The sequence below is a fragment of the Wyeomyia smithii genome, chromosome 3 (genome assembly GCF_029784165.1).
Source record: "Wyeomyia smithii strain HCP4-BCI-WySm-NY-G18 chromosome 3, ASM2978416v1, whole genome shotgun sequence".
Taxonomy (NCBI): Eukaryota; Metazoa; Arthropoda; class Insecta; order Diptera; family Culicidae; genus Wyeomyia; species Wyeomyia smithii.
In genome coordinates, this window is record NC_073696.1 from 236669245 (window position 1) to 236813423 (window position 144179).

The 144179-nt window shown below is 38.7% G+C and overlaps 1 protein-coding gene across 5 annotated transcripts; it reads left to right on the plus strand.

Moving 5' to 3' along the window:
* Positions 1-12947: 12947 nt before the first annotated feature.
* Positions 12948-116822, plus strand: LOC129727139 (uncharacterized). Of its 5 annotated transcripts, XM_055684634.1 has the most exons (8): positions 99597-99677; positions 99744-99940; positions 100006-100244; positions 100388-100553; positions 113810-113989; positions 115505-115573; positions 115848-115934; positions 116123-116822. In XM_055684634.1, the coding sequence occupies exons 1-8, from the start codon at positions 99644-99646 to the stop codon at positions 116234-116236; spliced, it is 1086 nt and encodes a 361-aa protein (XP_055540609.1). In that variant the 5' UTR covers positions 99597-99643; the 3' UTR covers positions 116237-116822. The 5 variants fall into 5 exon arrangements, with proteins under 5 accessions (XP_055540606.1, XP_055540605.1, XP_055540607.1 ...); XM_055684632.1 differs by lacking the exons at positions 99597-99677; positions 99744-99940; positions 100006-100244 and adding exons at positions 85549-85923; positions 85981-86234; XM_055684633.1 differs by having other exon boundaries at positions 99561-99940.
* Positions 116823-144179: the final 27357 nt, after the last annotated feature.

Here is a 144179-nt window from a genome sequence, read left to right on the forward strand (position 1 = left end):
TATCCCATGGTTATTTTTTCCGAGAACTTTTTCATAATTTTCCTGTAGTTTTTGGTAACTTTAGATCTGATGTTGTTCCTCCCTACGTTTCCATCATTTATTTTTGTCTGTTTCTAAAAATAGAAAACAGGGAAACAATTTAAAGTTTGCTTACCTTGCGATACGTCGGGTTTTCGATCCGGGTTGCCGGGTACCTGTAAAAAAAATTTGTTCCATAAGCAAAACAACGATAAGATACATAAATAAGAAATACTTCCATTCAATTCCTGATGAATCGCCGATTTTCTAGCTCCAAATTCGATTCTTCCGCTGGGGCAGACTACGCGAATGTCGCCCATGCACTACTAGTAAATAGTCACTGACACTTTTCCGTTTGTTTTGGTTTGAGTAGTTGACAGAGCTTTTTGAGTGAATGACAGAACAACAATATCGATTTGATCGACGAACGTTGTTGTCGAGTGAATGACGAGGGGCGTTGAAAAATTTTGATTGAAATATTTCAATGAAATGTTTCACGATATTTTTGAATTTTATTATTTTCGTGTAAAACAGTGTTTCGGAACATGGTTCTGGAGGGTTTTTACGAAATAGGTTTTTTTTTGTGTGGAAAAGGAATACGGTCAGAAGCTCGGAATTTATTCTGGGAAGATCGTAATTCGTGATTCACCGGTTTAAGGGGAAATTTAATGTGGAGAAGGTACATGATCGTGTGTTCGGGATATATTCTGGAGTTGATCATGCTTCTAGGATCCACAAGTTTAGATCATTTACGGGATGTTTTCAGTTTTCGGCATGTGGCTGGAGTGGGAAAACAACCCAGTTAGAATATTTTGTGCTGGATAATTTTGTTCATTTTCTTGCAATTTTGTGTGAATGCGAAGCTTGTCAACGACAGTTGGATTTCATAGTGCCATTGCTTGGATAATTACAGTAGAGGCTAACCCTACAAAAATTTGATTAAAATTTTTCAAATTTTAATCAAATTTTTGTACAATTAGTAGGGGATGATGTAGCATGGTCACTATTATACGAATTTAAATCATTCAATTTCACTTAGTTTCACTGTTCAATGTTGCATGATAGAATTGAAAATCAGACGCTTGTATACAATACTCCACTATATTGAAATCAGCAGTTTCAAATTCCCTTTTCTTAGTATTTTCCGTCTCACTAAATACCGAAGCGGGTGGGGAAGCAAATCTGCGATTGGAAGAACGGAAGAAAGAAGGAGATAAAATCATTCACGCTTAAGCCATAAATGATCGTGTTGAAGTGGTTCATTACTTCCGATCGCGGAAACCGAATACCGCGCAACTTATCTGAGGGTTTTCGGAACTACTACTCGTCCATTTCAATTCTGATCGTGAACGAGGCAGCAGTGTGATTAGTTTATTTCGCGTGCGTTTTATAGTAAGTCTTTTGTTAAATGTGAGTGTCCTTTTTAGTCAAGTTTTTCCGTTTCGTTAGGGTTTAGCTAGTGCGGTTAAGTTAGAAGTGCGGTCTACGGACGTTTTTTCGTGCGTTATTGTTACAAAAAGAAGGTAAGAGGTTTTAAATGTGTGTACGACAGAAAATGCTGAAAACCCAAATCAGCCGTTGTCGGCTTCTTTTTTGGGCTTTCTTTTCGCCCTTTACTAGCCGCTGCACCAGCGCGACGCTGCCACCCTCACGCTGCTGACCCACGACGGAATTGGAAGTTGCTGCTCTGGTTAAACGTCGGCCCTTGAGATCAGCCGGCAAACGACGCCGTCGATACCGTCCGATCGACGCCATCCCGTCCCATTGATCGACGCCATCGCTTATCATCGAGTGACGCCATCGCAGCTCATCGATCGACGCCAACGACGCCAAGCAGAACAGCAGTGGACGCAACAAGTCATCGACGGTAGGGCTATTAATAGCACCGACGGGACTTCTTTATCTACCGTGAGTAAAAATAGCTCTATGAGCCGGGCCCAATAAAGACACACAAAAAAACCCTTCTTGATAGAAAGCTTTCGCCGTCCAGCCGTCTGTTGGACGAGTTCTTTTAACCGCACTGTAGGAGTAAAGTAGGGAAGCACACAGAAGCGAGGAAATAAAATGTGATAATTGACTGTACACGCCACTAACCCGTTAGACTTAAGTAAATCCCGCTTCATACAATAAATGTAAATCGTTGTAAATACTATATACTATGCTCGATTTTATGCTTCCCAAACAGGTAAATCTTGTCTAGGAGAATTCTCACATTCGCGTACGTGTAGTTTTTTGTCGTTGTTCGTTCTTATTTTACTCCGGGTGGCTCTCGGGAAACAGCCCCACTATTGCCGCTGAATCGAACAGAAAGATTTGGCTTTGGTGTTCCGCCTGTGATGATAACGCTTATTTTTCGGACACTCGTGTTTTCCGTGTTTCGATAAGACGGTTGTTTTTGGCTAAGCGGAGTAGTGGTTTCATCGTACGCGCGGCGGAGTAATTCTTCATTCAACAATTGCTACCGTTTCTTTATGTCGTTTCGGGACAATTCTTCCACAACCTGCCCTGAGGTTTAGGTTTCGTGCTGGGCAAAATTTAACACGACGAGTAGCCCTCTCTGGAGGTGGCGCTTAAGCTACTCGTTTATACGTCCTGGAAGGTATTTGGTAGACGGAAACACATCGCGGCCTGTGGGCCAGCTACAAAATATAAGCTCGGAGTCCAATATCATTGGGAGTGCGAATATTCCTAGTGTATAGAACGTCGTCGGCAATTTGATTTAAAAAAAATATTTTTGAAAAAACAGCGGTTCCACTGATCTACAGGGTGAGGAAAAATTATCCGTGTTCAATACACTGAAAAGAGAAACACGGATAATTAATCATCACCCTGTATAATCGAGAGAAAATATGATTATGTGCATAACCAATTATAGCTCAAACACTTTCGTTATCTTTTTCATCATATCCCTAACGGAAATCAAATAACTACAGGACTGCATTATCTCACAGAGCTAATAACTACAAACGCAAATATCAGCTTACATATCGTATCCTTTGCCGTGCCCGTCAATTTCACAACAACGTATCTATCAAAACCCATCAAGTCCAACCACAATCATCCGGGGCTCGGGACAACAGTTCCAACAGCCAACATTGCAGACCATGCACTTGACGGCAGACTTCCTCGCGCTTCTGCTGCTGCTGCTGTGGCGGAAATCGAACGACACAAATCCTGTCACAAATGCTTAATTTTGTTTCTCAAGCTAGATTACATAAAATACGTGTTGCCTGGTTCGGTGTGGCCCTCGTTGCGTGCGCAACTCGAAACGATGGCACATTAACTTCATCCTTGGAAATGCCAGATCCGGAAGCAGAACATCATTTATACTAATCCGCGTTACCTTTTCCCCTTTTCTAGTAAACAACCTTGTCCTGTTTGCGTTGGCTGTTATCGGCCCAGACGGAACGTTTACTACCGAATAGCTAAGCAGCATGACTTCTGAACTGTACGGGCCGTGCAGCAACAGTATAGTAGGTAACAATAACAGCCAACAGCGTCGAGAGACCTTCCAGGGGCATGTTATATTTGCATAAATTTCTAATTTATCAGCAACATGTGCATTATCTCCGGATGGAACCTTTCTTGGCTCCCACCCGACCTCGATTCAAGACGAGAGCTGCTCGAGGTCACATTTTCCGTTTCCGTCATGCCACTCAAACGTCATCATTTTACCGAAACGCACTGCGCAAGGATTTCGTGGACCCCTTTGGCAAACTATAGGACCAACAATAATAACAACAATGCCACCCCTACAGACAAGCGCCCCGGCAGCTCTTGAGACAGATGAATGAGTTTGTGGGTTCCGTTACGACCAGAGAGTGAATTAAATCTGATGATGAGAAATTGTGTAATTGTGTTCCATCATGTCTTTTCTGTTAGACTTTAGTTCATTATGTTTGCGAAATCAGATTTCGGGCTACGAGCGAACGAGTAGTGCATGCGTACGAGGGGGTGGTGAGGGGAGTGCACCCATCTACCAACAAAGACAAACCACTAAATGTTGAACAGATGCAGCGTTTACGCTCGGGCTCTGCTAGATTTATTGGGTAACTTTACATTGGGAGTTTTCTGAAATTAATGTCCCCGGTAGAAGGTTTCCTGTTGGTGTAGCAAAGTGAGTAGTATGTCATATTCAGGCGTTCTCATTTGTACTTTAGTTTCGAGCTGGTTTACTGTTTACTAGAGAGGAAATGTAATTTTTCAGCACGTTTGATTTGCGGGTAAGGTAAAAAGAGAAACTAGGAGCATTGAGCACCTTCAGGTGCTTGTGGCTTTAAGCAGGCAAAATAGCTTTTTTTTTTTGAGCAGCAATCGATCAAAAATTCTTCTACGTGTGAATTTTTAGGAGGGAGACAGTATCTATTCTGTAAACAATTTATGATTGAAACTTTTGTTTGTCTGGCCACTTTTCGATAAGCAAACAATCGAACAACCTTTAGCAGGAAGTGCTTTGGAAGAACTACGATTTAATATACAAAAAATATTTAAGGCAACTACAACTGCAACTAATCAATCAAATTGGTACCCTAATCGACGGTGATAATCTAGTGTTGCAAACTTTTGCAGTAGACGAAAAAGTATGCACGACCAATAAATGCTGTAAATCAAGGTAGTCAATTATTGCTGTCCGCTCTTCACGAACGTTCGTCTCCTTGTAACGTCATTACCCAGCACAAGTTTAGAAACATGAGACGCAACTCATTTGGGCGAATTCAACACCCCCGTGCTAGATGTATCAGCCACACTCATAGTGCTTTGAATTTCCACCGATGAAAATAATCGATTTTCCCTGCGTTGGAGTTGGAAGATCCCTACCGTAGCTAACTACTCTGATAGTCGTTCTCACGATTCAGTGTTTTTGTGGAAATAGCAACCACTTGAATTTCGTCTTACGGGCAATGATGCGTTGGTTTACGATTGTTCACAATGATTCAAGAGGTGTATAAACATTCGATAGACTGGGTATTCCGTTCCTGTATGGGGCCTTTTTGTGGCATATCATAAATTCTCATGATTCCCATTTTTGGATAGGCCCTTTTGAAACAGCAGTCGTGAGTTTACAACAAGAACTGATATTATGAAATAATCATGTTTGCCTTTCTCCTAGAAAGGTATAGCAATCACTGCAAAAACTAAAGATATGAAAGTGCTCCAAAGGGCCGAATGTCGTGTACCACTCGACTCAGTTCGACGAAGTTGTTTTAAAACTTTTTTAACGGTGCAAAAACTTTTCCGGTTACTCTGAAGAAATTTGAAAGAATTGGGCAACATTATATTATTTACGTGTACCATTCTCGTAACTGAACACTAGAAATTTCTTAAATGTTTTGCGCAATCTATTTCCAACTGCATATTTCATGATGCTCTTAAATAATGATAATGTCACATAATGTTGCATATTGTTGTTTCACAAATGTTTTATTTCGAGGACAACAACCTAGTGATGAAAATGTATAGCAACATCTTGTAGAACCATACATTTGATAAAATTTCATATTTCGCATGATTAACACTGCAAATCCACTGAGCAAGGTTTGCTGAACTATCTTTTCTCAAAACACTGTGAAATGTTGGTGGTTGTATATATGTGTTTATGTGAGTTTCGGTTATTAAAAGAGAACTCGAACCTCTCGAGTGTACGGTCGATTCCATAATGCTTTATTATTTCTATTTCTTAGCCTATACAGGCCGCACGATCGCAGATCGATACGTGACCTTTAATGCTGTGCTCAGCATAATCGCCGTCGCCCGTTCCTCGCGCGGGTGGCGTGATAGCGTTTATGCTGATCACAGTGTTTACACTACTTAAGTTTATATTACTTTCTTTTGCTTATCTTAAAAGGGGCCGTATCCACCACAACTGCTTATAACTTGGCGAGTTTGAATCATAAAATTTCTTTCACAACACTTTATAAGAGGCGCGTGAATAATTACGAAGTAAAAACATTATTGTACGGTAAATTTTTAATCGCAGGTAGAATTACATACCTATCAGAAGCGTAAGTAGAAAAAAATGTCGATTTTATTTATTTGAGGTTTTTATAAGGTATGCAGTTATATGATACTTCGCGAAACCGTCACCGCAGAGTAATGAGAGTAAAGGTAAACAAATTAAATGTTATTTCTCCTCTCTCTTTTCCTATGCTGCAGCGGTTATCGATGTTGATGATGATTTCACATAGCACTGTTAGTTGCATATAGGCTCTACCTCTTGCGTTTTTTCGATTATTTTCAAGCTGAATAAAAGTAACGGATGCGAATTATTACAATCTTTGAATGCTGCATTGAGAGTTGCATTTGCTTCATTGCAATGATGTGTACTGCTTGGGTAGTATCATGATAATAAATACGTGATGAGACCTCTTTCGTATTCGTCTGTTTCCCAGGTAAATGGCGGCTCGCTACAGCGTCTGACTCGAGGCTGAATCAAGAAACGTGTTGTCTAATACGCTATAGCCAGTATGGCGGCCCAATCACGAGGCTTGGTAGCGTGGCCCTGGTAAGGCAACCTACCTAAACACTACGAACAATCAAGAAAATATAACTCGGAACATTCGGCACTGGCCTAGGCAACGAAAAACGGACCATAAATGGAAACTCGGTACCTGGAACAGCAAATTGCTAAATTTTGTTGACAGAGACAGGGTGCTGCTTGAGCAGTTAAAACCAGCTTTGCAAAGCGAGCGAGAAGCAAACGTTTCCTCATGCTTTCTGCTTGAGAACGAGACATATGCTACGCTTCTCAAGTCTTTTACACACACGCTTTCGAGATATTCTTTCTTTTTCATACAATTAGCAAGCACGAATCGACATGCAAAAACTCTTTTGTATTGCGACTGCAGAAGAGTACACGAGTTTCTGCTAGCGAATAGGAGTACTCGACTAAAATTTCAGGACTAGGAGGAGTGCTTAAAAAACTGTGTTCGAAAACGAAAATGCTTTCTTCATGTACCCAGTTTTGCTTCATGCACCGACAGCCAAACATGGGGAAAGAATCTGTAAAGTATGGCATACTGGAACGTGTTCGGTATTGGACTGCTATGGTATGTTTTTTATAGCAGTCTAATGCAAAACAAACCGAAGCAAACCGCTACTGAAATAGACCGTTACACTATTTGAATTTTTTTTTGTCCCTCCACAACTTCTTGAGACAATTTTACTCGGCTGATTGTGCTCGCGAGAAGGAAACTTACTTAGTTTACTTTTTTGGCTAACGGACCGTTCACCGGTCCAGGGCCGAACGAATTAGAGATGTACAGCTTCTTCTGTCTTGGGCAGCCGTTCTCCAGTCTCCCCGTACACCAGCAGATCGTGCATCTACTTCCACCGCGCACATCCACCGCGTGCGAGGCCTACCACGGAGTCGACGGCCTCTTCCTGGTTCTCTACTGAAGATAGTTTTGGCGGCTCTCTCGTCAGGCATCCTGGCTACGTGTCCAGCCCACTGAAGCCTGCCCCGCTGTATTACCTTCACTATATCAGCATGTTTGTATACCTGGTACAACTCGTTATTCATGCGTCTGCGCCACACTCCACCTTCCAATTTACCGCCAAGTATCGATCGCAGAACTTTACGCTCAAAAACTCCGAGCACTCGTCGATCAGCTTCCTTCAGCGTCCATGCTTCATGTCCGTAAAGGGCCACCGGGAGTATCAGCGTCCTATACAGCGCTAGTTTTGTGCGAGTTTGCAAACTACGGGACCTTAGCTGGTTACGCAGTCCGTAGAAAGCCCTGTTCGCGGCTGCAACTCATCGTTTCACTTCACGGCTCATATCGTTGTCACATGTCACAAGCGTACCAAGATAAACGAATTCGTCAAAAACTTCAAATCGTTCCCCATCTATCTCCACCTCAGCACCAACACCACGGGGACTCCCACGCTCTCTGCCAGCTACCATGTACTTCGTTTTGGCAGAGTTAATGACAAGTCCCAATCTCGCTGCTTCTCTCTTAAAAGGTACGAAAGCCTCCTCCACGGCCTTACGGTTGATACCGATGATATCGACGTCGTCCGCAAAACCAAGAAGCATGTGAGATCTCGTGATGATCGTACCGTTTCTTTCGACGTTTGCTCCTCGTACTGCACCCTCAAGAGCGATGTTAAACAGTAGGTGGGAGAGCGCATCCCCCTGCTTCAGTCCATCCAACGTTACGAACGCGGCTGATGTCTCGCCAGCTATCCGCACGCACGATTTGGATCCCTCCAGTGTCATACGACTCAGCTTTATTAGTTTCGTAGGGAAACCGTGTTCCAGCATGATCTGATCTGCCACAGCTCGTTTCTTTTCACTAAGTCGTATACCGCCCTGAAGTCCTCAAACAGATGGTGAGTCGATAAGTTGTACTCCCGGAACTTATCGAGGATCTGTCGCTGGGTGAAAATTTGATCCGTCGTGGAACGCGCTTGTCGAGAGCACTTTATATGCGGAGTTGAGCAACGTTATCCCTCGATAGTTACCACAATCCAATCGATGGCCCTTCTTATAGATAGGGCATATGAGGCCTTCCAACCAGTCGTTCGGCATTTGTTCGTCCGCCCAGATTTTTAGTATTATCTGGTGGATCGCATAGTACAGCCGTTCGCTTCCCGCTTTTAGAAGTTCGGCCGGGATACCGTCCATTATAGCGGCCTTGCCGTTTTTCAGCTCACTAATCGCCTTTTTCACCTCCTCCTGTGTCGGTGGCTCCACAGCTTGTTCGTCACTCATAATCGTCATCCTGTTCCTGCTCTGCTCATCCGGCTCCTCACCGTTCAATAGCGCCTGAAAATGCTCCTTACACCTGGCTGCAACCGTCGGTTTATCAGTAAGCAGGTTGCCGTTCTCGTCATTGACACATGACCGGCACAGGGAAATTACTGCTTCTGACTCTGTTGACAGTTCTATAGAATCTCCGCACGTCGTTTTCAGCATAGCTGTCCTCTGCGCTGGCGAGCACCTGCTCCTCGTACTCGCGCTTCTTCCGACGGTGAGTTCTATTTTCGGCAGCTCTTGCCACCCTGTACCTCTCTCTGTTCTGACGCGTAGCCGCAGTGAGCATGCGGCTCCTGGCACGGTTCTGCTCATCTGTCGCTCTCTGGCACTCAGCATCGAACCAGCCGTTAGGCTGTCTTCCACGCGTCGTACCTACCACCTCCCTCGCAGTCGTTTCGATGGCGCCGTGAATACTGCTCCACAGCCCATTTATGTCTTCTACTCCTTCCTCCTGCTGTTCTGCGATCCGTTGATCCAGCTCTCTGGCGTATTCTGCTGCCACGCCATCAGCTTTTAACCGCTGAATGTTGAAACGCGTCGTCCTCTCTGTGCGAGATTTCAGCACGTTCGACAACCGTGCGCGGATCTTACAAACGACGAGATAATGGTCAGAGTCAATGTTTGGTCCCCGAAAAGACCTAACATCAGTAACATCCGAAAAGTGCCGACCGTCAATCAGTACGTGATCGATCTGGGAGCAGGCTTCTCCATTTGGATGCCTCCAGGTGTGTTTCCGAATATTCAAACGTGGAAAATAGGAGCTACATATGGCCATTCCTCTGGCCGCGGCAAAGTTTATCAGCCTCAGGCCGTTTTCATTGGTTGACGAGTGGAGGCTATGCCTTCCAATGACCGGACGGAAGAATTCCTCCCTCCCAACCTGTGCGTTTGCGTCTCCGATGACGACTTTTACGTCGTGTTTTGCCGTTTGTCGGTGCGTAGGTGTTGAATAAACTGTAGTTGAAGAATTTGCCCTTAATCCTCAACACGCATATACGGTCATCTACGGGCCTCCACCGGATGACTCTTGTTTTCTGATTTCCCAGCATTACGAAACCGACGCCCCGTTCCGCTGCTTTGCCGCCACTGTAGTAGATGTGGTACTTGAAAGAAGTGCGTGCAATAGGGTCTACTGCACGGAATTCCCTTTCTCCGGAATTTGGCCACTGAACCTCCTGAATCGCTGCGATTTCGACTCCCTGCCGCTGTAGTTCTCGAGCAAGCAAGCCAGCCCGCGCCGGTTCATTGAGAGATCGGACGTTCCAAGTACCCAATTTCCAATCGTTTACCTTAATCTTTTTCCGTGTTCGTAGCCTAGGTCTTTGCCGATTGATCCGTTCCGTATTTCTAATTTCGTTGTTCGTGGTTGATGAAAGGTTTCGGTATGCTACCTTAACAGGGTCGCGATATCTGCATCCTGCTGATGGGACTGCCATCTTAGGTGTAGCTGGAGGGATTCAGCATTCCATAATTCAGCCGCCCGCTCCGGGTCAGACGCTGTTGTACGCCGCCCCAATGGGGATACAGCCGCGTACGACCCCCTTCCCAGTCAGCATACGACCATAGTTTCCACCGGGGTTGGTTACCCGATCTCCGCTAAGGCTACTCGTATTCCGGTCGGCACCACGTGGAGGTTGGAATAGGAGTTGCTGGACAGAGGTGAATGGCCACATTAGGGTCTCAAGTTACACGTGTCCAGCCATTTGCCAACCCGAGAAGGAAACTACCCACGAGTAAAAGAATAGGCGTGTGTGCATATGATCTCGGGAGCGAATGCGAGCAAGGAAGACAGAGAGAAAGAACGAGAAATAGCTTGAATGGAGAATACTCCAGTGTGTGATATCGGCAGCTACGAAAACCTCACTTGAGGTGTTGCATGCTGTTTATGAGTGAGACTAACAATACTGATTAAAACCTCTCAAGTTCAACATTATGGCTCTGCACGAGATCTGTCGCAAAGGTGAGAAAATGTGGGGAGTCCGTGGCAGCAAGGCTTAATTCTACGAGCTTTTGTGTGCTGGGCCGAATTTATTATTGCATGATCAGCTGGAAGGCGATCAACGAGAGGATATGTTTATTGAGTTTGTTTCTTCAAATACAGCATCAACGTGCACTGTCTGTATGACGGTGGTAGACCTAACGACTGGTAGACCTGGCGACAAGAAAGAATCATCCTACGCGCAGTTGGAGGCAACATACGAAAGCTGCTCACCACATCAAGATCATTATTGGGGAAATGAACGCCCAGGTTGGTATTGCAGTGATGCATAGACCGGAAATAGAAACTTACAGCCTACACATCGACACGAAGGACAACGGCATGGTGCTAATCACCTTTCTTCCACACAAATATATCCAGAGATCACCTGACCACCGAACAACAAATCAAATTGACCCGGTTCTTATTGATGGCCGGTTTTTTTCGAACATCACTCACCTTCGCTACACTTTCGGGGTGCGAATATAGACTCAAACTACCACTTAGTAGCAGTACATGTGCGCTCAAAACTGTCTACAGTATTACACACTAGTGCTGGGACTTTTAACCGGATATATTCGTGATCCGGTTATCCGAAGCTCGGATCACGGATGTGTAAACGAATATTATTCGAATGTCCGAATATCCGGATACGGATAATCGTATAGTCGAATATCCGGATATACTATCCGGATATCCGGATTTTTTTCTGTCTTTCAGGCCCGTTCGAATGAATTGTAACGCGAAAAATGGCTTTATCCACAATCCCCCATCCCCTCGTAAGTAATTATTTGCATAATTCTCGGATAATATCCGGATATCCGGTTGATCCGGATTTTGGATATTTGTCGAATATCCGAGGTCGGATATCCGGATATTTTGATCCGGATAGTCCCAGCACTATTACACACATGATAGAACCGTAACAACCTGGCTGCACAGTGTTTTATTTTGCTGATTTTGTGCTCAAAATTAATAGCGTCCTCAAATTCGATTTTAGTGATATACTTTATTTGGTGAAGTTTCTTTGTGTGTTATTGCGCTTTATTCAGAATGGACAATTCAGTGATTAATTCACCTGGAAGTGATATGAAAAATTTATTTTTTCAGGACAGTGAGATAGACACCCAGTGTCTTCGAGAAACTTGTGACAAATATTTTTGCTAGCAACTTTGTCGAAGGTGTCAAATTTTTATCGCTTATGTTAAAAAAGATATAAAAAGTTTTATATACAAAGTTCACTAAAATCATAATTTTTAATTTAATATTTTTCCTGAATTTTCTACATATTTTATGTCTCCTCCAAATTTATTAGCCAAACAAAAATACATATTTTTGCTGAACATTGGATCTAGTTATTGTTGTCTTCTCCTTTAAATTACCAAAGTAAATGTCAAACCATATCATCTCACTGCAGTGTGAACACCCAAGGTTATATCCGATATCATTTGGCGATATCAGGTGATATGTGGCGTAGTCTGAACAAGGCATATCAATTACCATTAAATTAATCACTCGATTTTTTTTTTCACATATAATTGAAAATTTCTTAGCAAATTAATGTAGGTATTAACTTTTGACTCCATCACAAAAACAAAATTTTCATATATTCTTGGGCTAGCTCTAGTATCTGTGGTGATATATAAGCATCAACCACAAGAGTAGCATGATTATTCGTCAGCGTGTCAGCGAGAGAGAGATAGAGATGAAAAAGGAGTGTATAACATAATTCATTATCTCCACATCCTGAGCGATGACGACAATCCAGCGTAACTGACGCTCGCTGTGTTTGAACTAATGTGAATGAAAATGACGGCCAATTAAGAGCTCTGCAAAAGCGAATTTGTTTCTTCCCAGAGCCCACCTGGGGCTACCAGGCATCACTTTCTTGCATCATAAATCGCAATATCGCTTCTCTATTCCTGCGTAGATTTCCACTGACCTAGTGAAATGAAGAAATTAGCGGCAGTCAATTAGCGCTGTCCACTCTTAACGACTTGTGGCGACAGCTTACATGACACAAGTTAGGTGACATAAGACAAAACCTCGGTTGGCCAAATTTAGCACCCTCACTCACAGTGTACGCGTCGTGTAAAGTTTTCCTCGGCACAATAATCGATTCTCACTGCGCTGCTGAACGCTTCCGCCCTTCGTTAATTCCTGCGACTGTCACATACGGTTCAGTGTTATTCTCGAGCTTGCCGAAATAGCAACCGTTCGCGTTTTGTCCGACTCACTGCAATGATGCGCTGGTTCACGGCACGCGACATCTACGATTCAATGCGTCCTTTCGCACGACTGTTGAAATTCTTCGGGTTTGATTGTGGCGCATCTTGGGATCGAAACCCTACTGCAGGATTACTTATTCCGCTTATGTATGTGGCCTTCTTTGTGACGTATCACGCATACGCTACAGCCATCGCGACCAGCATTATTCCATCCGAGATCCAATTGGATGAGATGTATAATTCAGTAATCCTCAGTTTAAGTGAAAATGTATACGCTGTCCTGCTGTACTTAGTCATCGTGATTTCGATTTTGATCAATTACTTCTGTCGGGACGTTTTCCAATACCTGTTGAAAACATTACATGAGGCCGATCAGGTTTTGGTGGAACTAAAACAACAGTTTGACTATCGGAAACATCATCTTCTTCTGGTTGTGGCCACATTGATGTTTGTACTGACGACTACTATCATTATTTCAGTGTATATTTGGTTCTATCGAAAAGCAGTGCTGGGGGCTTCGTTAGATTTTACAAGCGTTTTTATCTTTGCAACTAACTTTACTAGCTTTCTGATGATTGTTAATCAGGCAACGGTTTTGGTGAAACTGACGGAAAAGCGTTTTGCGGCACTAAACCACTCGTTCAGGTGAGTCATAAAACCCTTTCCAATTTCGGTAGGGTTTGCCTATACAATCGAAAGTTAGACCATATTTGAATGCAATTAAACAGTCATACGATATGACACTATGTTGACATCGTCTATCAGATATCGAATGTAATTAGGATAAGTATGATACCGAAACTGACACTATGAAGAAAAAATATTTACCTTAACAGGAAAATTATTCCATCCCCGAATTTACGATATTTTTTCGCAGTGTCCAAATAATCCCACATATTCCAGTGTAATTATCTCTCCCGTAATTTGAAGGTATTCAGTTTTTCCTAAACAAAAAATTATTTTAGTGCTACTGGCCGCGTTGAATAGTGAACTGGTGGACAATGCGCTTGGTGTGTTGCCACGTGGTGAGCAATATTTACGATACCATAAAACCATTGTACTATCCTTTGAAGCTCTTCGGATTGGCCGCCATTCCGTTCGACCCCAAGGGGCGTGCCCAGCAATCGTTGCTGCTATCGTGGCTCTATCTAGTGGTGTATATTTTCGCATACGCTTACGTTTCCTACGTATGCATGTACCGGAATCCGTTTCCGACGGCGTACAGTTCGGTGATCCTCGACAGTATTGAAAATTTCTACACCTTCATGTTCTTTCTGATGACCATGAATGGAACGGTGTCGTGTTTTGTAATGCGCTGGAAAATTCAAACGATTCTGAAAATGCAACACGAAGTGGATCTGGTGGTGTCAAAACTGGGCATGCGAATTCCGTACGCGCTCCATCGGCGCCGCTTGCTAATGACAATGGCCCTAGTGGCAGTCATTTCCTCCATAATGTGCTCCGGATATTTGTGGTACTTTCTAACGCATCTCGTCTTCAACCAGAACCTTCTACTGCGACAGATGGCCTATATGATGTTTTTGCACAGTTTCGAACTGATGATGAGCTACGGGAGTTTTCTAATGTACTTAGTGCACCTACGGTTTGCCGCACTAAACGACACGTTCAGGTGAGTGGGAATGTTCAAGAATTTGCTTACAGCTTATGAAAGACGGCAAAATAAAATAATAATGAGCTAATGAAACACACTAAGGTCGCTTTTTACGCGTTTTTTTAACGCGAATTCCAAAATTTTCGCGGTTTTTTTTACGCGGATTCCGGAATTTACGCGGTTTTTTTACGAGGTTTTTTTACGCGGCACGTATCCCCCGCGTAAAAAGCGACTTTAGTGTACCTTATGAATATGGATTATGTTACTGCATCACACTGAGCAGAAAAAAATTACGGCAATAAAACTCTTAAATATTTGATACAACAAAATATATGTGTGATTCAAAAACAAAAATCGAAATTATTTTCTGGCATTTTTTTCACTGCATTATCTGCATAATGTCCTACTTGCCAATCTTGCGTGCAAGATTGTCTCAAAGTTACAAGATAGCAATTATTCAAAACAGAGATCGTAGAGTTTCATTAAAAAATTTGAACGGTAGGTTCCAAAACCTTTAAATTGAATTAATCGGTAGTGCAAGGAGTCCATCGTGAATATTTCTCAAAAAAAAATCCAAGTTACCTAAAACATTACTCAGTGAATGCGTATAAAGTACACGCATTCTTACGATAAATCAAAGTGATTGGAGGCCGAAGAAATCTCGGATTTTCAGGCTTGTTGTGCTCAGGATCGGAAATGACTAACAATCTACGGAAAATGTCAGTAATCTTCGTTTCCTAAGATATTTTCCAGGCGTGACTTTCTCGAGATTTGTGAATTTCAATTTTTCAAACTTTCCCAAAAGCTTTTTCCTGGAGAAAACCTGTGGGAAATGAAAAAGCAAAGATAGAATGCTGAGGTTTATCTCAACACTGAAAAAAAACACATGAGTTTGTTATACACTAGATGTAGTTTTCTACAGAAGAGACATGTTATTGCTGTTTGAATAACATATTTGTTAAAAAAAGGGAGAATTTGTTCGTATTTTTAGAGTACGATTTCATATTTTTCCTTGAATTTGTCATGAAAAGAGCACTTCTGGACCTCGCGGATGACTTTGACATCATGACACGTAATATTGCGACGGCGGAAGAAAACTAACATCCGACTGAAAGCCGGACGAATCGGACTGCGAATAAATGCGTCGAAAACGAAAAACATGCGAGCGAGAGGCTCCAAGGAAAATAACATCAGCCTCCCAACTTAAGTCTCTGTAGAAAAATGTTCCTAGAAGACACTGAACTGAAAACGTTCGAAATTCTGGGGTGACATTGCGCATTTCGTTTCGAGCAACTCGAACAAAACTAAATAATCGCTGGGGGGCGTTATGTTTCGTTTTTCGTATTTTTCGACTTTGCGGGTTAGATGAGCCGCAGGAAAAATGACAATGACTGCTCCTTTTAAGCTTGAAGCATAACTGGCAGTATGTGGCCTACGCGATCAAATATTTTACGCTATCCTCGGAACCCTACTTGTAGCAGAAATTTTAGATCAGACCAATCCATCCTGAGAAATATCATTGACGCTCGGGTCAAACCGTCAAATCCATAAAGTCAGTGTGACAGATGTCAGCGGTTTAAAACAACAAGATGTACAACACCGGCGCGGAGAACGAAAAGTTGGTCTATATTAGCTGGTTCTGTTTAGGTTTCACTGGTGTAAATCTAGTATAAAGTTGTTTCAAAAATAGAACACCGCTGAAGATGCCCTAAACGGTGGACCCTAATCTTAAAGGTCAAAAATAATGAATTTGTGGGATTTTTTTTATGTTTAGAGTGAAATGAAGTGTCCGCGTATTTTGGCTAATGATTAAGGTATATTCGAGGATGTATTTTATATGTCGTGGATGCAAGCATAGTAAGTACAGTAATCACCCGATTATATCAGTACCCGACTTTATCTGCTCCCGATTTATCAGCTCCCGATTCCATCACCTTTTTCACCCGATATTATCATCATATAACATTTCATCAAAAAACATGTCAGTATGAAATGATTTTCTATTTAGATTCAATATTTTAGTATTTTTGCGCAGCTCGGTGTAAAATAACATCATTCTGGATATAGTTTTCTTTGAAAACTCAACCATTGCACAGTGTTTTATTCTGGCGTTTTCGTTCGATAATTTGAATAGTGATTCAAGCCATAAAGTATCTTCATATATTTATAAGCTATTAAACAACGCATCTTTTGATACAGAAAAATGAGTGATCAATTCATCTAAAAGTTAGATAGAAAATTTCCTTCTACAAAGCTATCAGCCTTCCAAAAATGCATGTTGTTACGAAAAATACTATGTTTTATCTATTAAAATAAACAAGCTATTTGCCATATGTTAATATTTTCTGGGGTAATTGCACGTCCACCATCTCCAAATCTCGCAATTATTCACAAGTGACAGTTCCACTGGCAATTAAGATACAAATTTTTGACTTTTAAGGTCTGTAGACAGCACCCTCGATTAATTTTTGTTTATAAATTCATCGGTGTTGTTTCAACTACGGTGATGGTGCGATTTTTTTACCGGGAGTGATTTCATCGTATATAAATTAGTAGCAGTACAAAAAGATCTACCAAGTTATGCGCATAATAAAGTTAAAGTTTCACTGTGGTGTTTGAAAGAAACTAAAACGAGATAGCATTTTCTATAGCATGCATTACCGTATATATTACGCTTAGCTATGATTCAGAATAGAATAGTTATGTAGATTGAGCTGCTAGGTTCGGAGAACTTGTGAATAGTAGCCGGATGGTAATAAACCAAGTTTTTTATAAATTTCTTTATGATTTTAATATATCACATATAACGTATTACACATATTTGCGTGTTGATGTGATTTAAGACATTTATTTCATGATTTACCTAGCTTTTGAATGAACATTGTTTTACAGGCAAACTTTCGAACATAATTTTGATGAGATATGATGGGTGATGGATATGATGAGTTTGGCATTTTACTTATAAACGATGTTTTTTGTGTGATGAGCTTTTGAGCTTTGGATGTATGAAGCTTTGCCAAATTTAATATTTGATAGGCCCCTAAATATACTTCCTTAATATAAAAATATTCTGAACAACCGCATTATTCGCGCGCGTGTTTTATATGCGATCTTATCATTCAGTACAAGTTTAGAATGTGTCTTTAATAGACACTTCACGCGAAAGATTGTAGCAAGCCGCGTGCGTAAACCGTCTTAACTTTTTCCTTTAACCGTGGTTATTTATTTCAACGTGGTTATTATTTATCAGCAAATTTAATTCATTACGGTTTCCCAAATGTATTAAAAAGTATTCATGTAGAAGCTTGTTATAAGTAGACTACGCATTAGTTACTTATAAAATAATGATTCGTGATACGTTTATTCTCTAGAATAAATAGAAAAAATCAATAGAAAAAGTCAAAACGTGCGAATATACTTCACGATCATTAGCCACTAGATGCTCTGCGTGAGTCGCTAAGGCCATACTTACACGTGATTACCTAATAAGTAGCATTTTTATTCGTTGTTTTGAACGCACTGACTCTCGTATGACAGAATCACATCCATTATAAGGTAATGAGTAACTCAACTTAGTAATGAGCCAACATGACGCATAGTTTACCTCGAATCCGTCATCGACCACGGTTTTGCACGGTCAGGCTTCAAGTAGGGTTCTATCAGCCAAACATGTTCTCACCTCGAGAGCAATGGTGTGGTTTATGTAAGCTAGGAGTATGGTGTAGTGATAATACATGAAATCGTATGCTTTACTTTTTCGATTTTCCTAACTTTTGGGTTGTTTATGTTTTGTATACTATGTTCCAAAAATGACTAGGTCGGCATTTTGTTAACAAACTTAAGACTACATATTGGTCAATATGGAAATTTGCATTTTTAAATTATTAAGGCTTTGTATGCATGAAACTTTGCCAATTTCCGATTTAATAGGCAACATTCGCATTGACAACTTAAAGAAAATCAGCGTGAAATGTGTTGTCCCCGAGTGTCTGCGTCGGTAGGAGGAAATAGAGCGGCCGTGCATAGTGCTTCGATGTAAAGCGCGTTTCCGGTTCGGGAGAATTTTACTTATATGAACGTTTTCAGAATATAGTGATTTCGAGGGCTATACCCAGATACTTGTTCATGTCTCACTGCGCCTGTTTAACCGAAGATTTCGTCCGGTCGATAAATATCGCGATTAACGAAAACGCGATGTATACCCTCCAAAGAATCGCGTCGGCCGACGTGCGTTCGTTTCTTCGGAAGTACTCGGGATTGACAAATAGCTGATTGCTATGTGTAGCGTAGGCTACATCGCATGCGTCGTACGCAGAGGATCGCGATGTTTGGCAAGAAATATACTCATGGTTAGTTTTCGTAATAAGCGCGCAACATTGTTATATTCTGTTTTTCAGGTGTGTTTTTCGCGGGATCGTATCGTTTTTTTAGAGCAGACAAAGTGTGTACGAGAAACGTCGTTGGTCGATCTGTTAGGTAGAAAATGTCCGGTTGACTGAACTTCTAGGGACTCCGCGTAGATACCTTCATGTAGTCGAATTATTTACAGATAGATCAACAACGCGCAATAGATTTTGGTGTAAAGAGGATCACTTTACGAGGAGATATCATATCATTTCAATTTGTCCCAATTTGATCAAAGGTTCAGTATCCTTACGTACGGTTCATTGTTGCGGTGTTACATTGTAAAACTGAAAGTTCGAATCGCATTATGAATATCGTGGCGGATATAATGAACTTGTTCGCGCGATACTTGTTCCGAAGAACCTGACAGTCGAAACCAGCGCATCGTTTACCAAAACGAACCCTGCTGTTGACCTTGCCCTTTCTCCAACATCCCAGTGATTTCTCGTGGAAGTGCAGGGGTGTTCTCGGCTTCCAATAAGCGAGTATCACGTCAACATTTGCCTAAACAAATTCCTTATTTGACCTGCATTCGGATGCGGCCGGCGCTGGTATTGCCCAATATAAAGATTAAGGTCACCAGTTTTTACACATTGAGGATGCATGTTGGTTCCAAGCGTCATCTGTTGGTTCTCTGTGTAATTACAGCTGATCTGGCAATAACGGAGTAGCAACCGCAGGCGGTCAATCATGCTCATGCTCATGCTCATGCTCATCGGTGTTGTTTCAACTACGTCATTGATATGTTTTCTGCTTGCGGGTGAATGAAGAAAAAGTAAAATATGTCTCAACTTTCATGTGTTTTGAAATGTATTGAAGAGATGTTTTGTGAAAGGGCTATCAGTAAACCGCGTATCACATTGAGGGTCATTTCTGATCCTTCTTCCGTTACCTTAGAAAATAGCTGAAAATCACAAGAAATTATTTTTTAAGCTGCTTAAGATATGTATGATACTAACAGCACCACTTCATAGCGTTATGCAAATAGTAGTACCTAAGCTACGAACTAGTAGTGAAATTTATGTTTCACTTATATGAGAACCCTCCCTTCCACAGAAGGGACGGGTATCAAGTAACCATTGACATATTTCTTACTCCTAAAAACCTCACCATGTCAAATTTAGTTCCATTTGCTTGATTAGTTTTCATGTTACGCAGAAGTTTGTGTTATATTTGTATGGGAGCCCTCCCTTCGAGAAGAGGGAGGGGTCTCGAGCTACCTTTTTCGGCCTCAATAACCCCTACATACAAATTTTCACGCCGATTGGTACAGTAGTTTCCACGTCTATAAGGATCAGAGAGACAGACAGAAAGATAGAACTGCTTTTTCATATGATTGAATTTCTTGTAGTAATTTAAATCACTGATTTAACATATTAAATTATTGGTTTACCATCTTTCATAACAAAATAATATTTAAAAAAAAATTCCCGGTTTTATCACTTTTCCTATTTCGTCTCTATTTTGGATTTGGATTGTCATTGTCTCTATTTTGTTTTTGTTTTGTTCTTGTTTTGTCACTGTCTTGTATCTGTATTGTCTTTGTTTTGTCTTTGATATGTCTTCGTCTCGTTTTTGTCTTGTCTCTGTCTTGTCTCTGTCTTTTCGCTGTCTCGTCTTTGTCTTGTCTCTGTCTTCTCTGCCTTCTCTGTCTCTGTCTTGATTCCGTCTCGTCTTGGTCTTACCTCTGTCTTGTTTCTGTCTTGTCTCTATTTTGTCTCTGTCTCTTTCTTGTTTTCTCTCAGTCTTGTCTAAGTCTTGTCTCTGTCTTGTCTCTGTCTCGTCCTCGTTATGTCTCTGTCTCGTCTCTGTCTTGTCTTTGCCTTGTCTCTGTCTTGCCTCTGTCCTGTCTTTTTCTTTGTCTTGTCTCTGTTTTGTATCTGTCTTGTCTTTGTCTTGTTTCTGTCTTGTCTCTGTCTTGTCTCTGTTTTGTATCTGTCTTGTCTCTGTTTTATCTCTGTCTTGTCTTAGTCTTTCTCTCTGTTTTGTGCCTGTCTTGGCTTTGTCTTGTCACTGTCACTGTCTTGTCTTGTTTCTGTCTTGTCTCTGTCTTGTCTCTGTATTGTCTCTGTCTTGTCTCTGTCTTGTCTCTGTCTTGTCTCTGTCTTGTCGCTGTCTTGTCTCTGTCTCGTCTTTGTCTAGTCTTTGCCTTGTCTTAGTCTTGCCTCTGTTCTGTCTTGTCTTTGTCTTGTCTCTGTCTCGTCCCTGTTTGTATCTGTCTTGTCTCTGTCTTGTCTCTGTTTTGTATCTGTCTTTTCTTTGTCTTATTTCTGTCTTGTCTTCGTGTTGACTCTGTTTTGTATCTGTCTTGGCTTCGTCTTGTCACTGTCTTGTCTTCGTCTTGTTTCTGGCTTGTTTCTGTCTTGTCTCTGTCCTATCTCTGTCTTGTCTTCGTCTTGTCTCTGTCTTGTCTCTGTCTCGTCTTTGTCTTGTCTTTACCTTGTCTTTGTCTTGCCTCTGTCTCTGTCTTTTTTTTTCTCTGTGTGGACTCATCACTGCGACCAGAGACATTTTGATCTATTGTGATATTTCCCAGGTGTTTTCTGTACTCCGCACTTCATATTATTGGCCGTATCACTATTGAAGTGAATGATACGCTTTTTTTATTTATATCCGTGCTTGTGTGTGAGAGTTAACCCTTACATTTCAAGCTTACTGCTCTACTATACCGAGCCTTTTTTCTATCCTACCAATATCGCCAAATTACAATTGCCTGAACTGAGGCTACACCTAACGTTCCTCTCTGGCCAGGTTTATTCTAAGAGGGACTTATTATGTCAAGGGGAAGGGGTCTTATCGAACCTCGTTCCTCCTATCAACACCGCGTCACAATCACAATTCCCTGAAGAGGCACTCAATGCTTCACCTCTGGTCAGGTTTATTATAAGTAGGACTTATATTTTTGTCAAGAGGAAGGAGTCGTATCGAAACCTCGTTCCTCCGGCCAAGACCGCGTCATAGTTACAATTCCCTGAAGAGAACTATTATGCGTTACTCAGAACAGTTTTATTATAAGAGGGACTTTTTTTGTTAGGATGCAAGTCAGCAAGGGTACTATAGAATTCAGCTTGAAGGAGGGGTATGTAGTAGAGAGCCTGAGAATGGACCCATGTTGAAGTCCTTTGACAACCAAATGGCCTGATTCTACTAAGATTCGAACCCACGACCACTCGCTTATCAAAGCGGACTCTGTAACCTTGCGGCTACGAAGCTCTCTCTGTCTCTGTCTTGTCTTTGTCTTGTCTCTGTGTTGTCTCTGTTTGTATCTATCTTGTCTTTGTCTTGTTTCTGTCTTGTTTCTGTCTTGTCTCTGTCTTGTCTCTGTCTTGTCTCTGTCTTGTCTCTGTTTTGTATATGTCTTGTCTTTGTCTTATCTCTGTCTTGTCTTCGTCTTGTCTCTGTTTTGTATCTGTCTTGGCTTTGTCTTGTCACTGTCACTGTCTTGTTTTCGTCTTGTTTCTGTCTCGTCTCTGTCTTGTCTCTGTCTTGTCTCTGTCTTGTTCCTGTCTTGTCTCTGTCTTGTCTTTGTCTTGTCTCTGTTTCGTATCTGTCTTTTCTTTGTTTTATTTTTGTCTTGTCTTCGTCTTGTCTCTGTTTTGTATCTGTCTTGGCTTCGTCTTGTCACTGTCTTGTCTTCGTCTTGTTTCTGGCTTGTTTCTGTCTTGTCTCTGTCCTATCTCTGTCTTGTCTTCGCCTTGTCTCTGTCTTGTCTTGTTTCTGCCTTGTTTTGTCTCTGTTTTGTCTCTGTCGCGTTTTTGTCTTGACTCTGTCTTGTCTCTCTCGTCTCTGTGTTGTCTCTGTCTTGCTTTTGTCTTCATTCTGTCTTGCCTTAATTTTGTCTTTGTTTTGTCCCTGTTTTGTCTCTGTCTTGTCCCTGTTTTATTTCAGTTTTGCCTAAGTCTTGTCTCTGTCTTGACTTAGTCTTATCTATGTATGGACTCTGCCTTTTCGTCTGTCTCGACTCTCTGTCTCTGTCTCTGTCTCTGTCTTGTCTTCTCTGTATTGTCATTGTCCACTCTCTGTTCTTTTTCTGTCTTATTTCTGTTTTATCTTTCTCTCATTTTTTTCTGTCTTGTTTTTTTCTCGAAACCATGTTCAACATCCTCTTCACTTTATTTTCATCATCTGGAAGAAAAATCACGAAAATTCATTATTTCTCGATCTTTCATAGTAGGGCCAGTTCAAGATCAGATCGAAAAAAAGAAGATCATACGAGAAGCATAATGGCGTTTTAGATGAAAATTTTTCCATTTTGTTTTTTTTTCTGACATCAAAAAGGAGCTCAGCATCCATAAATTGTCATTATATGTAATTCCTTTTGAGATCAGATTTTTTTTCAACTTTTATTCAGAGACCTTTCATTGTATGAAGATTAGGAAGTTATAATTTTTTAGAATGTTGTGTCGCAAAAAAAACCTTCGTGCCATATGCAGTTAATAAAATTACCGTTGTGATTTAAAATCAGTCTTCATCCATTCTCTTGATTTTTGCTCACATTTTCTCCTCTAAATGTCGCCTGAAATAACTATGCTTTCTATTGCACATAATGAGTAACTTCCCACATTTTTCCGAAGAACATTTTAGTCGCACAGTTCATTTTGACGCACTATAATCGCATGTGAGGGAAAAACAATTGTTTTCTCTTTCAGTTTAAGAGGAAGCAATTTCCATTAGCTTCTCAATTACTCAGTGCGACGTTGACCTAAGACCAAAGAACGTAGGTTCACATTAAAGCCACATCCTCGCAGATTTCTAATCGCGCTTGTTTGTCCAATTTACCGTCAAATTTTACTGTGTTACTTCAACTATGTTTATGCGGTTGAGGATGTAGATGCTTATCTACTTCGTCGACTTCATGTAATAGATTGGCTCAGATCAAATAATTACGATATTAATTAGGACATATTCTCGCGTATCTTTTCAAAAGGATCTAAGTACCAATGAGAGATTCTCTCATTGAGAACGAATCAAAGTCGTTTATTACAGCATCATTATAAAAGTTTTCAACGAATTCTTTCCACAAATCGAAAGATTACATTACAACATTGCCTAGCTTAATAAGCAAAAAGTATCATGGAAATAGTAATCAAAGAGAAAGGAAACAAAAAATTATTATCATTTATTTAATTAACATTGTTTCCACTGAGAATTAACATGGGCGACACTCAATACCAGTTTGATGAGAGTGAAAACAAAATTGCTGTTTTATCATTTTCGTTTTGCAGCTCCAAAATTTTGCAACAATGATTGAAAGTTCTGACTTAATAGTAAAAAGTAAAAAAACTATCCAAAAATGAGGAATAATGTAGCGCAACACAGCGCCCTCAGTACGAAATTAAACAGAAAACGCTATGCCACAGTGCACAAAAGCAAGATTGACGTAAATATAAATTAATCAAAAAATATTGTAAACATAAATCAACAAACGTCACGATCCAGCTTTCATAAACATTCCAAGTTGTAGTCTAACGAAAAATGTTTTTACAGCCAAGAAAAATATACGCAAGCAAACGCCACAAGGGAGCCAGTGCATTACCGATATTGCATGTTTAATTACTGATGATACAAAGCGTAATTACTGTTTCGTTTGAAGCCACAACAACACCGTCAATTCTGCAGTGCAAGTCAAGGAAGCAACAGGTGCAACGATGGGCTGTCGTTGGTTTCCAGCAAACGTTATCTACGGTGCCTTACAACCGTTCTACTATCTGTACAAAGTGTTTGGTTTGGCGGCCATTCACCCGAACACTGTCAAACGAACAATGGCAGAATACGTCACGATTTCATCCATTTATTTGACTATGTTCATCTTCGGGTATGGCTATTAGGATGGGACAAAAAATAAATGCTAGCTCCCATGCACTTTTCGTATTCCTTATGGGTCCCATAACAACTGTGTAACTTTTCAGATCGATCGATGAAACGCCCGATTTGCGCCCGATTTTTAAAGTTTCCATACGATTTTATATGGGAAAATTCACTTTTTCAAAACTTATTCTCTAGAAATTGCCAGTTGGGTCCTAAAAATATATCGATACATGATATTTGTAGGAAATTTTCCTGGAAAAAAACTCTTCTGAAGACTGTAAGGCGCTACGATGCTTGTAGAAACAGCTATTCACCCCAAACTAATTGAATGTCTGACGGACGGCTCACCATTGAAATTTTCCAGCAACACTGCTGCTATTGCAAACTTACTTAAGTATGAGAAATAATTTCGCGTGGAATTAATTTTAAAAGTGTGATTTTTGCTCATAATATCTCCGGGAAAGCCTCCAAGATAAATTTAAGCGATATCATTTCTCAACACATGATTGAATTTGCAACATCAGCATGCTGCAGCAGTATTGCTAGTAAAATTCAATGGTGAGCCGTCCGTCAGACATTCAATCAGTTTGGGGTAAATAGCTGTTTCTACAAGCATCGTAGCGCCTTACGGTCTTCAGAAGAGTTTTTTCCAGGAAAATTTCCTACAAATATCATGTTTCGATATATTTTTAGGACCAAACCGGGAATTTCTAGAGAACAAGTTTTGAAAAAGTGAATTTTCCCATATAAAATCGTATGGAAACTTTGCAAATCGGGCGTTTCACCGATCGATCTGAAAAGTTACACAGTTGTTATAGGATCCATAAGGAACACGAAAAGTTCATGGGAGCGAAAAAATAACACCATCGCTTTTTTTCCATATAACCGTGTCCCAGTCTAATGGCCGGGAATTTATAATTCTGACATTCTAAATAAGACCGAAAATCTGTACACTACACTGTCCTTTCTAACCGCCGTCTACGGGGTGATATCCTGTCATCGCTGTAGACCGAAAATCGGGCTAATGATGAAGCAACTTCAATAGGTTGACCAGTCTCTTTTGAAGCTGGGCACCAGTCTAGACTATCCCAAATATACCCGCACTGCATTGCTGACGCTCCTTGCGCTGTCACTGATCTCGGTAGTCATTAGCAGCGGATACTATTGGCATTTTTCTATCAATCTAACCATCAAATGGTACACATTCCACCGGCAGCTGGCATACCTGGTGTATATGCATAACTACATACTAGTAGTGAGCTACGCGATGTTTTTCGTGGACCTTCTGAGGCAACGATTGGTCGCTGTAAGTGAAGCATTCAGGTGAGTGAAACACGTTGGTTTGAGAGACGATGAAATTTGACCCATACATAGTCCCTGTCTCGATTTATGTACGAATCCTAACAAGGTTAAAATTAGCAACCAAGCCACATTTAGTTTTCAGCCGTCACTCTTCTCGGTTTAGTGTGCAACCAGTCGCACAATGAATAGAAACGAAATAAGTGCTACCAGTGTTTTTGATACGTACCAAAAGCAAATTATCATACTGAAATGTCTCGGTCTGTACCCGTTAGTGACTAACAGAGAAAAAAGTCTGAAGCCATACTATCGACTACTGAACATTACCGGCATTCTTATTGCGACGATGTTCTATGGAGTACTTTTATTGAATTATTCAATCGGTTCAGAGTTTATTCGCTTTCACATGGGTTCAATAATTGCTATGCGAATGTATGATGGGTTCCATCTGATGCGATATGGTGGGGGAATAGCTTTGGCATGGTTCATTCTTCTTTCGAATCATAAAATACACCGAATGCTGCACAGGTTACAGCAAGTCAGTGAAAAAATCCTGGAGCTCGACTCGCGAAACCGCGTAACTCACTTCGGGCTGGTTGAAACGAAAGCATTCTTCCGAATCACGGTCGTGATCTCCTTGCTGGTGCCACTGGTTGGAGTGACCATCGTCAACATGCTGCTAGTGGCTGCCGGCTCAACCAGCATGGTGGGAAGGATGTTCGTCACCAAATTTTTGTACTCCGCTGCGTTTATTCAACTGTGGCTCCAACCAACGTTGTTTCTGCTGGTGGTTCAGTCGCGGTTTCGGGCTCTAAATCGAATTATCAGGTATGAAGGTTTAATTACAGGTGATAGGAAAACTGTTTACTTTTTCTGTGAAAAAAAAAACAAACAAGGTGGTTAGAAAAAGAGTGAACTAGCGAAATAATTATAAATACAAAATTAAGAGGTACAGTCATACCTCGATATAAAGCAACCTCGATGTAACGTAACTCGATATAACGTAACTTTTACCTCGATATAACGTAACTTTTTAAAATGTATTGAAATTAAAAATAAATGATACAGCAACCGTTTTTGAGCTATAAATTGTTTCGAAAATTGTTTGTAGTAAGTTTTGAAACCAATGGAACCAATGCAAAAATTGTCCAAAATGTACATAAAGAAGTTTAAAAAATACTAATAGGTGATGGGAAATGAGTTTTCACGCATCATTCAGTAACATTTCAGTCTTGTCTGTAACAAGTCTTGCATCAATTTAAAAAAATGCTTGTTGAAATTTTCTCTAAATGGACATAAGAGAGGTTTAAAAATACTGATAGGTTATGGAAAATAGGTTTTCGCGCATCTTAAGGTAACCATCATTATTCTTGCATAAATTTAAAAAAAAAAAATTTATTTCCGATATAAAGTAACGAAAATGAAAATAAAGTTGCCTTATTTCGAGGTATGACTGTATTATCTTGGACACAATTACACACATCTAAAAACTATTTGAAAAATTAACAATATCGCACGCTAGCCTGGGAGGTTAATGCGGTCTCGATCAACTAGATTAGTTGAGAGAATTCGTTATCGATATTGTTTTCGGTACATTTTGCATGTTGTAGGATAAATACAACGAAACACCGTGCCCCAGTACTGAGTCGAGGAAATTTCCAGCTCGAAAGATCCTCGACCTGATCGGGAATCGAACCCGATATCACAACCGTGTGGGAGAGTTAGCCGACCGACATCGCTAACCACAGAACCACATTTGAAAAAAAAATTAAGAAGTTTAAAAAATGATGGCTGGCCTTCCAACCACACATCCATCTAGTACAAGGTCTACCACGGAGTTTGAACCTCAGACGTTCGTGGCCAGCGCACTGTAGCAAGCTGATAGACTTGACAATATCCGCATGTAGGTAATACGTACTAAGGTGGTATTAAGGCGGCTCACTGGCCTTTTTTTCACCAGTAATACATAAAAAAAATAATTTCAATGTTCAATTTGCATAGCATTCACACAACATTTTTTTGACACGGCACAATACTATTGCATAGCATTGACCGACAGCGTAACGCTACTTTCGGTATCGGTACCCAAAGACCTGTAATTTTTTTAAGTATCGTCGATATCAAGCTGAATCGATATTTTCGCCCGATATTTTTTCGATACTCCAGGGATCGAAAAAAATCGTTGATTGCTACAAATCCTGCGCGGAAACAAAACTCGGTCTTGAGTTGTTTCTCTCCAGTCACTCAATACACCTACTGCTCTGGCAAGGCGCTCGCCAATCCGCCTCCTTCCACGTTTACGGCTCATATTCGTGGGGTGCCAATGGGATGATCAGCGTCTTGTAGAGCACAATTTTTTGTATAGATCTGTAAACAGCCACACCTAAGTGGGCTGCGCAATTCCGTGATACCCTCTGCTTGCTACCTCAATCCGTCTCTTTACCTCCTTGCCACACGTTGTGAAAAAAACAAACAAACAAATTCGTCAACCACTTCATAAGTACTGCAATCCATCACCGCCGCCGCCCGTAGGGCTACTACGGTTTTTTTCAATCATCATGTACTTCAGCAGTGTTTATGATGCGCCCAATTCACGCAGCTTTACTACTGAGAAAGTCCCCTCCACAGCTCTACGATTAACACCAGTGATGTAGATATAGTCCGAATAGCCTAGAAGCTACTTTTTTGCTGGGAATGTTCAAGCATAACCTGACACAACCCATCGCGTTTCCCCGAAGCGTACGACGTCTGACTCAGAAAGAACATCTAGTCCATTGTAGATCGTCCCGCTCGAAAACCGCACTTGTATTCACACAACGGCATCATTCTATGGAACAGGAGGGTTATACCTTGATAATACAGTCGAGTTTGTATCCCTTCTTATATATAGGACACAAAAGTCCATGAAACCAGTCTGTAGGTATACAACAGCTCGACTTTGAGAAGCTCGGCTCGTCAACCGTTCTTTCAGTGGATTTGTGAATCTTAAGAGCTCTTAAAACTTTTTTCACCTTATCCAAGGTTGGCAGATTCGCAGCTTGTTTATCATCTCCAATTCCTCTACTGTTGCTTTCGACGACACTCATACATTCCGCACCGATATACACCAATCGAAGTGTTGTTTCCAACGAATGGTTACCTTCGACTTATCAGTTATCAAGTTCTCTTCCCTACACATGGCAGAAACTTCCATCAAATTCATATTGCATCATTAAATTTTGATAATTCTCAAAAATGTATCACGCAAGTCTCGTAGCGCCAACGAATAAATGCGTTTTTTTTTGTTTTCATGTGAACTTCAGAAATAAGAATTAAAATCAAAAATTCAAAAGTTTCTTAAGAATGCTATAACTCGAGTTTTTCTCATAATACTGTCACTGTGAAAAATAACATATCTGGCAACACTGCTGCTAAATATTGTTATTTCATTGGATTTCTTGAATAATTTCCATAATCAGGCCAGTTTTAGAGATATTAGCAGAATAATAATAAGAAAAACTATAACTTGGGTTTTGCACATAATAACTCGGGGTTATAGGTGTTTTTCATGAAAATTTTCTCAGGAACATGATGAAATTATTTAATTTAAAATCAAAATATACTCATTTGCCGTAAAATGCAATAACAATATATCTGGCAACACTGTAGCTCAAAATTGATATTTTTTTGAAATCCTCAAGTAATTTTCTTAAAAATCCTTGTAACAATTTTTTACTAGACATCATGCTTTTAAAGCCGTAACTGAAAGAAAACAAGACTTTTTGTTGAAAAATTGCACTTTTTCCAAAAAAGAAGAAGGGTCTTACGGGGCGAGGGGTGGACCAACCTGCACCAATATTGGGTTTCTTGCATGACGAAGTTAGATCAAACATTCTATAAAATTTGGACCAAATTTGAGGAGGTCGGTGACACGTTTATTTTGTTTTGCATACTTAAGATGGAATGACCCATGTTCATTTTAACCTTGCCTGTAACCATGCAGATCTGTAGGCTGCGTGTCACGAAAGGGTCCGAAATTACACCTCTACCCTAACGAGTGATGGGGCTCGTAACTCCGTTCAAGTGTTACTTGCGATAACTTGTTGCACTCAACTGAACCATACGCCGCTCTGAAGTCTATACACAAGCGATATACCTTATCCATCTTCTTTGTATCCACCCTTGTTCCTTACGATAGATTTACCATTTTCACCATCCAACAACAGCTCAAATTATTGTTTCCAACGCATATCGAGATCATTTGATCACGCATACTTTACAAAAACATAAAAGGTAGTCATAAGACAAAAAAAAAGTTTGTAAATTAATTTCAGCATAACGGAGCTTCTTTTTCTTTCGCTCTTGTTCGGACAGTAAAAATTTGGAACACTGGCTCTATGGTTTATTTGATGATTAAACATGAAAAATGTCAGTAAAAATAACAATAACAATTTCAGATTTATCCCTACTACCTGGGCCGAAAAAGGCAAAAATGAAAAGAATCCCATCGAAATTACGCTCAAAAAGGCTGAGAAACAGCTGAGAAGGGTTCCGGAGTTGGAAGAGACTAGAAACAAAAATGATTTCAAATGTTGCAGGAAATTCTTGGTAGCTAAGCGTCCCGAAAAGGCCGAAAGCTACTATCAAAAATGTATCCCAAATTACCTTAGAATAATTAAACATTCTTGAATCCAGAAGAAGTGGAAAAAAAAATAATCTTGAAAATAACTTTAAGTGGTAATATTCACTAAATGCTCAAAAAAACAAGGCTTTTTCATGATTTTTTTTTAAAGGAAAATTGAGATGTAAGGTGTATAAATAACATATCATTGGATTACGCAACTCTTGGAGAATAGAAAAAAAATATTGCTATTTTTTTACAAAATGGCGGCTGTGCAGCGATTGCCGTGAAACGCGGCGAGCAGTAGAAGTAGTGCCCAACGCCACCTATAACCAAAACAAAATTTCTTTCATTATCTACATAAGTGTCGCCAGTCAGGTACACATGAATCTATTTTTAGAATATTTCTTCGCAAGATGGCAACGGTTTGAAAAAAAAATTCTTTTTCGTCAAAAAAAATCGACTTTAATTGTTTATAACTTTTGTTGTTGTTAATCAATCGCTAAAATCGTGTGTACTTCACTAGATAATCTTATGAAGAAGCTAAAGTTAAAATATCAAGTCAATCGGATGTAAACTTTTTAAGTTCTACTGCTCGCCAATTTTGAAAACATGGTTTTGAGGAAAACGCGTTTATAGTTTCAAAATGCTATAAATCTTAAGAATCGCAATAATAAAGCCCCTTAATATTTTTTTCACCTTCAGTCAGCTATTCCTGCGCCGGAAAGTTGTCATTCCTGGGCTTTATTTTTCCTCTTCTTCCTTTTTGTTATTCTTTTTTCACGATATCAGACATGCGATGCTCAGCGACTTTGACGCGGTTGGCGTCCGATCTCACGCAGAACTCATACTTGTCACTCACATTCATGCACTTTTGAATACAACTCACAGTCAAAACGTATAGAAAAACTCAAACAAAGAACGTACACAACGAGAATAGCTGATCGACTAAACAAAGAGAAATTGTGAGTAAACACGTGCTGTAGAGACGCTATAGACGGATTTCATCCCAAATCGTCTCAAGGATTGGCAGCACTCTCTCCGAATTGGTTGAAACTTTTTGGGTGTGAAGACATCACCTAATTAAGCATCTCTGCAAATTTTTTTTTCCAAAATTAGTCTAGACTGTCTTCTGAGAAGGGCGAAACTTTTTTTGCCGATTTTTTGTGAATCAATATAATTCAAAAACGGTAAATTCTACAAACAAGTGTTCTATTAGTAACTTTTGGGAAATTGTCTGAATTTTCATAAAAAATATGGAAAAAATTATGTATCAAGTCCCACACTGAAAAAAATGCAATTTAAACACAAAACTTCGATTTAAAAAAAAATAGTCATCTCCGAATTGGCTAAAAGTTTTTTTTGGTGAAAGACAACATTGTTGGCTACATTTCTTTTATACATCGCAACTTGAGCATATTTAAGGAAAAAAAGTTATTCTCAAAAATAAAAAATTAAAATGCAAACTAAACCCATGGTATATTATTTTTTTAGTGTAAAACACCTTGATAGAATGAAATACTTGTACGTAAAACTTTCGGCCACATGAGAAAATCGAGAAGCAAATAGGTTTACTTTCAAAAATTTGTAGAAATTTTACGGTTAATTGGACAAATGAGAGAAATAAGATGAATATAGGTGCACCAAGCTGTTGAGATGAATAGTGGAGCGATTACCCTATTTTGAAAGGTTACATCGCAGATTTGATTCGGAGTTTGCTTGCTTAGCTGACCAAAAATATGGACAGCTCTACTTATCCGCAACAGATTCATCATCCAAAAATCCACGCGAAAAAAACATCAATTCGAAAGTCCGCGTAAACAATCGCGCTGATACGAAAATTCGTGTGAAAAACCGCGATAAACAAAATCTGCGCAAGGAAAATTAGCATAAAATAAATTACTAGCGCTACTCTTAGGTCTTTTGGTTTTCCTTTAATAAATAAGTGTGTTTGGTTCCACGAAAGATATAGCCACTCTATTGACCGGCAGTGTAAATTCGAGTGGGATGATAAAAATGGCGTTTATTTTGAGCAAATGAAAAAAAATCTGCTACATATAGAAATATCCTGCAACAATGTTTTCCAACAATAAAAGAGGGGTTATGTTCTATTTTTTGCTGTTAATTACACTACTTTTAGATATATGATTTGTGCCGGCATTGAAAAATATTTTAAACGAGTATGCATAATGGTGAATAAAAGTAATTGATTCATTAAATTCCCTAACATTTTCGGGGCGTGTGCTTCTCACGTGAGCAACAATAATCAGTTTCACCATGAATTTCAAATTTCATGTCAAAATCATGTATAAGCAAAAAGAACCACTCACATTTATATTGCATGGACATGCTAGTTAAATTTTGAAACATGTCGTGAGTAAAAGACAGACAAATATGCCTGAGAAATTTGTTGAATCGAAACTTCAATTTGACCAAGGGAAGTTTCATGATATGCATCTGTTTCACTGCGATCGATGAGTAACAAATCATGTTACCTAATGGTCGAACAGAAACATCATTAGTAACAACTGGTTGCATATAGACTTCAAATTTGCGCTTTTCAGGTTACATAGTAGTAATGATGTTTGTCGCAGAGGCCGCACATGATTTTTCTGATTTGTCGCATAATGCTTACTGATACTTAGATGTAATAAAATATGTTGCCTGGGTAATTAGGTGATGTCTTCACACCCAAAAAGTTTCAACTAATTCGAAGAGGGTGCTGCCAACCGCGATTTCATTTGGCGCGAAATCCGTCTATAGCGGTCGAAACTTGATGCAGCGACCTTTATGCTTCAAATTTGAATCACTATAACGATCATTGGTAACTTCTGTTGGTTTACAAAGCCTCGAAATAAAAAGAAAAACGAGCATCGCCAAAATAAACGAAAAAAAAAAAACGTTATTTTGAAGCATAAAAGTTGTTAGGTAAAAATTGGTTTAAACGACTTTGAGTATAGATCAGCACTTGGGCGATGTTATTTTTGATTCTAGGAAAGTTTTAGCATGATTTGAGCCAATAAAAGAAACGACAAGAAAATTTTTTTTGGTAGATATTACCCCTTAAACAGCTAGAATAAAGCAACTACACAACTCGAAAAATCGAATGATGAATAAGATAAAAAAAATGCGATAAAAAAATGAACACTAAGAAAAAAAGCGAGATTTCATAGATTTTATCTTTATGAGAAATGTTCTAACGAGTGGCAAAAAAATAATAACTACTTCAATTGAATAATTTTGATGCCCTAAAAACACGGAATGCTGCAATCAAATGATCGTGTGTTGCAACAGAAACCATACAAACAGAAAATTATCACCTGCTGCGCTGTGGCAAGTCTGCTTGCTACTGGTCGATCCAGTTTTTAGTAAATCATCCTTTTGTAACAGTGATCGGATGATTCATAAAGACAAAATTGTAGCATGCTAGCTTTTATATATGACTGACAAGAGTTATACTTCCGGTGTAGGCACGTTGTGCATTCTACGAAACAAAGCAACAATAACAACAACAAATCGTTTACAAACTCAAAACGTTGGCATACTTTAGTGTCGGCTACGCTGGAAAGTGCTTCAATTGCATCATTGGTTAAACTAGATTCAAATTGGCTGTGAATTTTTTCTTCATTACCTTGAAAAAATGCTTCAGAAGTTGATCTCATAAACTAGAGAAATTTGATCTCCATCCAACGACCCGGCTGTCACTCTCGCAGGGGGTGATACCCATGAGGAAAATTTTCATACGTGTTACCTTCAAAAAGGTGACATTCGTGAGATTGAGGTGAAATCCTCGAAAATTATATAAATTTGCGCTTAAGAGTATAGTTTCAACCAAACTTTGAAAAACGGGTAGAATTAGTGCTATTGAAAACAAGCGTGCTAACTCTCACAATTTTTGATAACAAGATGATTTCGGTGCAACCTGGTGGGGGTGAAACCGAGAATTTTCCGCCCCTAGTGTCACCCGGTCACGCTACGCCACTGCACCGAACAAAACTCTCACAAAACTATTACTCAAGTAATCGACGTTCAAGTTTAACCAGAAATAAAACTTTTATGCAGCTCAGAAAAGGCCAAGAACTCTCGCAAAAACGAAAATAAAAAATTAGCCAATTGTTCTTCTTAGTAGTGCTGGGACTATCTGGATTAAAATATCCGGATATCCGGCATCGGATATCCGACAAATATCCAAAATCCGGATCATCCGGTTATCCGACAGGGTATCCGGATTTTCGGAAATCCGGATATCCGGATTTTGTACCCGAACATAGTTTAAAAAGAATTATGTAAATAATTACTTACGAGGGGATGGGGGTTTGTGGAAAAAGCCATTTTTTGTGTTACGTTTTATTTGACGGGGTATGAAAAGACAGAAAAAAATTACGGATATCCGGATAATAAATATCCGCATACCCGAATATCCGACTATTCGATGATCCGTATCCGGGAATCCGAGTATCCGGATAATATTCGTTTACCCATACGTGATCCGAGCTTCGGATAACCGGATCTCGAGTATGTCCGGTTAAAAGTCCCAGCACTACTTCTTGGGGATATCTCCCTTTGAAAAACCAATAGCTTTTGTTTTGACTGGTTATTATTTTCGACGTGTTTCGGTTTGCTTCTGTGGATAAATTCTGGAATCGACATTTTTCGGAGCCGCTGAATGTCTGTCCACTTGCAGTATATTACAGCGCAAGTCAATTTTCGACTTGTAAAAGATTTCTCGCAGCAAAGTAACGTAAACATTAGCAATTTTGCCAACGTAAACGTAAACAAAAACCGATAACAATAACGATGTTTTTTTTTTCACTATCCACTTTCAACCGCTTTTGAACATTTCAGCGTCGTATACATATTTTTAACTCCCTAATGTTTTTGTGTTACGTCACTAATAGTTAATAGCATTTTAAAATATTTTAAAACTTCAAGCCCTCTAAAAAAATCAAAAAACCATTATCTTGGGTTTGAATGTAGGCTTTCAGGCTCTTCATCTTATTTTGAACCATTGTGGCAGTACGTAATCCATTTATTTCCTATTTTTTAAATTCTAGTTTTGTGAACTGCTTAACTATGGAAAATCCTAAGTTACTCTGAATCAAGTATTTTCAAAGTAAATCGAAAACTTGAAAATGAGTTGATTGGAAGCATTTCCTTATCCATAATACATATACATCCAAGGGTAGGCCTACTTACGATTTGTGGGAGTGGTCCCCATTAATGCTCGTTATATTTCCAGTGTCATGTATCATTTCTGCATAAATAGCGGACAAAACCAGTTTACCTAGCTGATAGTTAAAACTAATTAGCGTTCCGAAGACGTATTTGTTTCGTGGGCGCAGCTACGCAGACTCCGCCCATCTTTGGCGTGTTCAAGCGATATTTTTTCCCCGAAACAAGGATCATCCAATCAGTTAGTGTTTATCAGTGTAGTGACCGTCATCGACGCATTCGTTTGCTCGATTGTGAACACAATGAATCATATCAGCGGAGTCAAACTAGTTGTCTCCAGTTCCAGCATTAAATTCTTGATAACGGGAAGCAAGTTTTTCGGAATTGTTCCGGTATTCAACGACCTAACAGACCCGAAATGGTACCGGCTAATGCTGCTGGTCAACTACGCAGTTTTGGTTGGATTTATGTGCATCTACATATTTTTATTTTATTTGTTATTTCGAGAATCAATGGCTGAGCTTCCGGAATCGGTTCTAATGGCTGTCATAATTCAAGGAACGCATCAGAACTACAATTTGGTCATGCTGGTCGGGATGCTGATGGGACATTGTATGCACAAAAAGATCAATTAAATTCATCGAGCGCTGAAGAAAGTTGACGGTGCCCTAAAACAATTCGGGGGATCTGTTTCGCTGGTTGGAATTAGTCGAAGTGTACTTGGGACCGTGCTGGTTAGTGTTTTGGCTGCGGTAACGATTCATCTAGTTTGGTACCTTTTCCTGAGACCCAGCATCGATTTTTCCAAGGAAGGAAAGCTGTCAATGGTGGGATCCGTCTATATAATGATTTCGTATGCGTTACTTGCTTTGCATGCCATTTCGGCTGGTTTGGCCACCTGGGTTAGTTTCCAGGCCGTGAATCGAATTTTCAGGTAATTTTGCTGTTGTTAGAGTAAGGTTTTTTTTTTTTTCAAAACTCACATCGGGTGGTCACTCCTATTAGCGCTCAATGTAACAACTTTCTTAATCGTGTATCATGCAGCAAACTATCAAACGTTGTGCGAACATATTCATCCACAGATCCAATTAGGCAAACTAAGTATTGCTATAAGGGTGTGTTCGGTCCGAGCGATTTTCCGGCTACGCATATCTTCGGGTTTGTCATTCACTCGAAGCATAACGATAACACAGTCAGTAACTAATCTTTCCACCTCGTCGTTCGGTCGTGCCATGAATCAAATAAAGTCCGAGCATCCAGGTCCTTTCAAGTCGGACCTTGGACTTTTTATAACAGTGTGTAAATTTTTCGGAATTGTTCCGGTGTTTTCTGAGTTGCAGAATAGAAAGTGGAACCGTTTCTTTCAAGTGATCAATAGTATAGTTTTAATAGGGTTTATGTGCCTGTATACGATGCTCTTTCGCACGTTGTTCCAAGATATGATGATCGAAATCTCCCAATCGGTTCTGTTGGTTTTGATTATGGACGAAGCTTATCGCCATTACAACTACATTATGTTGTTCGGAGTTGTGATGGGCCATTAGCAAAACGATAGAATTAATCAAATCCATTACTCCCTGGAGAGAATTGATGAAGATTTGAAGCATTTTCGTAGCCCCGTTCAACTGGGAGGAATAAGGCGATTTATATTTTGGATCCTGTCACTCGGTGTTCTGCTGTCGGTAGTAACGCATCTCGGAGGAGGGTATATCCTGTACGAGCTTATCGGATTTTCACTGAACATAAAGATGACCATGGCCGCCTCCACGTACATCATGATAACGTTCGCATTGCTCACTTTGCATGCAACATCGATAATTCTCGTAATTCCAGCTCGGTTTCAGGCTGTTAATCTTGCTTTCAGGTAATCTTCATTAAACAAAACCTTTGAAGGATTTTTAGGGTTCACATATTTCTTTCCTATTTGTTGTGTTTTTGTCTACTCAATAACATTTTTTCTAACAATGATCCATATCTAGCTCCAAGTTCATCAACATCAATGTTTTTCTCACTGTATATTATTTACAAGTCTAGAAAACAATTTTCAATTTTTTTATTCAAATAACACCTACTAAAACGAACACGCCCTTTTAAATTATATCGCTTGAGTCAACACCTGAGAAAAAGTCCTGTGTTTTCTAGTCAAAAACATCTACAAAGTTTCATTAAAAATATATTTAATCAATATGTATTTCATTTAAATGTGTGTCATTTTAAATTTGGGCTTTATATGTTCAATATATTTGTATTCAACGTGTGTCTATATGAAATAAACAAACAAATATATTCAAGGAAAATCCGTTTTTTTCTTAAACGAATAGAAATATCAGCGAACAAAGAAACGCGACTGTAATCAACACATTCAGGAAAAGTAAATTCGATTCTTTTAATGATGCCCCTGTGGGTGGCCACTCCAACAAGCGCCACCCATACTTGCACACAGTCGAGCTCTAGCACTCATATGTCACGTAGCAAACTCTAAAACATCGGGCATACACATCCGGTCGCATTTCTAATTAAACAAATTAGCACCGTGTGCGGGTGGGGTTCGGTTCAAACCACTTAATCGTCTCCGCCTATCGTCTCTGCCCATCGGATCAAGCACCAAGCGTAAATCTTCGCCTCAGTAACTGATTCCCATCTGGGTAGGGAAGGTGCGTTCGTTCGGTCGTGTTCATTTCGGGAAGAGCCATGACACAAACCGCCGGTGTTAAGTTAGTACGATCCAAGCAACCCACCACCATCTCTAAATCCGGTCTAGGACGGTTTATGTTGGTGTCAAAATTTTTTGGAATTGTTCCGATATTCACTGATCCGAAGAATACAGAATGGAGCCGCCTGCTTCAAGTGATCAATGGTATAGGCCTGATTGGTTTTATAAGCTTATACACATTTTTGTTTCGCTTGTCTTTCCGGAAAGTGATGTCCGATGTCACTAAATCCGTAATAATGATTACCATTATGGAAGGAATAAACAGAAACTATAATTTCGTGATGTTTAGCGGCATCCTAGTAGGCAACTGGCTGCATGATATAATCAATAAAATTCACGGCTCACTGGATAACTTTGATAACGGTCTGCAGCAACTGAACGGTACGATTCAGCTGACAGAAGTTAGCCGAACCATATTGCGACTTACGATGCTGAGCGTCGTTTTGTCAGTGACAATGCATCTCAGTGGTATTATCTTTCTGCTGAATCACATGGAAGCAACTCTGGAAAATAAGATGGCAATGACTGGCTCCCTGTACATTATGAATGCGTACGCAATATTAGTACTGCAGGCCATATCGATGGTTTTGGCCACACTGGCCCGGTTCCGTGCGGTGAATCGAACTTTCAGGTAATATGACGGTTTAGTTTTCTATTCAATTATTCTTCAATACTCTATTTAATAATGTTTCAATTTACCTAGCATTACATAATATATTTTAAATCAACCTCAGTCCAACAAAACTGCCTGTAAAATTGTTTTCAAATTTATTTATCATTTTTATAAAAATACAATTGTAAGAATATTATGTCCGATTATATAACGTTTGGTAACAATTTTCAGATATTGTAATTTTAGAATTGTTAAACTTTATCAATTTAATTTCTAAATTTTCACTCAACTGCTAGCCTTTATACCGAAAATTTTCTGTTTTTATGCTCGGACACGAACTATTATTAGTTAGCAGTAAGGAAGTTGGATCCTCCGAAAATAAAATTCGATGGAGGCGCACCGTCAAGGTTCCTGATGTGAGCCAGTCTTTCACTAAATTGATAAAAAAGATGTATGAATAGGTTGTAAAACCATAATGAAATCTGAACATTTAAAAATGCAGCTCTGTCTGTCTGTCTGATCCATATAGGCTTGGAGACTAATGAACCGATCGGTGTGAAATTTAGTATATGAGCAATTCCTGCTGAGACCGGCCGGTTTTTTGCAAATATCGGAGTGGATTTGGCTGCCATGTAGTTTTCTTTTAGAAAAATTGATTTTTGAATAGGTGCCCACCCACCTACCTCAAATTTTATTATTCCATTCGAAAGATCATGCTTTTTTACATTAAATATGTGAAAATTAGAGATATATTATGTTGGCTATAACAGAAATGATATTAAAATTACCAAAACATGTACGACTCGACCGTTCTGTTTTTCGTTAGATCTTATCTCACTGAAAATGCTGTAACACATTATATTCTCCATAGAATATTTCCAACCAACCCATCATTAGAAAGGAGATTAAAAGGACTTTTTTGCATATATACACAGAGGCATATATATTTATGTTAGTGTGTGAAGTCTTGTTAGCATATTTTATTTTATTTCACTTCAAGATTCAAATGGATATTCGGCCATTGGGACAAATTGGGACTTAGAAAATATGCTCTTGCTTCTAGGTAACATTCCCCTTGCGGTATGAAAGAATGAAGGAAGTGTGCTCCCTGAATCGACTTGCGTGGCTCCATTCTTGGTTTCAGTTGGCCTGCAGCTTTTTCAAAATTCAGATCACTCACGAACACAGTGATGAGAAGTAAGACAAACCCGCTGCAGACTACGGTGGCGTAGTACCATTTCATATGATTATTCAGCCAGTACATCGATTAATCTTCACGGCACTACGATACACATCAAGTGAATGTTTCGCAGCACGCACAACACAACAAACATTCCCGAATAAACCCACTTCGCGATAACACCTGTAACTTACACGCACTATCATTTTGAACAAATTTCGTTCCGAAATATCACGCGGGCGAAAATTTTTACATCCGAATCCGGCCATGGCCCACTTCCCTTTTCCAAAAGTAACACGATTTAAAAAATTAATAAAAACTGTACCTATATGCTGTACGTCTGATTGTTCCTCGAACCCCTTCGCAAGCACATTTTTCATGGCAGTGCATATCAAAGTCCTTTTTGTTGCAGTCAAAAAAATTTTAATATTGGATTCTTTTTCGTCGGTTCATTTTAAAAATGGCGTGTGAAACAAACGATTTTTAATTAAAAGCGAAAGTTAACAGCGTCACAATCGCCTGACGATTTTCAATTGAATGTCTTTTCCATCCCCTCTCTAATGATGGGTTGGTTAGAAATATTCTATGAATGATATAATGTGTTACTTTGAAATTTGCAAAAGAAGGCTCTATCTTAGTTATTGTTACAGACCCCACCCTCGCCTGGATGGGACTTCTCCCCCATGCAAACGAAACACAAAATTCTGCACATCTCAAAAACTAACCAAGTAAAAGGTACCAAATTTGGCAAGTGAATGTTTTTAGGGGTAAAAAGTATGTCCATAATAGTTTGACACCCCTCCTTTTTCTGCAAGGGAGGGTCCCATACAAATGTAACACAAATTTTGCACAGCTCAAGAACCAATCAAGCAAATACAACCAAATTTGGCAGGTGAATGTTTTTAGGGGTAACAAATATGTTTATGATGGTTCCACACCCCTCTCTCTTCTGGAAGAGTGAGGTTCATAAAAATGAAACACAATTTTCTGCATATCTCGAGAACTAACCATGAAAATGGAACCATATTTGGCATGTGGAGTTGCGTTGACTTCAGACACAAATTCAACCTAGACAACACCACAATTGTAGATCGTAGTAAAGCTGTCAACACACTCCCGTTCTTAGAGATGTGTCACATATACACCACACAACACCCAAGTAACACACGTTGGTATAGAATAGTTGACGTTACCTATTCCATGACAGCAATATCATCAGAAAAGCGCATAACATGAAGGCTAGTAGAACAAGTACCGATAACTGCATGAAAGCAAGCCAACTTGATATAATTAGTGGCAAAATACATCTCGAGAACTAATACGGCAATGCGCAAATCTGTTGCTATGACAACTGTTAACAAGCGCATGCGCAAATGTGTTGTGTCTGCGCAGTGCAACTAGATCGACAATTGCTTTTATCAGTGGCAGTTTTAATTCATTATAAAATTATGACAAAAAATAATATTCAACCTTTCAAAAAGAGTTTTTTTCCCTTGAATATTGAAATTGTTTTCGTATAGTTTCAACGTTATCTGGATATAAAATCTAACAAAACTAGAAAACGTTGTTAGATATACAATAACAAAAAACTGAAGTGATATTGGTTACACTGCAAGCGTTGTGTTTATCTTTTGATGGCGCGTTTCGACCCGCTTCGAATAAATATAGAAATCGTTCATATAATTTAAATATTAATTTGATTAAGTAATGTTAAGTTGGGTGTTGAATGCTACGACTATTGTACTAAGGAAAATCATTTTACAGGTACGTAGTGTTGTTATTAGATGGTGTAAAGTCTTACGAAAAGACCAAGTGATAGTGATTGTTATTAAAAACATCTCCAAAACCAGAAAAAACGAGCTTGTTTTCGAAATGCAGTTGTATTACTGATGAAAAACAACTTCAAACACAATATAATAACACAAGTTTTCAATTGCGCTTGTAGTACACTTATATGACTACTTTCGCTGTTACTTATTTTCTAACATGTTTTGTGTGTTACTTGGGCACATAGTTAATAAGAGAACGGACATCGCTGGTCTAAACACATCATATGCCTCCCTTCTAACTCAGATGACAAACAATAGTCCATCTCTCTCTTAAAATAACTCAAACAGCAATAGCCAAGATATTAATTCCCAATAGCCAAAAGTCAACGTAGCCAGTTAGAACAACCACAGATTTTCAAATATCAAAACAGAATGGCAGTAAGAAATATTTAATTTAAAACCACAAACAACAGACTAAACGACGTAATTTCTAATAGTTAGTCAAAACTATCAATGCCACCACCACACAACTGCACCAAACACACAGTTATAAGCTTTAAAAAGCCATAGGACGAGGAACCTTATCATTCGTAAGTAGATGATGTTTGTAAAAAAATGTTAAAATCCAACTTATTTAAACACAATATAATTTTCCCTGATGAAGACAGCACCCGGTGTTGAAACGTTGGACAGAGTCAAATAACTCGTTCCAAATTGAAATATCGCTTAGCCGTAATCCCCCGATATCAACATTACGGTCGATACCCACCACGACGCCATTTTTCAATTTGAGAAGGAAACTTCCGGCTTATAATATGGGTGTTTCCAGAGCCAAAACGACGCCCAGAGGCCAGAAAATGTCTCCAAATGTCATTTTGAAACCCAAGAAGGCGAATTCCGGTTTCTGGAAAACAGCGGAAAGTGATCAAATATCACCCAACATGGGTATTTTCGGAATCGTAATGATGCACTGAAGCCACAAATCGACCTCTGACAACATTTTGAATAGTAAGAACGAAATTTCCGGTTTATGAAAAACAGCCAAAAATAGCCAATTTGCACCCAGTATGATTATATCCGGAACCAGAATGATACTCACTTTACTTTTATGGCGACAGATCGTTAAGATCCTATGGCGAATCCAGAATACATCTCCACGAAACTCGGTCCTGGGCTGTTACTCTCCAGTCTCTTACACCCGCTGCTCTGCCATCCTCGTCGACAGCGCACATCCAGCGCGTACGAGGTCTGCCTCGAAGTCGTCGGCCTCTATACGGTTCTCTGACGAATATTATCTTTGCTGGTCGCTCATCCGCCATCCGTGCTACATGGCCAGCCCACTGTAACCTGCCGTGTTTCATCAGCTTGACAATATCAGCGTGTTTGTATACTTCGTACAGTTCGTGATTCATGCGCCTGCGCCACACCCCATTTTCTAGTTCGCCTCCGAGTATTGATCGCAGGATTCTACGCTCGAAGACCCCAAGCGCTCGTCGATCGGCCTCCTGTCACGTCCACGATTCATGTCCGTAGAGCGCCACCGGGAAGATCAGAGTCCTATAGAGCGCGAATTCCGTACGGATCTGTAGGTTACGGGACCTAAGCTGGCTACGCAATCCGTAATAAACCATATTCGCCGCCACAATCCGCCTCTTCACCTCGCGGCTCACCTCGTTGTCACATGTCACGAGAGTACCAAGATAAACAAATTCGTCGATCACTTCGAAAGTATCCCCATCCATCTCCACCGCAGCACCAACACCCGTAGAACTACCACGCTCTCTGCCAGCCACCATGTACTTCGTTTCGGCAGTGTTTATGGTGAGTCCAATTCTCGCAGCTTCCCTTTTGAGAGCCGTAAAGGCCTCCTTAACTGCTCTATGGTTAACACCAATTATATTGATGTCGTCTGCGAAGCCCAGAAGCATGTGAGACTTAGTGGTGATGGTGCCGCTCCTCTGCAGCCCTGCCCTTCGTATTGCACCTTCCAAAGCTATGTTGAACAGCAAGTCCGAGAACCCGTCACCTTGCTTCAGACCATCTAACGTCACAAACGCGTCCGAAAATTCGCTCGCTGTCCTGACGCATGATGTGAAACTGTCAAGCGTCGGGCGTAACAGTTTAATTAGTTTTGTTGGGAAACCTTGTTCTAGCATTATTCGCCAAAGCTCGTTGCGTTTCACTGTGTCGTACGCCGCCTTAAAGTCTATGAACAGATGATGCGTCTGCAAGTTGTGTTCTCGAAACTTGTCGAGAATCTTTCTCAAGGTGAACATCTGGTCCGTTGTAGATCGCCTCACTCGAAAACCGCATTGGTATTCTCAAACGAAGGCTTCCTGCAACGGCCTCAGTCGCTGGAACAGGATACGGGAGAGAATTTCGTAAGCCTCGATATAATAATGTAAGCCTCGATATAATGCCTTGATATTTACTACAGTCGAGCCTATTCTCTGGTGAGGATAATCTGGTGAGTTGCACTACACAGCCGCTCGCTCCCGACTTTGAAAAGTTCGGCCGTCCTTCCTAGCTTTGTGGTTCTTTAGCTCTTTGCAAGCATTCTTCACCTCGTCCAATGTTGGTGGGTCCACAGCTTGTCCGTCCTCCCCAATTTCTATCCTGTTCCCTTCGACGACTCTCCTACCTTCCTTACCGTTCAACACCACTTCAAAATGTTGCTTCCAACGCCTGGCCACCTGCGATTTTTCGGTAATCAGGTTCCCCTCCCTGTCGTTGCACATGGCAGGTACTGGCACGGTCCGGTTCCTGATTCCGTTGATCGTTGTAAGCGGAATGTTCGGACGTGCAAAATGGGTACTACAGATGGCCATTCCCCTGACCCAAGTAACACACGTTGGTATAGAATAGTTGACGTTACCTATTCCTTGACATCAATATCACCAGAAAAGCGCAAAACATGAAGGCTAGTAGAACAAGTACTGATAACTGCATGAAAGCAAGCCAACTTGATATAATTAAGTGGCAAAATACATCTCGAGTACTAATATGGCAATGCGCAAATCTGTTGCTATGACAACTGTTAACCAGCGCATGCGCAAATGTGTTGTGTCTGCGCAGTGCAACTAGATCGACAATTGCTTTTATCAGTGGCAGTTTTAATTCATTATAAAATTATGACAAAAAATAATATTCAACCTTTCAAAGAGAGTTTTTTTCCCTTGAATATTGAAATTGTTTTCGTTTAGTTTCAACGTTATCTGGATATAAAATCTAACAAAACTAGAAAACGTTGTTAGATATACAATAACAAAAAACTGAAGTGATATTGGTTACACTGCAAGCGTTTTGTTTATCTTTTAATGGCGCGTTTTGACCCGCTTCGAATAAATATAGAAATCGTTCATATAATTTAAATATTAATTTGATCAAGTAATTTTAAGTTGGGTGTTGAATGCTACGACTATTGTACTAAGAAAAAGCATTTTGCAGGTACGTAGTGTAGTTATTAGACGGTGTAATGTCTTACGAAAAGATCAAGTGATAGTGATTGTCATTCTTGAGCTCATGTTATTCAAAACATCTCCAAAACCAGAAAAAACGAGCTTGTTTTCGAAATGCGGTTGTATTACTGATGGAAAACAACTTCAAACACAATATAATAACACAAGTTTTCAATTGCGCTTGTAGTACACCTATATGACTACTTTCGTTGTGACTTATTTTCTAACATGTTTTGTGTGTTACTTGGGGACCGCGACGAAGTTCACTAACCTCAAGCCGTTGTCGTTGGTGGTCCTCTCGTCCGACTTGTGCGTACGTATCTCCGATGACGATCTTTATATAGTGTTGTGGGCACTCTCCATACGTTTTCTCAAGGAGCTCATAGAACTCCTCTCTTACGTCATCGGTTTTATCGTTTGTCGGCGCGTACATGTTGATAAGGCTGTAATTGAAGAATTCGTCCTTGATCCCTAATACGAATAGACGGTCATTAATAGGCCTTCACCTAATAACACGCTTCGTTTGGTTTCCAAGTAGCACGAAACCGACGCCCCGTTCCGCTCTGTCGCCGCCACTGTAGTAGATGTGATACTTGAAAGAAGTGCCCGCGGTTGGATCAACCGCCCGGAATTCACGTTCTTCGGTTTCAGGCAAACCACCAAAAACTGCGTTAACTGCGCAAATCGCGTATGTTTCGAAATCCACATAAATTCAGCAATCCGTACAGAAGACTTCCTATACAGGTCGGACTAGATTATCCGGAACACCAAAAAAATTTACATTCGAGTTTTCCGGATAAACAAATCACAGAAAAAATATAGAAATTTGCGATTGCCGAACATAAAATAAATATTTCCTTTTTCTATTTTACTTGTATGATGCAGTGGCGTTGTGCATGTTTATATACAGGTGTTTTTAAGTCTAAGATGTATTTTGTGTCGTTACTGCCCGACAAGTTTTCTCTATCTCAGTGGCGTTGTAAGGACGAGAGGGGGAGGGGGCCTTAAAAATGTTAACCTATAGTATAGCTGATGTATTTCAATGACTTTGAATTTAACCTATTCCATAAGCGTGGCAAGGGAAGGGGATCTAGAATTTGTTATTTGTAAACTCCTGAACACATAAATTAATCACCGTTCCAATTTGTATAAGTGTGTTCTCAAGCATGTTTCTATAACATTGATTTTGCTGTATCTCAGTGGCGTAGTAAGGAGGAGTCATATGATGAAATATAATACATATATAATGGAATCACCGACACAGAAAAATTCCAGTTATTTCTCTGTTCCTCTTTGAAAGAGAGTATCTACAGATCGTAATGATGTAACATAACATCATATAAATACTAAAATCAGTGCTCAAAATATGAAAAATTATTCAAAACTGCAAGTGTATGTACTTTCCTAAACATACGAATTTATAGAAGAGTAAGAGCCGGCAAATTCTAGCTGTATATCTTGTAGTATTTCAGTTGAAACTGTACCAGAGAGAGAAAATTGTGATAATTATTAAGCAAAGATACACGAATTGTGTCAGTGTATCAGTGTACCGAGCATTTAACAAAACAAAAAAGTCTATCCAAAACATTTTATTATTGAATGTAAGTAATAGTTATTTTTTCAATATATGAAAGAAAAATTCTTGGCAAAAGATCTAAGCAGTTGCACAAAAAACGTTCCAGTTTCAATATTTGTTTTAATTGTCATTTTTTATTCGACTGAAACTTTGCATAGACGTTTCAATTGGCAAAAAATGCCATTTTGTGCAATTGGTTTAATTTTTTGAATCAAGACTAATTTTTGAGAAGCTATTAAAAAATCCTATGTTGAAAAAGTATTGACATATACTGCCGGTACTCGCATAACTGTCCCATACTGATTTTGGTCACTTTTGAGTTATCATCGGGAATCGACTTAATTGTTATCACATTTTCTGGAATAAAAAATAAAATTGATACTTTTGTATGGAAAAACATGGAAAAAATACCAAGTTGTTTTTGTCCCATATTGAAAGTACCCGCATTACAGTCCTACTGCATAGTGGTACAAACTGCAAACATATAATTTTGCTCCAGATTAGTGTTTATCGGATTATTTTAGGCATATAGAAGTATGTCATTTAATTAGCTAAAGTAATGTGGTTTTTCTGTAGTACAATCTACGTTGCCAATGATACTACCGGTTGCTGGTTGAATTTATATGTGATGGGACAAAATATGCGAGTACTTTTGAAAGGTACCCGCATATTTTGTCCCATTTTGTCTTTTTTTCAAGTTATATAACGTAAACCCAATTCCATCCATAGTTTTTTGTTCTGTCATGAAACTGTTATTGTCATTGGTTCTGGATGTAATTGCTGGAAATCCGAAAATTCACGGATAATATTAAATCGCCGTTTTCTCAACATGTTCTTTTTCATTATGGGACAGTTATCCGGGTACCGGCAGTATACGAAAACTGATGACTATATAATTTCTCGAAAGATGGGAGGCGTTACCCTGGAAATAGTATGGAAACAGCCCTTGATGATACATGACCCATTCCGAATTCACAAGCTGTAAGATATCCCCACCGAAAACAAAACTCTACGGGTACGCATGCTCTAAAATGCCGCCCAAAAAATAGCCACAGCTAATATTTTTGTTCCAGCAAGTGAGTAGAAACTCGCTTGTAAATAATATCAGATCACTACAACCTGTAACAACTTCCTCCCTCAAGCAATAAGGTTCATGTTTCTGTTTCCGGTGGCTGTTTGTAAAATTTGTTATAGTACAGTAAACAGTCCGCCGATTGCAAATTCACAACGGTGGCAATTCTTAGTATCTTTATGGCAACGCAAGCTACGACATGCAAAATCTTGCGGAGCTTAATTCGGTTTCTGTAGCGTACCGAAAAATAACCATAGCTTCAAAATGCTTGGGATTGTGTCCAGTGACAAGCAATAATAATGGTCAATGGTTGGTGAATTCCACGATTCTCCTTGGTATCGCAACGATACATGGATATCTGCTAAATCGTTATACGCTGGACTTTGACGTTCAGAAACTCTATTGTGGATCGATTATTATCGAAAACCTGTTTATTATTCTTGAAATCACGCGGTTCGTGTCAATAATTGTAGTATTTGTACACAGTTATCGAGTGTTGAACAAAATACTGCGACTGCTGCAAACACTGGAAGAAGTTGATAAAATTTATTACCTTCTAGTTGCTAAGCCTTACTGTAAGGCAACGGAGAAAATCACAAGATTTGTGATCATTTTTCAGTTTTTGGCTCTGTTTGTACCAATGCTGTTTATATTTTTGATTCGTTTGATTTCGAAACTACCTGGACCGCGGATAAGAGTAGACGTAGGATTTCGTTTCGTGAAATTCCTCTATGTGGTGATATACGCGCAGATGAGCATTCAGCCGTTGATGTTACTATTGCTAATTCTAAGCAGAGTCAAAGCTCTTTCCAGGGTTATCAGGTAAATTTAAATTTAAATAATTGTGTCTAAGCAGACACATATAGCTTAACATTATTTTACCTGAAATTGGCATATTTCCACCTTTAAATATAAACTATTTATTTTCTCTAAAGATGGAAGGCGTGTCCCTAAAAATTGCTTGGGACCAGCCCATAATGATGTTCGAAACACTAGCTATGAAGTGTGTCCATCAAAAACAAAATTTAATGGAGACGCATTCTTTTCAGTGCTACCCAAAGAAACATTTACACAACTCGATATTTTTTTTTTTTTTCAAGCAAGTCAGTAATAACTTATATGTAAATAATATCAGGTAACATTAACTAGTAAATATTTATGTCACCTCCCTTCTGCCCCCTGTCTTGATCAAAACTGTTTCTGTTTCCGGTGGCTGTTTACATAAGTTTTTACTTGGAATCAAACAGTCCCGCCAGAAAATAATACGATGTCAAAGGTAATTTCACAGCGACAGCGATTCTCAGTATCATTTCGGCAGTGCAGTTGAATGTAAGCTACGACATGAAACATCATACAAGGCATGGTCCAGTTTCTGCGACGTACCAAAAAATAGTCATAGTTTCAAAATGTCTAGGATTGTATCCAGCGAGAACTAATTATAGCCAGCGGTTTTTGAACATTCCGGGCCTCCTGGGAATTGTAACAATACACGGATATCCCCTTAGTCGTTACACACTGGACGCAGACCTACAGAGACTCTATTGTGGATCGATAATTTTCGAAAAGCTGTTCATCATCCTTGAGATCAAACGATTTGTGTCCATAATTGTTGTATTTGTGCACAATTATAGAATGTTGAACAAAATCCGGCGACTGCTGAAAATGCTGGAAGAAGTTGATAAAATGTACCAAGGTCCTGGTGCTACGCTCTACCGCAAACCAACGAGGAAAATCATCAGGCTGGTGTTCATTTTGCAATTTATGGCTCCCAAGTAACAAAATTGGTTTTATCAAAGTTTTATAGCGCTGTTTTGGCAGTATTGCGCGCTATAAAACTTTGATAAAATCAATATTGTTACTAGGGCTCTGTTTGTTCCACTGGTTTTCGCAATTTTGATTGACTTACTCATAAAACTCACTAGACCCCGGTTGAAAGTAGACATGGGATTCAAAGTAACGAAATTTCTCTGTGTGGTGACATATGCGCAGATGAGCCTTCAACCTATGCTGCCGCTATTACTCATTCTGACAAGAGCCAAAGACCTAGCCCGGATAATCAGGTAAACTAGAAAAAACTAATTGTTAGAAGGACCATATAACCAAACATAACTATACATGAAATTGATTGTATTTTTGCATGACAATATTGTAGTTGGAAAATATTGAACACATAGTCAAATTTAGCGGTGAAAACTAGATCGAAACAGCTCAAAACACAACTCATCTCATATTTCGCACATGTATTCATAAGAAGCCTCGTCTTTTTCCGTCCTCGTCACTCGTCCGACGCTCGGGAAGCGATCCACCCAGGACACTTACTAGCGAGCGTTTATTTTGTCTTAAGATGGTAGGCGTGACTTCAGAAATGGTTCGGTCCTTCATGATATTCAAATGATTACTTATTTACGAGGTGGATTATGTCCCCATCGAAAACAAAATTTTATGGAGATTCATGCTCTAAGAACTAGTTACCGCATTCGATATATTTTTCAAGCATGTTAATATCAACTTGTACGCGAGTAACAGTAGATAACGTCAACTTGTTTATATTTATATCATCTTTCTTCTGCCCTCTCTCTTAAACAGTACCGTTTTTGTTTTCGATGAGTGTTTGTACAGTGAAGTCTTTTTCCACACGGTTTTCCACACGGTTTCATTTTACACAGTATTTTTATTTTACAGTATGTAGAATTTAGAATCGTGTAAAAAAATACTTCAATGTAAAACTTTTTAAGCAAACAATTCTGCTGAAAGCCAAAATGCAGCCGCTCGCAAATGATGGCGTTTACAATTAGTATCAGTATCATTTCGGCCGTGTAATCGAACGCAAGCTACGACATGAAACATCTCAGTAAGCATGATTCGGTTTCTGATGCGTATCGCAGAATAACCATAGTTTCGAAATGTCTAGGATTGTATCCAGTGATAACCAAAAATAGCCAGCGGTTAGTGAATATTCCGATCTTCCTAGGTATTGCAACGATATATGGATATCTGCTGAATCGTTACACACTGGACGCAGATCTACAGAATCTTTTTCGTGGCTCAATTATATTCGAAAAGCTGCTTATCATCCTTGAGATAACACGATTTGTTTCCACAATTGTAGTATTTGTACACAGTTATCGAATGTTGAACAAAATCCGGCGACTGCTGCAAATGTTGGAAGAAATTAATCAACTATACCGTGCTGGGTCGAAATCCGTACACCTAAGCACATGATGACCTTCGACGGTCAATATAAAATCAAGAAATCACATATTGCATAAACTGACTTGTTTACTTATAGGTCTACTTATATTTTATCACTATTTTTAAGCAAAATTATGAAAATCACTCCGAAACTCGAAAAATCATGTTAAAATAGAATATGTTTTGAACCGAAATCCGTACACAGTTTTTTGTCTGAATCAAAACCCGTACAGTCCATACAGGAATGAATCACAAAAATAAGTACAAAAATGAACATCTTTGATTTATAATTTATTTAAATTTACGAATAAATATATTCTGAGGATCAACTGGTTCCTAAAGTTTCACACGGTTTTCTAATTTTTTATATCAGCTGAAATGGTGCAATTTTCGTAGCGTTTCGTTGTGGCACCCCTTGTCGTATTAACCGAAACGCCGGATCCTCTCGAAGCTTCCCGGTACGACTTTCCCTTGCGCACCTCAGTCACAGCTCCTTCGAAATTGTTTGCCGTTTAGATTTATACTTGTTTTCTTCCATTATATGCTAAAAACAAGAAGAAATTTCAACAATATATGCATGATACACACGCTGTACGGATTTCGATTCAAGCATTTAACAAGGATAAAAATCCGTACGGCACAGTTTTTGTAGAATAAATTCAATTTACACTATTTACCAGTCAATATACAGCTCGGAAATGACAAAGACTTACCTTTTCCATCAATTTCAAAAAGATTCACAGAGTAAAACACTTATATCCCGCTTGAAAAACGTTTTTATATGAAAAACGTTTCCTTAGTAAATTCTCTAACGATACAACGCAATGACAACTGAAACCGATACACGATTGATTTTTCATTTTTAATATTCTTATTTCATGGCCTACTGGCGTATAGTTCAATTTAACAGAAGGCCAACAACTCAACGGACATGTACATGTAACTATCATATGAATTTTCATTTTTATAGTGCTTAAAACTGAAGAAACACATCAAGGTGTACGGATTTCGATACTGTACGGGTTTCGATCCAGCACGGTACCAACTTTTCGACGCTACGCTCACATGCAAACCAATAGGAAAAATTAACAGATTGGTGCTCATTCTACAGCTTGTGGCCCTGTTTGTTTCACTGTTGTTTGCGATTTTAATTCGCTTGCAATGGAAACTCAAAGGATCGCTAGTGAAAATACACATGGGATTCCGATTAACGAAATTCCTTTGTGTGGTGATATACACGCAGATGAGCCTTCAACCGATGCTGCCGCTATTTCTCATTCTAACGAGATTCAAAGACCTTGCCCGCATAATCAGGTAAATTTCAAATAGAAAAAAAATATGTCTAAGTGAATTAGTGTAATCAATACCAGTCCAAAACTTTCCATCCATGTCCGGAAATCTTACATCTCAGACAGGTCAACATGAACAAAATATACAACCTGCTGATCCATCCAATATCGTTCAGCTAACAGCAATACGTGTACATTATCTTGCTTCCTCATCTCTACTAGCTGCAGCTTCATTAGACTAATGCGATACTATCACAAATTGCAGATATTAACCACCGACGCACAAATAGTCACCCCCAATGCTAATTTTTCTCTGTGATCATGAACGTGTTCGATTCGTTCAGTCCCTTAGAATAGTTACTGAAGTTTTTCGGATTATTGCCCCTTCATTAGAGCGATCCGATTGGTCAAAAAATTCGTTTAATTTAAGTTTTAATTGTGGGTATCGTTGCACTGGTCCTCAACTGCCAGCTTCGCTCCACCCACAGTTCTGATTTGCTGAAACTGAATCAAGCACTGAGATAAATTGTAGAACTTGAATTACCCACCTCGAGCTTCATACAGTTATTTACAAGTGTTAAAGCATAAGCAAGTACAAAATCGTTTTTCATCGATAGCTCGACGAAGGAGCTTCGCAAATTTTGAGGAGGTAAAATATCTCTCTCACAGTGATTTCGCGATTTCTTTACTGTTTATTTATCTCATTATCGATTATCGATAATAAATAACACGGAGCTACAAGAAAACTTACCCCTGAATCATGGTAAGATGACCGAACGGCTTTTTGCTTTGAAAATGTGGTGTAATTAAAAGTTGATGGAAGAAACGACATTAATAGCAACAATAAAACGACGATGGATGAAACCACGCTGGCAAGAAGTTTACGCTAGCTGCCATTCACCGCTGAGCTATTCGACATCATTCGAGATAGTGCTGCAATGGCCGTTGAAGCCCTCTTGCAAGCATAGTTGACGTGACTCTTATATGTGAGCTAATCGTCAATGATAACCCCCCCGCGCGCCTTTGGTCTTGGCCATTACGATCCTATAGGCGTTACCCCACGGGTTCGTATTAACACTCGCGCATAGCCTAGCAGGCCTTCTTGCTTGCTCTAATCGCACCCTTTAGCGCCGATCTTGAGGAACCGAATGCTAGAATTTCATCCAGGTTTTTAAACCGGAGAGTCTTCTCCGAGGTGAGTGCCCAAATTTGCACCTCTTTGCCATCTGCTCGGCTACCGCCTTGTAGGAAGCGCCCTTGTTCTTCGCATCCTTTCGGAGGTCAAGAATCATCTTGCCAGTGCGAGATCGACGGATGGTCCGCACATCCGCCCCCAAATCCTTGAGCTGAGTTTCACTCCACATTTTCTTCAAGACTTCTGAGTGCTTAGACCCGTCAGTTTTGAGTATGAGGGCGTCTCCCCTGCTCCTCGCCTTTTTGACATTTGACGAAAGTTTTGTCGCCGCTCCGTCCTGGCGTTTTTTCTTCCTTGCGCCCTTTTCCTACTACGGTCACCCGTGAATTTCCCACAATCGCCGCTTCGGTCGATGTTCCGGCCTTTGAGCCCGTTGGTGTGCTAGATCGCGAGTGCCCCGGGGACTATAATTACCGATTAACGATTCGATTTTAAATGAAATATTAAACTGTCCTCCTCCGGTCAACAAAACAATGAATTGAAATAACAAAACTGTTGTATGCAAACCTATGACCGCAATGTTGATGTAAAACTACATAAGGTTGTTGGTTATATTACTTGCATTGTTACATTACAGAATGTTCAAGAACAAAAACTTTTACCTAACAATTATAGTATACCTCTGAAAATAACGTAACGATGATACTGAAAAGATTCAAACTGCAATCGGAGGTCGATTTAGGTTCATTTGGAAATTCAAAATCGCTGACTTAGTAAATAAATATAAAAATATCCGAGTTCCAGCTTACTCATATATTACCGGAACCTGGATGATATTATTAGGCGATAAATCGACCCCAAGTGCCATATTTAATCTTATTGGATCGCTACATTGTTTTCAGAGATTCACACTAACAAGAGGTGTTGGATAAGGATTCTTAACATCAAGATAGGGTCGTAGCGTCTATAGTGCAAAATACTACAAGGTATACAGCCCTAGAGGTTGTATAAAATGGTGATGTAGGACTAAATGTATATATTACATGCTGCGATAAACTATTCATAGGCAACACTACCGTTTATATTTGATGGTCGTTAATGTAAATCTAACGATGCATGAATACATGAAAATTTTTCACTAGTAGTAGTTGCGAAAATTCTCATAACTCTTATCTTCAAGCATCTATAGTTCTGAAAATAACCGATTCCATAATCTTCAGCTCGGAATGTGTGCTATAGAACGCTGATGATCGCACCACCACCGGTAGTATTGAATATTTTGTTGGCCGCGCATAAAATTTGCTCTCTGCTGTGCCAACAAAATATCCTGCAGCGTACGATGGTAATTGTTGCTGCCGTATGAAAAATAAAGGTAACATGCTCCGCACTGCCTGGAAGTTGACTCGTATGCAGCTCTCGTTTCTCAATGCTGCGTACCTCTAACAGCTATACTCCACTCGCTGTTGTGTGACAAACTAGACTGAAGCTGAATTTTCTACACGCAATCTTTTGTATCGAGTTCAGCGTAGATTTTTGCCATTAAGGCATGGCCACACAGGTTGGAGAAAGAGGTACAAACCAAAACACTTTATTGAGTCAAAATATGTAGGCAGTGGAATTTATTTCGTCCTTGTTATTGTTATCTGTGCTCGGGAAGCAAGCCATTAACGAGGGAAATATATGGGAAAGCTTGACCTTGGAACTTTTCACCTTTTTCCACCATTAAGCAGTAAAGCAACAATGTTGAACATTATATCAAAAAACTGTTACACATTTTATCTATCCACTGACATATAAATGACTAAGATGCATTGAGTCGTTCGCTCGCTATAATCGTTTGAAATCTGACGCAACATTTGCCAGTTTCATTTTCAATTTCACAAAGTGTAATCTAGTATAGAAAACAGAGACGTAGTCCTACGTCAAAACTCGCAATCAGTTCCAAATGCAGCCATGCAAGTTTTGCAACGAACATCTCTACATAGTTCCACGTAAACCATGCGGTCGAGGCTTTGCACACATTCCTTTTGTTATTTTTTTTTTTTTCAAAAAAAAATTAGATAACATCAGATCAAGACGTTGTGTCCTTTTCCCACAAATTTGGCATCAAAATCATGATGTCAATTTCGAAAATTTCTTGTACTCCTCTGGACATTCCGTTTTTTTCTAATTTTGTTTACCTTTATAGTGATTTTCATGAGTTTTAGACTGACAGGGGATTTGTGTAAATATTTTTACTAGTTTTTTTTTGCCTTCAAAACCGATTTACACCAAATACACAATTGATATGGAGTGCATTTTCATTGTTTTTAGTCATTAAAGGTCTAAGATGGACATTGCTAAAACTGTATTGTATCCTTCGTTGACCGCCTAAAATTAACTATCGTAGTTTTAGTTTCAAAAACAATCGCAGGTTTATTTTTGACGTAGAAATTCTGAGAGAGGGAGGATGCAAAATGATAATAATTTAAACCGAAACATGTAGTAATTTTTGTACAACTTCAATTGCTAATATCTCGGTTCTTTTTTAACGAAATATTTCCGTTTTTGCAGCAAAAATTTTGAAAATCAGGTACGCGTTCACCGGAATACAAAAATCGTTATATTATGATGTTTCCTATCATATCTGCGAAAAAAATGTGCATTGGAAGCATATTTCGAATTCAATAGAGGGTGATTTTTTTGCTACTTGGTTTTTCGTGTATTCAGATTTGACAGTTCACGTGGGAATTCTGACAGCTGTCAAAGTCTAATGTACTCAGTTTGGTTTGCCATTTCACCATGAACAGACTAACGCCTGAACAACGCTTACAAATAATCGAATTTTATTACCGAAATTCGTTCTCTGTGAGAAATAGTTATCGCGCAAAATTGTGTTCAGTGACGAAGCTCATTCCTGGTTAAATGTTAAATGTATGTTAATAAGCAAAATTGCCGCATTCGGATCGAAGAGCAACCAGAGGCAATACAAGAATCGCCAATGCACCCAGAAAAATACACGGTTTGGTGCGGTTTACACGCTAGAGGCATCATTGGTCCGTACTTCTTCAAAGATGATCAAAATCGCAACGTTACGGTCAATGGCGCTCGCTATCGCGCGATGATTTCTGATTTTTTTTTGCCGGAAATGGAAGAGCGGGGTCGTGCCACACATCGCGCGAATCAATGGACATATTGCGGAATGAGTTCGGTGAGCAATTCATCTCATGAAATGGACCGGTGAATTGGCCGCCTAGATCATGCGATTTAACACCACTAGATTATTTTTTGTGGGGCTACGTTAAGTCTCTCGTCTATGCGGATAAGCCAAAAACAATTCCAGCCTTGGAAAACAACATTACACGCGTTATTCGCGAGATACTAGCCGAAATGCTCGAAAAAGTGCCCCAAAATTGGACTTTTCGTATGGACCATTTAAAACGCAGCCGTGGCCAACATTTGAATGAAATTATCTTTAAAAATTAAATGGCATAAGCCAATTCATCGGCTCAAATAAAGATTTCATACAGTTTTGTAATTTTTATCGTTTTTTTTTTAAGGAAAAACCAAATTCTTAAAAAATCACCCTTAATAAGTGTTATCGAATTTATAGGCCGAAAATCAACCCAACATGGATACCTTCACATCGTAGAAAACAACTTAGGAAGTATACTTAAATTAGGCTTTTTTTTTCATGATTTTCACATACCCCCTCCCTTCTTCCTTGTAGCTGTCGGTCATAAAATCACAACCCCCTCTGATAATACACTTGCTGCTTACACTACAGCCGAGCGAAATAATTGTGGTGAATCCCTCTAGTGAGAATATAATAAATTCGATAGCATTCGAAGAGCAAACATGCGTGATATTTTTTTCATTTTTGAGATGCAAAGCAAACAACGCAATCTACTTTCTTACCTAGATGCTCCCCTCATTTAATATATGCCTGAGAGACACACAGCACTGCAGTAAGCTCTGTTGTGTAGATATTTTGCGTAATTTCATTTCGTGTGAGAAAGCACACACTAGTTTATTATCTCTCTGGAGAGGTATTTTGAATTTCTTCGCGGTGTATTTTTTGCAAGCTTTCAGATATAAATGATACCAGTGTGAGGGCAATTTTTTTTCGCAGTGAAAGAAAATCTATTACACGCTATTACACGCTAGATTCTCTGAGGAGAAAAAGCAAGTTTGGTTTAAGAGTTTCTAGAAGATTGCAGAATAACATCGTATTCGTATATGAACGATTATATGAAAATTGTGGTTCAATAAACTGCACAAATACTAAATATTTGATGGATAGATTCGCTCTTCGTATTGATCTCGAATAATATCTGGAAAACTAATCACAATTCGCGATTTGAAATTCATAACTGACAGAAACCTTTTGAAATGTTTCTAATATGGACGGATGTGCACAGTTTTAAAACCCTCAAGCTTAGTAAACGTGCAACGTAAACCAAAATTTTCAAATGAACTTGCTTTCGTAGGACAAAAAAAAGAATGACCGTGCCTTAAATTAAGGTTGAACCTAATATTTTCAACTACAGAATAACGCTGAAAAATACAAAAAAAAATGCTCAAATGCAAACTAAGAGCGGTTCATAAATATTGAAATTGTAGCGATAATAGTGATTACCTATTGAACAAGTTTCTTTAATTATATCAGTTAATCTTTCAGTCTTGTGTTTCACCTTTCTGTCTACTCCGTCGCTCGGAGTCTCGCCCGATATTCAAGAAGCGTCAATTCGGATCTAGAGTGCGTGACGCCACAAGTAATTTGAGAACGGCCCTCAATGACATATGAATCATTACTTATTCACGAGCTGCAAAATAACCTCATCGAAAGCAAAATTCTACCGGAACGCATGCTCTACAGTGCCGCCCAAACAATAGTTACCACAGTCGATATGTTTTTCAAGCAAGTTAATAGAAACTCGCTTGTAAATAGTATCAGATCACGCAAACTTGTAAACAAATTTTTATTATCTTTCATTTGCCACCTTCTCTTAGCTAATATGGTTCATGTTTCTGTTTCCGGTGATTGTTTGTATAGTGTCAAAAAAAAGGAGGCAGCCGATTGCAATTTCGCAACGGTAGCAATTCTCAGTATCTTTCTAGCAGTGTAATCGAACGCAAGCTACGACATGAAAAAAACGTAAGGAGCAGAATTCAGTTTCAGTTGCTTACCGAAAAATAACTATAGCTTCAAAATGTCTAGGATTGTATCCAGTGATAACCAATAATAAATGTCAATGGTTGGTGAATTTGACGATCCTCCTAACGATCGCAACAATACATGGATATCTCTTGAACCGTTATACACTGGACTCTGACGTTCAGAAACTCTATTGTGGATCAATTATTATCGAATACCTTTTTATTATCCTAGAAATCACGCGGTTTGTGTCAATTACTGTAGTATTTGTACACAGTTATCGAGTGCTGAACAAAATACAACGACTGCTGCAAAAATTGGGAGAAATTGATAAATTTTACTACCTACTAGTTGTTAAGCCCTACTGTAAACCAAAGGAGAAAATCACAAAATTTGTGATCATTTTTCAGTTTATGGCTGTATTTGTTCCAATGATATTTATGTTTTTGATTCGTTTACTATCCACACTCACTGGACCACGAAAGAGAGTAGGCATAGGAATTCGATTCGTGAAATTCCTTCATGTGGTGATATACGCGCAGATGAGCATTCAGCCGCTGATGATACTGTTGCTTGTTTTAACCAGAATCAAAGCTCTTTCCAGGGTTATCAGGTAAATTTTGAAGAAAATAATTGTGTTAAACACGAAACATGCTACCTAGCTTTACTATACATAAAATTGACGGTATTTTTTTACCAAAATATCGTAGTTTAAAAAAGTTAAACACAGATTTCGATTATTACAGATGAGTTTTATGAGTTCGGATATTTCCGAGGTTTTGAAGGTCTACTGCTAGGTAAATTAGATCAAAACACGTTTAAACATAATTCACCTCATAACTTCGAACCACTTCAATGATATACTTATGATTGCATGTGTGTCGTCTATATCCACCCTCGTCCTTAGTCCGACGTTTAGGAAGCGATCAACTCATGACTCTAACTAACGACCTTTTTCTCTTAATATGAAACCCGGTGACCCCTGCAATGGTTTATAGATGACCCTTGATGATATTTAAATCATAACTAATTCACGAGCTATGAGGTGTATCCACCGAAGACAAAATTCCATGGAGACGCATGCTCCTAGGTACCACCCAAAGAAATATTTACAGCGATCGATATTTTTTCAAGCAAATTAGCAAAAACTAACCTGTGAGTTGTATCAGATAACATTACCTTGTAAATATTTATGTCACCCTCCTGCTGCTCCCTCTCTTGAGCAACACTTTTCCTGTTTCCGGTGGTTATTTGCATAAGTTTTTACTGGAAAGTAAACAGTCCCGCCAAGAAAATAATACCTAGTCACTGGCAAATTCTCAGCGGCAGCAATTCTCAGTATCTTTTCGGCAGTGCAATTGAATAAAAGCTACGACATGAAACATCATTCTAGACAGGGTCCAGCTTCTGCTACATACCGAAAAATAATCATAGTTTTAAAATGTCTAGGATTGTATCCAGCAATAACCAATAATAGTCGGCGTTTTCTGAACATACCGGCCCATCTGGGTATTGCAACAATTCATGGATATCTCTTGAATCGTTACACACTAGACGCAGATTTACAGAGACTCTATTGTGGATCGATTATATTCGAAGAACTATTTGTCATTCCTGAGATCAAACGGTTTGTGTCAATAATTGTAATATTTGTACACAATTTTTGAATGTTGAAGAAAAACCGGGAACTGCTGCAAATGCTGGAAGAAGTTGATAAACTATACCAATGTCCTGGCGATAAACTCTACTGAAAATCAACGGGAAAAATCATCAGATTGGTGATCATTTTGCAGTGTATGGCTCTATTTGATCCACTGGTTTTTGCAAATTTGATTGACTTGCTGATAAAACTCACTAGACCGCGGTTGAAAGTAGACATGGGATTCAAAATAACGAAATTTCTCTATGTGGTAATATATGCGCAGATGAGCCTTCAACATATTCTGCCACTATTACTCATTCTGATGAGAGTTAAAGACCTTGCCCAGATAATAGGGTAAATGAAAAAACAATTAATTGTTTCTTAAAAGAAACATATAACCTAGTATAGTAATACATAAGATTGATGGTATTTTTGTATGATAATATCGTAGTTGGAAAATGTTGAACACATAGTCTATTATTGTAGCTTCGAAAATTAGATCGAAACAGCTCAAAACACAGCTCACCTCATAGTTTCGCACATGTATAAGAAGCTGTCGTCTTTTTCCGTTCTCTTCCCTCGTTCGATGCTAGAAAGCGATCCACCCAAGACTCTTACTAGAGAACATTTATTTTGTCTTAAGATGGAGGTGTGTCGGACTTTTATGACATTCGAATGATGACTTATTTACGAGCTATAATATGTCCACATCGAAAATAAAATTTAGTGGAGACGCATGCTCTTAGGTCCCACCCAAAGAATTAACTACCACAATCGATATTTTTTCAAGCAAGTCAATCAACTTGTATCAAATAACGTTAGTTTGTTGATATTTATGTCACCTTTCTTCTGCCCTCTCTTTCTGAAGCTACATCGTTTCTGGTTTCGATGAGTGTTTATATAACCTGTTATAGAGAGGCAAACAATTCTGCCAAAAACCAAAATGCAGCCGCTCGCAAATTATGGCGCTAGCAATTAGTGTCAGTATCTATTCGGCAGTGTATTCGAACGCAAGCTACGACATGAAACGCCATACGAAGCAGAATTCGGTTTCTGCTGCGTATCGCAGAATAACCATAGCTTCGAAATGTCTTGGATTGTATCCAGTAATAACCAAAAATAGTCAGCGGTTAGTGAATATTCCAATTCTCCTAGCGGTTGCAACGATACATGGATATCTATTGAATCGTTATACACTGGACGCAGACCTACAAAAACTCTATTGTGGATCGATTATATTCGAAAAGCTGCTTATCATACTTGAGATTACACGATTTGTATCCATAATTATAGTATTTATACACAGTTACCGAATGTTGAACAATATCCAGCGACTGCTGAAAATGCTGGAAGAAATTGATAAACTCTATCAACTACTAGGCACTAAGCCCCACTGCAAACCAACGAAGAAAATTACTAGATTGGTGTTCATTCTGCAGCTTATGGCCCTATTTGTTCCACTGTTATTTGCAACTTTCTTCCGCTTGCTATGGAAACTCACAGGATCGCTAGTGAGGGTAGATATGGGATTCCGATTGACGAAATTCCTCTGTGTGGTGATATACGCGCAGATGAGTCTTCAACCGATGCTGCCGCTAATGCTCATTTTAACGAGAGTCAAAGATCTTGCCCTGATAGTCAGGTGAATATAAAATGTTCATACGAATTATCCATGAAAAATTATCCATGTCCGAAATCTAACACCGTTTCACAGACGGACAGGTCAACATTAACAAATTAGCTCATCCTATCTAATAGCGCTCAACCAACAGCAACACGTGTACATTAACTCGCTTCATCATTTTACTAGCTGGAGCCCCATTAGACTAATGCAATACGATCACAAATTGCAATAATTGACCACCGACGCGCAAATAGTCATTCCCCCAGTGCAAATTGTGTTCTGTGATCATGAACGTGTTTGATTCGTTCCGTCCCTTGGAACAGTTACTGAAGTTTTTCGGACTATTGCCCCTTCATTGGAGCGATTCGATGTGTAAAAAACTTCGTTATCGACTTCTTGATGGTTGCTATCAGGCAGCAGTTTTCATTTTGGGCATCGTTGCACTGGTCCTCAATTGCCAGCTTCGTTCCACCCACAGTTCTGATTTTTCGGAGCAAACATGGAACTGTGGAATCGTTCAAGTTCTTGATTCTTTACATTCACTGGTGGCGTTGAGCTGCGGTTTTGTTTTTGCTTGACAAATGGAGCAGATCCTTCGGGAGCTTGATAGCGTCGATTATAAGGTTCTTACAGTGCCAAGCCTCAACGAATCTAGTTATACTAACTGATAGTTTCGTTTGCAGATCCGAATGGTTACATTCACCGCACATAGCTATCGGTTACATCAGCTAGCAATCGCGATCTCAGTCGTTAGTTACGTCGCATTGTGTGCGCCGCTAATAATGTGGAATGCAACTTACCGATCCAACTTTCTCACTGCCTTACTCGTTGATATCCACTATATGCTGTACATGGTAATATCAACTGGTCAAATTTTGGTAACAATTTGGCTGGTTTGGCTTCGTTTTCGGAAATTGAATCAAGCACTGAGGTAAATCGTAGAATTGAAATTACCCACATTCAATACCATACAGTTAGATTCAATGGGGGTGGGGAATGTGAAGATATATATCTCGTACAGTGGATTTCCGATTTCGTTACTGTTTATTTATCTCATTATTGATTATCATCCACCTTGCACTTCGTATGATTAGATACGAATGTTGAAATATAAGCAGAATATTGTTTTTTTTCCTGATGGTTAGATGAAGGTTCTTCGCAACTTTCGAGAATGTGAAGATATCTCTTGTACAGTGGGTTTCCAATTTTAGTACTTTTCCTTTATCTAATCATACGCCAAATTCACGCTCGAAATTTAAACAACGATAATTTCGCTTTTCGTTTAAACTGTATTTCATAACATGAAATTGGTGCATAATAATATTATTGTTTTACAAGAAAAATCAAAAACAACAAAATCAGTATCTGAAAACACCGAAATATAAATAAAAAACTTCCAATCAAGTCATGAGAAGGCGATCGAACCAGTTTTTGCTTTGAAAATATGATGTTATTAGAATTAATAGAAATGATATTAAGAGCAACAAAAAAACGAAAAGCCGAAAAAATGGAATCCTAAATTTATGTTTTGACGTAAAAATTTAATGAAAGACAAAAATTTAATGAAAGACAAAAACATATTATTTTAACGGCCAGTTTCCAAACCACGTGTCAACAGAATAAAAAACCAATGTTATTGAACTTAAATTAGGATTTGATGTGATTTTTGTCAAAATGTTTGCCAGAGTCCGTTATGAAAAACTAATTACTGGTTCGTGGGATCATAATAAAACACATAAAAATAGAATTTTAAAGCAGCGTTGCAAATCGAGCGAGAAGCGAAACCTGTAACCTCTTTTCTGCTTGAGAACGAGACATATGCTACGCTTCTCCAGTCTTTTACACACACGCTTTCAAGATACTTTTTCTTCTTCATGCATTCCCCTGAGTAGAGGCAAGCACGCATCGACACGAAAAAAACTCTTTTGTATTGCTACTCAGCGACAGTAAAAGAGTACGCGAGTTTCTGCAAGCGTGAGGAGTACTCGACTAAAATTGGTCGACTAGGAGGAGTGCTAAAAAACTGTGCTCGAAAACGAAAATGTTTTCTTTATCTACCCGGTTTTGCTTCGTGCACCGACAGCCGAACGTGGAGGAGGAATCTGTAAAGTATCGCATACTAGAACGTGTAGGGTATCGTACTGCTTTGGTAAGTTTTTTATATCAATCTAATGCAAAACAAACCGAAGCCAACCGCTACCGATGTAGTCCGTTACCCTATTTGAAATTTTTTTTTTGTCCCTCCGCAACTATCGTAATGCATCTTGAAACAATTGTACTCGGCTGATGTGCTCGCAAGAAGGCGACTACACGCGAGTAAAAGAGTAAGCGCGCGTGTGTGCATATGATCTCGGGAGCGAAAGCGAGCAAGGAAGACAGTGAGAAAGAAATGGAGAACTACGAAGAACCTCACTTGAGGTGCTGCATGCTCTTCATGAGTGAGACTAACAACACTGGTTTAAAGTAAAATTCACGTATGTCACCCAAAAATAGCGAAGAACTCTGTACCTCTTTTAAGTTATTGAAATCATTGTTACACGCATTTTTGTTTTCTGGAAGAAGCGTTACAGTGAATCTGTGTGAATTTACATCGTACTGTATTCAACAGATAGGCAAGAGACGACAAGTAAATACTGGTTGGACATGCTTGATCATTTCATATTGCTAGCTAGCAAAATTGGATGCTTTGCTTCTGCCTTTGTAAGAAGGTTTTGGTCATATCTATGTGGTAAAAATTGGCAGTGAAAATATGTAGATCATCTTCACACTGGTTCAATAATAGTTCATTTGTGCCTAGAGGAAGCAACTTAAGTCCGCTACCACTTACTGCTCGATTATACTAGCCTCGATCCTCTTGCCAGTATCGCCAATTATGATTCCCTGGAGACCTATGTGTCCTTTTGGCCAGTTTTATCATAAGATGGATAACATGGGTGGATCGGGAAAAATGGAACCTGTTGTAGTACTTGAGCTAGGCTACTACTAAAAGCATTGCCGTCATGCTGCCCCTTTTTACCCTATGTTGGCAGCACCTTTCCAGAATTTGATGAAATTTTGTTTTTGTGTGGGCCTTACTGTCAAGCAATTTTGCATTTTTTTAGAAAATTTATCTGTACTAACATTTGAAAAAGGTTGAAGCATATTTTAAAAATATATAGAGGGTAAACAAAATGATTGAGCAGCCAAAATTTTGTCAATTTTCAAGTAGTCAGCACTTCACGAAAAATGAACTAATTTTGATGAAACCGGTTTCATTATACTGGAAAACTATCCTGGTTCCCTAGTATTACTTGAACCTTGACGTGACCAATGGACACCGGAAATGTTCCGGATTTTTGGAGTGTGTATAAAATGTGCATTTTTGCAACGCATTGAACTTTTTCTGACATCTTGTGTCTTTTGGGTTTATATTTTTCCAATTAACTAGAATTAATTCCGAGTTCATTGGTACCCAAAGGACAAAAATCTGTCGAAGAACCATTGAGATATGAATTAATTACTTATGGGTGTTAATTTTAGCAGTTTTTCTCTTGTTGGGTAGAATGTTGCTTGGGCACCCTAGCAAAGAAACTTTGTGGGTTAGAGGCCACATGAATCCAAGCAACATTGCAAACTTTTTTTGAAAATTTATCTGGAAAAGATTTGAAGTATTAAAACCTCTTTCTTATGAATCAACATGTCTAAAAAATGACGAGTGATAGAGAATGGTTGTCAATGGATAACTTCTAGAAAGTAATCTGAACTTTTGTTTTAAAAAAATCAAAAATAAAATTTCAAATCCAACACTGAAAAAATATAATTTTAAAAAACAAAAAATGAATTTAAAAATATCGGTTATTTCAAATTTTTTCAAATGAAAGAGATGAAAGATAGACAATTTCCATGCATAAAACTCTTCAGAACAAACCACAGTAGAGACTCTTGAAGAAAAAAAAAGGTTTTCTACACGCAAAAGTTGAAGTCTTGTATAATCATTGTGTCTACCCGATCGCACAAATGTTGCACAGATATCGCACAATAAATGTGTGAAACGCATAACGCAACAGTTGTACTGCGAATACATTGGCATAGATTGAAATCAGAATATGTATCATATACCGACACTTTATCACTTTATCTCACATCGAGTGTATTAGTGACTGCTCTTTCTCTCTTGCTCATAGATTTTCCATGTACGTGCGACGAGACTAGATACGTCACATATAATTTGCAGGTTGCTCTTTCGCTTCTTTTTCGGTTCGGGTTGCGACGCGCAAGACGATGTCTCGTCGCTTTACGAAATGAGCGAGACACCCGTGCTGTACATACTAGATGCCAGTGTTGTTAGTCTCACTCATACTGTCGATGTGTGCTTGCTGCTATTCAGAGAAGAAGAAGAAGAAAAAGTATCTCGAAAGCGTGTGTGCAAAAGACTTGAAAAGCGTAGCATATGTCTCGTCCTCAAGCAGAAAGGAGGAGAAAGGTTTTGCTTCTCGCTTGCTTTGCAATGCTGCTTGATACCAGTTGAAACTGTTTAGGTGTAGTAGTTTGGAGCTGCCAAATACATTGGAGAAACGCTACAGCATTAATTGCGTTATGCCCAACACGCAATCATTGTACTGGTTCCGAATTACATCAACAATTGCGCTAAAAACGCACAATTTTGTACTGGTTTCGCACCATCCAACTTTTGCGTGTAACAAAATGTTTTTCGTGTTCTATGTACCCAACTGCAAAAAAACTGCAAAAAACATACCTAATTTAATCATATTTCGATGGTTTCTGGAGAAATTTTCAACCTTTAAGTACCAATAACTCCGGAATGAATTCTAGTTTATTGTAAACGAATAAACATAAAAGAAACAAGATGTAAAAAAAATATCTATGCCTTGAAAGAATGCACATTTTGACACACATTCATGCAATCCGGAACATTTCCAGTGTCCGTTGGTTCCGTCGAATGCTGTAGCAATTTTTTGAAACTCTAATAGTTTTCCAGTAAAATGAAACCGGTTTCATCAAAATTGATTCATTTTTCGTTCAGTTCTGTCTATTTAAATATAGACAAAATTTTGCCTATCCCAATCATTTTGTCTACCCCCCCGTATATAGTATTTAATATGAATAATGACAAGAGATAAAGGAAACTTGACAAGAGATGACTTTTAGAAAATTGACTGAGCTTTTATTGCAAATATTGGAAAAACTTGAATTGGAGATCCTATACTGAAAAAAATACCAAATATCATAAAAACTAGAAATGATTTTGAAACGGTCATCCCAGCTTATTTGTTAATCAGTTTTTCAGATAGATAATTGAGTTGCTTTAAACGTTGTTAATCAAACCAAGTTGGGCATTGTCAAGATAAAAAATCTAAAAAAAACTTGCTCAAATGGATTTTGAACGACAATGTTTACCACACAGGGATCTGCTGCTACTCATTTTTTGCCAGTAAAACGTACGATGTTGGAAGACTGCACAATAATTCCCAAAGAGACAAGTAAGAACAGTTCGGATCGCGTCTTAATCTATAGACAACCCAAAATATAAAGCTCATAATTAGGCAAGTTTCGCATATTTTTGGGATCCAATTTTCTTTTAGTTTAATTTTCAGTAAAATTTTCAAGTAATTTGGAAAAAGATTATTTAAAAGTTTCAATTGGGCTACCCGGAATATGTCTGCTTAGTGTGTAAATTTTGTCCGTTCGCGTCTTTCTGCTGGCTCGTACATATTTTTCATAGCAAGCTACGAACGCTTTCATTGCATTTACGAGTAAGAGACATCTCCGGCACGAGACGGATTAAGTGTGCTGTGATATCTGAACTACTCTTCCTCGTCTCTTTGGAAAGGAATATACAGTGCAATCCAAACAACTCTTACTCGTTTCTTCGGGATTTTTTTTTTTTTTTTTTTTTTTTAAGGGGGGATTTGTTAGTAGCTTAAGTATTTATGATAAATATTAGTAAATAATGAGTATGTGTGTCCAATCACAAATGGTGACTTCTCAACACTGTTAGAAATTTGTAATTTTAATTGTTAGGATTTGTTTGCTTTCGCAATTAGGACTTAGGATTTAAACCTACTTGTCAGAAAAGGGGAAGTAAACTTACAACTAACTTAATTGCTAACTTATTGGCTATAAAGAGAGCTTATCGTAGCAATTGAGGATTGCAACGATTTTTGTCGAAAATTGTTAATAATTTTATTTGACATAGCTTCTAATGGTTCAACACCAGTAAGTCTATGTAATTCGAGTGTACCAAACCAAGGAGGACGCTTCAAAATCATTTTCAGAATTTTATTCTGAATCCTTTGGAGCGTTTTCTTCCTTGTTGAACAGCAACTTGACCAGATCGGTACAGCATAAAGCATTGCTGGTCTAAAAATTTGTTTGTAAATCAAAAGTTTGTTCTTTAAACAAAGTTTAGAATTCCTGTTAATGAGAGGATATAAACATCTCGTATATTTGATGCACTTGGCTTGTATACTCTCAATGTGCTCTTTGAAAATAAGTTTTTTATCATAAATTAGTCCCAAGTACTTAACCTTGTCGGACCAACTTAAAATAACCCCATTCATCTTGACAACGTGATTATTGTTTGGCTTGAGGAAAGAAGCCCTAGGCTTATGAGGAAAAATTATCATTTGAGTTTTAGAAGCATTGGGAGAGATTTTCCACTTTTGCAAGTAGGAAGAAAAAATATCTAAACTTTTCTGTAATCGACTGCATATGACACGAAGGCTTTTTCCTTTTACGGAAATGCTTGTGTCATCGCAGAACAATGACTTTGTGCATCCTGGAGGCAAATCAGGAAGATCTGAAGTGAATATGTTGTACAGGACTGGACCCAAGACTGAACCTTGAGGTACACCTGCTCTGACAGGAAATCTATCAGATTTTGAATTCTGATAGACAACCTGCAGAGTTCGATCAGTAAGATAATTTTTTAAAATTTTGATTAGGAAAATTAGAAAATTAAAAGTTTGCAATTTCGCAATCAAACCTTTATGCCAAACACTGTCGAATGCTTTTTCTATGTCTAAAAGAGCAGCTCCAGTGGAATAACCTTCAGATTTGTTAGCTCGTAACATATTAGTAACTCTGAGCAATTGATAAGTTGTAGAATGCCCATGGCGAAATCCAAACTGTTCATTTGCAAAAATTGAATTTTCGTTGATGTGTGACATAATTCTGTTAAGAATAATTCTCTCAAACAGTTTACTTATTGAAGAAAGCAAACTGATTGGTCGATAACTTGAAACTTCTGCTGGGTTCTTATCCGGTTTTAAAATTGGAGTAATTTTTGCATTTTTCCATAATTTGGGAAAATATGCAATTTTGAAGCAGCAATTGAAAATTTTTACTAAAAATTCCATTGTGCTCTCAGGGAGATGTTTGATTAGTATATTAAAGATTCCATCGTCACCAGGTGCTTTCATATTTTTGAAATTTTTAATAATTGATTTAATCTCATTCAAGTTAGTTTCAATTATTTCTGCAGGTAAAAAATTCTGGGAAGAAATTAAATCAAATTGACGTGTGACTTCATTTTCAATTGGACTCACAAAATTCAAATTTGAGTTATGAACACTCTCAAACTGCTGAGCAAGTCTTTGAGCCTTTTGTTCATTGGATACAAGAAAACGTTCACCATTTTTTAAAACTGGAATAGGCTTTGAAGGTTTCTTAAGAATCTTCGACAGCTTCCAAAATGGTTTTGAATATGGTTTCAATTTTTCAACTTTAGTCTCAAAATTTTGATTTCTCAGAAGAGTAAATCTATGTTTAATCTCTTTCTGTAAATCTTTATAAATAGTTTTTAAAACAGGGTCACGAGAACTTTGATATTGACGTCTGCGGACATTTTTCAAACGAATTAGAAGTTGAAGATTTTCGTCAATTATTGATGAATCAAATTTCACTTGAGCCTTTGGAACAGAATAATTCCTGGCATCAACAATTGCACATTTTAATGCTTCCAAAGCGGAATCAATATTCACTTCGTTTTGCAAATCAAGCTCATTATTGAAATTTCTCTCAATATGAGTTTTGTATCTTTCCCAATTAGCCTTGTTATAATTAAAAACAGAGCTCATAGGGTTTAAAACTGATTCATGTGATAAAGAAAAAGTTATTGGAAGATGGTCAGAATCAAAGTCAGCATGTGTGATCAAATCACTACATACATGACTTTGATCTGTAAGCACCAAATCAATTGTTGAAGGGTTTCTTACAGAAGAAAAGCATGTAGGACTATTCGGAGACAAAATAGAATAGTATCCTGAAGAACAATCATTGAATAAAATTTTGCCATTGGAATTACTTTGAGAATTATTCCATGAACGATATTTAGCGTTAAAATCGCCGATTATGAAAAATTTTGAACGATTTCTGGTGAGTTTTTGTAAATCACCTTTAAAATAATTTTTGAGCTCGCGTGTGCATTGAAATGGTAAATACGCTGCGGCAATAAATAAAATCCCAAGTTCAGTTTGAACTTCAATTCCCAAAGTTTCAATAACTTTCGTCTCAAGATGGGGAAGAGCACGATGTTTGATTCGGCGATGAATAACAATTGCAACTCCACCGCCGGAACCCTGAATCCTATCATATCTATGAACCACGTAATTGGGATCATATTTTAATTTTATGTTAGGTTTCAAAAATGTTTCAGTAATAATTGCAATATGCACATTATTTACTGTTAAAAAATTATAAAGCTCATTCTCATTGGCCTTCAATGAGCGAGCATTCCAATTTAATATTTTAATTGTTTTATTTAAAATCATTGCTAAATTTTAAATTAGAAACAATTTTAATAGTAAAATTTGTGCCTATTTGAATGGCTTCAAACATTGATTTTGCCTGCAACATGGCGTTCATAAGATCGAACATTGCCTGTTGCAAAAAAGAAAGTTTACCTGCCGTAATAGGCTCCAGGCAGTTGACATTAGAAAAAATATTTTCGGCAGCAATATTAGCTGGAGTAATAGGTGTACAATTATTTTCTAGCGTGTTTTGCTTACCCATATTAACGGTCATTTTCGAACTACCAACACTAGGCGGTATAATGTTCGGACTACCTGTAACCTGTGCATAAGTTAAACGGGTATGCAAAGGAGTAGGTAAACTATGCGTCACTGGTACGCTTGGAGAATTTTGTTTTGAAGTTGGTTTTAATTGAGAAATTGAATTTTGTTTACCTTGCCTTGCCTTAACAATTGCTAAACGGACTGGGCATTGATAAAAATTTGACATATGGTTGCCGTTACAATTCGCACAGCGAAAATTTTTACTCTCTTTCACAGGACATGTGTCCTTTTTGTGAGAAGAGTCTCCACAATTAAGACATTCTTGGTCCATGTTACAGAATTTGGAACCATGGCCATAACGTTGGCAAGTACGGCATTGGGTGATATGCTTTTCACCTCCGCCATACTTCCTATAAATTTCCCACTTTACACGCACATTATACAAAGCATGTGCCTTTTCAAAAAATTTTAAGTTGTTAACCTCATTGCGGTTAAAATGAATTAAATAATTAACAAGGGAAATTCCAGTTCTCTGACTGTTTTCGCCTCGTGATTTTTGTTTCATTAGAATTACTTGGGTAGGGGCTATGCCAAGTAATTCTGTTAAAGTAAGTTTGATCTCATCAACGGTTTGATCGTTGGTGAGACCTTTCAAGACAACCTTGAACGGCTTGGCGTTCTTGGTGTCATATGTAAAAAATTTGTACATCTTGTCAGTTAAATACTGAACAAGACGATCACGACCCTTTACTGAGCTTGTAATACTTTTCGCAAGTTATCATTATGGTCGGTGATAGTGTCACCGAAAACTATAATGTCATCGAGGTAGACAAAAGCTTTCACGTCCCCTATCTCAAAGAGAACCGTATTCATAAGTTTTTGGAATGTTGAGGGGCTGTTCTTTAGCCCCATCGGCATCCGTGTAAATTCGAAGTGGCCTTTGGGAGTGGAAAACGCCGTCTTAGCCGCATCTCGGCGGTCTATCGGGACTTGATAGAACCCCGATTTTAAATCAATTGAGGAGAAATATTTTGCTCCTCCAACATTATCCAATATCTCATTTATGAGAGGTATTGGGTATACAAACGGCTTGGTAACTTCGTTCAATGATCTAAAGTCTACCACAATTCTGTACCTTTTATTACCGTCAGCATCCGGTTTCTTTGGTACACATAACACCGGTGCATTCCAGGGACTAGTGCTGGGTCTAATAATACCCTGCGCCCTCATTTCATCGATTTACTTATTAATGTGCCGTTTCGTGGCCTCCGGAAATCTATATTGCCGCTTATTGATAGGCACCTCCGATGAAGTTTCTATCGTGTGTACGGCGGCGTCAGTAGTAGTTAACTTGTCGCCCTCGAAAAAGAATATATCCGCATAGCTTTCGACCATATTCTTCACTGTCCTGAATTCTCTATCAGGCAAGTGCGCCAAATTCAGCACTTGCCGTAGTTTTTCAATTCTTGCATTTCCTTTTGACTCTGGTGTCAGCTTGTGCTCCAACAGGTCATAGTCAAGCCTCGAGTCTAGGTCCAACTCGGGCATTATAGTATTCTTCGAGTCAAGAAAATTGTTCTTCGGCTCTTCATTTCGATATGTTTGGTGCTCTCTATTTATTTCGTTTTTGTCTACGTCAGCCTCATTGCGGGCTGTGTTGCTAGTATCTCGCAACTCGTTCTGCACCATAACTCTATTTCTGGCTGCCACATAAACATGTTGACTAAGGACTTCGTCTTTGGGCATACTCCACGGACTCAAGTCGTCCGGACTTCTGTTTCCGTGTTTCTTGAACACTATGTAATCAAAATTATTTCCTATTTGAAGCGTATGCTTCTTTAAGAATTCTGCGCCGATTAATCCGTCGCTTGGCAAATTTTCTAATATATGAAATTGCGTCGGGATCAAAAAGTCTCCGACTATTAAATCCAACATAATTGTACCTGAGGTTCGCACAATGTCTTGGCCGATACCTCCAAAAGTGGTTACATCCTGTGTATTTACCGGTACATTCAAAAGATTCACAATGCGTGCATTAATTATATTCGCACATGCACCTGTATCTAAGATCAGGTTCAACGTAAATTTGACATTCTGCTTAGCCAGTAGGGTTAACATTAAGTGCCCTCTGACATCGTAATATACTCGCTTAGCCACACAAGCACTGTTGTCTCTTATGTGATTGCATGCGATCCTCCAATCGGCTATTTCTATATTGCTGGGCTCATCGGTACATCTCCGCCAGTCAACATCTTCGCAAATTTCTGCTAAATCCTCGTTAAAATATTCCTGTGCAACAGGATCCAAAATACCTTCTTTTTGCAAATTACTACTTCTTTCATTAATGTTGGCTACCATAAGCATTTTCTGAGGCATCCGGGTATACGAATTCCTGTACCTCCTATCAGTTGGTCCATTTTGACCATAATAATTATATTTCCAACCATGGGCGTAGTTCCCTTGGCTCCGTCGGTATGAACGCGCTGTGCGATAATTGTATATGGATCGATTACCGTCGCTAGATCCACATATATTGTTATAATTGTTTTGCTTGTAAATTATTCTATCTCTATTTTTGTAATTATAATCCTCATTTTTTCCAAGACGGCTGTTGCTATAATCAGCGTCTTTGTGATTAATTGTAAAAATATTTCTGCTGCTATTAAATTGTCTAAGTGCATCGCGCTGTCTTTCGACCAATTCTAGGCCCTGAATTCTATTTTCTATTTCCGAGATATGATTACGCTCATGGTAGTAATCCTCTAAGTCGTCTAGCAGCTTTTCTAACTTAAATGCTCGTTTACCTTGAGCAGCTTCTTTCAATGCGGTGTCACACAAACCCGCCATAAAATGTAATCGAAGACTAACTATCATGCATGACTTCGTACAATTAGTTTCGTAGGAGTCGATTTGCTCCTTATATCCTCTTTTTATAATCAGGAAAGGTCTCATTCGCTTCCTGTTTCAATGTTTCTACTTGATTTATAACTGCCTCGATGCGTATAATATCCCCAAATTCCTTTAATAAATTCTGCTTAACCTGTGGCCAAGCATTTGCATCAATTCTATGTATTGCGGCAGCAGCTCTGCCTTTTAGTTTTAATAGAATAATATAAACCAGTGGAGCGTGTGATACTCCTTCTGGTATCTCCCGAGCAAAATGCTCGATATGATAAACGAACGCTTCTAGTCCGTCTAGCGATCCATCAAATTCTAGGATGCACTGCAGGGCATCTGCTTTTGGAAACGTGTACTCCATTATCAATATAAAATTCTATATATATTTCTTAAAAAACAATAAAAGGTACTGCGAAATAAATACTATAAAACTATAAAAGGCTTATGTAGCCTTCTTCCTCTTTTTCCTAGGTATCACTAACGATTCTGTTGACCAGATGTGATAACGTAGCGTGACCGACTCTAATTTCTTCGTCGCGCCATCAAAAAATCTGAACACCAAGTTTCGAACCATTTAGTGTCAACGGTTCAACGTTTATCTTTATTAATTAAATAAATAACTTTAGGTCATAATAATTAAATGATTATTTAAAAAAAAATCATTTCTATTTAGTGTAATTAAATTAATCAAAGATTGTAAATGTTTTCATTAGATGGCGTAAGGTGCCATTCCTTATTCATGAAATAATATTTTAACGTAAACTTCCAACATTATATATCTCTGCCGTCGGTTACTATTTACTCTACCGGTGGATATGTCACCATCGCTGCGCGCGTTGCGCTTATAGATGTATCCATTTTTTTTACCCTCTTAGCAATTCACCGCTACTGGTAAGCCATGTATGGTAGCAAAACGTTCTTACCATTGGCCATTAAAATTGATGCTTACAAAATACGACCTTGGCCGTGGCTGGCACAGCTGATCGCAATAACACTGCAAAATTCATAAACAGAGACTGCGTACCCGACAATTAGTACAACTGACTAACCTATGTATGCAACGTGTGAGCGCGCAATTCGTAGTTGCCGCTCTCACGCTCTTTATTGGACATTAATGAAATGCGACTTTGCCCCTTTATATTTGCTAACGATGACGTAGCCACCCGTGTGCTAAAACTCTCTCTTAGAATAATTAAGGTGAGTCCCATGTGCGCAACTTCTGCGAGTATCTGTTTGCGTTCTTAAATTCGATTTGCTAGCGCCCGTTTGCTTCCCGCTCTGCCACTTTAATTATTTTGTTGGGCAAATGAACGAAAATCGCTTGCGTGCACTTGTCGTGCCGAGAGTTTTATTGCTAGCCGTTTGAGAAATAAAATCACCCGCGCAGCAGCGGCGCGAATTGATTGTTTATACAAATTGGCCTCTTGACCCAAGTAGATGTGATAACCTGTAAATCGTTATAATTACGAACCACTGAAGAATTGTTACGATTGTAGTTCGCCTAATGTAGTCTCCAAGGTCATTTATGTCTCCTAATGTGTATCTCTCCGTCGTTCTCTTCTATCGTCAATAGCTCCTAAATGGCTTTATATTTGGTAGTTTTTTGTTCTATCAGTTTTTAAAAAAAATCAATAGATGTTAATTCACAAATTTTACTGCGTCGAACGATACAAAAAAAAAACTCTTCCGTTAAAATTTCAGCTGCAATATTTAAACATAAATTTTTCTTACTATGTGCTTCTCACCCGAACATCCTTGGCATAGGGCCGGCCATTGTCGTGGACATCTCTACTTCAATTTCCACTACGTAACTTCGGCACCTTTCTTAATACGATAATTCACAGTTGTCTGGCTATTCCAATATGTCTGGCTGTTCCAATATGAAGAGGCCGTAGAGGTGTTTTTTTTTTCTTTGATATGACCTGTCAGGTCGACTGAGGCCGCTCACGGCCCATCTCGCCATCGTAGAGGTGTTAATAAGTCACTTACTGCATGTGTTTCTTTTTTTTTCCCCGGCCGTTATCATTAACTGGCTAATTGCGAGATTTGGTCTCTTTTTTTTTTGGTCTTCTTCACTTAAGACATAAAAAAACACAATAGGACACTTTTAGTTTTTTCCGTTCTTTTAACACTTATTGAAAGATGGAGTTAGAATTAATTACTTGCAAAACCACTGTAATTGTTCACCGTTTTATCAAACCGACAGAACCGATAACTGTATGCGCATTCAACAAACCGTTCAAAACACAGAAAATGCTTACTTGATACTTATCAAAATCAGTTTTCGGCGCGGGACGACCGCTTGTCACCAAATGCGTTAACCACGACTGCCCTTGCAGGGTTCTTTTCCTGAACCGCTCGTCACCAAATGTGTGTACTCCTATCCTCACGATTTTCTAGTTCAGTTCTGGATGATGAAAATACAAAACGCGCAATGCGCAGCACTTCAGCGACAAAATAGTTGCGCTTTCACTTAATTTACTGCTACCCTCATGATTTTCTAATTGAATTTTAGGTCCACTCGGTCTTTATATCCACTCAGTCAGAACTGGCGTTTGTTTTTCTTTAGCTGTCACCACATGTGTAGGTATATATCCTGGGTATAACCTACCAGGACTTTCTCCAGAAAACCCTGTACGTGCCGTCGGCACGGAATTACAACTCGAGACTTGAGCGGTAGATTAAACTTACTTTATTTACACAAAAGCTTAAATAGTACCCTACAGGTAACTCAGAGCGAAAGGCTTTTCCCCTTCGATCCGGTCACCACATACCTAGCTGTTCTATACTGGCCTATGGCATTTCTTGGCCTGTCTCTTTCTTGTGCTTAACATTTAGTACATTTTGGGCATTCTGATTGAGAGCGCCATAACATGTGTTTCCAAACACGTGCGCTAGCGTGAGCGCAAAGAACCCGCGCGTGAGCATGGGCGACGCTGAGCGACGCTACCGTTTGTCGAGTTCTTTTTTGTTTATTCAATGCCTCGGTGGCTTTAGTGATTATTCATCGCGGAAGGCAAAGTGTTTTCGCCAACGCTTGCATAGCAGAACCGTTCGCGGTCTTTCTTCAAGATTTTTCCGGTTTTCTTTACAAATGGTCTTGTTTTGGTGGACAACGCAGACGGCCGTGTCCCGCGTTTACACTCTACCTGTTTTCATTTCATTCAACAGAAGGCTTACTGTCTTTCGGACTAAGCTAAAAATGTACCGTATGACAAAATTCTGCGTGACGGAACATAAGGTATCTTCTGCGCGGGGTGTGACGTCACAGGCTAATAAGCGGCATTCACCTCTACGGCCAATTTGATAGGTAACTTTAACGTCAGAAACAAACGTTGAAAGTTCCTTTTTGAATATATTAAATTCAGAAGAAATAGTTACCACAATAGGTGGAACTTTCTCCTTTTTTAAAGATTTTATACTTTGTATAGTTTCATTATTGGTAACTTCCATTTCACCAGCTTCTTGCTCAGGCAAAATATCAAAAGGATTGTCACTACAGACACTCGATGTGTCAGAAAGAGATGCCTCTCTTTTCCTCCCCGCAGCGATGCAAGGTTTCTTTTTCCGTCCAGCCATCTCAGGTGATACGAAAAAAGTTAAAACAAATGTTAAATTCAAAAGTAGGTAGTCTTGAGAAAGACTGATGGAAAATAACTTTCAGGTAGTCTTTAAAAGACACACTGACAAAACACAAACTTTGAAGCTATAGGCAGCCAAAGACCAGTCCACAAGCAACCGAAAAGACGTCTGATCTGTAGGACAGTTCAAGACGCACTGTGATCTTCGGGAATTGATGTGCAGTCTCCCAACAGCGTGTGTTTTGCCCGCAAAAAAAAAAAAAAACGAGTAGCACCCGATCCCAGACCTTCAGATAGAATATCTCTCTCCTTCGTCTCTTATTCCTTCCAAATATTGGAGATGTGCACAAGAATCTGTGAGCCGCACGGAGACTTATTATATTTTCAACAATTTTAAATTTAAGGTCTGACCATTTGTCAAAAGCCAACCCGTGACAACACTTTTCTATCTCTTGTCATTATTCAGAAATACAGGCAAACTTCGATAAAACGCACTGTTAACTGTAATGACTTTGATCCCTTTTTTTCAATAAATCCAGTCACTACTTCAAAAGTTAAGCAACAATCTTGCTTGAAATATGATCTAAAATCTGACACTAACTATTATGTGTCGATTGGATTACAGCGCCCCCCCCCCCCCCTTCCCTATGTAGTACCCCTCTCCGTTGCAAAACCTCTTTTTCTTTGTCTTACAGTTTATAGATGTAGAACAGAAAAACGCATATAAGTGATTTATGAAGAAAATAATGCAAGGAATCCAGAAAATGTATCATTTTGAATCAAAAGTGTTTTCAGCCAGGTTATTTCTGTATTTTGAAATTAAATTTGCATTTTTCGGCTTATACAAGCAAATTTATTCTAAATTTGATGTTTTATCATGTTTACGGAGAATTATACCTAAGAAACACCTTTGATTATTTCGAAAAAAAATTTAAAATTTTAGTTGTCAACCGTCACATGATCCGGATGACGCATGAACAGTGAACATGTGTGTTGATTTTTGCATTTTTGTATAGGTTTTTGCAGAAGTCCTGTGTAAAAACTTGCCGAAGGAAACCAACATGGGTCAATATCAGCTTGGATTACACAGCAGTCGAAAAACATGTACTTGCATGTATGGTTGAAGACAAATCGCTAACGAAAATAATTAACAACAGCGAGCCAAGCTGGCTTCCCTGGGACACGCTCAATGTAACGTGAATAAATATATGAGGTTATATGAGCCAATCTCGAGATATCATGTATTTTACGAAAATAGTTTTAAATTGCTTAAATTACATCAAACAATCATATTTATTCGAAAATGTATGTTAAAATTTTTTTTAGAATTTATCTGGTCAATAAGGAATCCAAAAACATCTTTCTTTCTTTTGCAGCAGTGTTGCCACTTTTTTCCTGACAATTCCCAAAAATTTTACGTTTTAATTGAAAGTTGTCTTTGTTGTCTTTTCGCCGCTATTTTGATTCATATTGTTTTGTTCTGCGGTAAAAAATTTTTCAAATCAATGTTCTTTTATTTTTCTCCGCTCACAACGGTGACAACATTGCTCACGCTTAGAAAAAAATCAGAGTACCGTAAACTGGGGTGATCACTGTACCTCTTTTCTGAAAATATGGTAAAAAAGTGCTCGTAGTACTTGGGATTTGTCGTAATCTTCACTGATTGTGTGGATATATGTCTGCATTTCTACTATTCATGCATTTCCTTCTATTTGAAGAGCGTTTTTCATGCTAAAATATTAGTTGAAAATAAAGTGTATTTTTGGCAATTTTTGTTGCATACAAACAATCGGCTCAAGCAGATTCAAAACAACAAGTTGCAATACGTATAGTATTTTTATTTTGTTCTCAGATTAGTTCTTAAGATGAACAAATATTATAACAATGCATTCCATTGTTATTTTTGCAAGTTTTTCCTCGAAGGCAATGTTGAGTCCCAATAATCTCCACAGCGTATTACATATTTCTTCTTAACAAAAACCAAAGACGTGAGGTAAGGTAACATGCAAATTTGGACAATTGCTTAAGTCATATTCCATGTAGCCTATTTTTCGATGATTTTAGACCACCTTCCCTCTCAGTGGATGAACATTCATATACATTGTAAAAAATTTGTATGAATCTAGGACATTTGCCAACATAAACGGTTAACGTAGAATGTGAAAGGCCCCCCAAATTGATTTCCAGATTTATAAACTTGTTTGAGGCTGTTAAATTTAGTGAAAGTAGCAAAGTGCTACTCCAAATTCATCAAAATAATGAAGTGATCAAAGTCACCCCGGAATGATGATTGTAAAATTTTTAAAGCATATTTAAAAACAGCAAAATTGTTGCTAAACTTTTAAAGTTGTGACTGAATCTTTCTCAATGCATGCCAGTACTTATTTTAAAAATATCAAACAATATTGTTTTCAGTATATTCTGAAAATATTTAAGATACAATCAAAAAAGTGATCAAAGTCATCCCAGTTTTCGGTATGTAAATTGAAGCTCAGTTCCGTTCAAAATGGTGCTGAAACGAGGAGCTTTGTGCAAGTGCAATGTACAGTTCTAACTGAACTGGATATAAATTTTGGTAGAAAGTTCACGGAAAACCATTTTAACCCCTTTAGTGCCAAATGCCGCCATTTGGCGGGCTTCAGTCGAAAGTCTGCAAAGCTTCATTAAATACTTAAAATAGGTTTATAATGGTTCATAGTGATTTCACCGAAGCCTGTCTAGAAATTAACTTGGGCACTAGAGGGTTAAAAGCAAAAAAACTTCCGGTTTTTACTGTGTCTAATTTCCTGTAAACCTTAACAACAATTCGACAGGGAGATAGTGGAAGACCGGCCAAAGTGATTTACAAAAAAGGACTTCGTTCTTCTTTCTAAATTAGGGCTCCAGTCCGGTGGTTTGGCTGTCAAGAAAGATATGTTCCAGAACGAATGTTTAAAACAAATTTTGATTCCTTTTCTTCGAGGATATCATACCGAGAGAAGGTACACGCAAAACTTTTCCTTATTACTTTAGAAGCAATAGCGCAAAATTGACTTTTGGGTAACAAACCTATTACTTAAAAGGCAATAAAATTCTTCCCCAGTCGAGTAACAACACATACTGGTCATACATAATGGTCGTTTCAACCACATGCAATTTTTTTTCTATTGCAAAATGCTCCCTTTCCATCTCAAGTAAAAAAAAACCACACACAGTCGCATATGTTGCACATGTAAGGCCTCTGCCAGGCTGAATGCCAACGCGAGCGATCGGGCGAGATTCTTGCCGTCGGTAAATAAACAGCCGTAAGTAAAACTGTTCATTAACCTTCGGCAGAAATCTCGCCCCATCGCTCGTGTTGGCGTTCAGCCTGGCAGAGGCCTTTCAAGTTTCTTCTATCTCCAATTCATCCGGTGTGCGTGTATTAGTTCGCTCGTTGTATGCATACGGAGTAGCGAAAAAATATGACAAGAGCTGCCAAGCAGCATTTTCCCCGTCATAGAGTGAGCAAACGTTGATGATTTTGAAGACTTGAAATGCGCCTTAAAATGACATCACGATCTGTAAACTGCGTTAGAGAGAAACAAAAACATTCGCTTTCTTGCAAGCTATCTACAGCACATAATCGTTGGTTCATGGAAACTTATTTGGACCTGTTTGAAAATACAAAACTTGTGCCCATCCAGAACAATATTCGCAACTTCGGCAACTCTGGTCAGACAGTATTACATATTTCCATTTCAAGTAAACACTGAGGGACGAAACGAAAGTGTTTCTAATTAGACAATTGAGGTTGACGGTATAGATTCTGATTATGAATGGATGAAAGGGACAAAAATAAACCAGATCTTTGCATCAATACAAATGTAGCGAGTGAAGTCTTGCTAACACATGCAGTGCGGTGCTTGGCTGTATGTTCTCCTGCAGAAACACATACAAGCGTGTGGCCGTCATAATTTTTGTTACTTTTTAGTTGTTACTAATTGTGTATAATGCGCAGTCATAAGACACAATTAGTAATAAAAAATTTCCCTAAAGTAATAAAATGTTCCCCGTTTGCGTTGGGTGTATGTGTTTTAGACAGAAAAAGCATCATCAAAAAACATTGCTAAAACAATTGCGAGCTGAAATGGCTTCTCTGGCGTACATCCGAATGTAATATAAACGGTAAAAAAACACATTCCGTCGATACGCAAATACCATGAATATTTCGGCAAATCCTTCATGTCAATTAATGTTCACTCTACCAGTTCAAAAATTGTTTAAGTCCTAGAAGGTCGTTTTTATTAAATTGAGACTGTTTCAGATTTCGACGTTTAATACATTTCTCAGCAATTCATCAATAAAATCGTAATGCGATTTAGAAAAATTCATGTACTTCTTTGGAGATTTTTCATCATCGATTGGATTTGTGTTCCGGCTGATTTACCATCAAAAAGCCGTTTCTGTCAATTTCAATGCCACGCCTTAAAAAGTGACTTGCAGCAATTATACTATCAATTTAAAATATATTTTCATTGGTTCTAGTGATTTTTAGCCTAATATTGGCAAGAATGTATTTTTTCCTTTGTTGTCTTACAGAAAATAATTTGGTAATTTTAGTTACAAGTAGTATTTAACAGATTTCCTTCACTTCAGTTGCAATTGATTACAAAATTAGCAAATGGTTCAGCAAGATGCGAAAAATTGTAATTTTATGATATTACACGGTGCTCCCACAGACCGTTATTATAAAAAAATGCACCAAAGAATCTGAGTATACCATTCGATTCGTTATGACGTCAAGAATGTCTGGTCAAAATTTCAAAATCATCGTACGGTACATTTTTGAGTAATGCCCTTTTGAAGGTTGTAAAGTACAAGTTCGGCTTTGCTTTAAATGAAGTTACTGGAGTTGACTGAGAGTTACTAAGCTTCAATGAATTCTTAAGCAATAACAACAAAGTGGTTTTTTCACGGTCAAGAATGATTGAACAAAAAATCGTAAAATAACTTCTACTGGGACGCATGCTCTAAAGTGCCGTCCGGAAAAATATTCATCATAGTCTATAGAGTCTTTTTTTCAAGCAAGTTAGTAGAAACTCACATGTGAATAATATCAGATCACGTCACCTTGTTAACCATATTTATATCACCCTCCTTTTACCTCGTTCCACAAGCAAAACGATTCATGTTACTGTTTCCGGTGACTGTTTACATAACTGGTTATAGTCAAGCAAACAATTCTGCTGATAAATAATACGCAGCGCCTTGCAAATTTATGGTACTAGCAATTAGTATCAGTATATTTTCGGCAGTTCAATCGAACGAAAGTTGTGACATGAAGCATCATACAAAGCAGGATTCGGTTTCTGCTGCGTATCGAAGAATAACCATAGCTTCGAAATGTCTAGGATTGTATCCAGTGATAACCAAAACTAATCAGCGGTTGGTGAATATTTCAATTCTCCTAAGTATTGCAACGATACATGGATATCTACTAAATCGTTACACTCTGGACGCAGATCTACAGAATCTCTATTGTGGATCGATCATATTCGAAAAGCTGCTTATCATTCTTGAGATCACGCGATTTGTGTCAATAATTGTAGTATATGTACACAGTTATCGAATGCTGAACAAAATCCGGCGACTACTGAAAATACTGGAAGAAATTGACAAACTATATCAACTTCTTGGCGCTAAGCCCTACTGCAAACCTACGGGGAAAGTAACCAGAATAATGAACATTTTGCAGTTAATGGCTCTGTTAGTGCCACTGATGTTTGCCGCATTGTTTCGCTTGCTAATAAATCTCACTGAATCGCGGGAAAAAGTAGACATGGGATTCCGATTAACGAAATTCCTCTGTGTGGTGATATATGCGCAGATGAGTCTTCAACCGATGCTGCCGCTATTGCTCATTCTAACGAGAGTGAAAACACTTGCCAGGATTATCAGGTAAATTTTAGAAACCTTCGCTGCATAAAATTTGCGGAGTTTAATTTTAGCTTATGACATTAAAAACAACACCCTGTCAGGGAATTGACATCTCACACCGTTTCACAGACAGGTCAATATAAACAAATTATACCACAAGCTTATCCAATCCAATATCGTTCAGCCAACAGCAACACGTGTACATTATCTCGCTTCATCATCTTCACTAGCTGAAGCCCCATTAGACTAATGGGTACTATCACAAATTGCAGTTATTAATCATCGACGCGCAAATAGTCACCCCCCAGTGCAAATTGTGTTCTGTGACAATGAACGTGTTCGATTCGTTTCGGCCCCTGGAGCAATTATTGAAGTTTTTCGGATTATTGCCCCTACACTGGAGCGATCCGATGGGTCAAAAACTTCGTTATCGACTTTTTGATGGCTGTTATCAGGCAGCAGTTTTCATTGTGGGCATCGTTGCACTGGTCCTCAACTGCCAGCATCGTTCTACCCACAGCTCTGACTTGCTGGATCATGCATGGAACAGTGCAATCGTTCAAGTCTTTGCTTCTTCACATTCTCTAGTGGCTTTGAGCGGCGGCTTTGTTTTCGCCTGACAAATGGAGCAGATCCTGCGGGAAATTGATAGCGTTGATAGCCAGGTTCTAACAGTGCCAACTCCCTTAAAAATTCTAGACATACTAATTACTAGTTTTGTTTACAGATCCGAATGATAACATTCACCTCACAGAACTATCGGTTGCATCAGCTAGTAATCGCGATCTCGATTGTTGGTTACATGGCATTTTCTGCACCGCTAATAATTTGGAATGCAACTTGCCGTCCCAATTTTTTAACTGCTTCGCTTGTTGATATTCGCTTTATGCTGTACGTGGTATTGTCAACTGGTCAAATTTTGGCTACGATTTGGCTGGTTTGGATTCGTTTCCGAAAACTGAATCAAGGGCTGAGGTAATTAATTGAAATGGAACTACTCACATTAAAAGTTATCTCGTTAGTGATAAACCTTACAATATAAGTACAATTTCGATTCTTTTACACGTTTCGACTGACTGATATGAAATTATGGCATAATTAATTTTCATTGTCTTTCCCTTGACTTTGCCACGACCAGATTTTGTAACTTGTAAATTCGATTGAACAGAATGAAAATGTGACGCTGAAAAAACCCTTTTTTTATTGTTTTAAATATCTACGAAGAAAACTTACGCAACAACAAGAAGGCGTGGCGTAGATGGTAGAATGAAAAAAATACAGATACCTACAGATGAACGTTGTGCATGAAGTACATACGTTTTTTATCAATTCCGAAACTGAAGCCAAACTAAAGAGGCTACGAAATAAGTTTTTTTTAAATCAAATCAATCATTTTTCCCGCAAAACAGATGCGATGTCCAGTACCACCGTGCGTTTTTTGGATTTAACAAATGTTTCATTTTCATGCACAGAGATTGTCATGCATATCTTCCCTTTTTCCTTTAAACAAACCACAATAACAAATACTTCCGGAATAATACGCAAAACAAACCTTTTAAAGATAAAAAGTTAAAAATCACTTTAAATCATGATACTGACTTTCAAGTGCAGTAAAAAAAACAGGACCGAACGTTCTTGGTTATACAAACTACATCATAATTAGTTTCATATTCCATATTAGTCCCAATATTTGCCATACTGAACGCGATAACTAACAAAACCGCGCAGGCGGACTGTACAGGAAAAATAGCAAACCTCCCGCTGTTTGCATTGCAATTTATCTAATTGAACTATAGAGCGATACGGCTTTTCCCTCCCACTGAAAACAAATCTCATATCGAGCATTCCTTTTCACCAACCATCAGTCCAGTGCGGAGGGCGGTCGCAAGCAGCACAACATGCTTCGGAGAGCAGTGAACGTATACGACAGTTTCCGCCCTCTTGAGGTGTTGTTGAAGTGCTGTGGAATGTTTCTACCTTTTCGAGAAACTTCACCAATTAGGAGCACATCTCTGCGATGTCGAGTTTTCAACTGGTTGTTCTTACTTGTGATCTATGTTATATGGTTCGTAATATTGAAGTGCATGTGGCTAGTGCCATTTGGTGATCAGCCTATTCCATTGGTTATGGTAAAAAGTACGTACATTATTCATACCATTGTATACTTTCAACCGCTAGTTTCGTTCACACTATGTTTGACCATGGAAAAACATCTTCGAGGGATGATAGATGACTTGCACGGCGTTGATAATACGGTATTTTGTACTGCTAATCTATAACTACTTGTTGTAAAATGGTTTAATTTATTTCAGCTTAATAAAATATCTATTCTGCCTATAATCAACCATAACACCCAACGTCGATTGATACTCACCTTTTTGTCAAGCTATGAAATTTTCACCGTTGGCATGATGGTAGCGTCTCAACTAACTTACAACGGTCCTTCGGCGAAAAATGCTATTAGCGGAATGTATAGCACACTGTATCTAATTCTGACTTCTGGCCACTTTACCGCTACCCTTTGGTTGATCCTGATTCGCTTCGGTGGGATCAATAGTGTTTTTAGGTAACTATTTTAAATAATATAGAACTGTAACAAGCAAGAATGACCATGGAGTTTACCTTATTCGTAAATGCGTGACGGATGCGTGTTATATTGATATCTAAAGCAAAAAGCAAAGCCTTGGTGCTACATTCCGATTCGGAACTTGACGTTCTGTTTACTATACACAGACTTCGCAGCCAACTGTTAAGTGTACAGGACAATTGCGGGGCTAGCGCTACGATCCTACTGACACTAAAAGTCTCTCCCGAGTCAGGACTCGAACCTACGACGACTGGCTTGTTAGGCCAGCATCGTACCTCGAGACCAGCTGGGGAGGCTGAGATCTAAAGCACTTCTCAGTTAAAGTTAATTTAATTTGAAAGTACAGAACATGGTAGTGATTGTTATCGTACGCACTCCACGTGCAGCTGACAACTAATAACTCAAGAAAATCCACCATTAGCGAACAGCTAATGTATGTATATTGCGGAAAACTGCACCATTGGTTGGAAGTACCTCTAGCAGTGTGGCATGTATCCTTCCGAAGGCACCGTGTACGATAGTTTACGACCGCTGGAGTGGCTGCTGAAAGGACTCGGCCAGCTGCCCTTGCTGCCGTTGCGAAGCTACTCTCGAAAATATTTTCTTTGGCGGCGAATTATCAACTGGATTGTGGTGCTCCTCAACGGTACAATCACGGTTGCAGTTTTGAATCTATTATGGCTTAAACCCATCAGTAGTCAACCACTGATTCTGATGAAAGCTACATACATTATACACACAATTACCTTTTGTCAACCGATGCTTTTATTAGTAATGGGAATGGCAGTAAGAGCTTTTTACCGTATTATCATCGATACTCTGAATGCGTTTGATCTAATGGTATGACAATTTTTTGTCTGTGATATTACATCAAATATTCTGAAAGACAAATTTATTTTCCAGCTCAAAACTATCACCATTCATACTGTGAATCATCGCAAACAACGCTCGTATTTAGTAACATGTTTGATAGCTTGTAGTGCACTTTGTACGGGAATGCATTTTCGAGTGAATTATTTGCGAGTGAAATGATTACAATCTACACAATTGCGTATTTTCTCGATGCGTCACATATGATTGCTGTAGCTGGCCAGTTTATTTTCTCTATCTGGCTGGTTTTCGTTCGATTTCAAAAGCGAAATATCATTTTGAGGTAACATTTTTAACCTTTCAAATATTTTTTTGTCATTTTCTGTTATATCTGACATTCTGTTTATGTTTAAGTATATATTTTAAAATACAACAGAGATTTTAGGCGTAGCTCAAGACACTCATGGTTGTAAAAAAAAACTATATTAGAACAAGTTAGAGGGAACTAATCTTTATTTTTATACGCCTACGTCAAACCAAATTTCTTGTTTGATACCATTTATTGATAGCCACCGGGAGAATCAGCGTTCTGCAGAGAGCAAACTTCGTGCGAATCTGCGGGACCTAAGCTGGCTACGCAATCCATAATAAGTCTTGTTCTTTGCCAATAGCCGTCCCTTCAACTTGCGACTCACTTCGTTATTAAAAGCAACAAAAAAAAAAATGCATTTCAAATGCTCAAACTGAAAAAAAGAAAGATTATAACTACTAAACCATTCCAATGAATTTCGATGCCCCTTCCGATCAGAAGAGCCTAACAATAAATTACAAATTTCTATCAACAAAGATACAAATAACATATTTTGATACAATTTTGTAATATTCCATATACTTTTGATAACAAAATTGAATCTGAATGAGTTATGATAACAAATTAAGCTGTTCAACATGCTATCTTATTTTGTTAGGAAGCTGATACGTTAGTAACAAAGTTTTATATGGATTTGATACTAGTAGAATCATTTTTGTTATAATTTCTGTTATTTTAGCACCTAACAAATTGAAAATTCAAATTGAAAACACAATCTGAAAGGTTTTTCTCATAACAACCTAACAACTTCTGCTACATTTTTATTTTTCTTTCTGATCGGGCTAGCCATTACTGAAACGCGTCAACTTACATGAGAGTGTCGTATAAGAAGCACTCGCCGGGTTCGCCGCGTTAAATTTATGTTTACGAGGAAACTCAATTAAGTCTCTGAAAAAACGGCAATGGCTAGAGACACCAAAATTCACAGGAATGTTAAAATAGCTATAAATCTTTCCAGAAACGAATGAGTTCAAAGATTTAAAGTCTCCGTTAACAACATACTACTACCACTAGAATCTTTTATTTTTTCCGGTTTGAGCTTCTGGAGTGCACCTGTGTTGTGACCTGTGACCAGTATAAGTAATTTCAACAATTGCTTCGAAAGCATCCTTATCCATCCCTACCGCAGCGCCAACGCCTGACTGTAAAGAATCGTACGTATCAGCTTAATTAGTCTAATGGAAAACTATGTTAAAACATAGTCTGCCACAGCTTGTGACGTTTCACTGAGTCGTACGCCACATCGAACTCCATACTTAAACAAATAATTTGTCTGCAAGTTGTGTTCTCAAAATTTGTCGAGGATCTGTGTCAAGATAAAAATATGATCCGATAAAGAAGAGAATTTTAGATGCGGAATTGGGAAGGGTTATGCCTCGACAGTAACTGCAGTCGAGTCCGTGTCCCTTCTTATAAATATCATTCCAATCAGTTCATAAGTAATTTCTAGGACCATACCCTCAAGACAATCTTGGGATTTAGACTATATAGCCACTTTGGCTTTATGGAAACTTTTTTCATTTCTTACAAGGTTGGCGGATCCACAACTTGTCCTCCTCCCCAATTTCTCTTCTGTTTCTCTCGATGACTTCGTTCGCCACTTCCACTTAAACTGGTTCATCAGCATCTTCAGTAGCTCTTTCGGCTGATAGACTTGGATTTTCAAATGTGGGAGTGAGGTTGAATTCAACCGAACCCGCTAAAACCCTTCTTATTTCCAGTCCTCATCTTTCCTGAACGTCGGTTTACGCCGGGAAGTGGCTCCTTGTGCTCCATGCACATGACTCCTTTGGTCTTATACCTCATAGAGAACCATTTGAAGACTGGTAGTTTGCTACCCACTGACGTGTTGGTGGTTTACCCGCCACACACGTTGTAGTTCCAAGACTATCTGAGAGGCGGTTGCATAAACCGCACTTCAGATGTCCGGTTCTTCGCACATTTTCCGAACTAAGTTGTTAAAAGAGACATGCTCAACTGTCAACTCCACTTTCTCACAGTCGGAACACATGGGGGACCTTACGTGACTGAACCTGTGTTGATATGGTTCCAGAAACTGGCCTGACAGGATATTTATCCGGTGGAAATAAATTTCTCCAAAAGGCTTCCTGACCCATCCGGATATTACCGGGATAAGTCGGGGCGTCCATCTACCCTTCACGGAATTGAACCATTCCTGCTGCCAGCGAAGCATCGAGAATGATCCTTTGGCACTTGTGTGTCCCCTGTGTCACGTTGGTCAAAGCATTCTACGTCCTCCCCAATGGCTATGCTGAAAGGCAGCATGCCGGACAGGGCGCAGATTACGTATGAAATTGTACCAAACGCACTCGCAACCCTCAGGCACATGAGCCTGTAGGTACTTACCGGTTAACCACGATAACTGTTAGTACCTATGGACGAAACTTGCCAGAAGTTGACGCTTGCTGCCATACACTGCTGAGCTATTCGACATCATTCTAGATAGTGCTGCAATAGCCGATAAGGCCCTCATACAGGCATAGTCAATTTTGCTTTTTTGGCGCTATTAAACACATTGATTACGTCGAGGGTGCTGAATGCGCAATAGCGAATGCGCTGGAGTGCCACCTCGGTCGTCTTGGCGACGGAAACAATAGCATCCAGAATGGACCTGGCTTTCCAGAAGCCACATTTTTAACTTGCCAGAACGTTCACACTTTCCGTGTACTTCACCAGTCTGTTGGGGATAATCTTTTCAATAACCTTGCCCGCAGTGTCTAGCAGACAGATAGGCCTGTAAGACTCGCCTCCATAGCTGGCTCCTGTCGGGCCCCTTGCAGGTCCAGGACTTATGTCTTCCCTCAAATCACCCGAAGCAACTCCGGAGGGCATACTGACCAGCCGTTCTTTAACTTGCCTTTCTTCAGTTCCAGGTTCGCATCTGCCAATGCTAGTCGGAAGGTAGCCTGGGTCCCCGCTAGACCCTTTCGGAGGCGGATTAACTTAGTGGCCACCTCCACTCCGCACTTTTCTTTAAGGGGTTGTGCAACATCACACTCCCCGGCCATTTCATCCAGGTTTTTAAGCTGGAGAGTCACTTTCGAGGAGAATTCTCGAGCCTGCACCTCTTTGCCAAGGACCTACACGGCTACCACCTTGTCGAAAGCGCCCTTGTTCTTCGCTCAAGAATTATCTTGCCAGTGCGATCGGTCCTCACATTCGCCCCAAAATCCTTGAGCTGGGGTTGCTCTTCATTTTCTTCAAGACTTCAGAGTACTTAAACCCGTCAATCTTGAGTTTGGGGGGCGTCCCTTCTGCTGCTCGCATTTTTTGACATTTGGCGGTCATTCTGTCGCCACTCCGTCTTGACGCTTTTTGCCTTGCTTGCACCATTCTCCTACTGCGGTAACCCATGGGTTTACCGCAGGTGCCGCTTCGGTCGACGTTCCCCCCTTTGAGCCTGTTTTTGTGCTAGCTTCCGAGGCTAGCTCCACGTACCATTTCTTCACGTTATTGGGGGCCGCTTTTCTCGGGTACTGCCTGGTTCGCTCACCGACCTGCCCCGTAGAGTTGATCACGGCAAACAAGGGCAAGAGGGCTTCGGTCTAAACCTGCTTAGATTCAGTTGCCCTTCTAGTCTTCACCCATTTTACAGGAGCTTCAATCCGAGCCACAAGCTCGGCGTACTCCTTTTGAGCTTCGTCAACGGTGGTCCAAAGTAGAAGGAGGTCCTGCTTCTGATCCCTGGCTCCTATTCGCCGTGAGCTCGATAATTGCATCGAGCTGTTGGGAGAGCACTGCCAACCTAGGCTGCTTGTACCTGCTCTTTTCGATGGCCCTGACTAGCAAGGGACCATCAACCATTACATCCGGTGTGGAAATGCGATGTCTTCCACCCGCGGACGGTTAGAGTTTCGGCTCTATCTGTCGCTTGCAGCCTCACGCTGTGATCTACACTGTAGCGAACCGGCTGGTGGTCCCTATTAGCGTAGCCATCGTCTAACCGTTAGTTCGTGATCAGTACAGGGCGACATTTTTACTGGATGTACTGTTGGTCCAAATGTTGTCCAGATTCAGGTTAAGCTTTGCTAACGCTTCTGACAAGATCCGACCCCTCTGGTTCAACCCGAACGTAGAAGTCACCCGCCACCACTAACGACGTTAGGCCCTTCAGTCTCATGGTTACGAGGTTACTCCGTTCACCTTTACAACCACGTATTTCTCGTTTGAGGTTGACACAACCTTCTAAACCTGAACCCGTACGTCGTCCATATGGCTGCCGTACTGGGCCTATCCGTGACCCAGTAACCGTTTCCCAGATGGGGATACGATGGCGATGTCCGACACCGACTAAGAGGCTGTTTGGAATAACAGCTGCTGGACCGCGTATAAGTGGTTTAGATTCAGTTGTGTCACCTTCACGCGCACGGCTGAGTAGTTGGTTCACTGGCATACTGATCAGTTAACCCTAATTTTACCTGTCTCCAGGGCCAGGTCCGCATCTGCCGGTCCTAGCCGAAAAGTTGCCATCTTTTTCCACATTGGGCCCTTTCGGAGACGAATTGATACAATGGCCACTTCCACCCCGCTTTTCTCCTTGTGCAACATCACACCCCATTTCGTCCGAGTTTTTAAGCTGGAGAGTCACCTCTGGGGTGAGTGCCCAAACTTGCCCCTCTTTCCCTAAAACCTGGTCAGCTATCGTCTTGTAGGTAGCTCCTTTATCCTTGGCGACCATCCGGAAGTCTAGTATCATCTCGCCAGTTCGACATCCGCCCCTAGGTCCTTGGGGTGTGTTTCGCCCTCATTTTCTTTAAGACTTCTGAGTACTTTGACCAGTTCGTTTTAAGTATGAGAGCATCTCCCTTGCTCATTTTTTTATTTTTTAAGTTTTGGTGGGGTCAAGCTTGCAAGTAATGAGTGACCCAGTAATGTCCACTAATTAAAGTAGTTGCGGTATAAGTCGAAAAATTTCATAGTGATTTCATCTTTTCATTCGTAAAATCAACGGCTGAAGTGCATTGAGAGTTTAATAAAGTTTACTGGAACGATGCTCCAATTTTAGACCCGCTTTGTAGACGGTAATTTTAAGAAGACAATAATTCTAATTTTGATGACTAACCGCGTGAAGGAAGACCAAAAACTTTCGAGGACGTTGATTTGGAGCATTTTCTCGATTGGGACCCATGCTAAACGCAAGAACAGTTTCTTAGGTGTAAGGAGTTAACAAGTAACTTAACAAAGTTTGAAACCGGAAATATTGTCAGTTGCATCTCAGTAGTCAGATTTGAAATGTTTTGACAGCTATCTGTTTGGAAATTATTCACCTTTCAGTGTTGAAAGTTTCATCTCGATTCGTGAAGTTTAAAGAAAGTTAAACTAAGTGGAAGATCCCATATGAAAAAACGCAGAAATACTGAAGTTGACCAAATCAAATATGCATGATGTTTCCGAGAACCGGATAACTATGACCAGCAGGGATGTCATGTAGAAAACCTCATGTAGTTTTCTACGTAGAATACCTCTGGTAGAATACCTAACCAAAAACGAGTATTCTACGGATTCTACGAAAACCTGCAAAGAGATTTTTGTGGTGAATAATATGAAGAATAAACGAAATTTAGGTTCAAAAATATTATTTATTTTTAATTGTGATGATTATTTTATGTGAATTGAGTACAAATTTGACATTTAAATTTCATTGGTTTTAATCTCCATCGATTAAATTTGTTTTGATGTGTTTCATAAGTTTTCTGATTAGGAATACCTCCCGTTTGCAAAATATTCTAGCGCTTTCTAGCCAGTACAAACAGCAAACCCAGGTATGTTTAATTTTATCTTCGAAACTTTATGTAAATTTGTAAATTTAATTAAGTAGCAATTCAGAACCCAAAAAATGAATAATTACTTAACTCAAAATTGAGTAATACTGTACCCAAAATGTGAGTAACAATCACTCAGTTTTTGAAACGCCTTATTTCACAATTATGCGTATTTACGGAGTTTATGAGTTGTTCCACTTTTCACGAAAGTGCTTGACGCATTTTAGAGTTATTTTTCCCGAGGTTGTAAAGAATTCTTCCTGCAACCTTTTTAAGTTGCATGGAATTTTTGGTGGGCTCTTTTTAAATATGCCATGAACCATTGAGATGTTGAGTACGCTCTAAATATATAAGATTTGACAGCGATTGTTCTGTAGAAATCAGGCCTTAGATGCGACTTTGCTGTTGCACTGACTTTTATGTGACGTATATTATGCGATTTTGCTTTCATTAGCATTTTTGGATGATAACGAATATGTTGTTGAACCGTGAATTACGATGGAAATTATTAAGTGAAAACTTTGTTTGCTTTTTTCAGTTTCTTTATCATTGCTTGTTTCGCCATAATCACAAAGTAGTCCAGAAATACACTTTCTTGCTTCTTCGTGTTTTATTTTTTTATATTATTTCTCCCGTTACTTAAATACACCTGCTCAGCGCAGCGAATGGCATTTTATGGCTCACACTGTGAATTTTCGAGTGTTTTTGAGAGTTTTCTACTTGCAAGAAGTTTTCTACCGTAAAAAAACGTAGAATACAGTTTTCTACGTAGATTACTTACGAGTCCCGGAAAATCACGTAGAATACCATCGCTGGACCAAAATTGTGCGAAGAGCAGAATATTCCTCAATATGTGAGAAGAGCAGAGTGAAAATTCACCGTTCACATCTCGTCCAGCATTAGAGCTGTGTGTAGCATTTTTTTACACTACACTTTTCTTTCTGCTTACACCACAGCTGAGCGAAACAAAAGTGATGAATCACTCTAAAGAGAAAAGCACCGCGGTGTGCAATGCTGAGATAAATTCGATAGTATTCGAAAGCAAACATGCGTGACGGGGGGCTGATCGAGATTTCTCCTCATTTGATTTTATACTAAAGAGACATACAGTAATAGCTCTGCAGTGAGCTTTGCTGTGTAGTTATTGAGCGTATTGTTCGTGTGTTCGCGCTGCTTTTTTCAAGCAATTGCATAGCTTTGCCCACCAGTGTGAGAGCAGTTGTGTTTTGCAGTGAAAGAAAATCTCATACACGGTAATTTTAATCTGAAGAGAAAAGTCAAGCCTGACCATAGAAAAATCAGAGTAATCATCGTAGTAAAAACCTAAATTAATCCACCTAGCGGTCGGACCCAGCCCTTCTCATTCAAACTTATTATTTGTAATAATAGATTTACATGAACGCTTCAATCCAATAAATGTGTATTCACTTTTTTGATGTTATAATAGAAATATTAAATATGAAATTTGACGTAATGTAAATGCTCAAGAAATAGCGAAATAAAAGAAATGACTCTTAATTTCGAAAAATTCAATCACGAGTGATACCAGGAACATTTAAATGGTACGATACCACATTAAAATTATATTGTGGCCACATATATTAATCAAAGCAGGTATAGTTTTAAATAGCCTTTGAATTTCTTTTCTTTCCATAACTGTTGAACCACATATCAAATTGTTATGAAGTTTGTTATTTGTAAGTTTGAGAGATGACTCGTTCGTATGATACTAGTTATGTTCAAATTAGTAGTGTAATATTTGAGATAATAGAATTTCGTTGTTATATTAACAATTTAATAGCTAATGGTTGCTTAGTTCGATTATAATCAAATGAAATGGGAACGTATAGGGCAGCCAAACTTTGAAACCACGTGTTTAATCATAATTCATCAGTTAACCTCTAACTAGCCCGTGCATCTGATAATACTATTGATCAAATCGGTTGTGTACTTTCTGAGATAATAAAGTTTCGTGATTTTTACAATTCGGTACATTACAGACGAAGTTACAGTTCGATTACAGTCAAATTCAATAGGGTGTTATTAGTCACCTAGACATTTCATTTGAAACTAATTTCGTGAAAATCGGTTCAGCCATCTCTGAGAAAAGCGGGTGAGTTTATGTATTGTTCGGAATAAGTTTCTTTTCATAGCTAGATTTCACATTTTTACACATAACAGGCAGACCTTTCATATGACACTGATTTTGTGAAAATCGGTCCAGCCATCTCTGAGAAACATGAGTGAAATTAAACAGTCTTCAAAAGACGTTTCTATTCATAACTTTTGAACCACATGTTCAATCTATGATGTTTCTTGATTTTTACCTTTTTAAACATAACCTCTAAAATAAAAATCCAATAACAATGAAATTTATGGGGCTTATGGGGCAACTAGAACTTTCATTTGCATATAATTTCATTAAAATCGGTCCAGCCATCTCTGAGAAAAGTGAGTGAAAATAAAAATCTGCACAAACACACACACACACACACACACATACACACATAAATGCATAAATGCTCAGCTCGTCGAACTGAGTCGAGTGATATATGCCATTCGGCCCTTTGGAGCACTTTCTTATCTTCGGTTTTGCAATTGATGGCTATACCTTTCTAGGAGAAAGGCAAAAAGTTGAAAAAATTATTAATTAAGAGTAAAATATTCGTGCTGAAGAAATAGTGAAATAAAAGAAATGACTTTGAATTTTGTACACTTCAATCACGAGCAATACCGGGAACGTACGAATAGCACAATACAAAATTTAAATTTTGTTGAGGTCATATGTTTTGATCAAAGCAGTTACAGTTAATTTTTAAACCACATATCAAATTGCTATGAAATTTCTTACTCGTTAGTTTGAGGGACACCCGTTCAAATGACACTAGATATGTTCAAATAAGTCGTGTGATCTTTGAGATAATAGACTTTCGTTGTTTTTAAAATTTAACACATAACGGTTGGAATAAAAATACGATACGATAGTCAAATAAAATGGGAACCTACAAGAAAGCCAAACTTTTCATTTGAGACTAAGATTGTTGAATGGGGAATGGGGATTGGGGAGCTGCGTAGCCGCAAGGTTACAGAGTCCGCTTTGTCAAGCGAATGGTCGTGGGTTCGAATCTTAGTAGAATCAGACCATTCGATGTCAAAACTGGACTTGAAGTATGGGTTCATTCTCAGGCTCCCCCCACCACTTACCCTTCCTTCACGCTGAAATCTATAACACCTTTGCGTGACTTTCTCTTAACAATACATAAGCCCCTCTTATTAATAAAACTGGCCAGAAGGACACACTACGAAACTTCTCCAGGGAATTATAATTGGTGATCTTTGGCAAGAGGAACGAGCATCGGTATAGTAGAACAGTAAGCGGGTAAAAGGAAGAGTATCACATTACACACAAGCACTGATAAACAATAATAATAAGCATGCCACTTCTCAATAGCGGTATTGCTAATAATAGAAGTGCGGGATACAACAGACACCCGGGCATATCTCACAATAGATCTACGATTCAGGTCGCAGTGAGAAAGTCCATACAGAAAAAAAAAAGATTGTTGAATTTAGTCCAGCCATTTTTGGGACAACGAGTGAATTTGAAAATTCACCGGAACATGTTTCTTTTCACAATTTTTGAACCACGCGTTTAATCACTATAAAATTTATCATATAACCTTTAACTAGCACGTTTATTTGAAACCAATATTATTCAAGTCGGTTGTGTACTTTCTGAAATAATGAAGTTTCGTGATTTTCATATTTTGATACATTACAGACAAAGTAAGAGACCGATTACATTGAAATTCAATAGGGTGTTATGAGGCAGCTAGACCTTTCATTTGACACTAATTTCGTGGAAATCGGTTCAGCCATCTGTGCGAAAAAAGAGTGAGTTTAAGTAGTCTTCGGAATATGTTTCTTTCCAAAGCTGGATTTCACATTTTTAAACATAACAGGCAAAGTAATAGTCCGACTGCAAAAAAATCAATAGGGTCTCATGGGGTAATTAGACCTTCCAAACACTGATTTTGTGGAAATCGGTTCAGCCATCTCTGAGAAACATGAGTTAGATTAAACACTCTCCAGAACATGTTTCTTTGAATAACTTCTGAACCACACGTTCAATCTTCATGAAACTCAAAAGTTTTTTGAGTAGCTCGTTCATTTGAAACCAATTTTGTTCAAATCGGTTGAGTAGTTTCTGAGATAATGAGGTCCGTGATTTTCACATTTTTAAACATAACCTCTAAACCAAAAATCCGATTGCAAATAAATTCAATAGGGTCTTATGGGGCAACTAGACCTCTCATTTGCAATTAATTTCATGAAGATCGGTCTAGCCATCTCTGAGAAAATCGAGTGAGATTGGGAGAGCGTTACACACACACACACACACACACACACACACACACACACACACACACACACACACACACACACACATACAGAAACACACACACAAACAGAAAATGCTCAGCTCGTCAAACTAAGTCGATTGATATACGAGATTCGACCCTTTGGAGCACTTTTATACCTTTGGTTTTTTTAGTGATTGCTATACCTTTCTAGGAGAAAGGCAAAAAACCATCAGCAGCGGAACTATCCAGCCCTCTCGGATCGAAATATCGCCAAAATAATTTGATGCAAAAACTAGAACTGGCCTAAGCAAAACCTAGTAGCTAAAACACGCACTCAAAAATAGTACGAGTAGGCTCAGATGAAGTACAAAGGATGCTTGCTTATGTCCCCGCCGAGTTCAAGTTTGTTTGCAGCACAAGAAATTTGCAGCTGTTAACAGAAAACCATGGTTTTTATCACGAACAAGACGATGGACTCAACAGTATACAAGCAAGAGTACCTCAAAACCTAGTTATATCATTTATTATGGCACACATCCTGTTAAGCTTTGGCCAGACTTTGTGAACTCCCATTACAGCTAGAAGGTAGCTCATTGGTACCGTGACAAAGCTGGATTTCATCACAAAGGATCGGCCGATTATACACGCTGGAAAGGTCATGCTGTGTGTTTTTGAGAACCAGATCGGGGTTATTATGAGCTCTTGAAATCCAACGAAACCATCTCTGGGGAACGATACCAGCGTTGATTGATGCGATTAAGCTGAGTACTGCGAGCAAATTAGCCGCAGTACGAGCAGAGACACAAAAAAGTGATTCTACTGCATGACAACGCTCGGCCTCATACGGCAAAAGTCGTTAAAACTTACACAGAAACGCTTAATCGAGAAGTAGTGCCCCACCCGCCAGATTTCCCAAATATTGCGCGCTCCGATTAATACTTGTTCTGTTCGATGGCACATGACCTGGCTGATTAGTAGTTCGGCTCATCGAAAAATGGCTTGATTCGGGGATAGCTTCAAGAGACGAATATTTCTATCATAACGGTATACGAACTCTACCAAAAATAATGGGCAAAGTTGAAGCTAGCGATAGTGATTTATAGGTAACTATTTATTTAAAATAGAGTTACATTTTTGTAGAACTTAGTTGCGCACCTAATAATATTGTTAATATCTTATTTTGTGACATTTTTGGCACTCTGACTATTTCTTAAACACATTTCATTTTTACAAACACGTGCCAAAATGATGGTGCAGACACAGCGCAACAGTACGAGATATTCAACAATTTCCGACCAATTTAATAACATCTTAGAGGGCAATTTTTTTCAACTCCGAAACAGTCATAGAATTCATCATAAATTATTGCAATTTTATATCAAAAATCATCATTTATTACCCACCAACACAAGAGCAAAAAATATTTTTTTGGCGCAGTCATTGCAGGTTGTTAATGCACAAATGCATGTTGTAGTTGAAATCTAGTACCACTCAAGAGGTTAACCGTCTCACTCAGTGTTGGTTTGTGGTAACAAGTTTCGCATGTAACACCACTCTTTCCACCAAATTGCTAGTGATTTCGACTGTATAATTATAATCGGTGAACCGACTTCGGTTTAAACGGCTACAAGTTTCTAGAATGGATTTCACTTGTTTAGAACCGCAAAGCGGTTTGCTCAACTGTGTTCATTTCTAGTAATAAGATTATTTTATTCCAACTATCGAATCATTCTTTAAGCTGTAAAATAAGCCATATTTAACTGCCGCCTTTTTCTACATTCACACTTCTGCCCCCTATAATAAACAATCCCTCAACTTAATCAACATCAGTGGGCGTCATCAACATTAGAAATAAATATTTATACTCCACTTATTAATTCGCAACGTGATACCGTGCTAAGTAAAAGAGGGAGTGGTGCTGCTGCAGCAATTCATCGCTGGACTGTGAACGGTATCGGCTCAGTTCCCATCCCGCATCCAAACCGACCAGTTCTTTCGTGGAAGAAAATGTGTTGGAACAATTCGAGAGACGTTTACGCAGTTATCGCTCCCTGTGCCGTAATGGCTAAGTGCTTGGGGCTAGTTCCGCTCTACGGTAGTGACAAAAATATTACTAGGTGGCAACGCTTAGCTAACCTACTGCATCTGATTGTAATGTTAGCTATCATCATTTGGATGGCTTATTTCTGCATCCAAACCGATCTGAAACTCCCTTCGGGTTCGGTGGTAATGAGCCAAAGTGGAGCTATTTCGATTTTTATGTACTATCTTCAACCGATATGTGGAACAGTCGGTAATCGAATTCATAACGAAGCTATTGGTCATATTTTCCAAAGGATTCAAGCAGCCGACGATAAGGTTCTAGATGATGAATACGTGCTCGTAGAAAATTTCACAATTCACGTATAGTTTCTCGATTTCAGCTCAACTCATTGGGTCTCCAGAATACCTATTTTGACCAATGGAAAATAGCTATCGGTTTAGTCATATCTAGTATAATTAGTTCGTTAATCTTGTTTGTATCCCTCGAGGGCATATTTGAAATACAATATCTGTTTGGAACAATGTTTTTCCTCTTACATTATGTATTAATGTGCTCTTATGCAACCATCCTAGCGTTGCAGTTGCTACGTCGCTTCCAGAGCTTGGCTAAACTATTTAGGTAATTCCAATCCCAAGTGGCAAGCAAATCCGATTAGAGTAAACCTTCCTTCCAATATTCAAGTTTGATGAAATTGTAAATCGTCCAACCGAAACATTCAACACCCCTTCTCATGTGTGTAATCTCGATTGCTGTCTTTGCAGGATGTACTTTCCAACGAATCCGACATGCAGCGGTTTCCCGTCGGTCCATACGGAGACGACCGTGTGCAGTGAGAAGGAACAGCTTACTGTCATCAAGCAGATCAAAATATTGCACGACAAACTCAACGATGTGGTGGAGTTGGTTAATTACTGCTTCTCAGTGCAGGTAAGTTGCAGGTGGGAACGATCACGGGTTGTGGATTTGAATGACATTAGCAGGAACAAACATACTACAGCGTACACACTACTGATTCTGGTTCTGCTTCGATTGCAAGTGTGTAGGGTGAATCTAGCGAAGCGATTGCATGAGTGAATGAGATGCCACAGTTTCGAGGCTCTGCATCTAGAGGTACTCTAGCACTGAATCACAGTGTTCAAGCTTTTCAACCTTTTGGTTTACTCATCACTTGAGCACTGATTCACCCGGGCGTAAAGTCTCGAAATGCGGCTTTTCACCCAGAGGCAGTGTCTATCCCGTGTATTATACCGCTATACAACAGATGGTATAGCACTTATGCAGCGTGAATATCCTTAGGTGGTGAATTCCGTGGAAATTGAACGATAATGAGGAGCTGCAGTATGTTGCATTAGTTAGTAGCGAACAGTGGGACAATCTGGTATGTTAGTAAATGTTGCTTTGATATCGCGAGAAACTAGTTTTTCAACAGCTGCGGTTGCATTCACTTTCGGAAGCAGGTAGCCTTCAGGATTCTTCCACCAGTTTAGTCCAATAAAAAATTCTTATTCGTTCAACTTCTCGCGAAAGCGTATTATATGATTGTATTTGGGGGTTTTTGAAAATGTTTAAGGAAATGGTACAAAATCGACTCGAGGAAAATGATGCATAAAAAACTAATAAAGTTATTGAGACAAATTTCGCTTGCATGCTTTAAATTCAAAACAAAGCTTTATCAAAAGTTGGTGCCAATCTGAAGAAATTTGAGAGAGTACTTTGCAAAAGATAATTTCTATCAACTCAAGTATTAAATATATAACTGAAGGCATGATTATTAAGTGTGTATTAAATATGTTCTATTTTAGTTTTTTTAACATTTTTAGTTCAAACCGAAAGCCTGGGTCAATATTTTTTAGAATGAAAAACATACCCAATCAGAACAGCATAGCTAAAAGATTACTTAATTCTATCAACACGAGATACAAATAACATATTTTGATACGATTTTGAATTTTCCCATATGCTTTTGATAACACAATTGAATCTTAATGAGTATTAATAACTAATCCTGAAATGACAACTTTTGTCATGAAAAAATTCTAACAAATTTTTCGTCCGTACCAAAACCTGCTGTTTCTAACAATGGTTGTTATTAAACTGTTCTATATGCTATCTAATTTTGTTAGAAAGTTGATACATTAGTAACAAAGTTTGATATGGTATCAAAGTAGTAGAATAATTTTTGTTATCATTTCTGTTATTTTAACATCTAACGGGATCATGTTGAAAACACAACCTGATAAGTTTTTCCCATGACAAACTAACAGCTTCTGTTACATTATTGTTTTGTCCTTTCGATCGGGTAATCAGATTTGAAATTCGAATAAAATAACTGAAAGTTGCATTTTACTGTATCAAATAAGCCCTTTCGAATGACTCTTCTAACGATAAGTCATTCGAATGTCATCATTAGGAACAGCAGCGAATTCCGCGAAATCCAGCATCGGCCGCGAAATTACCCAAAATCCGCGAAATGCCGCGAAAACCTGCAACACGATCAAATCTAAAGATTAATGAGCAACGGGAGGCCTTTTCCTATGCAACCAATAAGATGGAATAATACTAATACTCTCTTACAACGAGATTTTGTCAGCCTGGGTTGAATTGTTTTCGGACGGTTCGGTTACTAGATCCTCTTTGAGCAAAGATTTTGGCGATCGGAGACCTGCATGATAGAGTTCCAGAGTGTGCAAAATCGAAGTTGAAAGATGTACCTACTAAGTTCAAGTAGCAAACATTTTTACATATTTAAAAATACGCACCAGTGAGATTGATATTATAATTTTGGCAAGTATTCGAAACGCAGACGGTTTCTTGAGGTTTTCCGGTTGGCAAATAAATATCTATAGATTCCCGGGAAATCGGTAGATGCGGAATGCAGCGTGATTCAGAAAAACGTACCTTCCGACACCAAAATATGATTGAAGACAATTTGACAGTAATCCGTTCAGCAAAGAAATCATGAATCGTACGGTTCAATTACCGTATATTAAATTGAATAAAACAGGTTTTTTATTGTTTTTACCCGAAAAACCACTTCATTTGGCGTTTTCTAAAAAAAAAGGTTGCCGCGAAATTACCACGAATTCTGAATATTTTCTATTTTACCACCCGCGAATTCTCAACTTTTTTGCCGCGAATTACCACTGTCTCTAGTCATCATTACACGGGCATTGAATATTCAATATTATGCAATTTCACAATCCTTTGCTTGAATTTTTGTGCTTCGCTTTGAGGTAAACTTCCAGTTATTTGTAATACAGAAAAAATATTTCCACTCAACATAAGAAGGAGTTTAACGCATTGAATTTACGCTTATTAACCATAAACATTGACAGTATAAATCAAGTCGCAGCCCCTTTCAAAAATAAAGTCAAAGTTTCTCTAATTTTCTCATGATTTATATTTATATTTTGCTACTATCTCTGGAACTGTTATGCTTATAGACATTCTGCGAAATGCAATTTGTTACCGCTTTCTCTTTCTTTTTCCTGCTGGAGTAGTCGTTCATGGGCTGAAAAGCAACGCTCATTGTCCATCGGATTCAAATCAAAAAGGACCCGAGTTTCTTGTTTTTGAAACATTCCCAAAGCATTTTGTCGGTTAGAAATGGTTTGGCGGTTAACTCCTTCTCCTCCTTGGCGGTTAGAACTGAAGCAAGCTGTTCATGCGTTTTGCATTGAAGGTTTTTGAACTTCTTTGAAGGTTTTTGAACTTCTTCATGTGGACAATCGTCAGAATCGAAAATAAATTTTTTAAGATAACGAAACCAATCACGGCAAGTAGTTTCACTTAGAGCAGCATTTCCGTGAACTTTTTACACTCTCGATGCGCTTCAGCCGTAGTGTTTCTTGAATGAAATGAGAAATGTAACACTTCCCGCAATTGACATTTTCACACAATTAACAGTAAATTACGCCACAACAAAATCATTTACGTGTCAAAGAGGTTTGTTAATCAAACGTCTCCGATGAACCAATACGTACGATGAAACAAGCTTGAAGATGTCAACATCTTGAAATGAAACCTCAAAAACACATTAACTATCTGCTTTAATATTTATGATATTACAGTATTCTTGCTGCATATTTGGTGGAGAACTTGCAAGAACAAAAAGCATTGTTAATGTATACGGCCTTACCGCCAGCATCGCAATAAAATTGTAAGTCCTCAAATTTAAGAGCAGATAGAGAGGGAATACTTTGAACATTTTTTGGTGATAAAATATCAGAATACGATGAAAACAGCGCTACTTCCAAACACTGTTTCTTCCAAAATGTTATTTTTTACTTCAATTCGGACATGTAAAAACTGTATCCAGTAGGAAATTTTCTCAGCTACTTTATATTGCAAGTTAAAGCCACTTTAAAAAAGTATTCAAGGTAATAAAAAGTTGACTAACTTTCAGTGCACACCGGGCCAGAAATGGAATCTAGCGGAACGAAATTAATAGCGCTCTTAGGGTTTGACCAATCGGTTTTCGATCTTCTACAAAGCTTCTTGGTAAAGTTAGGATGTCATTTTGGCTATTTGAATTGGTTCGGAATTTAGCCGCAAAGGTGGCGTTGCGATGCCAACTTCTTTCCCTTACACGCTAGAGCTTTGCGGTATTCTACAAAGTTGTAGATCTCTGAATTCCATGAAACTTTACAGAACATACGAAATTTCTAACTCTTCAAGTTTCAGAGATCTACGAGTTTTTATAAATTTTATCTGAATTTCACATTTTATAGTGATAATTTTATAAATTCACTCGAAATAATTTCCTCACATTTTTTTTCTCGATATAAATTGACAATTACGTCGTTTTCTTCCGAGCACAGAAGTTTCTGAAGTACTTAAGTGAAAATAATACACAAAATTTGAAAAAATACATAATTTTGTGAAGTAGATATCTCAGCGGGTAGCAAGTATTAGCAAACCATGATTTTTTCTAAAAATTGTCCATCAAAAAATCTTAATTTTCTGAAAATTTGAAAGAAGTGTTTTCTGGTGTTTTTGTGATATTTCAGTTTGAATATAACCATAGGTTTCAGATAAAAATACAATTGCTATGTATTTATTGCTTGGAATACACGGTCCAGTACTCTGATACTCTATTCAACCTATGTGCAGTCTTCAGCAGAGTTTCTCAGTGTAATAAGAACTTCAATTTGACGCTCAGTTTAGTTCGCAATTGGCCGCAGAGATGGCGCTTCGACACCAACTTTTTATTCTTACACGCTAGAGCTCTGCAGTTTTCGACGAAGTTTTACATTAGAAAATTTTATGTAACTTCGTAGTAGAAACAAAAATTCTGTCTCTTAATTTTTTTTTTGAAATTTACGAGTTTTTGAAGAATTTGTTTGAGTTTCACATTTTTTGTAATAGTTTTGTGATTCGGAACATTAAAATCACCAAAGAATATGCAATTTTCTGAATCAGCATACGTTTTCGATTTAAGTATGCGTCGAGTTTTCGTTAGTAAAGCTAGGCTTATTGAGAGTAGATCCGTGCTATTGGATCAAATGTTACTTTGTTTGTTTCGTAGCCAAATCCAAAACGACGTAATTATTCAATTTATATCGAGAAAAAAACTGTAAGAAATTATTTCGAGTGAATTTATAAAATTATCACAATAAAACGTGAAATTCAGATAAAATTTATAAAAACTCGTTGATCTCTGAAGCTTGAAGAGTTAGAAATTTTGTATATTCTGTAAAGTTTCATGGAATTTAGAGATCTACAACTTTGTAGAATACCGCAAAGCTCTAGCGTGTAAGGGAAAGAAGTTGGCATCGCAACGCCACCTTTGTGGCTAAATTCCGAACCAATTCAAACATCTAAAATGACGCCCTAACTATACCAAGAAACTTTGTAGAAGATCGAAAACCGATTGGTCAAACCCTAAGAGCGCTATTAATTTCGTTCCGCTAGATTCCATTTCTGGCCCAGTGTGCAGAATGGATTAACGTTAAGACATACCCGTAGAAAAGTTCTTTCATCAAATGTGGCCCTCTGTCAAAACACACTTGCAACAGATTTAAATGTGGATATTCGGAATACTTTTTGAACTTCTTTTTTTTTTGTTCACACAACATTTATTTGACACGGCACAATGTTGCCTTTTTCCTAGAAAGGTATAGCAATCACTAAAAAAAACCAAAGGTATAAAAGTGCTCCAAAGGGTCGAATCTCATATATCAATCGACTTAGTTCGACGAGCTGAGCATTTTCTGTATGTGTGTGTGTGTGTGTGTGTGTGTGTGTGTGTGTGTATGTATGTATGTAACGGTTTCCCAATCTCACTCGATTTTCTCAGAAATGGCTGGACCGACTTTCATGAAACTAATTGCAAATGAAAGGTCTAGTTGCCTCATAAGACCCTATTGAATTTTATTGTAATCGGATTTTGAGTTTCGAGGTTATGTATCAGAATGTAAAATCACAAAACTTCATTATCTCAGAAACTACAAAACCGATTTGAACAAAATTGGTGTCAAAAGAACAGGCTTGTTTTTTGAACCATTTGTGAAATAATTTTATAATGATTGGATAAGTAGTTCAAAAGTTACGCAAAGAAACATGTTTCGAAGACTGTTTAAACTCACTCATTTTTCTCAGAGATGGCAAGACCAATTTTTTACAAAATTAGTATCATATGGAAGGCCTTGTTGCGCCATAGGACCCAATAGAATTTTGTTGTTATTGGACTTCAACTTCGTCCGTTATGTATAATAAGGTGAAATCAAGCTATGAAAAGAAATATGTTCCTTAGACTGCTTGAACTCACCCTCTTTTCTCAGGCCTGGATGGACCGGTTTTCACGAAATAAGTTGCAATAGAAAGGTCTAGTTGCCTGATCGGAATGAATTTTATTATAATCGGACTGTAACTTTATCTGTTATGTATCAAAATGTAAAAGTTATGAAACTCCATTGTCTCAGAAACTACACAACCGATTTGAACAAAATAGGTATCAAATGAACGGGCTGTCTTTAAAACCCCTCAATAACGAATGTTATGATGATTGAACATGTAGTTCGAAGGTTATGAAAAGAAACGTGTTCAGAAAACTTTATCAAATTCACTCGTTTCGCCAAAGATGGCATCACTGATTTCAACAATCTTAGTTTTAAATTGAAGGTTTAGTTGCTTTATTGGTACCCATTTAATTTGATTATAACACTGGATGACAAAATCGAAAAAATGCTGCTCTAAAGCTCATAATAATTGCCCTAGAAAGAAAAAAAATCACAGGATAAGCTATAATTTTTCATTTTTTCTTGGTTTGACCTTCGGGACAACACTTGTGTTGACCAGTGTAATCGGACTTTTATTTTGTCCATTATGTGTTAAATTGTAAAAATATTGAAAATCTCTTCTTTCAAAGATTACACGACTTATTTAAAGAAAACAGGTGTCGCAAATTCGGATTTCAAAATAAAGTATGAAGTTGATTCCTGGTCTTAGAGCATCATCCCGGGTACTGAAAAACTCACATTGGGTAATGTTTGTCCCTTTTAGACTGGTAGAAACCGGAAGCTATTGTCTAGAAATTTAAAATGGCGTCTGAAGATTATTTTTGGCCTCAGGGTATCATACCGCTTCTTCAAATCGTATTGGATGATATTTGTCACTTTAGGCTGTTGATCGGAATCTTCGATCTTCGCCATCGAAATACTCAGATTAGGCTGTTCGGCAATTTTATGATGGATTTTATGATTATCAGGCAACCAGAAGTGGTCATCTGGATTGAGAATTGGATTTAAGGTCCGATTCTGGCCACTGGGTATAATTCAGGTTTCATAAACCTATATTGATTGGTATTTGGCCATTCATTGGATGCCTCTCAGAAACGATCAGTAATATCAACTGCGTTAAAGAATTTCAATTTCACTGATGAGAGCATTCAAATTAATGTATAAGGAACAACATTTAATTATACATTATTTGAAATCTACTGACTAACGTTGACTTGAAGAATCTGAATATTTATAGGCAGTATATGCGTACAAATCGATTAAACCATAATCAAAAACAACATCGCATCATATAGTTGAAAGAATTTAATTTTTTTTGCGTGATTGTTATTTGTGTTAATTTATATTCATATCGTTGGTTTCGTGCAACACTGGCACAACTCAAAAAACATAGTTTCGAGAAAAACGCGTTTGAATCCTTATTTAACACCTTTGGGTCTACTTTGTCCAAGTTAAAACCTTATTTTTACTAACTTTATGGAGAAATTTTCATTTGTGCAGCAAAGGCACTTCTACTCATAACACTGGAATTTTTGTGATTTTCGAAATCGGATCTCGTGTGATGAAACTTAACAGTATTTGGCATTGTTTGCCAACAAAAACTCAAAAATGCAAAATTTTGAGTTGTGCCAGTGTTGCACGAAGCTGATGATATGTTTAATTTAAATGTTCGGTATAGTTGTGCTGTTGGCTACCAAAAATTTGTTGTTTAGAATGAATAACAAATCCAGCAGAAATAATCAAGGTGTATATTTTAAGTAGTGGAGTTAATCTATTTCAACAAATTATAAGTTCGAAGGAAAAAGGCTGGGTCTCACCGCTAGGTGGATTAATTTTTTTTTTTAACTTCAGTGTACCAACAGTACACAAATAATATTGAACAGTTTGAACCATTTGATTTCTCAAGTTTATTCTGGAACATTATGTGTTTTGTTTTCTGCATCGAATGGATTTTCCGCAAACTCGTTCATGGGGTCGACAACAGGCCCTGATTAACTAAGCAACTTTGCATACGTTATTATTTGATGTAAGACTAACGGCTATCTGAAAGTTAGGCGCCTGAATTTGAAAATCTAGTATTTAACCATGGAAAAAGTGGGCAGTACGCTTATATATCAACCATTTCTCAACAGATCAGATCTCGAGCTTTTGGCATTAACCGATCAAAAATTCTTTCACGGTTGAGATTATGTAATAAAAACTACCAATTGATTTAGATAAGCTATTGCAAAAACTGGTAAATAAAATGGATTGTTAAAATCATAGCGGGCAACCAATCACTACCTTTTTTCCCCAGCACAGTCGACACAAAAATAAGCTGAAACGGTTTGTTTTTGTTGTTGTTGTTGTTAAACTCACTCTACGCCTACCAAAAAATTAACTCTCAGTAGTCATGTATCGGGGGATTTCGGCTAAGCGGTCTTTTAATTTGGAAACACTTATTTGATTCTGTCCAACGTTTCAACAGAATCAACAGAATCAAATAAGTGTTTCCAAATTAAAAGACCGCTTAGCCGAAATCCCCCGATATCAATATTACGGTCGATTCCCAAATTATAGTAGTCATGTATAGAAGCCTCAGCTTGCAGGAAGTTAGTCTTCATTGTATTACCTATTACTGCAGTGAGAGGATGGTCGACTCTTACTGGAAACTGGCTCGATTCACAGCTGGTGGAGCAGGAGCCGATTTGAGCGTAGCAAGGCTTAGCAGGCGACTCATTCGATCGCAGCGTTTCAGAGCAGACAGACCAACCGACGAACTGCAGGATTGCAAAGCACTGCTGAACATGTCCGAACATGTCAGTAATTTTGAAACTTAAATATCTTCATTTATATGGAGCAGGGGGGGAAGGTCAAGTTCTTCCAAATCTTTTCTCCCAGAGGCATAGAACTCACTTTTTTCCATATACATAAAAATATTATCAATATTGTCATATACGGTTTTGAGACATCGATTCTGAGTTGTTTAAGGGGTTATATACCTTTTAGTTTTCAAAAAATCGAATTTTTTTTTATTGCATTATCTTGAACTGCAACATCTTGAGAACATTCTCACAAATTTTCATAAAGATCTGAGCAATAAGGCGAAAGTTGGAGCGATTTGCAACACACCTCGCTGCGGCCACATAAGCTAAACTTGAAACTTTAAACGCGATTATCTCGGTATAGTCTTTTTCGAAACAAGACTTAGCCGTGATCCCGATTGCGGGAAAACTAATGAACCGATTTTCTTCATCTTTTTTTTAATTTTCGTTGTTAAATTCGCCGGTCCTTGAGCGATCGCTTTTTGAAACATACAGTTACATTTTGCCGCAAAAAAAAATTTAATGCAATTTTTGGCGCTCAAAACGTGCGATCGTTCAAGGACACGGCACACTTCTAAACCAATGAAATAATATGAGTTTTTTGATTTCGGTTGACCCGCTGAGTCTCTATCAGGATCACCGCAGGCCTCTGCAAAAAAATAGCGTTCCGGGGAAACAGCCATTACTCCAGTAATAAATGGTATATCTCAAAATCAAACGTAATTTTTTGCTGTTGATAAACTGTACTTTCAGAAAAATACTACTTCGATGCAATAAAAATGGTGCTATGCACTTAAAAATAGATTCAAACTTCCCTCATTGTTCTCGACCAAAAAAGTATATAACCCCTTAAAGCAGTCTCGGAAACGTTTTCGCTGCAACTCCCCAAATAGCGACCAGATACTGCAGTTTAGATGGTACAAATTCGTGGTACATAGTAATTCGCTGTTTTTGAGGAAGCAGCCTTGATATTCTCCAAAATAAGCCACAGTAAGAACTTACACCTTTTCTTGAATGATCTACATGGGTGTGCAGCTTAGAGTAGTGTAGACATCTAACCGAGATATTTGAAGCTGCCTGAGCAATTCCACAAAAAACGGGCAACCAATTTATTTGACCACGACTTATTTTTGGGAAGCTAATTAAAAATGCTATTTTGGATAGGTATTAATGATTACAAATATTTTTAGAGCCAAAACGGTTTGTTTGATTGGTATGACGCTTTGGCAAAGCTGTAGTTGATATTTTGTACTTCCATAGAATTCCATTTTTTTTTTTCATATTTTCACTCATTTGATTGGCTATGTCAACAGAGTGTGTTGCTGCGAATGTCACAGATGTATCATCAGCAAACAATCTAGGTTTTACATGCAAATGAGGTCTGATAAGATCATTTATATGGAGCAAAAACAGTAAAGGTCTCAAGTTGCTCCCTTGTGGAACTCTAACCGTAATTCATTTTCTGGTGCTTTCGATACCAATAATTGAGACATACTAAGTTGTTTCCGACAGATAGCTTTCGAATAGAGTACTAGCTATGCTCCGGATACCATAATATTTCATTTTCCTCAGTAAGAGGTCATAATCAATGGTTTCAAATGCTTTCTAGCACAATTTTTTTCCGAAAGGTCGTCTGGCGGTGATCTCCGCCAATGAGTGAGGACGTAACGGTAGCGGGCTTTTGCGTGGGCCTCGTTTGACTTGGGCCCCACCAAAGAACGACTCAAAGCCTACACGTCGGTAACAGGGTATTCGAATTGGTTGTTGCTACAGAAAAATAGTACCAGGTCGAGCCCAAAATTTGAACTTTCCTCTTAAGGGTCGAGTGGCACTATCAAACACAAATTGCAAAAGTGTTTTTTGGTATTTTTGACTATTTGACACCCGGTAATATTGCGAGTCTTCTGACTCACAACGTGGTTCATAATTTATCACTTTTTTGCGATCTTCGCTATCTTAAAGGTATTACAGAAATAAAGTTCCTCATATCAGGCTTGTTCCATCGAACCATTTTGGCCACTTTATGGAATTAGGTATCCATAGGAATTCTCGGGCTTGTCCTGCTTTATTGAGTAATCGAGAAAAATGTTGCGTTTCTTCTACATTTTCCACTCTAAACTAATGCAAGTTTATTTATAGTGAAGACACAAACCTTCAAAAGAATTAGTCTGCTAGGAGGCTAATCAACGATAGTAATCATCGCATCTATGTTTGTTTCAATAATTTTAGTTTCAATACCCACCACTCTACTTTCGGTATCGCAGCACTTATCAAAGGGTTACATCATTAACCCACTAGTGCCCAGGGCCGCCTTTAGGCGGTCTTCAGTTACACCTCTAAAAAGCTTCAATCAATGCTTAAAAATTTTTATAAAGATTTATAATGATTTTCTCGAAGTCCGTCTCAAAATTAACTTGGGCACTAGAGGGTTGAAGGATTACAATCTATCGGAACAACTTATGCTTAAAGAAATCTGAAATGATCATTTTATGATTAATCATGTTTAGTGTTTTCGATATTTTCCAATAAAATTCAAGACGATTTCCTTAAAGACGTTTACCTTTTGTTCAATCTGTGACATTATATAAAAATAGTCAGATAACTTCGAACCTTTAAATTTTTCGGACTTCTCTCTTCAGTTTATAATATTTTCGAACTGCTGAGAATGATTGACAGTTATTTCATATAAGTACTAACGATGTTTATTAACCTTTTGTTTATTTCCTGTATCTTTGCCAGCTTAAAAAACCGTACATTTTAAAATGTTTCAAGTCAAAATGCGCAGTAATTATGCACAGAATACGCATAATATCATATCATAGTATCATAAATACTTCGCACCTTCTCCGAAACATCGTACTCCGTACCTCTATTGATGGATCAAAAACTTATTTTTTCAAACCAGTTATGAAAACTTAGGTTACAGCATCATTTCTCGATGAGCATCTCCTAGGTCAGTTACTCAATAATAAAATTGACTCTCTACTCTACTGCACGCACTATGAGCAGGGCTTTTGATTATCGCTTTATTAATTTACTTATACAGTGATCACCCGATTACATCTCACCCTGATGATTTTTGGCGTGATAAAATAGGGAAAGTGATAAAATCGGGAATTTTTTAAAATTTAATTTTTTTTATTGAAGATCAATAACTAAATAGGTCAATCAATAACTAATCAATATCGATAACTCAATCAATAACTAAATCAATAACTAAATAGGTAAAATCAGCGATTTTATTTTTTTTTTTGGAAAATTTATCTGTACAAACATATGAAAAAAAGCTGTAGTTTTTCATAAATCGATGTGTCTGAATAATGACAAAAGATAGAGAAAAGTTGTCAAGGGATGAATTTGAGAAAACTGTCTGAGCTTTTATAAAAAATATTTAAAAAATTCGATTTGAGATCCTGTATTTCAAAAACGAAAAGTGACTATAAAAAATCGATTATCACTATTTTTTTAAAACATTTTTTTAGATAGATAATTCAGCTGCCTAAAACTTTTCTGAACAAACCTAATAAAATAAAAAACCTAAATAAATCGATGTAAAGTTGCAAATAAAAAACAATTAAGTTTTTTTATTCGTTCATGGTTTTGTTTGAATTGGTAAAAAGAATTACTTTCTTTTTTGTAGCGCAGTACCATAAGCAAAATATTAGATGTTCTCACAACACTAAACTTTGCCGAAGACAGCATGCTGATATCTCTCACATATTGCAACCAGAAAAATCTTAAAATGTAAATAACGATTTTTAATGCCTTCTCATAGAAAACTTTATGTTGCTTGCAATGGGTAAGAGATAGAAACATGATGTCTTCTGTAAAGTTTCTTGTTTTGAGATCACCTAATACTTTGCCTGAGACACCAAGCGTCTATCTTTATCTAATGAAAAAGTAAATATTCTATCTCACCTTTAGGAGGATTGATCACCCAGCTTTCTACATCAAAAGATGCGTTTTCAAATATTTTGAAACTTCTCCGAACATATTATACGGTTATAATAAACATTTGTATCACTATTCAATTATTCGCACGATAACAGCAAAATGTAACATTGTGCATCGGTTGAATTTTTAATGTAAACTGCATCCAGAATGATACACAGAATTATGAAAAATATCTTAAATATTCAAGCGTAATAGAAAATCAGTTCACCCTGACATTTTTTTAATGAAATGTTTCATGATGATAAAATCGCGTGAAAAATGTGATAAAATCGGGGGCAGAAAAAATCGGGGGCAGATAAAATCGGGTACAGATATAATCGGGTGATTACTGTATTTATTTATCATTTCCCACATACGCAGAAGAGAATCGAATAATATACTTATCTTTTTTGAATTGCGATAATTATAAGGTTTCAAATTCAAAAAGAAATTCAAAATAAAAATCTTCTCACTAATAAGGTGACAATTGCAAAACGATTCATCAATATTATGGTAGATTACATAATCTAGCTTCCTAAAGGTACATTTTCTTAGCTACAAAATTTAATCTCCAATTGCTGGAAAATAAACTTCTATATCTAACAAGCTAGCCAATTCCTTGAAATTTGTTCCCTTCAAACAAAAACACCTTCTTCACCACTCTTTCCAAATCTAATCATAACCTCCTTCCGTTTTCTTCCAACAGATAACATTCTGCGTCGGGCTATGCTTCGTCATCGGTGTCGTCTGCTCGTTCGGCCTGTTCCGGGCTTTCATCTATCGAAACGAACTGTTCTACATGGGAGTACTGAACTTCATCTGGTACATGTACTATTTGTTCTTTGTTCTGTTTTTCATCGCCGTCGGAAGCAAAATTACACGAGAGGTAAGTACGTGTATATATAGTATGCCCATGGCTTTTCGATTCGAGTCTGCGTCTGCAACGGTAGCCGTGCCACTCACCTCTTCTAATTTTTACCTCTTCGTCAGACGCAGTCTAGTGGTATTTATCAAGCATCATCGTCATTACGGTCGTTGCTGTCATAATCCTTGCGGGGTCTAGTTGTTGGTTTCGGTTCATCCCGGTGGTTTTTGCGCGCTGATTTAACCCTGTCCAACACAAGGTTTTTTTCTATTTCATGCTCTGAAAACGTAAAAAATGATATTCAACTGCCTAGCGAACAAATGCGGTATAGCTCAAGACAATAACGCTAGAGAAATTTTTGCGGCATCGAAGGGTTAAGTGCCATGTTTGTTTTCCTAGATTGGCGGTTCTCGACAGAGAGAGAGAGACATTTAAAATCGACGTGACGGAACGGTGCTTTCCCTTACAACGTCGCTTCTAGGATAGTTTTGAGGATGGTAGGGCAGCGACACTAACGGGACTTTCCAGACATTGAAAGCAGGCACGGAACGGTTTTAATTTCCGAGTTAGGTCGTGGGCAACCGAGGGAAACAAGTGCGACGTGTTGGTCGTTGCCTGTACTTGGTTCGCATTGTGCTCAAAAGACTGATATAGTAGTCATTGTTGAGAACGTGTAGGTACACTTTCGAAACGGACCTTACCGGGTTCCGTGCGTCCTTTCTGTATGTCTCCCCGATAACCGCAGGCAAACAATCATTACTTTGAGCGGATAGAATGGTTTTTGTTGCTGTGAGGCAATTATACCGATGCGACGACAGAGCCTTTCACACGTGTTAATTAATTCGATATGGGTGTACGGTACACGAACGAGTCGTTAGGGAGTAAAGTTCGCCGTTTAGAATAAACGGTTAAGGGTGTAACGAGGAATGCACTAAAGTGACTTGGAGATGGTAGAAACAATTGAGAAAAGGTCTACATCATAATTTAGCTCTTTAGATTTTGTTTTGTATAAGCACACACTGACGTACAACATGACACTGACTAATCTATTAATAACTATGAAAAATGAGTCATGAATACAATTTAACAGCGCGCCTCCATCGTTTTCTAAAAAGTGAGAGACGCATGGTCACTTGTTAACATACAATACAATAATCGAGCATAGAAAAACCAAAGTTCAAATGTTGAGGACCATAATCAATCGGGGAAACAAATTTTGTGTCTTATACAATTGAATCGATAATTTGACATTCTTATGTTTCCCCAATTCACTGAATTACAGTATACTTGAGAATGTCGTGGCATGGGCTTGAACTATTTACTACCTTATAAACAAATATAAAAAATTTAATTACTATCTCCTGTGGATAACTACCAGGTAGTATAAAACTATTCGCATGACTATATCTCTGTCGTTTACTACTTCAAATAATCGCGCAAAAACTATCACCTTAGCCATAAAACCCACTAAATACCACCGTCTAAGTTAACTTGTTCTCTCTTTTTTTTCCTCCACCTACTCCCCACAATCAACAGGGCAAGCGAATCGGAGTGCTGGTCCACAAGGCCATCAATTGTTCTACCTCGAGTGCGGTCATAAACGAGGTAGGTATCACTACAAGTTCTCAAGCTATGACCCGGTTACTGTCACAGCGTCGGTCATCGTCTTCTTCGCGCTCGTCATCGTGAGCAAACTTTAATCCCGATGATATCCTTCGGTGACGCCGTTGTGAACCATGAGCTTATTTCCGTCTCGTTTAACCCTACTTTTCACTGAGCGAACGGGTTTAACTTCAACGTTAACCCTGCACTGCATTTTGTTCGCGGACTTGACAGACGTGTCTTTCTTTTTTTTTTTTTTTGCAAACTCTCTTTGCAGTTGAACATTTTCTCCCAGCAATTATTACACCGCAGTCCGGTGATTACGTGCGGTTTGTTCGTCTACGACTGGACGCTCCTGTACACGGTGAGATAATAATTGGATTCTTTCCGGATCTGTGTACCACAGACAGATGACTGTAGTGGAACCCGCCGAGTGACGCGAGTGGTGACAACATGCTGCTAACGAATACTGAAACCCTAGTTGATATAAATGAGAATTTACTCTTACCCGGTAACCGTGGTTTGTTTGTTTTTTTTTTTTTTTTTTTTCAGATGATTGGTGCCACCGCGACGTATCTCATCATTCTGATCCAGTTCGATGTGTCTTTTCCGAATTTGGTGAACGTCAATAATGGAACCACATCGACCGGGTCTGCTGGCACATAGACGGACCCATGCTGAAAAAGTATACTGAATGCAACCGTAAACTAAACGATCTATACAAGCAAGGGGAGAAAGTTTGGTTCAGCTCGAAGTTAGATTGTGACAGCTGTTAATATAGAGACACGTATTTTTTGCTGTGTTTAGGCTCCAATCACCTTACGGGATCTGGTTGCAGTTTGACCAGCGATTAGAACTGCACCTGATGATTAGGTTTCTGTACATACAGAGGTTACTTGTTACTGTAGATGAGTGTCATACAGGTTAATTTAAGTGTGATAAACAACAACAGATCTAAACTAAATGGTTTCAATATTCTTCAGAGACTATCAGAGAAAACAATTCCGAATATTTGTGAAAAGATGCGCGTTGCGACTCTTGACGACTGTTTTGGTTTTGTATGACTTTAAGAATATATGTAAAGTGCATCACTTATAAAATTGGTATTCGTAGGTCATATTGCTCTATAAAAAAAAGTTTCACTCTAACTTTAACCAACCAACAATAATTTCGCCAATTGATAATAAAACTTATGCTTTGCCTCTAAGCTAGAAATAAATATCTCACTTTATGACACTTTTATCTCAGTTAACTTTTTTGTTATGCATTTTTAGAACCTATTATTCAGAGCTACATACATGATTTATAAAATATTTCACAAACTTCAGGATGAACCTTTCTCCAGAGAAAAAAAGAATTTATCCCTCTAGTGCCCAGTGCCGTTTTTAGACGGTCTTCAGTTGAACCTCTAAAAAGCTTCAATAAGAACTTAAAACATGTATTTAAAGCTTCATAGTGATTTTTTCAAAGTCCTTTTAAAAACTAATTTGGGCACTAGAAGGTTAAAAGACGTTTAGAAAAAGTAGAACGTTATATCTGACACACAACCGTTTTATTGACGTAAGACAAAGAGAATCTATCATTTAATAACTCAATCCTGACGGAGAGAAATCAGTTTTCACCTCAAAAATGAATTTCAAACTCTTTTTACTCATCAACTATATACACAATTGCACAAACTGTATTGCATATAGAAGATCAATCTGTTCTCTAACCATCGTGCAAATTTTCATGTATAGTTGTTAAACTCAAATCAAAATTGAAATGTCAGGTGATGCCATATGGCATCACCCACCGGGAATGGGTTAACACACAACATAGTGGACAAGAGGGCAGAAAACTAAAATTACCATGCCCAATTCTTCAATTTTCAATCATTTTTGGTCTGTAGAGTGTGCCAATGCTCAAGCTATTACCACCACAAAATAAAAAAGATTTCTCCAAGCTCGTGTCAATTCGCTCTATATCTACATTCAGTTAAAAAAATTCAGTAAATTTACAACTATAGATTTGCTTGTCTTGTGAAGGACAGTGTTTGTATTGTAACAAGTTCCAAACAAAAACTGGATTTCGCACACAGCAGAAGGTGGATGCTCCATCTCGAATTGAAGTCCGTTGAAAATAAAAATAAACTTGGCGGAGAGCTTATATAGCCAATCCGAACAGTGCTGTACGATGCCTACCGGACTAAAGAATAGATTCAATTCAACTGCTGGCTAATGTTACTTTCGCATCCGATGATGAGAATACACTTGGCAGAATGAGGCGAAGCTGGTCGTTTTCATTGCCTCAGAGAAAAAACGACCAGCTTTGCAAACGCAGAAGTGAGAATAGCGGAACATGAAAAAGTTTGTATGTGCTTCATATGCATCATCTCTCCGAAGATATTTAAGAGCTACTGCTAATTTTTCTGTTTCAGAAGCCAGGTTGAAAATGAACGCGAGCTGCTCATGTCTGTGATACTTTTATGCGTGAAAATGAGGCCATCTCTTCAACGGGAACAGTTGGATGATTCCTCAAATGACCAATCACGTGGTAACAATGAAGATGCCATGTGTGAAGACAATATTTATGTATGGAAAGCGTGTACGTGGTTGGTTGAATGATTTTGATTTTAAATTTAATTGGAGCTTGTTGATTGTTTTTTAAAAATAATAACCATTATAACATATTTTGTCGTACTGTTGATGGTAATAACAAATCTTATAAAATACTTGTTGTTGTTGCTGCTGTTGCTGTTGCTGTTGTTGTTGTTGTTGTAGTTGTTGTTGTTGTTGCACATTTTAAATTACTAGATCTATAATTCTGTCGACCGCGCTTGGGGAGCAATTATATAACGAGCAATCAGAGGTTGCATTTTGCGTTTTGACAAGGCTTGACAATTTTCAATAGTTCCAACAATAAAATTACAATTTTCTGCATTTGGGAGGCATCTTAGAAGATTTACTAATCTATCGCTGCAAGAATGAAGGTAATCCATTCAAAACTCACCGATTTATTGACATTTGAAATTGGACACTTTTTCACTTTTTACGGTTTCAGATTTTCTTTATACATCCCTATGTAGCCGAGTATATAGCCGAACTTCCTGAGAGACGTAGCTCTACGTTAAAACGGGTTTAAAAAAAGATGAGATGATTCATTTTAAAGAAATTAAAATCACCAGCTCGCTTTTTGTAAACGACGTTTATTTTTTTTCCGTCTCTTTTCAAGTGATTGCATTCTCCCAGTTTCGCAAAACTTAAAAAGATAAACTTTCCGTATGTATCACAAATATACTAAACAAAATCTCATTTCATATTGGCAAACAGTGGAACTAAACCGATGGAACTCTCACCAACAAAATAACACGTTGTATTGCGTTGTGGCATCAAAGGAAGTCAAAGACATTCTCCTCGTGTCGGATGAAAGCAGATAGCAGAAGATGCCATACTCTCAGCCACGCAGCAGTTTATTATGCTGTTGCGTATTGGATATTGCAGCTGTGTGGCTGGGGGACAACAAAATTCTGTTCGTGCTCATGTTGACTGGTGGCAGACATTTGAATGGAATTCAAAATATTGCTTTGAAGTTAAATAATCCGCCTGCCAATAAGATGCTCCAATCTCTAAAACGAAATCTTATATGTTCCAAAACGAATTCAGCATTTTCAGCAAAACACGCCAAACTTTGTTTAAATTGGATTAGTTTTGTATATACCGCTGATCATGAACAGTATAATCGAGTAGTGGAAACATTAACCGTAGACCTACGTTAAAAAAACGATTGAACCAAGATGGTGACATTAGGTTTCTAAAATACATTGTAAAATAGTCAAGTATTATTCAACATGAATACTTTCCGTATCGGGAAATTGTTCAAAAGCAGAAAATCTACTCTGTGAAGATAGCTATTTCAATATTTAGCAATATTTCCTAAAACAGGAGACTCTCAGAGGCTAGAATCCGACCTCAGCCATTTTGAATTGCAATCTATAGGGCAAGTAGGCCTTTTTTTGACACTGAGAATCGCTCCAGCCATAGTTGTTGTTATCGAAAAGTTTCACACAGACACATACACAAGTTATCGTTACAGTGCTTGAGGAAACAAGTTATTAACAAGACAGAAGACTTCGAACATCACAGCAGTTTTGCAAGTTTCAATTCTCGATCCAAACCTTTGGAACGGAATGAATAATGGAGTGCTGGCACTGGTTTTACAGGTGAAATTGTGCTATCGGTGAAAGGGTCTTTGGAAGAGATGGAGATGAGATGATTGCAATGATCGAAAATTGGACGCAGGGAGTGAAGCTGAAATTTGCACATCACAAAACGGCCCTGGTAACACACTTTGTTATAGAAAAGTTGACGTTACCTACTCTAAGTCATTCCTACCACCAGAAAAGTGCAAAAATTGAGGGCTACTACAAGTGCCGGTACTATATGAAGTATCACATAACTTCATGAAAGCAAGCGAACTTGATAGAATGAAGTAGCATAATACATCTCGAGTACTAATACGGCAATGCGCAAATCTGTTGCTATGACAACTGTTAACCAGGGCATGCGCAAGTGTGGTGTTATGCGCAGTGCAACTAGATCGACAATCATTTTAATCAGTGACAGCTTTAGTTGATTATACATTGCACACTGGGCCAGGAATGAAATCTAGCGGAACGAAATTATTAGCGCTCTCAAGGTTTGACCAATCGGTTTCCAATCTTCTACAAAGTTTCTTTGCATAGTTGGGGCTTCATTTTGGATGTTTGAATCAGTTCAGAATTTTGCCGCGAAGGTGACGTTGCGGTGCCAACTTCTTTCCCTTACACGCTAGAGCTTTGCGGTTTTCAACAAAGTTGTAGATCTCTAAATTCTATGAAACTTTACAGAATATACGAAATTTCCAACTCTAAGAGTTTCAGAGATCTACGAGTTATCCTGAAATTTGTCTGAATTTCACGTTTTATTGTGATAGTTTTATGAGCTCACTTAAATTAATTTCTTACAAATTTTTTCTCGATTGAAATTGAATAATAACGTTGTTTCTTCCGAGTACAGAAGTTTTTGAAGTACCTAAATAAAAATATTACACACAAATTGGAATAAATACATTATTTTGTGAATTAGATAACTCATAGGTTAGCAAGTATTAGCAAACCATGATTTTTTTCTAAAAATTGTCCATCAAAAAATGTTTATTTTCTGAAATTTTGAAAAATGTGTCTTTCTGTGTTTTTGTGATATTTCAGCTTTTATTTGGAAATTTACGAGTTTTTGAAATATTTGTTTGAGTTTCACGTTTTTTGTAATAGTTTTATGATTCTTTGGAGATTTTAATATTTCGAGTCACAAAATTATTACAAAAATCGTGAAACTGAAACAAATTCATCAAAAACACGTGAATTTCCAAAAAAAAAATTAAGAGACAGACATTTGTTTTTTTTTTCCACGAAGCTACATAAAATTTTCTGTCGGAAACTGGAGAGCTCTAGCGTGTAAGAATAAAAAGTTGGTGTCGAAACGCTATCTCTGCGGCCAAATCGCGAACTAAACTGAACGTCAAGTTGAACTTCTTATTACACTGAGAAACTTTGCTGAAGACTGCAGGTTGGACCAGAGTACTGGATCGTGTATTCCATGCAATAAATACATAGCAATTGTATTGTTACATGAAACCTATGGTCATATTAAAACTGAAATATTACAAAAACCACAAAAAAACATATCTTTCAAAATTTCATAAAATAAAGATTTTTTTATGGGCAATTTTCAGAAAAAATCATGGTTTGCTAATACTTGCTAACCTATGAGATATCTAATTCACAAAATTATGTTTTTTTTTTCAAATCTTGTGTAATATTTTAACTTAAGTACTTCAAAAACTTCTGTACTCGGATGAAAACGACGTAATTATTCAATTTCAATCGAGAAACAATTTGTAAGAAATTAATTAGAGTGAACTCATAAAATTATCACAATAAAACGTGAAATTCAGACAAATTTTATGAAAACTCGTAGATCTTTGTTAAGTTTCAAAGATCTACAAGAAATAGAAATTTTATATATTCTGTAAAGTTTCATAAATTTTAGAGATCTACAACTTTGTCGAAAACCACAAAGCTCTAGCGTATAAGGGAAAGAAGTTGGAATCGCAACGCCACCTTCGCGGGTAAATTCCGAACTAATTGAAACATCAAAAATGAAGCCCCAACTATGCCAAGAAACTTTGTAGAAGATCGGAAACCAATTGGTCAAACCCTGAGAGCGCTAATAATTTCGTTCCGCTAGATTCCATCCTTGGCCCAGTGTGCATTGATAATAAAAAAAAATAATCTTTCAAAATGATTTGTTTCTTTGCCTTGAAAAATAAAATTGTTTTCGCATAGTTTTATCGTTATCTGGACATGAAATCTTACAAAACTAGAAAAAGTTTTCTAGATATATTATAGCAAAAACTGAAATGATATTGGTTACATTGCAAGCGTTTTGTTTAACTTCTCATAGCGCATTTTGAGCCGCCTAAAATAAATGTAGAAATCTTTCAAATAGGGGAACTGCTCCATTATTCATCTCATCCCATATATTCATCTCATACAACATGAAACCACAATTCAAAACAGGAAAAACGCATATTTTCTTCTTAAACCAATCTGCTAATCCATGGAATGGATTCTTCTTAGTTCACTTTAGATTCCTAATTAGGTATAATCCTCAAAAACTCACTTCAAAGCACTACATTTGATATTATAATCGGGCATCTGCACTCGAAAACTCATTTAATTCAATCACCTACTTCAGAAAACAAAACGGGACTCGTTCAGCAGCCAACAAAAGTTTTTTCAACACTAGCGGACCACTTCTTATTTCAATCACTTAACAAAATCACTCACTATACTAAGAATACTTGAATCTTTGAAATGTTCACCTCAAATTTTCCAAAACACGTTTGAATTAGCAGAACTATATGAGATGAATTTCTTCAATTTCTAAATTTCAACTGTATGTATTTTCATCTGTTTTCACTACGTTGAAGAAAATCAAAAGTTGCTAAATCAGTTTCTGTTAATACGAAAAAATCATACTGAAAATGTTGAATTATTCCGACATAATTGATATAAATCTACAGCACTGTTGTGGTTACCTAGGTTACCAAGTTTGCACGTAGACAACTGAAGCGGATATCTAGGTAATTTACTATGACAGGCTGCGGCTACGTTCATTCATAATAATGTGTTTCATTCATGGTTAACAGTGTGATGACTATGGGGCGTCTTGAGATGAATAATTGAGCAGTGATTCAAGTTTTGAGATGGATATGGAAACGTTGTGAAAAATGGTTTGTTTTACAAAATTCAGTATAAATCTAGCTAATTTTACTAAATATACAATGCTAAACGATTCCATAAGAGCACGTAAGCATATTTAGTTTATTTGTTCAATGATTTCGTGAAAATTTGGTGTTCAATCCGTGCATTCTCCGTGAATATCGGCTCAATGAGATGAATAATGGAGCAGTTCCCCTAATTGAAATATTTGTTTGATCATGTAATTTAACGTTGGCTACTAAGATCTTTGTCCTCAGCAAAAAAATTTTACAGGTACGTTGGATGGTCATTAAGTATGTGGCGTTATATCTTACAAAAAGTCATAGTTATTGTTTGTTGAATTCATGTCAATAGAAACATCTCCAAAATCAAAACAAAACGAGCTCGTTTTCAAAATGCGGTTTTATTACGGATTAAAAACAACTTCAAACACAATATAACATCACAAGTTTTCAATTGCGCTTGTAGTACACTTATATGACTACTTTCATTGTGACTTATTTTTTAATATGTTTCGTGTGTTACTTGGGGGATTTATCAGCAACTGTGAAGCAGTCCAGCGGGCAGAAATCACCATCAGCGAGGACGTCATACTCTTAAAACGCGTGTTCAAGTACTTGAGTGATCAGACTTAAAGCCATTTGAGTTGTGAGTGCGTACCAAATAATCTCGTCGAAGGCTCGGGATACTGGCAATTGGAATTAGCCTGACGAAGGACAGTCAGTGTTTCCTCCCAAGAAGAACCAGAGGAGTTCGAAAGATTCTGAACCAGAGTCGATGACCAAACAGTACGGAGATTGGGATGCGACGGCAACGGGCACTTGAACGCACCGACTCATTCCAGATTTCTCGATCTGGATGAGCATTCATCTTCGAATATGTAGTTTTCAATACTCAAGATTTGTGGCGGTATAAGCGAAAATTTCAACACTAAATGTTGGAAATAGAGTAGCACAAATGTGTAGAGACGAGAACAGCTGGAATGCCGTCAACAGTGCAGTATTATAAATCATGATAAAGCTGCAGGAAATCTGAAGAAATTATCAGCAAGTCAGCGGCGTTTTTATATGCTATTTGAGATAAGTGCTTAAAAGTGTATATTTAATATAATTTTTTTTATTGTACTTATTTTGCAAAAAAAATCTGCCCTCCCAAGAGTTTAAACTGGAAACTAATAGAAGATGATTGCTTGAAAAGCAGTTCGCAGAGTAATCGCTCGTTTGCTACGTTTGCTAACGGGAAAATTTCCGTCTTGGCTAAAGGCACAAAAATTCACAGGAACCTTTAAAAAGTCTCATGTTTTTTTTTTTTCGATCCGAGTTCTAGGGAAAAAACTGTGTTGACTAGTGTCATCGACCCCTTACGCCAAAACAACGACTTCTGGCCTTCGAAAAACAGCTTGAAACGGCCAAATTCCACCCAGCATAGATATTTCCGTGACCGAAATAATACCTAGGGACTGGAAATCAACTACGGGCATCATTTTGAAATTCAAGATGGCGACATCAGGTTTCTGAAGAATCAAAGTTTTTGTACGAACATTTCGTAATCCTGTTTATTGAACGACAGATATTATTCAGCTATTAGAAAATAGGACAGTTGACGAATTATACTTAATGAATAACGGAAATAAACTTGCAGACGTATCCCTCTCTCTATATATGCAAAATTGAAACCCATACAATTTTATTACCAATTGAATTCTGCAGAAAAGCTCAAACCAATATTCTATTGGTTTCCACTCTCAACGAGCCAAATTTTTGCGGACAAATTACGTTGGCAAAATAATATCACACCTTTTATCCATTAACGAGTATTTTCCAAAATCGTTAATAATGTTGGTCTCGTTTATGGATTCCGTAATTAATAGTCATACTAAAGGCAACTCGCGTGATACGATGAGTGCTTTGAATGTGCTTTTAAAAATAATTAAATTAGAACTCCACCCAAAAACCAATAAAAATTCAAGCGGTTGCTTTAAATTCCATGAATTCCAACTGGCACCGAGCTTCATTTCGATTGCCGAATATGCACTCTTCGGTTACACTTTATTTCCCAGCACGGGTGAGCCCTCCAATCTCGCCCACTTTGAATCACGCGGTGTTTGGGTGCACGCGAAACAACATCCGATCATCATCACCATCATCATCAGAGAGGGTAAATATTGTTCTGTTTGCTCACGGGATAACGAACTCGGTTCCAATTCCCCAACGCAAGCCTAGCGAGCGACAAACTTTAAAGCTTCGAATGCTGCAGCACAGCTGTTGATCACCGGCAGGCAGGCAGGCAACGGAGGCAGCAGACGCAAAAATGGCACCGTGAAACACGGATTCATTCGAGCACTTTGTTGTGGTAACGGCCGGGTCAAGGTTTGGCCAGTTCGCATCCCAAAAGTGTGCAATTTTCCGGTTCCGGCCTCACCCGTTCGTGCAGGCACATTCCAACCTGCTAGTTTAAGAAGGGAAGGGGGGAAGGGTGGCGTATCTCGATGCACCGATGGAATTTTCTCCTGGCATGCTGATAATTGCTACTGGCTGCTCGCTTGATTGTGTTTACTCTGGGGGGGTGGAGAGGGGGCTATGAGGGTTCGAATTCGGTGCAGCCCGATTCGACCGGATTTCCCGCGAATCACAACTTGCTTATGCAACAATTGTTTGCTTGGTGTGGTGGAAATTTTTACATGCTCTATCTAACCATCCAACGGAAACATGGTTTAACACAACATCAATCACTTCAGTGGGGAAGCCAACATTTGGGCTAACATTTTCTTGATTTTTATAGTTTATCAATAACAGATTTTAATTGGTTCGAATTATTCCACGATTTTACGTAGTTTGTGTGCTGGTCAATTATCCGTGCCATGCATCACTGGAAAAATATGTTTGCAAGCAGCATCGTATTACCAAGCTCCTCGACGCACCGCGCTACACAACTTGAAAGCGTTCTGCATGCGAAAGCAGCTATTCAGACAGACACTACGAGTTAAACTGCTTGATTTGCCACCAGGGAACAATGATGGTAAGCCGTTCTCGCCAGCCAAAAGGAGCGCTGAAATGGTTCAGATGAATAATTAAGTGTACCGCATGCATTGTGCATGTTAAGAGGATCGCTTATTGGTTGCACTGCTAGAATAACCGTTCCATACAGGGCCATGAGCAATTCTGAAACATCCCTACACCTGCACCTGCAAAGTTCAAGTAGCAGAAATTGTCCTTGACGGATGCTACTCCAGACTCTTCCTGAACCACGTCACTGCTGGTTAATAAAACATTCCCTCGAAAATAGGCTAAAGCACTATCACCCGTCGAATTCTCGCTCCATTCTAATGCAATTTCAACAGTTTGCAAAAACAACGACGCACTTTGCACAATCATCCTACTATATCTAGAACCAATAGTATTCAAAATGGAGAGCTAACGGATACACGGTTCTTTCATTTCCAGAATGGCAGCCATCTAATGAATAATCCAATCAAAGATATCGATTGACGATTTTGCTTCGATGGAGCTTTCAACGAAGCACCAACATCTGAAGTACATTCATATATGTAGAACGTAACGGGCGTACGATGTCAACGGGAAAAGTCATCGAATTTACTGTCAAATGGAGAGACTAGAAGCTTTAGTCACAGTCGGCGAGTAATTTATAATAATTCAGTAACAACAATTTATCAACACCTTCATCAGAACAATTGAAATGAGATGTGTTGTAACCTATGCATCATTCTGAGAACGCTGCACTCCTATTAACGGTACAGGGCGCGCGGCCCAAGATGCGAACGGTTCCATCTCCATCGGATGTCATTGTATTTATATCTATATTTCTTGACGCGAAGGGGTGACACTGCAGCCCTGCAAGCAGCAGCCGCCGCCTTTTCCAAACGGATTAGTGTTAGAGTGGATCGACAGACGGTTCGACACCACACATTATCTAATTTTCCCTCCGGGAACGATAGAGTGTAACCGTGCCAGCATGTAGTGAGAGGACGAAACTGTTCCCTTGAATTATTGAACAGACTCGAAGGCTTGCTCTGGGTGGGCGGACTAGTTAAGGGTTAACTGATGAATTATGATTTAACACGCGGTTTCAAAGTTTGGCTGCCCTATACGTTCCCATTTCATTTAATTATAATTGAACTTAAGCAACCGTTATGTATTGAATTGTTAATAAAACAACAAAAGTCTATTATCTCAAAGATTACATGACTTATTTGAACATAACTGTAGTGTCATACGAACGAGTCATCTCTCGAACTTACAAATAACAAACTTCATAACAATTTGATATGTTGCTCAAAAGTTATGGAAAGAGAAGAAATTCAAAGACTATTTAAAACTATACCTGCTTTGATCGATATATGTGGCCTCAACATAATTTAATTTGCGATATGTTTAAAGTCTGCAAATGCACGACGAATCGGCCATAGGATAAGATCAAAGTCAAATAACAAATCGTTTAAAATGATTGGGTTTATCGAAATGACAATATCCTCGACTTTTGGCTTCTGTACATCGGCTTGGCTGGTATTCGATCATTTTCAGCAGATTTTCTGGCATCAATATGACACCGAAATACCCATATTGGGAGGTATTTAGTTATTTTGGTTGTTCTCCAGAAACTGAAAGTGGTCGTCTTCAAATTCAGAATGGTGTCCAGGGTCAATGTTTGGTTTCTATGCATCATCTCGATTACAGAAATATTCATATTGAGTATTATTCGGTCATTTTCGACTGTTTCCTAGAAGTTGCCATTTAGCAATTCAAAATGGTGCCTGAGGTCAATTGTTAGCTCATTGCATCATTCTAGTTCCAGAGATACTCATATGGATGGCATTTGGTAATTTTAGGCTGTTTTTCACAAACCGGAAGTTGCCATCTTGGATTTCAAAATGGTATTTAAAATAATTTCTGGTCTCTGAGCGTCATTCTGGTAGAAGAAACACCCATATTGGGTGTAATTCGATCATTTTCCGCTGTTTCCCAGGAACCGGAAGTCGCCAACTTAGAATCCAAAATGGGATGTGTGGTCGATTTCAGCTGCTGTGTATCATTCTAGATCCGGAGATACTCATGTCAGACGGAAATCGGCCATTTTTGGCTGTTTTCCAGAAACCAGAAGTTGCCATCCAACAATTTTTCAGAAACCGAAAGTCGTCATTTTGAACTTTAAAACTGCCTGTGAAATCAATTTCTGTCATCTGGGCGTAATTCTGGTTCCGAAAACATTCATATTGAATGGTATTTGGTCATTTCCGGCTGTTTGCCAGACACCGGAAGTCACCATCTTAAAATTCAAGATTGTGTCTGTGATCAATTTTTAGCTTCTGTGCATCTTTCTGGTTCCGGAGATACTCACATTTAATGGGAATCGTCCATTTCAGGCTGATTTCCAGAAACCGGAAGTTGCCATCTTACAATGCAAAATGTTGCCTGAGGTCGATTATGGAACATATTTTTTACCACTAAAACATTCACCTGCCAAATTTGGTTCCATTTAGTTGGTTAGCTCTCGAGATGTGCAGCATTTTGTGTTTCATTTGTATGGCATCCCTCCCTTCCAAAAGAAGGAAGGGTGTCAAAACATTATGGACATATTTTTTACCCCTTAAAACACCTACATGCCAAATTCGGTTTCATTTTCTTAGTTTGTTCTTGAGTTGTGCAGAAATTTATGTTTCATTTGTATCCCTTCCCTTCCAGAAAAGGGAGGAGTCTCAAACTATCATGGGAACCTTTATCGGCATCAAAAACCCCTACATACAAATTTTCACGCCGATCGGTTCGGTAATTTTCGAGCCTATATGGATTAGACAGACCGGATTGCATTTTTATATGTATAGATTACAACATCAATATTTTTCAAGAGTGAATATACATTTATTGGATTGAAGCGTTCATGTAAACAAATAAAAGTTTGAATGAGAAAGGCTGGGTCTGACCGCTAGGTGGATTAATATTGGTTTTTTCGACTATATTTGATCGTCCCGTCTTTTTGCCATTTTGTACCGTTCTCGGATACTCCTTGAAAAAAATCTTAATTAGAGCTTTGTATTGAAATTATCCTAAATGGATAATAAGTTTCCAAGCAGCCAGGATTTTTTAATACTACTGAGTACGTTTTGAATCTTCCTGACAGTACCGCATCACTGGAGGGACATCCCCTATCGTGAACTGACGAAAATGTCGCGATTGAAAATTGAGACCATGATAATTGTTAGTCAAAATCTCGATCATCATGTGACAAATTTCAGGAACTCATTGCAAAAAATCACACTCTTCAGGATCGGGAAAGTTTATCAAAGCAATGGTTGATTTTTTGCATGCTTTGGTTGGTAAAAATTTTCAAAAATCAATTTTATCATGTGTCCCGTTTTTGAACCCATTTGTCCCATTTTTATCCCGAGAAAATCTGGTCAGCCTAGAAATGAGTCCATAAGTTAATCTATCCTACAGCAAGACAATTGTCAAAAATCATTCATAATGATTAAATGATTCATTTTTATAGTAGAATTTTATTACTAACATAAAATATGCGGCCAGTTAGTTTAAAATAGTTGCCCTAGAAATATTTTAGCTTTTAAACAATATTTGTGAATTTTGGTGTCCCTAGTGCGTCAAAGTGCGATAGAGTGTCGCATAGTAATTGCTCGCCGGGTTCGTCGCTTTAACGTTATGTTGACGAGAAAACTCATTCAAGTCTCTGAAAAAGTTATGTGTTCTAGGGACACCAAAATTCATAGGACTGGTTAAAAAGCTATAGTCTTTCACTTTTTTCCAGTATGAGCTCTAGGGCCAAACCTGTGTTAACCTGTGTAATCAATTGAGATGTTTACCGATAGAAGATTGCTTGAAATCCTTCGAGTTTTCACATAAATTGAGTTGATCTGACCGATGATCAACAAAAAAGAACCTTAGGTTCACCTTAGGTAGTTTTACCCTACAATAAATGTTCTCCTGCGTAGGTAGAGTAGAACTACTTCCGATGGACCATTTCTTTCAGTGGACCACGTTGTCAAAAAACTATTTATTTTCTTGATGTAAATTGGAATTTACAAATGTTTCATGTGATTCAGGTGCAGATTGGTTGGAAAAGATCCCCAAGCAAATTTTAAGTTAATCTTGATCGAAATTGAGTTAATCTAACTAGTGGCCCACTATAGGCAAGAGGTCCACTATTAGTTATTTTTCCTAATTTGTTGAAAAATTTTAAGTACAAACATACAGACTGCAAAAAAAAAATTATCCGCCCCCTTACGGATACTTCGATGTAAATATGTTTTTATGAATAATTGTGATGTAGATAAACTGGATGAGATGTTTCCCGATTGAAGTTTTCTGAAAATCCCTCGAATTTTCGCATAAACTGACTCAATCTGGTGAGTGGTCCACTATACTGCCGTGAGATAACAAAATGACGTAAGTGCCATTTTGGGGGGGGGGGGGGGGGGCTTTAGCCTTCCTGGTAGCTTCCTTTTCGTTTTTACTTATTCGTAGGGTTCGCAGGGTCGCGTCAACAGCGAACCAGAACGGACGTCACCGAAAGCCACCCCCGGGTAATACTGTTCCCACCAATCCGGACCCGGCATGTAGTCGCTATACCTTAGCTTCCGAACAGCCACCATTCGAATCGTAACATCGTTATTGCGAATTGGAACACTTGTTCTCTGCAGAACAAACATGCTTCTTGACTACCTTGGCGAGTAGGAGTTTGATATTCCCAACTTGCTCGCTCAGGCAAGTACGATAATGTTAGAGCATCTTCGTATCCTGAATCCACTTTTATTCGCAGCACAGATTCGTTACACAGTTCGGCTACTGAAGAACGTCAACTTCCCATCACCACACCATTCACTCCTCTACAGTCAACGGAACGTACGATACAAAGCATAATGGGAGCCCCTGAGCACCCTAACACAGCCGTTTATTGCAATTCAACCACCGCGGCTGCGTGTTCCTGCCATCTAAGTCGTTCGGCTTCTGTGTTGGGTTCATGCGAGGGGGTCTCCCAATTTGCTTGCTCAGGCAAGTACATAACAAGTAGACCTTGTTCTTGCTCTGATTCTAGTCCTGTTCACAGCGCTAACGCATTGTCGACCAATGATGTAAACCGTTCTGATTGGCAGCAGCGTCAACTGTTGCTCGATTGCAAACTTCTGATGACGCCATAAATTCTTTGAAGTTCTACTTTCAAAATGTAAGAGGTTCGAAGGAAAAAATAGCAGACTTTTACCTCTCTTGTATCGATCAGGACTATGATGTAATCATGTTAGTCGAGACTTGGCTCGATAGCAGAATTAATTCAGCTCAGCTGTTCGGTAACCAGTACGAAGTTTACAGAATTGATCGGAACCGTTTAAATAGTATTCGCGAGGTAGGCAGAGACGTCATTATTGCCGTAAAAAAACTCTCGATTCCTCTTCATGTGATGTTGGATTTTGCGCTGCCCTCGAGCAACTTTTCATCACCATTCAACTAAAAAATATAAAGCTTTTTGTTGAGTGTTTTTACTTACCTCCTGAGAAAAGCAAAGATCCCGAGCCTATGAAACTACATATCGACTGTATCGAGATTTGCGATGCTGCAAATTTAAATGACATCGTCATTGTAGCTGGTGACTACAACCAATCCAAAATCGCTTGGAAACCTTCACGTCACGGTTATATGTATGCTGACGTTTCGAACACTACTTCAAGATGTTGAGACGACGATTCAAGAAATACTCCTTGATGGTACCGCGAGGTGCAACTTACTGCAAGTGAACCCAGTCACTAACATTAACAGACGGTACTTGGACGAACCTTTAGTACGATTGGATGTAAATCATCCTGCTCTCGTGTTTGATGTGAATGTAAATTCGCCTTTACCGCTATTAGAAGATGTGGACACGACATCATTGAATTTTAAAAAAGTCGATTATTCAGCACTTAATCATTATTTCCAAACTGACTGGGAGTCCGTCATCGGTTGCAACAATAAAGCTATATTTCAGTTCTACTCGATTGTTCGAGCCGCTTTGTACAGATTTACTCCGCGTTTTAAGCCCCCACCAAAGCCTATATGGGGGAATGCTCAACTTCGATCCTTGAAGAGAATTCGTGCTGCAACACTTCGAAAGTACACTCGGAATCGAAATCCCACCACGAAAGCGATGTTCAACAGAGCAAGCAGAAACTATAGAAGATATAATCGTCAACGGTATGCCGAGTATGTAGGAAGGCTTCAACAGCAGCTACGTCAGTATCCAGCCAAATTTTGGTCGTTTGTAAGATCAAAGCATAAAGAGAATGGGTTGCCTGTGACAATTAAACGTGACGGCTTCTTCTAATACGGAAAAATGTGAACTGTTTGCTGATCACTTTGCTAGTGTCTTCAACCCTCCCAACTTCACAGAAATTGATCCTAAATGCTCTCGATAATGTGCCCACCGATGTGGTTGATTTGGACACTTTCCAAATTCCCGAAGATATGTTTTTAAAAGCTATGCGCAAACTGAAATCTTCGTTCTCGCCTGGACCAGATGGTGTCCCACCTGTTTCCATGAAAAGGTGCATGAAGGAGATTAAAACCCTTTTCTTGAAAATTCTAAACCTTTCGATGCAGCAAGCTCAGTTTCCTCATAAATAGAAAAAATCGATGAAGTTTCCGGTATTCAAAAAAGGTAAGAAGCAGTTAGTTGAAAACTATCGAGGGAAAACGTCCCTTTGTGCTGGCTCTAAAGTGCTTGAGATAATAGTTAGCGATTCTATCATGTTCAACTGTCGCAGATACATTTCTACACAGCAACAAGAATTTATGCCTGGCAGATCAGTTGACACAAATCTCATGGATCTCTGTGTTGCATCTCTGTGTTTTGACGGCATATCCAGAGGTAATCAAGTAGATGCAATCTACACCGATTTAAAGGCTGCTTTTGATCGAATCGACCACGATATAGCTCTCAAGAAGTTTAAACAACTGGGATTTTCTGATCGCCTCTGTGACTGGTTGGCGTCGTACCTAAAACAGAGAACTTTACAAGTGAAAATTGGCTCATCTTTATCTCGGGAGTTTACCAACTACTCCGGTGTACCTCAAGGCAGCAATCTCGGGCCAACCCTGTTTATTTTATTTTTCAACGATGCGATGGGCCTTTTCACCGGAAATTGCAAGTTTGTTTACGCGGATGACTTTAAATTCTTCACCGAAGTGACTAGTTTGGCTGATTGCGACACTCTACAGTCTCACCTGGACCATTTTGCTGCATGGTGTAATATCAATCGAATGACCCTTAGTATCGAAGAGTGTATAACAATCTCATTCCATCATAAATCAAGCCGCGAAGCCTTCCGGTTTGATTACACGATCGCTAGCCATACGTTGGAGCGTGTGAAGTCGTAAAAGATCTTGGTGTTTTTCTCGACTCTGAACTTACTTTCCGACAACATCAGCAGTTTGTAATAGATAAAGCGAATCGACAGATCGGATTTTTATTTAAAATCGCCCAGGAGTTCGACGACCCGCTATGACTTCGATTGCTATATTTTGCGTTAGTACGGTCACACTTGGAGTCTACTGCCGTCATTTGGTCACCGTATCATGCAATTTGGATTCGCAGAATTGAAAGCATCCAACGCAAGTTTGTTTGGTACGCCCTCAGGAATCTACGATGGCTCAACCCACATGATCTACCTCCATATGAAGCTCGCTGTCAATTGCTGGGCATTACAACGTTGGAGAGAAGACGAAAGATTTCGAAAGCCGTTTTCGCTGCCAAGCTTCTTTCATCTGAGATTGATTGCAGTTCTTTGGTGGAGCAGCTTATTGTAAGTGCCCAAGCTAGGCGTTTGAGATCTCGAGCCAGTTTCCTCCGTCGTCCACTAGCAAAAACTGAGTAACTTCAAAAATCACCTCTACATTCGATGAATTCTTTTATCTCTTTGAATTTGGAGAGAGAGAGCTGAAGTATTCCGACGTAAGTTGCTTTAAGAGCCGAATTGACAATGGATATTTATCTTGCATTTATAAAGATTATGTCTAATATTAGGTTGATTTTTTTAATATCTTGACTACTATTTATTTGTTGTGTAGAAATAATGACTTTCCTTCTAATAGTATTACTGTTTATAATAATAAAGACTCGTATGTGTTAGACCTAAGTTCTGTGCGTTGTTAGAATTAAGCATTAAAAAGATATGGGGTTTTTATGCCAATTTTTGGCTTTTCCCCATCACCTTATATTTCATGTATGGTCGGATGGAAATGAAAACAAATGACTAAATAAATATCCGTGATTACAGAGACTCATCTGAAATCGGAAGTTAACATCTTCGGAAGTAAGACCTTTAAGCTGGTACAAACCACCAAAGGTACTGCTGCCCATTTACAAAACGATCTGGCCAATCTGACTCGGCAGCAGGTGAAGTGCAGTATTGCGGGGAATCTGAACGCTCGGCACAAAATATGGACAACCGAAGACAAAACCGGAACGGCATCAACCTGGCTGAGGACCTTGTAACCATGCATTACAACATCTTGGCACCAGAGTGCTCTTTCAGAATCTCTCGGGTCTGGGTTCACTTCGTCTTGGACATGTTCCTCACCAACATAGGCATCTCCAATGATTCAGTCGTTTACGTGGAGCAATCTTACCTTCAATGCCACTTCTGAGACGGCGAAACTAGCAACGATTCAAACAGTTCGGATCTAGAGGAAGCAAGAGTGATGGCGGATGAGCTCATCGATCTATCGAGGAAGTTGAGACCCCGACACATTTAACGTTATCAAAAACACATTAAACTGCGAGCCCAAGAACTCGAGCCCCGGCTCTTTTGCTTTTGTAGCACGTGTTTCAACCGATACTGGGAGCTGGGCTAGTTCCCCTCAATGTGGCAGTTAACTAAAGTCATCCCAGTACCCAAGTCGGAAAAAGATCTATTATTCCTAAGTGCAATCAGCCAATCAGCTTTCTCTTTGTCCCCACCAAGCCATAACCGTCCCCGAAAACAGTTTGGGTTCCGGAAGGGTCCATCCATTAACTCAATCGAGTTACCAACATCATCGGAACAAGTCGGCGTCTAAGACGACTGCAATGGCGCTTCAGGACATTGAAACTACTTTCGACAATGTGATGTGTACAAGCTGCATCGACACACTTTTTCAATTTATTTTATCTGGATTATCGAAAGCTATATTCCGGACTGATCTTCCTAGGTCTCCTAGCAATTACCAATTCGCGGATGATACCGCAATCATCTAAAAGAATCACATCATCCGAACTCTGAAACGCAATGAGGCCTGGATGCTCTGAAGGATTTTGAATTTAAAGGGTGCTACGGTCAAAAATAGGCCAAACAAAAAATTGTGTAAATCGATTTTTTATTAAAATATCAAATCTTGTTTCTTTGTCAAGTTCAATTCGATCATTCGACTTAAGTTTTTTTGCCGAATTGCAGGACCTATCTCTTGATACCTTCCATCAAGTTTTGTACAGCCTCCTTGGCCACTTTGTTTGCCGCAGAACCACAGTTAGCCTTGAACTCGTTGACAACTATCTTTCGTGTCTTCTTAAGGTTCCGCTTAACGATAGCTCAATATTTTTCGATAAGGCAGAGCTCTGGTGTGTTAGGATGGTTCATGTCCATTGGCACCACCTGGACGTTGTTCGCGGCATACCACTCCATGGCCTTTTTCCGTAATGGCAAGATGCTAAATCCAGCCAAAACAGAACGTAAAACTGTGTTGCTTAAGGAAAGGCAACAGACGTTTTTTCAGGCATACATAAATATCCTGGTTGACGGAACCTTTAGCGATGAAAATGTTGCTCTCCTGGCCCCAGGAATAAATGGCTTGCCACACGAGATATTTCTTTGCGAACTTCGACAGCTTAAAATGAAAAATTTGAAAATATCTGCTACATTTCCTCTTCCAGTTGCCGTGTAATATTCCTGTTGAGAAAGCTGTTTAAAGTCTGAATATCGAGCAAAGGTTATGTTTCCATTTAATTCTACTGCAAAAAAAAAATCGAGTACCGTCGTCATACCGTCCGCAGACATGTTCGCATTTCGGTTACTACATACAACCATCATCAGTGCTTATGTGGACTGAATTTGTTTGTCTTGACGTATGGTTCATCATTCTGTACCACTAGGGTGGGGCTTATTTAAAAAAAATGTTCACGGGACCTGTTTTTCCAGGCAAAGATCTCCTTGGGGTTCAATAAGCAACATATGAAAAATTGGTTGAATTTCATTAGGGTCTAGAGGTTATGCAGGCCCTCTGTTTGATACGAAAGCCATTTTTAAACGAAGCATATACCTATATAGGTAAACACGTGATTTTGTGAACCTTTTTTGCGAAAATTTTTTCCGTTTTGCGTTAAATGTAACCGTTTTTGAAATATTTGCAATATTTAGTGTACACTCTTGCAATCTCGGGGTACGTGATTACAAGGAAATGCACAAGGTACCCGTATAAATGAACACGCCATATTCTCGAATATATTCTTACAATAGACATAATTGTTCCTCCCAAAAAATAACAGAAGAGACAGAAAAAGAATGGGAAACGGGAAACTAAGAAACGTCTAATGTTTGTATTGCTTGTATTTAATTTTAAGAAGCCACTAAATTTAAAATATTTGACATTTTGTGTTTTAAAATAGTTTATTTGACACGGCACGATACAATTTATGTTTAACTGAGCCAAGTACATTTTTTTGAAATTCTAAATTAGCAGGAAAAAGAGGGAGGCCAATTTACTATATCTCGCGACCGACTACGAGCTAGTGGGGATTATGGGTGAGAGGAGGGGAGTTACAATTTTCATTTTAACTATATTATGTTATAGAATTTATTTATTTGTAGATGGCTAGCAGTGATGTTCTATTTGAGCAGTTTTGTCTGAGGTGTCTGCGTAAACATAAAGATGCCGAGTCTTCGTCTTAGTGTCTCCAGCATGGTGTGTCATTTTCTTTCAGTTTGTGACGGAAATTGTAATCTAACAAATAGATAAGAATTCAAATTTTAATGTCAGCACTTTTTATAAACCCGTATAGCTGTGTCATGTACTGGAGATCACCGCTTCCCATAATGTCTCTAACGGGTACGTTCGGTTGTTTTACTCGGGCCCGCAGGGAATCTATAAGCTCGGACCTAACACCACAGAATTCGGCACACGACCAAACAACATGCTCGATGTCTTGGTAGCCATCGCCACAAACGCAGTGATTACTGTCAACAAGCCCTATACGAAAGAGATACGTGTTTAACGTATAGGGATTGGACATAAGTCTGGACATCACGCGAATGAAGTCCCGACCTACATCCAACCCCTTGAACCATGCTCTCGTCGATACCTTAGGAAAAATGGAATGTAGCCACCGTCCCAGTTCATCTGAATTCCATGATGATTGCCAACTGTTGAGTGTCCTCTGACGCAAAATCCTATAACATTCATCATAAGCAATTGGTCTTTCATAAATATCGCCATCAATAGCACCTACCTTAGCTAAAGAGTCAGCCTTTTCGTTACCCGGAATCGAGCAATGAGAAGGGACCCACGCTAAGGTAACCCGGTAATTTTTATCTGTTAAAGCACTTAAAAACCGCCGTATTTTCCCCAGAAAATACGGGGTGTGCTTCACAGGCTTCATCGATCGCAGAGCCTCAATGGCACTGAGACTATCTGTGAAGATGAAGTAGTGGTCTATGGGTAGGGTTTCGATGATTCCAAGAGAGTACTGAATAGCAGCAAGTTCTGCGACGTACACGGAACAGGAGCATCGAGTTTGTAGGAGGCGGTAAAATTTTCGTGGAATACACCGAAGCCAGTGGACTTATCTAGATTTGATCCGTCAGTGTAAAACCTTTTATCATAACTAACATGTTTAAACTTATTGGAAAAAATCTTAGGGATCTCTTGGGGTCGCAATTGATCCGGGATACCAGAAATGTCTTGTTTCATGGTGGTGTCGAAGAATATAGCAGTATTAGAAGTATCTAAAAGTGCGACATTGGCGGAATCGTATGAAGAAGGATTAATATCTTGAGCCATATAGTCAAAATATAAAGTCATAAATCTGGATTGAGATTGAAGGTCGACCAACCTCTCGAAATTTTCAATTACTAATGGGTTCATAACTGTGCATCGAATTAGCAACCGGTAAGAGAGATTCCAAAAACGATGTTTCAACAGAAGAATACCCGCTAACACTTCAAGACTCAACGTATGGGTCGACTACATGCAACCCAAGGCAATACGCAAACAACGATATTGTATCCTCTCTAATTTTATAATGTGCGTGTTCGCGGCGGAGCGAAAGCAGAAACAGCCGTACTCAAGAACTGACAATATTGTTGTTTTTGGTATAACCTTAGAAGGTCTCCTGGGTGGGCACCCCACCAGGTTCCGGTAATCGTACGAAGAAAATTGATCCTCTGTTGGCATTTTTGTGTCAGATACCTAATATGACAAGCCCAGGTGCATTTAGAGTCGAACCAGACCCCGAGATATTTAGCGACTAAAACCTGAGTGATCGTTTTACCCGTTAGTAGGAGCTGCAGCTGAGCTGGGTTATGCTTCCTCGAAAAAACGACCAGCTCAGTTTTCTCCGGAGAGAATTCGATACCCAGATTAAGAGCCCATTCAGACAAATTGTCTAAAGTATCTTGCAATGGTCACAACGCTATCGTCTGCAAGTTGCCGTAGCGTGCATGTATTTGCAAGACATTCATCGATGTCATTGACGTAAAAATTATATAAGAGAGGACTTAAACATGAGCCCTGGGGAAGAACCATGTAACTAATTCGGGAAGTTGTCGAATCACCATGTGAGAAATACATATGCTTTTCTGACAACAAATTGAGCAAAAAATTATTTATATTTGATGAAAGTCCCTGCAAATGAAGTTTCTCGGTTAAAACTTCTACAGAGACACAGTCAAAAGCCCCCTCAATTTCCAAGAATGCAGAAGCCATTCGCTCTTTTCGAGCAAAGGCGAGTTGAATTTTAGTAGAAAGCAACGCTAGGCAATCGTTCGTTCCGTTGCCCCGGCGGAAGCCAAATTGAGTATCTGAAAGTAAACCATTTGTTTCGACCCATTTGTCTAACCGTAAGAGAATCATTTTCTCCATTAATTTCCGGAGGCAGGAGAGCATAGCAATCGGCCTATAAGAATTGTGATCAGAGGCAGGTTTTCCGGGTTTTCGAATAGCAATGACTTTAACCTCGTTCCAGTCGTGCGGAACAATGTTTAGTTCAAGAAACTTGTTGAACAAGCCCAACAAGCGTCTTTTTGCAGAGTCGGGTAGATTCTTCAACAGGTTGAATTTGATTCTATCCAACCCTGGAGCTTTATTGTTGCACGAAAGGAGGGCCATTGAAAATTCCAACATCGAAAATGGAGGCTCTTCCGTGGCTACTAAAAACGGTCTTCTGTTCGGGGAAAGAGTCCGGACAGACCTTTTTGGCGAAATCGAGTATCCAGCGCTCTGAATACTTCTCGGACTCATTCGAAACGTTACTATTCCGCATGCGTCTGGCGGTATCCCAAAGAGTGCTCATCGCTGTTTCCTTCGACAACGCGTTCACAAACCGCCGCCAGTATCCGCGATTTTTTGCTTTTATCAAGCTCTTCATTTGTCGATCCAGTACATCGTACTTTCGGAGCAAATCGATAGTGCCTTGTTCTCGGAAGGCCAAATACACCGAGGACCTCCGCGCGTACAGGTCTGAGCACTCTTTGTCCCACCACTTGGAGGGAGGGCGCCGTCTAATCGTTACCCCGGGTATCGGTTTCGTCTGAGCTTGAGTCGCGGCGTCGATGATCAAGCCAGAAAGGAACGCGTATTCTTCCTCCGGAGGAAGTTTCACGTGGGACTCGAATCTTTGCGATATTATGGTCTCATAGGACTTCCAATCAATATTACGTGTGAGGTCATACGCAATATTGATTGGATCCGTTAGAGTTGACCCATTAGCAATTGAAATAACGATTGGTAGGTGATCACTACCGTGGGGATCATTGATTACTTTCCACTGGCAATCTAACGCTAGTGATGTCGAGCAAAGGGATGGTCAAGCACGCTTTCACGTGCTGGAGGATTAGGTACACGTGTCGCTTCCCCAGTATTCAAAAGTGTCATATTGAAGTCGTCGATTAAGTTACAGATTAAAGAAGATCGGTTGTCGTCGTACAGCGACCCCCATAGCGAACAGTGAGAATTAAAATCTCAGTGAGATGCCTCTGTTCAATCCGCGCGGATGGAAGGATATATAACGAAACAAGGCATAGGTCTTTTCCATTCATATTCGTTTAAATGGCAACGACTTCAATATTCGAGATCGAGGGGAGGTCGATTCTGAAGAAGGAATAGCACTTTTTAATTCCTAAAAGTACCCCTCCACCGTGTGAGTCTCGATCTCGACGAATAATGTTAAAATCGTGGAAATTGAGTTGATCGTTTGAATTGAGAAAGGTTTCACAGAGCGCAAATGCGTCACAATTGTGTGTATTTATTAAATGAGAAAATAGATCGAATTTGGGGATGATACTTCTGCAATTCCACTGTATCACAGTGATAAAATTCCTAACCTCTTTCGCCGTATTAGTCATCGAAAGATATGATAGCTGAAATGAGGGGCCAAGTTGCTGCTAGTTGCTTCAAAAAGGTTTACACTGTAGGAAGAAGGGTGAGAAGAATATTTTGTAGGGGATCTGGTATGTTGAATGTTTTAAATATCCAGTCCACAATATCAGAAAATTTTACGAACCCTGTTTCTTTTTTATCTTCTGATCGAGAAATGGGTGCACGAGGGGTTTTTGGTGCCCCAGGAAGCGGTGGGTACTCCTGGTTTGATTTAAAATTAAAACCGGGAGGTACTTGCTTCGGTTTTTCTTCACCGCTTCCTTTTTGTGTTGGTTTATTGATCATTCCACTAGGGGTTATCTTACGACCTTTACGAGAAAGATTAGGAGAGTTAAGCATTCTCCTTTTCCTAGACCCTTCTGGCTTGGCATAAGAACACCCTTCAACGGGATCGTCAGATGTACCCTCATCGGTTGGCAAAAAGGAAAAGATGTTTCCTGTCGAGGGTGGCTCAGCCCTCTTAAGCATTTCTGCAAAAGAGCGCTTTGATCGTTCCTTGAGGGAACGCTTAATTTTTTCCTCGCGCTGTTTGTACGCGGGACACGCCGAAAGGTCATGCCGAGTTCTCCCGCAGTAAAGACACTTTTCAGTATCCTCACTGCAAGCGGTCTCAGCATGATTGCCTCCGCACTTGCTGCAGCGTGCCTTGTTGCAGCAGTAGGTGGCTGTATGACCTAACTGCTTGCAATTTTGGCAATGCATGACTCGCGGTACGAACAGGCGTACAGGTATACGAACCCTGTCCAAAGAGATGTAGTTCGGCAGTGCGGATCCGGCGAATGTTATACGGAAGGAGTCCGAAGGGAGGAATTTCTTCTTCCCTTCTTCGATGGATACTGAATGCAATTGCTTGACATCCAGTATCTTTACATCTTGAATCAGGGGGTTCAGCTCGTAGCTAGCAATCTCGTTTGCTTGCTTCAAGCTACTCACGACAACTCGCAGTTTGTTCGGCCTCACCTTCGTAATTTCGGTTACGGCCGAAAACTGTTTTGCCAGGTCTTTGCCTATTTGAATTATATTCAAAGGTTTTTTTATGGGCCGGAAGTAAACGACGTAGGGACCGCTAGCGGCATCTGGGTAAGCTTTTACCCGTATTTCCGGTACCCTTGGTACGAGGCTAGGTAGCGGTGGTGGTACAGGGGAAGGTAAGGGAGAACTGCTGGGGGAAATTTCAATTTCTTCCCCATTTGTTTCTACATCCAAGAAAAGTTGCACCTGCATGTCGTCCATTTTGCGGGAGCGTTACGCTCTACCGCACACAAACGAAAAATATTCGAATGTGGGAGGGGGGGACAAGTAGTTGATATTAAATTTTACAAACAATTTTTCAAACTACAATGGATCAAAATAAAAAAAAAGACAGTAATACTAATACTAATAACAATAGTAATAATATTAATAATAATAATAATTATAATTATAATAATGATAACAATAATAATAATATTAATAATAATAGTATTGATAGTAATATATTAATAATAATGATAAAAAATCCAAAGTGAATACTTCACCGAACGTCTAAGTCACGACCTCACGGCTGATAGTAGGATCAATCGAGTGTCTCCGCAGAACAAACAATGACGATCCAGCTTCGTGTTGTGACACAGTGGCCGTATCTTACACGCGACCTTGTAGATGCCACTTGTAGTTGACTTCCACTCGCTCGATCGTATGGTTGTCCGTGCTGCTAGCGGGGTAACAGCGGTGCGGGAGAATTGTTCTTGCTGATATAGCAGCTGCGTATCGAATCACTGGCGGGGTAGCCTGCCCCTACCAGTGTGCAGATGTTTCTGCCGATATATTGCAGACTATTGTTATCGCACAGCACAAGAAATAATCGAGAAAAACACCCGTACGATAACTCGTGTATTGTTATTTTGCGAATCACACGGAGATAAACAATTTGCGTCTAATCGAGACGAAAGCAAAACAACGAATGATATTTGACATTTAATATGTTCCCTTTTTCCATTCTCTTTCTTTCTCTTTTGCTCTCTTTTCGGAGTTCTGCTTTCGGATTTCGATTAACCCCCGATCCTGTCTTCCTAGCAGTCGACAAACGTTCTCCAAACACTTGTTTAACGTTGATGACGGTTGATTTGGCAATTTCAACAATTTTGCCAACTTGGTATGCGAGTAGTTCGGATTTTCGCGATGCGCGGTTAATCTCTGATGCGTTGCTTCTCTTGCTTCGACGCCACTTTCACATCTGAAGCGAATGTCAAAATCAAACCTAAGGTATGATAATCTACACACACACATCTTTAAAATGAGGGGTGTTCAGGTTATTTTATGACACACGATAAAAATAATACAGCAAACTGAAGTCTACCAATTTTTGAACGTGACACCATTTACTTCCCGGAAAAAAGCGAGGTGCACGAGCTCGGAATCCTGGAAGAAATCAAATTCGACCGCTACTGCATGACCTTAATGAAATTCAACCAAATCAACAAGGTAGGTGCTCTACTTCCGAGCACGCGAATATCCGCGAACTTTAGTTATGGTTGTATATATAGCAGGTTAAGTCGAAAGTTTATTTCAAAAACTTCTCAATTCAAGGAGAGATGTCTAAACATCTATATTTTTTCTCGTCTCAAAAAGCATCACAATAAGCAACAAAATTGAAATAAAAAGAAGAGCCAAAGATTAAATGCTCTGAAAACAATACATTTGTATTGTAGAACTTTGTAACAATCAAAAAACACCAAACAAATACATTAAAGTTAATTTTTTTTCTTCATCTATAATTTATTTGACACGGCACAAATACAATTTATTGTTTAACGGCGCCAATTATATCTGGTAGCTTACTTTCTAAAGTATCTTAATTACTAAAAGCAAATTTTTTATCCTCGCTGCCGACTACGAGCTGAAACTAAATCTAACTTAAAGCTAGAATGTTTTGCATTAAAAGCACTGATTTGTTGTTTGATGGTTTTCCATCGCCATAGGTAAGCAGCACATTGAATATGTTCCGCTGCTGGGCCAAGATATTATGGACTGGCATATTGGGTTGTCTCCCTCGGGACCTGAGAGTATCGTGCGGGTCTAGTTGCTGTTTCCGGATCCGGGGTCTGAGCGTGTTCTTGTCGTTTGGTTGGATGTAGGCGGAAGGGAATAGGATTAAACTGGGGCGTGAATGGATTTCAGGAAAACGTATATAAGGGACATGTAGGATAGGTCACGGCTCGCCAAGACATCACGAACAGGAACAGTCGGCTGCCTACTTTCGGCCTGCAGGGAAGCTATTAATTTAGACCTGGCGTCACGGTGTACAGGGCATGACCAAACCACATGCTCTATGTCGTGATAACCCTCACCACAGGCACAGATACCACTTTCCCCGAGCCCAACACGACGGAGATGCGCGTCAAATCTATAGTGATTGGACATAAGCCGGGACATCACGCAAATTAAATCCCGACCTACATCCAACCCCTTGAACCACGGGTTCGTCGATACTTTGGGGACTATGGAATGTAACCACCTTCCCAATTCCCCTCTGGTCCAAGCATTTTGCCAACTGATGGTCGTATTCTGACGTACAAGTGCGAAAAATTTATTAAAAGCAATTGGTCTTTCATAAATATCACCGTTTGTTGCGCCCACCTTAGCCAAAGAGACCGCTTTCTCATTGCCCGGTGAGCAGAGAGAAGGGACCCACGCTAAGGTA

Bases quoted from the DNA above. Each gene is read 5' to 3' on its own strand.
- LOC129727139 (XM_055684630.1), top strand. From the start codon at position 26,290: ATGAATAGAAACGAAATAAGTGCTACCAGTGTTTTTGATACGTACCAA. The intron at 113,990-115,504 runs GTAAGTACGTGT...CACAATCAACAG, and splicing joins GAAGCAAAATTACACGAGAG to GGCAAGCGAATCGGAGTGCT. The intron at 115,574-115,847 runs GTAGGTATCACT...CTCTCTTTGCAG, and splicing joins CGAGTGCGGTCATAAACGAG to TTGAACATTTTCTCCCAGCA.